The sequence below is a fragment of the Dreissena polymorpha genome, chromosome 10 (assembly GCF_020536995.1).
Source record: "Dreissena polymorpha isolate Duluth1 chromosome 10, UMN_Dpol_1.0, whole genome shotgun sequence".
NCBI lineage: Eukaryota > Metazoa > Mollusca > Bivalvia > Myida > Dreissenidae > Dreissena > Dreissena polymorpha.
In genome coordinates, this window is record NC_068364.1 from 82,371,399 (window position 1) to 82,513,511 (window position 142,113).

Genomic DNA, 142,113 nt, shown 5'->3' on the forward strand with positions numbered 1-142,113 from the left:
ATATTTTATTAAATATGTGAACTAACGTCAAATTGCGATTAAGCTAATTAAGTCCAAATATATATCAAACATATTGTATTTTGCATGTATAAGGTCTAAATATGAATAATGTGTTTTAGTAATAATAATTATAATAATAATAATTCTAATAATACTAATTATTATTATTAAAATAAGATCAATAATAATAATTATGTATACTTTTAACCAAAGTTACACAAATCATCCCACGAAGCATATTTTTTCCTGATACATGTATAAATTTATGTATATACATATTGGAGAAAGAGTTGTAGAACAATAGTTGATAGTACATGTAACAGTAATATAATTGATTTTGTATATATCTACCAGTAAACTGTACTTAAGTTAGAAGTGTAGCCCATGTGTTTTACAATAACATTAGCATTAGATCCTGCTTGCTTCATACACGAAACGAAAATATAGAAAGCCGGAAGTGTCTGGTCGCAGTACAATATTTAATAAAGATGATATTCTGACAAGGTGTCTGCACATTGACCATCATCCATAAGAAAATGCATTGGAATAACTTTTTTCTTTGATTGGTAAGCATTTTATAATCCATATATTATGTATCGTTACTATAAATAGTAACAAAATGACTTCGCGAGCGGAACGTTATTCGTATCTGAAGTCCCGCCTAGCCTAGATTTTTCATATCTGAAAAAAAATGGGATCGCGCGGATTATATATACCGTAGAATACAGTAGAATCGTTGTTAGGCTCGTAAGTAAGGATCAGGATCCTTTTTAGCCTACATCTTCGTTATATAATGATGACTTGACTTATTTAGCACTTACAGTTTTTAATACACTTTTCACATAAAAAGATCTATTGATATTAAATACATCAAATACCTAAGTTGAGATAAAACACTGGCTAGAACTCAACAGGTGCTGAGCATTATTATACCACAGTTGGACGAGTCTGTTTTTGTTTTTGAAATATTTAATGACTTAGCAGACACTACTACGTAAGGTAAATTATTCCATTCAGATATGATTCTATGATGCTGAACAAAATGGCGGCAAAATTCAGTCTCAGCAAACGGTGATAATTGAAATACATTTTGGATTCGTTTGATGCTTTAATAAATATTTTATTTTTAAAGAAACCACCACGTCCAATTTGCATGCAATTTAAAATCCATAGCGGTTAGCTTCATCTGGTGTGTTTCGTAAGAGAAATTTCGTCACACGAGGTACGTCATATATTGCGTTGTCAATCGAATCAAAATAAAGGTACGGAAAGATGATTCTGAAATGAATTTAAGTAAAGGAGCAAAATAGGATGATATGTAATATGAACGTTATTACACGGCAGAGCCGGGTCCGATGTCTATAATCGGCCCTAGCCGCAAATTGGCCCTCTGGCAACAGGCCCTCGGGCCGTTATGCCGGCAGCGGGCCGATTATAGACGTCCGGCCCTGCACTGCCGTCTGTTATTGTCCTAACATAGACCACATATGAAATAAAAATATATAGATGATCCAACGTCATTTAATCGTTTACTATCATATGTAACACGTTGTAGAAATAGGGATTTTTAGAACAAAATATACTTGCATGGCTTACATATATTTCCATTGAAAATAAGTGTCTATGAATACAAGCTGTATCTTTTCAACTTCAAGTCATTAAATATGGAACTCTATACCACACTGTTGAGTACGGTACAATTAGTATCTATCATCAGCAAAGACCTATTCTATAGGTCATAGAACCATCAGTAACCATACACATATACAGTTATTCCTGTTAAACAACCTGATTAACACTATAACGGAGATAAAATATTTGTTGTAATTAATGGTGGGGAAAAAGCCAACTGACCTACGCTCATCGTCAATCTTCTTAATAGTTAGAAGGACTCAATTACGTGGGCATGCGTTAGCATAGCAAATATATCACCACAAAGCAATCGTTCATTGTTGCATTTTAGAAGTAACTATTTTAATGATTCAAACCCTAAAAGTTTGCAAGGAGTTAACATGATGGGCAAAAAAAAGAAATTCATGAGATAAACCGCATTCTTAGGTGGACGAGAAAATGCAATTTACCTAAACTCGAACTCACCTTTATCCTGCTGTTGATGATATTAAAGTGTTGAAGTGGACCACGGAGCGCATACTCTCATCTAGAGTCCGTGAGTGGACCTAACATCGTATGTAAACGCGGTAAAGGTATACAATCGTTACGTCCAATTCAATCCAGGCCTCGTGTTCACAAAACATTCTGAAATCGAAAATCGATTCAACTGACATCGAATTTCATTTTTGCCTATCAACTACAATGGCAATCCATTTAAATGACAAGCAAAATCGATTTTCGATTGTAACGATTTATTCCATAAATCTTACGGAGGAGTCCGGAGATAGCCGACAGATCACGATTGATGCGATGATGTTGGCATATATCTGCAAGTGTTTGCCGTTGTCGTATGTTCCATGGGCTTTATCAACAATCACACATCTTCAGTCAATTAGTTGAGTAACTTCGCCATTGGCTCATGTGGAAGGAACACAAACACAGTTGAGACAAAGATTAAAGTTGATATAATTAATCTTTTTCGATGAGAAAGTTGTTTTTCTCCTTACTTAAACTTTGGACATAAGCATGTATCAAAATAACAGAAACGTACGGGGATCATATAGGTTAAGAAACAACGATATTTAAAGATTATTATCAATTCGACGAGTCATGGATACAAATAATCTGGCTTTGATTTTGATTCAACTATATTTAGGTAAGTATACAATTAAATTTTGATGCCTTAATTTTAGAAGATATACTAGACATGTATAATGGGCACATTACAAATATTGAAACGATATTATTTAATTAATATCTTTATGCATTATGCAACAATTTAAAATAGTTATTTTCCATATAGTTATGAATATTTTACTATAGAAAAGTTTCGGAAAGATGCTAAATAATAATTTTTGGATTAATAGTACAAAGAATGTTAAAAGATTGTAAACTGATTATCTTAAAGATTAAAATACACGGTCTTATTATCATAAAACCGGTTCATGATTTCATTTGTTTTGCATCTATCAACAACAAGCAGGTTGTTTGATTTTATCCATTGAGCGTTTTTTTCCCCAATAAACAACGATTAGTGGTTCCGATGCATAGGAACGTTACAGCGACCGCGTGAGACCGCGTTCAATTATTATTAATAGTATAATATTAAAACTATTTATAATATATGTGTGTGTATTTGCCGATAAAAACGATAATTCGGAAAAAATATTTGAATATAAGTTGGTTTATTAAATATTTGTCAATTGAAATTTGAAATATTTGACTATGCTATGCAAATATTGGTGAGTTCCTATTCACAACTGTATATAATTGAGTTGTCGTTCAAATCTAACTGCGTATTTTTGATTCAGCAATATTAGCGGAATCGTGTTTATAAATTAATAATTTATTTTAATATAAAAAATAGTTGTGTATATATTATAAGGCTGTGTCTGCTGCGTGTATTTCAGGCTTGATCGAGTCCCAGACTCCCTCGACCATAACGTGCTACTCTCCTGTAAGTATTAAATCCATTTAAGCCCCGTTTTAAAGACTTAATGATTTGCACGTTTCGTTTATTGCTCTGTGCATTGTCGTTAAATTGTGCTTTACAGATCATTGGTTACCGCCATAAACGAGAAGTGAATATTAATACGCTTTCGTTCTATTAGTATCATTTCTAAATTTCTTAGATCGTCTGCAAAACCAGGAAATTTTTTATAAATTTGTTGCATGTGTTTCTATAAATAAGATAAGATTACTACTAATAAGAGTCGCTTGTTAATAGAAAGCACACATTCAGAAAACACGTGTATTTGATGATAACTCCAGGTCCGACATTTTTACAGAAAATTCGCCTCGATAGTGACGTATGCTAAGCGCAATGCATTTGATGACGCCATATTATTTTAGAACCTCGACACATGAAAACTTATTGTCCACCAATGTCAAAATATAAAATTTGTAAAGATAAAATAAATCGTTTTCACAAATAGAATATATCATTTAGTATTAACAACATTAATTTGAACAAATTATTCCCTTCGATACGAAACATTTATCGATAATGATTGTCTTTACGTCGCGCGACGTTCCGCGCAAAGGCTCGAAGCCGTCCAAATATGAACGTTTTCCAACAATTATATAAACTTTACTACTCTTGGTTACGTATGTGGTTCATTTATTAATCAATAACTTCTAATTTTTGATATCTGTCTAGTTTGCGAAGACATGTATAAAATAACCTTGAACAATATGACAGTAAACATATTTTATATAAATGTAGACAATGGTATTACAGTTTTTCTATTTCTCTGACGGCCAGAATGGAAAAAAACTTTCTCGGAGTTAAAGCATACATTACTGTCTCTTTTCAGCGCCCGTTCAACCCATCATGTACAGACAAGTACGCTGCCTTGCCGGGCCACCTGAACTGCGAAGACCTCGGACATCTCACGGGAAAGCCAATACCACTTCCTGACAGCGGTAATACTTGATCTTTATATACAGCAAAATCTCCGACAAAAAATGGAAGTATGGCATATTTATCAAATATGTTTGAAGAATATTTTATTTTGTGTGTATCATCCACTAATTTGAGTTGTATATAACCTTTCTTAAAAAACTATAAAAGTGATTCACCTAATACCCGATTACATGCGAATGATGCTTTGGCAATTGTATTATGTCTTTCAGAAATGGAGGATATCGCAAATCAGCATAACCGTGTCCGTGCCAATGTTACTCCTCGGGCGTCAAACATGTTAGTCATGGTAAATTGTCAATGTTTACACAGCTTTTATGATGACATACTCTGCATAAGCTTACCATATACTTTTCGTATACACTTAAATAAACTATACTGTAAATGGCATGCATTGAAATCATTACAATGAACAAATGTTTCGTCAATTCAACACCAAATGCACATATAAATCGGTTCAATTCACCTAACCGAACTGTATGTCACGAGTAATAGGGGCGGGAGTAGATAAACATTATGAAATGAAGAACTATACTATCGTATCGAGAATTCTAATGTGACAAAAATTGATTTGTTTGTCTCACGACACTTTTAGGATGAATTGCTTTAATCATTTACTGGAAGACGCATATTTTTGAAAACCATAAAAACTGTGTTTTCCAAGTGTGATCTATGCCGTCGAATTATTTGTGTCCATATATTATATCAATACATTGTATTGCAAGAAACTGCTTATTATGTGACGTGATTTCTGGTTAAATCAAACTAAATAAGAAAATCACATAACCTTCTCGAAAATTAAAAACAAACATTATCGAAACAAAGAATTTCTTTACGTCGGCCGGTCGGATGTTTGTCTTTCGGTCTATAGATAATTTCGTTTGCTAGGCAAGGAAGGCGTCTTTACACGTCAAAAATCAAAGGGTCTTTGAACATGATATGCGTTTCTGCATGGTATCTTGAGAACGGTTTCCCGACGATTATAACAAGGGACCGTACCAAAAAAGTTTCCTCTATCGAACATTGTAATTTCGAAGAATAAACTAAGAGGTTAGGGACCTACGCTCATTTAAGTTGCAATGCTTGTTACTCGGGACAAAATGGTAGAGGCAAAACAATTTTGAAGTCAAACATTTGTCGTTACTTACCACATTGACATTAAGACTTAGTTTTGACATTTTAAATAATGCATGCTCATTTTACTACAACTTTTATGGTATAAAGCTTTTGAAATTCCTTTCGCTGTCGTTTCTTCATTACCTAAATTGAATTCTACACCATAACATATACGTCTAGCATACCAATGCGGGACTTGTGTCTGCTGCCAGACGATGGGCGAGACGTTGTACGGCAGACAGCACGTGGTACCAGCGTTCCACTCCAGGTACGTTAACGGTAATGATAAACGTTTTGGGAGAATGTTCGTCACAATTACCATAATTATTGTACATATCTCGGACGACCAAAGTGTCTTTGCTTGAAGATGAAATCATTCCGAATATAACCGTACTTGGAGTTTGTGTTATCTTAAAAACTACAAAACACTCATTTGGTCAAAGGTTATATTATTACAGAACCTCTTCTTCAGCTTGACTGATAGGAAACATTAGGCTCGTCCTGTGAAAACGGGGCTAAAGTGTCCCCCTATATTAACAAGGCAGGGACGAAACTTTCCACCTAAACATAATATTCGTTAAGAAAATACCTTATTTAAACGTAAAATTCAATAAAAGCGGATAGTTTCGTCCCTTATAAGCCTGTGCGGACTGAACATGCTAATCTTGGACAAGACTGTGCACACATGCATTTAGCTCACCAATTATTCTCAGGTGCGTTCATTCCCGGACAGAACTCTTTGTTCAGCCCCACTGCAATCACATGGACGGACGTCATAGCGGCGTGGGAGGCGGAGAAGACACATTTCACGTACGGAGGGCCGGGGAATGACGCGACCTTGATAGGCAATTATACACAGGTGGGTATGTTTCACCGGACTTATATTCATCATTATCATAATCAATATTAACAACGTTAACTTCATCGTTGTTTTATCATTTATAATAGTTGTCTTCATCAAGAGAACTACATTTATCATCATCAACAATCACTATCGTCAGCATCTTTTGCTTGATCGTGATCATTATTATAAACAGCGTGTGTTTTGTTTTGATTGCGATAATTTTGTATCAAACGAAATGCTTACTTGATGCTAAAATTGTTTGAAGTTCTTGATAAGCAATAATTGAATAATAATATGTTGTCTCTGATAATGATGGTTACGATAGTGATGAAAACGATAACGACGATGCTGCTGCTGTTGTTGTTAAAGATGATTCTGATAATAATGATGATGATTCTGATGATGATTGTGATAGTTTTTATGGAGGTAGTGGTTATAACGCTTATAATGTGGAAGTGTATATCAACCGAAAAGGGTGTACAGAATATTACCAAAGTGCGTTCCATTTCCCGCATCATATTTACCATTGCAGCGCACTTTATTGCTGACCAAAACGCGAACGCACTTAAGTTGTAAACACCAAAATCGGGTTGACAGCAAAGTGCACTACAACAGGAGTAACATGATAACACGTGATTATTGAAGTAGTACAATAAATGCATATACTAATAACACTACGGGAATTCCAAAAAACGTTAATAAGCTTTTGCCTTTAAAGCACAAAATCACCACGGTAATGTATACTCATGTAAAGATCGTATGGCGGCCCACGTGTTATAGTTAATAGTTAAATTTATCATTTGTGGGACTGACTTAACGTGTAGCGAAAAACTGATATGGTGCAGCATTAGTTCAAACTCCCGATTAAAGATACATCATCACACTATTTGGTACCATCTGTTTCCTGTTTCAGATGATCTCGGCCGAGACGGTTTCAATTGGCTGTGGCGCTGCGGACTGTGGTGGACGATACCTGTATATCTGCCTCTATGTCCCAATGTAAGGACCCTATCTGTATATCTGCCTCTATGTCCCAATGTAAGGACACTACCTGTATATATGTCTCTATGTCCCAATGTAAGGACACTACCTGTATATCTGCGTCTATGTCCCGATGTAAGGACACTACCTGTATATCTGCCTCTATGTCCCAAAGTAAGGACACTACCTGTATATCTGCCTCTATGTCCCAATGTGAGGACACTACCTGTATATCTGCCTCTATGTCCCAATGTAAGGGCACTACCTGTATATCTGCCTTTATGTCCCAATGTAAGTATACTATCTGTATATCTGCCTTTATGTCCCAATGTAAGAATACTAGCTGTATATCTGCCTCTATGTCCCAATGTAAGGACCTTATCTGTATATCTGCCTCTATGTCCCAATGTAAGGATACTATCTGTATATCTGCCTCTTTGTCCCAATGTAAGGACACTATCTGTATATCTGCCTCTATGTCCCAATGAAAGGATACTATCTGTATATCTGCCTCTATGTCCCAATGTAAGGACCTTATCTGTATATCTGCCTCTATGTCCCAATGTAAGGATACTATCGGAATATCTGCCTCTATGTCCCAATGTGAGGATACTTTCTGTATATCTGTCTCTATGTCCCAATGAAAGGATACTAGCTGTATATCTGCCTCTATGTCCCAATGTAAGGACCTTATCTGTATATCTGCCTCTATGTCCCAATGTAAGGATACTATCTGTATATCTGCCTCTTTGTCCCAATGTAAGGACACTATCTGTATATCTGCCTCTATGTCCCAATGTAAGGATACTATCTGTATATCTGCCTCTATGTCCCAATGTAAGGACCTTATCTGTATATCTGCCTCTATGTCCCAATGTAAGGATACTATCTGTATATCTGCCTCTATGTCCTAATGTGAGGATACTTTCTGTATATCAGCCTCTATGTCCCAATGTTAGGATACTATCTGTATATCTGCCTCTATGTCCCAATGTAAGGATAATAGCTGTCTATCTGCCTTTATGCCCCAATGTAAGGATACTATCTGTATAACTGCCTCTATGTCCCAATGTTAGGATACTAGCTGTCTATCTGCCTCTATGTCCCAATGTAAGGAAACAACCTGTATATTTGACTCTATGTCCCAATGTAAGGACGATACTTGTATATCTGCCTCTATGTCCCAATGTAACGAAACTATCTGTATATCTGCGTCTATGTCTCAATGTAAGGATACTAGCTGTATATCTGCCTCTATGTCCCAATGTTAGGATAATATCTGTATATCTGCCTCTATGTCCCAATGTGAGGATACTATCTGTATATATGCCTTTATGTCCCAATGTAAGGATACTATCTGTATATCTGCCTCTATGTCCCAATGTAAGGATACTAGCTGTCTATCTGCCTCTATGTCCCAATGTAAGGATACTAGCTGTCTATCTGCCTCTATGTCCCAATGCAAGGATACTATCGGTCTATCTGCCTCTATGTCCCAATGTGAGGATACTATCTGTATATCTGCCTCTATGTCCCAATGTAATGGCACTACCTGTATATCTGCCTCTATGTACCGATGTAAGGACAATACCTGTATATCTGCCTCTATGTTTCAATGTAAGGGTACTTCCTGTATATCTGCCTCTATGTCCCAATGTAAGGACACTATCTGTATATCTGCCTCTATGTCCCCATGTAAGGACACTATCTGTATATCTTCCTCTATGGCCCGATGTAAGGACACTACCTGTAGTCTCTATGTCCCAATGAAAGGATAATATCTGTATATCTGCCTCTATGTCCCAATGTAAGGATACTACCTGTTTATCTGCTTCAATGTCCCAATGAAAGGATACTACCTGGATATCTGCCTCTAAGTCCCAATGTTAGGATACTAGCTGTATATCTGCCTCTATGTCCCAATGTAAGGAAACAACCTGTATATCTGACTCTATGTCCCAAAATAAGGACACAGCCTGTATATCTGCTTCTATGCCCCATGTAAGAACACAACCTGTATATTTGCCTCTATGTCCCAATGTAAGGATACTAGCTGTATATCTGCCTCTATGTCCCAATGTAAGGACACTATCTGTATATCTGCGTCTATGTCCCAATGTAAGGATACTATCTATATATGTGCCTCTATGTCCCAATGTAAGGATACTAGCTGTATATCTGCCTCTATGTCCCAATGTAAGGAAACGACCTGTATATCTGACTCTATGTCTATATGTTCCAATATGATGATACCATCTGTATATCTTCCTCTATGTCCCAATGTAAGGGCACAGCCTGTATATCTGCCTCTATGCCCCATGTAAGAACACAACATGTATATTTGCCTCTATGTCCCAATGTAATGATACTATCTGTATATCTGCTTCTATGTCCCAATGTAAGGACACTATCTGTATATCTGCGTCTATGTCCCAATGTAAGGATACTATCTGTATATGTGCCTCTATGTCCCAATGTAAGGATACTAGCTGTATATCTGCCTCTATGTCCCAATGTAAGGAAACGACCTGTATATCTGACTCTATGTTCCAATGTAAGGACACTACCTGTATATCTGCCTCTATGTCCCAATGTAAGAACACAACCTGTATATTTGCCTCTATGTCCCAATGTAAGGATACTACCTGCATATCTTCCTCTATTTCCCAATGTAAGGACACTTCCTGTATATCTGCCTCTATATCCCAATATAAGGACACTTCCTGTATATCTGCTTCTATGTTCAATTGTTAGGACCCTCCCTGTATATATGCCTCTTTGTCCCAAAGTAAGGGCACTTCCTGTATATCTACCTCTATGTTCCGATGTAAGGACACTACCTCTATATCTGCCTCTATGTCCCAATGTAAGGGCACTTCCTGTATATCTGCCTCTATGTCCCGATGTAAGTAAATTACCTGAATATCTGCCTCTATGTCCCGATGTAAGGGCACTACCTGTATATCTGCCTCTATGTACCGATGTAAGGACAATACCTGTATATCTGCCTCTATGTCTCAATGTAAGGGCACTTCCTGTATATCTGCCTCTATGTCCCAATGTAAGGGCACTTCTTGTTTATCTGCCTCTTTGTCCCAATGTAAGGACACTACCTGTATATATGCCTCTATGTCCCAATGTAGGGATACTACCTGTATATCTGCCTCTATGTTCCGATGTAAGGGCACTACCTGTATATCTGCCTCTATGTTTCAATGTAAGGTCACTACCAGTATATCTGCCTCTATGTCCCAATGTAAGGACACTACCTGTATATCTGCTTCTATGTCCCAATTTAAGGGCACTATCTGTTTATCTGCCGCTATGTCCAAATGTAAAAACACTATATGTATATCTGCCTCTATGTCCCAATATAAGGGCACTGCCTGTATATCTGCCTCTATGTACAAATGTAAGAACATTACCTGCATATCTGCCTCTATGTCCCGATGTAAGGGCACTACCTGTATATATGCCTCTATGTCCCAATGTAAGGACACTATCTGTATATCTGCCTCTATGTCCCAATGTAAGGATACTACCTGTATATTTGCCTCTATGTCCCAATGCAAGGGTACTAGCTGTATATCTGCCAATATGTCCCAATGTAAGGACACTACCTCTATATCTGACTCTATGTCCCAATGTAAGGACACTACCTGTATATCTGCCTCTATGTCCCAATGTAAGGACACTATATGTATATCTGCCTCTATGTCCCAATGTAAGGATACTACCTGTATATTTGCCTCTATGTCCCAATGCAAGGGTACTTGCTGTATATCTGCCAATATGTCCCAATGTAAGGACACTACCTCTATATCTGACTCTATGTCCCAATTTAAGAACACTACCTCTATATCTGACTCTATGTCCAAATGTAAGGACACTACCTGTATATCTGCCTCTATGTCCCGAAGTAAGGACACTATCTGTATATCTGCGTTTATGATCAAATTTAAGGGCACTACCTGTATATCTGCCTCTATGTCCCAATGTAAGGACACTACCTGTATATCTTCCTCTATTTCCCGATGTAAGGACACTTCTTGTATAGCTGCCTCTATATCCCAATATAAGGACACTACCTGTATATCTGCTTCTATGTTCCGATGTAAGGACACTACCTGCATATATGCGTCTATGTTCTATTGTAAGGACCCTCCCTGTATGTATGCCTCTTTGTCCCAATGTACGGGCACTTCCTGTATATCTATCTCTATGTCCCGATGTAAGGAAACTACCTCTATATCTGCCTCTATGTCCCAATGTAAGGGCACTTCCTGTATATCTGCCTCTATGTCCCGATGTAAGTACATTACCTGTATATCTGCCTCTAAGTCTCGATGTAAGGGCACTCACTACCTGTGTATCTGCCTCTATGTCCCGATGTAAGGGCACTACCTGTATATCTGCCTCTATGTCTCAATGTAAGGACTCTGCCTGTATATCACCCTCTATGTCCGAATGTAAGGGCACTACGTTTATATCTGTCTCTATGTCCCAATGTAAGAACACTACCTGTATATCATCCTCTATGTACCAATTTAAAAGCACTACCTGTATATCTGCCTCTATGTCCCAATGTAAGGGCACTACCTGTAAATTTGCCTCTATTTCACAATGTTAGGTCACTACCCGTATATTTGTCTCTATGTCCCAATGTAAGAATACTACCAGTATATCATCCTCTATGTACCAATGTAAGGGCACTACCTGTATATCTGCCTCTATGTCCTAATGTAAGGGCACTACCTGTATATCTGCCTGTATGTCCCAATGTAAGGGCACTACCTGTAAATCTGTCTCTATGTCTCAATGTTAGAACACTACCTGTATATCATCCTCTATGTCCCAATGTAAGGCCACTACCTGTATATCTGCCTCTATGTCCTAATGTAAGGGCACTACCTGTATATCTGCCTCTATGTTCTAATGTAAGGACACTATCTGTATATCTGACTCTATGTACCAATGTAAGGACACTACCTGTATATCTGCCTCTATGTCCCGATATAAGGACACTTCCTGTATATATGTCTCTATGACCCAATGTAAGGACAATACCTTATATCTTCCTCTATGTCCCAATTCAATGTCACTTCATGTATATCTGCCTTTATGTCCCGATGTAAGGACAACAACTCGGCAGTCGAACGCATGGCGATAATGTGAAAATATTTATGGTGATTCATGTTTTAGATATGCGAAATAAACGGTGGCGGACTCATCGTGCACATATTCCTTTATGTCATACGCATGGTTATTATTCATCATTCTAATTGTGTTTTTATTTATTTTGGATATGTATAATACATATGGGTCGTGCTCGGTAAAAAAGGGGTTTAATGCATGTCCCGGATTAGCCTTTGCGGACAGCGACGACACTTTCCGCTTTTATGATATTTTTTGTTTCAACAAGATCTCTTCCTAGCAAAAATCCAGTTAAGGTGGAAAGTGTCGTCCCTGATTAGCCTGTGTGGATTGCACAGTCTAATCTGGAAGGACACTTTACGCACATGCATTAAACCCCCTTTTCACAGAGCATGACTCATATTTATTCCTTAATGTCCTCGGGTACGTCGAGCGTTTGATTTTTTTATCAAAAAATGTTATTTGTAAAACTATAAGCTTTTTTCAGATTGGACACAGCAAAGCTTGACCGGCCATACAAAGCATCAAACATCACAGGAGGCTGTGACGATTGTGCAAGTCATTGTAACACTACCATTGGACTTTGTGGTAGGAAGTAATAGCCTTATCTCTTTTATATTTCGGTCCAATGTTGTGCATACATGTACAAGAACTTGATAAAAGAGAGATTCTTCATACAATCAATACGTATACAGTTTTAGCGGATTATGCAGATTTACTGAAATTTAGTTATTCCATTTTTCAATTATCATTTTAATGAGAGCATATTTTATACATATTTTGAGTTATAGCAGACCTAAAAGAACATTATCAGACTTTGGAACGTTGCGCTACGTGCCATTTTAACTACAAATACTGCAACGAATACCTTCGCATGTAAACAATGCAAATCAATTATTCTTATTATTTTACCAACCTGGTGTTTTCTTGATTTCTAGATTTCAACAAGCTTCTCTGTCTGGGAGGCTCGAGTCTCAACATGACCTCCGGCACCTGTGACTGCATCCAGACTGTTCCGCCCGGCACCTACACAAGGACCATATGTGACCGTAAGTTTTTTTTATCTTACTGCGTCTTTAAATGAACACAACATTTTCATGACAGTATGAATATATGTCGTAAGACGTTTTAAAATGTCGATGAAAATACACGAATCCTTATTTTTGTCATAAATGCGTTGTGTTGCATCTAACATTTCAAAACTGCGTGTTGTGTTATTTAACTTTTATTTTTTCTTACCAGCATGTTTTCGATTTGAAAAAAAGTTTGATTTCTAAGAGAAATTATAAAATTCATTTATCTCAGTGGTATGCATCGGGTCTAACGACACTGATTCAGAGTGTTTAACGACACTTCGAGGCACGTGCGGCACGAAGCTAACCACGATGTTCCGGTGTCCGTGGATGTGCAACGTCTGTCCGTGTATGTAATATATACTCAATAAACGTTAATACGCACCTGTACATGCTGTGTTGGTGTGCACAAAGAAAAGCACATATATAGCCATTTTAACTCTGTATTACTCAAAATACGACAGACACTTATTGTTAAATTTTTATTGAATCGTTAAATTTAAACTGTGTTAACTATTATTATTTGCATGTATACTCATATACACTGTATAATAAACTCCATATGTATTATATACATCTATTTAGTGTTCTGCGAATTTATTTAAAAAAAATATTTGCTTGATCGATTTTCATTTTGTATCATTCATTATAATTTAAGGATGTTTCAGATTCCAATGCTAAATGGAACGTCAGTGCGATATCCAGAATGCCTTGGGAGAAGGGACTTCCGGTGTGCAACACTGCGTGGAACCAGCGTAACCTGGGCGTGTCATCCAAGCAGCATCAATTTCTGTTGCTGACTTTCTTAGCAACGACGTGTGCGATGATTTTGTGCCAGTAAAACAATTACAAACAAACAGTCAAACTGCATGTCATATTAGTAAAACTATATGTGTTTCAATGATTCATTGTAATTGTTTGAACTTAATGCGCGTACTCGATTTTTTAATTATAAATACTAGTGGCATGTTATTAAAGTGATTGCATTATAATTTCTTATTTATATTATAGTATATATGTCTGAAACAACTGTGGTAGTTCTTTAAAGAAACATTAAGATATGTAGCAATTAATAGTACATGTATGTACATGTATGTGTTTTGTGTTTTCGACATCTTAATAAAAAAACGCCGATAGCCTATACAGACGATTGAAAAGCAACTCAAATAAAACAAGAACAAGAACAATCCAGTGCACATATTTCAACCATATAGGGCAGACTTGATAGCACGCAGTTTAGGTCTGCAATGCCACTCGAAAAAAATCAAATCAGTACTTTCAAAAGACGGTCGGACGATTGGACAGGCTTTCTGAAAGACAATGTTAACATAAATGCACAGGTAAAAGCGACCATGAGTCATATAGCCGTAAAGTCGCAAAAACAAAATACCTGACCTTTCAGTTCGAAATTAATTTTGTCCGATAATTTGAAGTAGATTGTTTTGATAAGGCGACCGTGTGCTATTTAGCAATTCCTTCAGCCCCAGTCCCATACAGATGCCAGATCAACACGATTCATATCTGGCCTGATCCGGCATGTAAACCGTGTCGAGGCCATGTGACGAACCTTGTTGTTTATGAAACGTCCGGCATTGTCCTTGGGGGTCCGGGTGGCCAACACGGCAGTTTTGGGAAAGTTAAATCCATGTTTATCCGTGACGATCCGGGATGATATCACCATCCGGGATGGTCCGTGTAGCTGCCGTGGGGGGTCCGGGACAGCCGTATAGAGTCCGGGGACAACCGTATTTATGCCTTGGTTGTTCGTGTTCGTCCTTAATAGTCAAGGCACACATTTCCGACCCTGTCCTTCAAGGACCGTGACGGCAATTGTACGGTTGTCTCCTGTGCTACCGACGTTGCAACATGGGCGATGAGATGACGACGGAGAACAAGCTGATGCTGATGAGATGCCAGCTTCTACTGCAAAAGGCTCAAGTTAAAAACAATATTCTGACTGCAAAATCGAAACTACGACATAAAAAAGAAAAAATCAAGAAAAATAGTTATCTCCACCAGTGAATAGACTGTAAAGAAAAACCATATGGGTCACATAATGGCTCGCCAGACGACCAAGCCTGGTTGATAACGAACGACTGATGGGCGAACTCAAGAAAAAAGACGCAAAAGGTTTTTTAATATCCTGCACATATCAAATGATCTTGACACGTATTGAACAAAGAATCAAACCGTAGAAGTTAAACTGCAGGATGGCTCTGACGGCTGGCATTAAGTTTGCAAAAACATTGCGGTACCTAACATCGGGGACAGTTACCACTGTCTGTTGTATGGCTTTCGGGTCGCATACAGCACCATCCACAAGATCATCATTCGTGTCTGCCATGCGTGTTTGTAGAATTTGCTAAGAAACCGATGCCCTGTCCTGAAACGCAGGATCAATAGAAGAGCATTGTCAAGCAATTCGGCGACAAAAGCAGTTGCATTACTATGTGGTTGTATTGAACGGAAAGAACATCGCCGTACCTTGTCCAAGGTGTGGTAGCTCCTTGAACTACCACAATTATCAATTTATAATCATCAAGGCCATGGCCGACGCCGACTACAAATTAATTTAGGTTGAATTAGGCATCAATGCATTTCAACATAGGGTTCTCATGGAGCCAATCGGCCATGATGACCCCAATTTACCCTGAAAGGACTAGGGACGTCTTTTTTTTTCTTTAGGCGTTAGTTTCTGTGGGTGGTGTTGATCTACTTGTAAATGTAATTGCAATCTTGATCTGGACCTTGAGCTTGGATCTTCTTGTTGGTGTTGTTCTTCATCGGTAGCTGTTGCTGCTCGTGGCGATCTTTTGGAAAGTGAATGGCCCACTTTTACAACAAAATAAAGTTTCATTTATGTGGCAGTTTGACGTTTTATATGTGTATACGAGGTTACACCTTGAGCTTTGTTTATCCCTATTTCTGCTGTGTAGGTCTGTAGCTCTGTCGTGACTGTCCGGGACAATCCGCATGTGTGCTGTGTTTATGTCGTGTTGCTGCCGGATTTGCAGGGGGGGGGTCCGGGGCGATCCGGACTGCCGTGTTCAACCGTTCTTAAATGGGACCGGGGCTTTACATTGTTACACAATTGGTCAACGCAATCTGTGGTTGATGAGTTGTAAATTATCGTTTGGTTCTAGAAACTCTAACGCTTTTGAATTTAAAACGCACGTGTGTTGATGTATAACTTGGGCGGATGACACATTGAACGTGTTGTTTTTCGGGAAGTCATGCGGCCCGTGATTTAATAATGCATTAGCAACACTCAGATACGCCTCGTCAGGATTGTGATAATCTCCAACTCTGCAATCAAACGTTAGCCATATATTGTACTAAACACGATTGACATTTCGCGCTCCAATCGGGAACCCTCGGACAATTCCGCCATAACGGCGATCGACGGTGTGGTGTAGTCCACTGTCCGAAGTGTTCAGATTGTTCGCGCACTTGTAGCAGTGCAGAGTTTTGTTTCGATAAACATTCGTTTAAATGTAGTTTGATATATTTCAATTCACAAGGAAGTTTTTACAGCGGCCACAATTTATGACAAACGAAAAATGTGACGCCCGACGGACCGACTGATAAACCGGTGTACAACGTGATTATTATATAGCCTCACTGCGTGCTGCTTTCGTTTTTACAAAGTAACATATTTTTACGCCTGATATGACTACAAATAGAACTTTTGCAGTAAATGGCACTTTATTTAATAAATTTTTGTGACAGCTGTCAATGTAGTGTAATCTCCACTATTGCTCAGTCAGTCTTATTATTGCCAAACTGATTTATAGCTCACAAATGACTAAAAAAGATCAATATTCCCAAGTTTTGGGGAAAACCCGAGTTTTCCAATAAATTTGCGTGTTTGCAAACTACTCATTGAACCACATTACCGCGCGTTGTAAAAAGTGAGCAGCTTAAGTTTGGTACCGTTACACACAGATTGTATTGAACTGGTTTCTAGCTCACCTTACCCGTAAAGAAAGACAATATGTCAGCATGCCTTGCGTGAACCACCACCACTGCCGCGACCACCGCCACCACCACCACCACAACCAAGCCCCCTATCCCCCTACCCCCCCCCCTATTTCACCCCAACAACCCCACCCACCACCCCCACCACGAACACCACCACGACCACCACCACCACCATCACCACCACCAATTACAAGAAATCTATATATAATCGCTTTAACATTTTATATTAATGTTTATGTTTGTATTTTAAAGATTGTCTAACATTCCAATTCTCGTCGTTTGTCGCCGGGCCTTAAGTTAAATGTATGCAGCTAAAAAACGTTTAATATCATTCATGCCACTTCAATATGTATTGCTGACAGGAATGTTTACGATAGGAAAGTCAAACTTTAGCAATCACTTTATTTTGACCCACTTTCTTTTCATGTAGACCATATCTGCAAAAGGTTGGCACATAATTTAAGGCGACTCACTGACGAAAATTCAAATAAGACATATTTTACCAAATAAAAAAAACAACAACATGTTATTTGTTATTTGAAACACAAATGTGTACTAATAAAATAACTCTTTTTTACAATGTAAAAAAAAACATCAAACCATAAAATGCATGAAAATATGGTAATTATCTGAAACTTGGATATTACTTTTGCAGGAATAACTTCTTATAAATCTAATGAAACTAGGATAATGTCCTTTATGACACAAATTGAAAAATTAAAAAAACATTTCTTATCGTAAATTCAAACTTCTTAAAGGAAAAATAAACTGCAAACACTTTAAAATATATGTCTATGGAAAATGTAGAGTCTTCGCTTATCGACCCCCTAAGAATGCACCTTGGATAAAAGCAAGCGGTCGTTTGGAGATATCTCAGTTATCAGAAACTGGGGATTAACGGTTGATTTTCATTTAAAATACATATGATAAAATATAAAGTATTATTTACATTGGGCGCAATATGTTAAAATATTGATTTACAAACGATACTATATTTGTTATTGCAAATTTCACTTAATGAAAGTCAAAACAATTATTTAAATAGTAATTATATTCAATAACAATATTAAAAGAAATATTTGTCAATTGCTGAAATTTCAACGCCAGATGTGGTCTGGTAAAATACATGTTTGGAGATACAAAATGCTCGTTTTTATTATTGTTTTGCACATGGTACCATTTTATCGTTCGTGTGTCGAATGAATAGATATATTCGCGGGAAATTAAAATGTAATTAATTATGTCACAAATAAATAAAAACGAGCATTTTGTATCTACATTAATCTATGTAATCATACCACATCTAGCGTTAAAATTTTGGCTATTGCTATAAGGAACACTGACTATTTAGGTGTTAACTTTATTTTACGAAATTTTCGTTGGTTTTAAGCGTTTTTGAGTTTTTAAGTAAAACAAGGGAGTAAATTGTTGATGAGGCATTTTGATATCTAGCATGTATACACGCTCATTCTGTATTTGTATATTTTTTATTAGCGCTGTGTTAAATGTTTACTTCAGATGGATATAGTGTTGTTTGCCCTCTTTTTGCTGGTAACAGGTGCGTAAAGCGTCTTCTTTCATCGCCTTAGTTATTATGTACTAAATATATCCAATATATATTATGATATAGTTAGCTGAAATTGAATCCGAAATCACACAAATAGGAAACATCAAATATGCACATGCACTCCTCTAGCGTTCTTTTATTATATACGTTAAGTATGTACCTATTATGGAGTTTCCAAAATATTGTTTAAGAAAGAGAGTAATTTGGCTGTTGGTGGTTTTTGTTCAATCAGGCACACTAAATGACGAGAACATTCTTACACGACAGTCGTTTCCATCTAACTAAATGGACAAGTAAACTACAGATAATGAAAGTGCAAATTTGCAATGAATGTCCGACACTCGCTTGTGCTAATGTAACTATTTTATGGAAAATCGCAACACACCGATGAAAATTAACTGTTTTTTAATATGAGCCATCATTAAAGGAGCAAATGTCTCACTTTGATTGAACAGCATCAATTACACACTATAACACTGTTATCACAAAATCGGTTTTCTGTGCATTGGAATGGCTGAAAAGTTGTGAAGTTTTTCCATTAGTTTTTTTTTAATTCCTCACATTGAGATCACAAACATACAGGAGTTTATCGACAAAGCATACACCCAGTTATTGCATTTGTTTGTTTTCTAATGGATTTGAACTAGAAGCAAAATCAATTTAACATAAAAGGTGCTATAACGCAAGTTTTACTAAATCTACAATCTTATATATAATACGTGTGTGTCTTTTTTAATAAATTTATTCCTTGTGCTGTATGCTGACATTCGAGGGAACATTCAAACCATATTAAAAATACAACTGAATATTTAATATGTGTTCAATCACCAAACTTGGTTCACTATAAGATCCATTTATTATACATGCATTATTCTTAAAACCGCATATTTACTTAGCTCTTTTCGGGATGACTTCAACGAAGTATCAGTGTGGTATGAACTACCCGCCTTTTAAGTTTTTTCCCTCACAATCAATCAGTCGTCCGTTATGCTGCGAGCATTGTGAACACAGTCTGCAATTCGTTCTCATTCAGACTTATCATTTTGTGAAATCATACTGTACATAAACAAGAGGTATAACCCCAATACCATATCAAACAGTATTATCGACTGTGAATATTGCAAACTTAAAAGTTCACGAATTCTTGAGTAATTAAGCACGACTTTCGTATTTGAAGATGGCCACAATGACTCATTTGAAGTACCAACATAGATACAGATTTTCTAAAAGCACACATTTAGGTGCATGTGTATGTTCCTAGAACTCACGACTAAAGATTTATGCAGAATCAATTATGTAGGGCCATTGTGTAGAAAACATAATCAAATATGGACACGATCAATATAAATATTTATGTGTGAGATGAACAAATATTGTGGAGTGTGTGTGCGTGTTTATAGAGACTCCTTTTTCAGGCAATATTTTTGGAACTAGTGCAAAATAATAAGCAGATCATAATAGAAATATTGGATAACTATTTAGCGCATGTATGATTATATCTCTCTCTTCCTAATTGTATTTCTTTTGTTTTCGCACTGCGAATCGCATATTTTTTAAAATTTGTGTTGTTTTTAAGGAGAAGTATTGGGACAGGTACCGCCAAACCTAACGTGTTATTCGCCAGTAAGTAAAACTAATTTAAAAGTAAAAATCACATGTTTTTTATTAAGCCAGGTTTTAAATAGCCGATTAAAATACATGTATATGCCAGCATACATATCGTGATACCCCTCGTGATACATCACGAAATTGTAAATGTAAATTTACCTGTTTAAGTTTGACACAAAGGGTTATGTAATTCAATATCATATTATACACAATTTAAGGATTACTTATTTCTAAACTGAATGTATTAAGGAACAACACAATTTAGACAAAGTGTCCTGAAACTTTATTAATATTAAATAAGGAAAACAGATGATCAATCAAGTTTTGTTTACAACAAACGTTTTTAAATATATATATTAACTCGCATAGAAAAAAAGGTTGCGCGCATTTTTAGTTAGAAAAAAATACACTTCAAATGTTGCTTATATATACATTGACTTATCATAAACAGAACTTAACTCTGGAACCATGCGGATTAGTTCAATGGCAATTATATGATACGAAAACGTAATCTTCATTTTTTATCAAATTTTACGACTGTGAGAACTTAAAGGGATCTTTTCACGCTTTGGTAAATTGACAAAATTGAAAAAAGTTGTTTCAGATTCGCAAATTTTCGTTTTAGTTATGATATTTGTGAGGAAACAGTTATACTGAACATTTACCATGGTCTAATATAGCCATTATATGCATCTTTTGACGATTTTAAAACCTAAAAATTATAAAGCGTTGCAACGCGAAACGATTGAATAATTTGGAGAGTTCTGTTTTTGTCGTTAAATTTTGTGAAACTACGAAGATTGCTTATATAAGGTATAAAATACGTCAGGTAAATGTACTCGGCAGAATAGCTCAGTAGGCTAAAGCGTTTTTACTTCATGACTCTGGCAGGACTCCAGGGGTCACTGGTTCGAAACCTGGTCCGGGCAATGTTCTTTTCCTTTTTTTAATTTTATTCTTGATTTTTTACTGGAGCTTTTACGATCCAATGTTTACATTTATCGATATAAAGCATTTAATGAATAAGTTAAAAAATGCCAAAAACTGTGAAAAGGCACCTTTAACGTCTTGTCAAAAGAGAATGCAACGATACTAGAATGATAAAATAAAGTGATAAATTGTTCAAAATGAAACAAAACAAACGCTTATGCGTCGGTATATAATGATAAATATCTGAGTCAAATGAGACGTGCCCAAACTAGTACTTGTTCAACGGAGTGAAGAGTTCTCAACAAAAACGGATTAATCTCTTAACAGATACTCATCATACTGCAACTATATTTCCAAACTTGCAGAGCATTAAAGAAACTGCATTCAGACGGGTTCACTGAATATCACGTGCAGAATGCATATTAACACTTTTGATCATTGAATATATAGATAGACCATATATGGTTTTATGGAGCTGAAGCGGTACTAGACCCCTCTTTAACCCATGCCTAGCGTCTAGAAAAAAGGCCTTGGCAAAAAGCGTAGACCCTGATGATGATGCGGCGTCTCATCAGGGTCTGCGCTGTTTGCTTAAAGGAAGTTCTGTAATAAAAATATTCTTAATATAGAAATAATAATACTAGACATCCCTAATTTTAGAAATAAATTGATCCAATTTAGAAGGATGGAAGAGTCCACTAGACATAAATGGGTTAATGTACAAATGATCTTTCTATAACGGCAGTAGTTTCTGGATGCGATAGCTAGTAAATGTGCATATACCGTAGTTTATATAACTTATCAGTAAGAATAAACAGAAATGAACCTTGAATAAGCGTAATCGCATTTGTTTAATCCTCCTCTTTCAGAGACCGTTCAATCCAACCTGTATCGACCGGTATGCGGCATTCCTTGGTCATCTCAATTGTGAAAACCGACCATTGACAGGAAAGACGATCAAAATATCAGACACAGGTATGCCGGAGTGGAGGAAACGTTATGTTAAAAAGCTCGCATACCAAAAAGAACTGTGTGTAAATCGTAATAAAATGTGATTTTTAAGAAGTGATTTTGTTCAACGGTGAACAGCGTAAACAAGTCCACGCAACGCTGAGAAGAGACCTTGTGATTATTTATTGAAATAACAAAGATAAAAACAACACATTTCTAAATTATCTTTCCGTTTCTCACGATGAACCATTTGTCTTCTTTTTGCAAACGTTGTCCTATTTCATAAACAACTAGCAGATATAATTATATTTAAAATAAACGAACAACCACTAAATGTGTCTATATAGCTGCGTACCATGTTCTACGTTGAGTTCTCTAAATCGACAACTACTGTATGCTTTTGTCCCAGACCTCGCAACTATTGCTGCCTTGCACAACGAGATCCGGACCCATGTATCTCCCCCAGCGGCAGACATGCGGCTTATGGTCCGTAACGTTTATATTAATTAATTTTTTTCCTATTTTCTGTATTATTTGCATTTTTTCGCTTCTTCTCTTTCATGCAATGGTCGCTCAATATTATTACAGTTATTTTTTTCCCTTTATCCAAAGACCTATAGATAACACAGATTGGAAACTCTCCTCTTCGCGATAGCGATATGCGATAATATCTTACGGCGGACGCGGGTCACGTGACATTGATTTTCGACATGCCGGTGTACCTGTAGATTCTTCCCTGTTCCAGCTGCTGTCGGCCATTTTGTTATAAAGCAATCAATTATTCTTCGTAATTAGTCGTTAATATTTGTTGTCGTAGGGTATTCTGATCATGATCTGGTAGTTTATATTATATTGATATTGTTATTAACAATCTTAATGTGTTAATTAGTGTTTTGAACGCTCGGTTGTCAGTTTGCAGAGCAATGAATGTCTGAAAGCGCAACGTTACGAACTTCGCGTAGTGAGCAAAGTCGGTCGCCGAAAAAAGACATGTTATCTATAGGTCTTTGCTTTATCTTATCAACTCTCCCTTTTTCACATCGCTATAAAAAATGTACGTTTGAGTGTACACATATTTTTGCTATTATACGCACAATGCTAAAAACTATATGGCTGTTTTTAGCGGTATAACATGAGTATTTGTCTCTAATTAAAATTATTACATCATAACTGCAGATCTTGTTAGTCAGACAGTAAAAAATTAACATGATAATGATAGTTATTATTAAACTTAAACGTTAAGCTGCAGTATGAAACATTTACGTTAATATATATCTTACTGTACACGGGTTTTGATCATCAACGTATACAACTTATCCTGTATTGCGAATTGTTAACGGCACATTTTTATTTCAATTAATCAAAGACACGCAAGCAAGTGATCGTACTATATGGGTTCATTATTAGAAGGAGAACCCTGGCCTAAGTAGCACAGCAGACAGATGGGTGCGCCGATGCACGGCCGATAGTACTTGGTACCAGCGAACGTCGCCAGGTATAAAACTGACACAAGAATCTTATCAGGCAGTCAGATATACATGCGAAACACTTTGAGCTCATACAAAATGTAAAATGCTTTTATTTTCATCCTAAATTAATTTTCTACGGTTCGCTTGTTTCATTCAAAACATATTCCAACATATATTTTCTTGTTGACTTTGAGGGGAGATGAAAAACAAGAAAACAACAATCATTTGCTCTTTTTGTAAATCTAAGCCTGTTGAGGGGGGTCGTAACTAAGTAATTCTTTTGTAGAGCTTTATTTATATTCGTCAATGTTTATGAAAAATATGTTTATTTGACACAAAACAGGTGGATACATTCTTGGCCAAAATCATCTGTACAGCAAATCATTCATTAACTGGACAGATGTCGTGAAAACATGGGAGCAGGAAAAGACGAATTTCGCTTACGGCTCAACGGGAAATAACGCGTCACTAGTTGGAAATTACAAACAGGTAATCAATTGACATATTTACCTTTTTAAAAGTTATGTTGCATGTTAACTTCCGACATTTCAACTTTGAGATGATTATAAAGTGCGCTAAAATGATACCTAAACCAAACGCTGATAAAATATATAATTCATAGAAAGTAGAATCCAGTTGTCCTTTTTCCAGATGATTTGGGGTGAAACCTCATCTGTTGGATGTAGCGCTGCAAATTGTGGTACTTTCTTCATCTACATCTGCCTGTATGCTACCATGTAAGTTAATTACCTGCAATCATTTCACATAATTCGTTTTATCGGCGACAAAATGTAGGGTATCCCGAGATTCTAGAAATTTTCGATAATAAGAATTAGCAAAGTTGCTGTCCAAAACTGGTCTCTGTCTATGTTATAGTATCTTGCAACAAAACAAGGAAAATGATATACATCATTTTAGCCGTGCTCTGTGAAAATGGGTTTAATGCTTCTGGCTAAAGTTTCGTTCCCTTATTAGCCTGTGCAGTCCGCACAGGCTTATCAGGAACGACACTTTCCGCTTTTATGATACTATTACTATTATGATTCTGTTTAAAGAAAGTATCTTCTTAGCAAAAATCAAGTTTAGGCGTAAAGTGTCGTCCCTGATTAGCCTGTGCGGACTGCACTGGCTAATCTTGCGCAACACTTTACGCACATGCATTAAACCCCCTCACAGAGCACGGCCCATTTATGTTTTGCAATATAAATGATTTAATTGTATTTTTTTTTACAATTTTAGCCCTAACCCCCAGCCATTAGATCAGCCATACAAAGAGTCTGTGTCAAACTCATCGTGCGACGACTGTCCGGGCCACTGCAATGCAAGCACCCACCTCTGTGGTAATACATTTGTAAAAGTGCTTTTGTGATAATACATATCATCATCAATCGTTTTTGCATCTATATAGTCCAAACTGTTATGTTGAACATGATGTATATTCTGAATGCAATTGAATTGAAATAGTGTATATTATTATATTATAAATGTAAAATATGTATTCCCTAGCCTTGTTACTATTAACAATCTAAGTTTCGCATATATTACTCTAATACATTGGTGCACTGTATGAATTTAATAGACATGCGAAGTATCATATTTATGTTACATTGATCGCCGTTGTGTGTTGTACAGACTACGGTGGATTGATATGCCTCAGCGGGTCTAAGTTGAACATGACTACATACATGTGTGATTGCGTGTCAACCGTGTTGCCAGGAACATACAGTGGCAGTGAATGCTCGTGTACGTACACACTGCAGCTTACAGAGTTTTAAAAGGACTTGTCCATGAACTTTTGTGGACTGACTGACAGGTTGCAAATTTCTATAATATTTGCTTGAAATTTGCCGTTTTCTACAAAGTAATTCGTTTATTTTTGTATAATTGATACAAGTTGAAATGTTTCGTCAGAATTTTAATATATGTTTATATGTATAAATACAATACATTGTATCCATTATTTCTTAACATCTTTACTGTGATTATTATCTTTGTAAAATATACGTTTGTAAACTAAATATGAAAACACGTTTGTTACACTTGAGCAAAAATGTGCAACAATTAATGATAGGTTCATATTGTTGAACTGTTGTGCATGTCAACATGCAATCGATGTTTTGAAAATTTCTGGACACTAACCAAATAATTACTCTCGGCTTACATTTTTGTCAAATGTAAGTTTGTTTACACATAAGTTATATTATGAACTACCCAACACAGCAACTACTTATATAGTGGATGAACAATGTAGACAAATCAAAATAATACATGCGTTATAATATTTTACTTCAGTAAACTGCGTTGGAACCAATGACATCAATCCAGAATGTTCAAGGTCACAAAACAATACATGCGTTATAATATTTTACTTCAGTAGAATGCGTTGGAACCAATGACATCGATTGAGAATGTTCAAGGTCACAAAATAATACATGCGTTATAATAGTTAACTTCAGTAAACTGCGTTGGAACCAATGACATCAATCCAGAATGTTCAAGGTCACAAAATAATACATGCGTTATAATATTTCACTTCAGTAAACTGCGTTGGAACCAATTACATCGATCCAGAATGTTCAAGGTCACAAAATAATACATGCGTTATAATATTTCACTTCAGTAAACTGCGTTGGAACCAATGACATCGATTCAGAATGTTCAAGGTCACTACGTGGCACGTGCGACACGAACATGCACACGATGTTCCGTTGCCCTTGGATGTGTAACGTCTGTCCGTGTAAGGGAAACACATAAATAGTTTTTATTTTTGTACCAAGGTTACAAATAAGCATCCTTAATCGTCACATGTTATTCTTAAAACGGAATAATTTAGTTTCATTACGCATTAATTATAGTTACCAATAGAGTCAACATATAGCAGATAGCTGTTTGCAAGATGTAAAATAGTTATCTGCACTTTTCAGACTCGGGTTCAAGTTGGAACGTCACTGTTATATCGCGGATGCCATGGGAGAAGGGTCTTCCGTTGTGCACAACAACGATGCTCGCAACAACTCTGCGCATAAGCAGCAGCGGCTCGTCTACTTCCTTTCCAGCACAGCACAACAGTGGACCTACTGCAATGTCACGACCACACGCCATGGGGACATGTTTCACTGTTTGGTTTATGTTAATCATGTCTTTTTGTAACACGCGGTGACACGTGGAAATACGTCTCAAAATACTAAGGCCATGTTGCACCCCCCCTGGTACTTTAAATGTCCCTCAATCATAGTATTGTCTTACTTTTATAATCAGATTCATGTTTCTATTTGGCCCTGCACCATGCGAAAGGAATGCCAAACAAAATGTATGTGTTCGAATATGTATGATACAACGAAAACTGTTGCTATTTAAACAATGCTGTTGAACTGAATCGTTTGTACGAGTTTTTTACGCATTTTTTATTTACATTTTAAGTCATCTTCGTTGTTTAAATTAGTATAATTACAAAATATAATATGAACATAATATGTTATGTTTTACATTAGCGAATATTTACAAAATGAAATTCGGCAGTTTTACAAAGATAGAAAGTCACATAGTAGTCATGGATATTGCATTGGTTAATGTGGAGTTCTCCATTAAGATCAAAACTGTATGCGTAATAAGCCGTAAACGTTTAAAACTACTCTACCTGGAACCTGAACGTCATTTGATTAGAATTTAGTTAGGTAGTCAAACAGGTTGTTTGAACCCCACTTCACAGTTTTCATTTAATGGAAGTGTTTGCGTTTCGTTTCAACAAGATGTATGAACGTAATGGGAGTCCTAGATAAAAATACAAAAGTGTAATTAAAAGGACAACTAATTAGTACATACATTATACTATAGGAAATGGATCGACATATGTAGCATACATATCTTAATTTTCGGAAAATTAATCCCTATGCCATTATAGATTATATAATTGCCAGAAATGTGCATCATAAAAAACATGCCAATGAACGAAATAAACCATGATATCAACGCACGATATTGTAACGCGAGCCTTCCTGAAGCCGCCACCGAGCGTTATGTGCGCGGCCTCACAATGACAATGTGCCTTCCAAAACCCTCGGAAGGCCAATTGCAAAATAACAATTTATTTTTCTCAGGCTACCTGCCTTATGATTGGAAACTGAAGAGTAATTGAGTCGCCACGAGTATGTACAGTGCGACAAACAGGGGACCGTTGCATTCAATGAAGCTTTAGCTATTCGTCACCCCGAGGCCCTAGGTGAAACGTCCACCATCTAGTACGACTTCCGTAGACACCAACCCTCTGAAGACCCTCTAAACTTGCAACAGGAACTCTGCAGCCTGGGAAGCACCGTTTGAAGTCAACGTAATTACCCAATTGCTCCAGAGAAATGTTCTTTATAGTACCGAAACCTTTCTTCAGATGGTGTCCTGCCCGCATCCGCAGGAGAGGTGACCAACTTGCCTTATTGCGAGCCTTTATATACTGGCGAACCGAGCGCCACCTAGCCAACGGAAAAACCGGATCCGGAAACCACCGACGTTACCGAACTTTCTTCGCTTTTGACGAAGCTAACCGATTGCCCACCGAACTCAACGGAGATAACATACTATCAATTCATCATCCACTGCCTCAGAAACAAGCCGAATATACATGCAGGATTTTATTTGCACACATTCCTAAAATATCAAATGCTCTAGACATTCTTAATAAATCATTTCCAATACGAAAACAGAACTTACTGTGTTATTTAAACTAACATCTCAATATTGTTTACTTGGCGAATATAAAACTAAGGGAGGTAATTATTATGCAACCGTGAAGAAACGTGAATCATCTTATCCGAACCCAAAAAGCCTCACAATATCATACGAACAACAGTCAATAACGCCTAAATGAACCGCACTTATTCGTTTAATAAGAAGGTAAGGAATATCTCTGGTAAAAGAATACATTGCGTCATGAACACTTAAACCTGAATTTTAACCATATCCAAATACACAAGAAAATAACTATACAAAGATGTTTACTTCAGACAATGTGCACTCCTCGCTAAATGTAGTATATGGGCCTTCGAACATTCCTTCTTGTCATTATAAGCATTCGGACTCCAGGCTATCCAGTAGGTATTTCATAGCATTAATATAATATGTATTATAATTTAGCCTTTTGTGGTGTGCATGGTGTCAAAATATTGTATTTAAATATCTAAATTTCGTATTGATACTATTGTAGGGAAAAATGAGACTATTTAAATACTTATAGTATTTAAATCAACATGAAAATACATGTATCATACATACATGCAACTTGAAGAGGTAAACACTAATTTGATTGTGGCGTAGCAAATTTTTATAAAACTATTCTCTGTTATTTTATCAAGTGACATGTTTCCATGTATGTAGGACATTTTTTACATACATCAAGTGTTATCTCCGTCACAGTCACGAATGTTAAAAGGTCAAACACCACTGATACTAAAGTGACTACGTTCCCTGATAAGACCAGTTGTTTCTCTAAAAGAACAAGGGACAGTTAGGCGGAGAAATGAACATAGGTAGGTTTCATGTAATAAAATAACATATGGTACACTTACGATTAGTTTTTATGATAATAAAATAATACATAATAAATAAATATTATATTTTTTACATATATATGTGCGTTAAATAGATAAATAAATAGTATTATATAATAATAAATAATATATATAGATATATATAGTTATATTTATATTGATAATTATACTAAGAATCTTATAAGTATATATAGTTTTATAATGCACTGCACATGCAAAAAAGTATTTCAAACCATCTTAAAGGGTTTGTGCTATGTTTCTATGTTTCTATGTTGCAGGAGTTTGGATTCCAGTGGGGATTATGTGCATGATTAGAGCGTCAGGTATACCATTTTGTTCATATTTCACTTCACTTTAGTACTCTATCAATACTGCATTCTTATGATACCTTAACATGTTTAATCTGTGTTAATCTTGTATTACTTTTTAATGTTTTTTTTTCCAGAATGCATAGAGTGTTTCAGTTGTCAAAACATTGCTGATCCTAATGAGTGCAGAAATACTTCACAATGTTCCAGTGGTCAAGTTTGTATAAACTTTATTCGAATAAATTTGGTATAATGCCAACATGTTTTGAACCAAGTTGAACTTAATACACATAAAAGAACACTTTTGAAGTCACCGCTAGCACAACATGACCCCGGTTATATTTTAATATTTTTAAACATAATTTAAAATTAATATTTAATATAAATGGTGTATGAATAAAAATGCTTGTTTGAAATAAATAAAAACAAGTACTGGTTCTAGGCCCAGGAAACGGACTCGAGAGCGTTTATAAAAGCCGTAGGCTTTCGATGCAATCGAGCTAAAATAAATAGGTTTAAACTAAATAAATATGTTTAAACTAAATGACCCCGAAGTATTACTTTGAGAAAAATGTAAAATCAACCTTCAAACTTGTAGACACAGACAAGTTGTATTTATTTCATGAAAAACAGAACATTAAATCTGAAAAACGAATGATGAAATGGGTACTCAGAAGTGTGTTTTGGTGCCTTATAATCACGAGTATATGAACTTTCATAAGATTGTTATCAATACTAAGAGAGAAATGCTCCAAAATAGACAAATAACAAGAAAACCCAATCTAGTCTGTATCACCGAAAAAGGAGTTTGTATTCTTGTTGTTTGCAATCACTTGTATTGTCCTCTATTTATGTCCACAATTATATGCTGGGGGACATATTGTTTTTGCCCCTGTCTGTTTGTTTGTTGGTTTGTTTGCGTCTAACTTTAACATTGGACACAACTTTTGCAATATTGAAGATAGCAACTTGGTATTTGGCATGCATTTGTTTCTCATGGACCTGCTCATTTTAAGTGGTGGAAGGTCAAGGTCATCCTTCAAGGTCAAAGGTCACATATATAGGGGGGGGGGTACATAGTGTTTCACAAACACATCTTGTCTTTTATTAAAGTCAATTTTATAATTGTGCGTTCAACAAGACAATATAACATAGGGAACTAAATACATATTTGTCAAAGAAAGGAAAATGTTTATTGTAGTCCGCACTTCATCTAACATTATTCAAATACCGCCAATACTAAGCGAGAAAACTTTCTAAAAGGTAGTTAAGTCTGTTAATCCTTAAAAGAGTGTTATTGTTCTTGTACTCTTAAATTCCCATTAAAGGTATCTATCATATGAAATTTCATTAAAATAGGTTCAATACTTCCTGAATCATGCTCCACACAATAAGCGGGACATAATAAATGAGGGACGGACAGACGAAATGCCATTAGCATATGATTCCCTTCGGGTTCTGTAAGACACATCTATAAAGAAATACGATAAATATAAAATCGGTTCGAGCATCGTTCAATATGTCTTATTAATAAACAATGTATTCTGTTTTCATGAACAGTCATGCTCTTTACAAACATTCCAAGCTGACTCCGAAATACGCTACACCATGGGATGTCAAAACAATCAGGTAATACATATTATACTATATTATATATCTACTGTACTTTTTACAATAACAATTGTTGTATATAATACATTGTGTGTGCCTTCTTTGAAACAGAACTCCTGGTGTTGCACCCATGTATCAGTCACTTAAATACATTGCAGTTATGCAGTTCCCTCGCTGTTAGCCCACACAGTATCATCGGTCGCTCCGTCCAGACGAGACAGCAGTATATATGCTATGAATGCTGCAGTACTGACCGATGCAATGAGAACCTTTGCTTTCATAAAAAACGTTAGATTATAGACTTATTACAAAACGATTGGCATCACTCATATTCGATTGAAACGGTTTCCCGAATAGAGCATCCACTTTTACCAATAGTCAACATCCATTCCTCTTCGGTTTCCTTTAGGAATAAATGTCGACTTAGATTCAGTTCAAATAGGCGTGGCGGAAAAAAATGTGATTGTCAGTCAATTAATTTTGTAACATGTCATGTGTTCGCTTCAATTTTATTTTAGTTTCAAACTCGGTTTTAGCTTACCTTTTTCAACGTCAATGCCATATCGTTTAACTTTTATTTATTAATCTAATAACGAAAGATCTTGTTGCTTATTTATAGCCATGAAAGAAGTGTATAATCAGTCGTTCATCCCATATTATACGATAAGGTATATCTATCTGATCGGGATTCTAAAAATAAACACGATCAACAATTAATGCGAAGAAAAGTATTAATGTCATGCCTATTGTTGCTTAAATTAGTTTTCTGAAGTCAACTTTAATGTGTGAATACGTATGCCTCTTTGCAGCTTCCGAGTGCACTGACGACGAAACACTCGACTGCGCTCGATTAAATACTCTGTTTAATGTTTGCGCAGATGTTCATCATGCAAAAATCACGTGTCCAAAGTTCTGTGGCCTGTGTCAGCTCGGTAAGATCACAAAAGTGATATGATCAATATTTTTCTTAATTTTAAAGTCAGTTCATCATGTTCCCGTATCGTTATAAAAGTGTGGCAAACCTTGGTCAAATATTATACAATAAGCGTTATTTAAATTTCATTATACATTTAGATAACGTCCCATCTCATTAAAGCGTAATTTCCGTCTGTCGTTTCTTTTACAACCGACATGGTTTCTGCGCTTACATCGGTTTACTAAAACTATTTGAAGACTGATTATATTTGCACGCAGTTGATGGAAACTGGGCGGAATGGGGCACATGGACGCAGTGCAGTGTGACATGTGCGAATGGAACGCAGGAGCGTACACGCACCTGCAGTAATCCGCCCCCTAGCAACGGTGGCCTAAACTGCAATGGACCAGCTGTTGACATTAAACTGTGCACACAGCAGCTTTGTCCAGGTTAAATAACATTTGCGTTCATTTAAACAACAAACAAAATGCTATATATCTAATACAAGCGATGCACATAGAAAGTGAAGTAACCGATGCGTCTTGTAAAAATTGTAAATAAATACATCAAGGTGAACAGACGCTTCTACAATTAACAAATATGATAATCTTAATTTTCAATGCCTTCTATAGTCCAATAATCACATTTAAGCTCTTACATAGTTAATTCGATATTTTATTTTGTGTTTGAATTTCCAAGTAGCACGTGATCTCGTTTTGAAATGTTCGATAAATAAATATTTATAATTTGCCGCATGTATTCAAATCTTCCGTTTTCATACCGGATTCATCTTAACAGCAAAATTAAAAATAAGTAACGTACTTTTCTTTCACTCAGTGCATGGAAACTGGACGGATTGGTCCAGTTGGTCTAGTTGCTCAGTTACCTGTGATGTTGGACTAATGAAAAAGACAAGAACCTGCACCAATCCAAGACCAGATAGATTTGGCGACAATTGTTATGGCGATGCTAGCGAATATGCTGTTTGCCAAAATGAACACTGCGTTGCTCCGGGTAACAATATTATAATTTAGGCTTTTTTACAATATGTTGATGGAAGAACCTCGCAATTGATTTACAGTTGCAGCAACGAACAAAAATAGAAAGGAAGAATATCTATACATTTTAATGCATGCCAACTAGTCAGGTTGGACCGTACGGTCCTGTTGTTCTAGTTAGTGTGTTGGAGAACTCAAAAAGCAGTCAAGGTCTTGCAACAATCCTAAACAAAATGCACAGGGTGACTATTATGTCGGTGATAATAGCGAATATACTGTTTGCCAAATTCAACCCTGCTTTTCACCAGGTATGATTATTGTACTGGACGAAAGTTGTGCGATGTTTACCTGTTTAAAGCATTAGAGAAATATCCAATTAATTGACAAGGGATGCAAACACACAAGACAAAAATGACCTGCCTGCTAGAATTAATGATTTATGTTTTACGCTTCTTCAACAGTGCATGGCAACTGGTCAGCCTGGTCCGTATGGTCCACTTGTTCTGTCACGTGTGATGGGGGACTTCAGAAGAGATTAAGGACGTGCACCAATCCTAAACCAAACGCTCTAGGCGACGACTGTGTGGGTGATCATAGCGAATATACTTTATGTCTTAATGAACCTTGTGGCGCCAGAAGTAAGTATAAATCATCATAAGTATAAATCATCATAAAATAGCTTTTGAATAAAAATGGCTCATCTTAAATAACATGAACATACGACTTAAGAAGTACTTAAACTACTCTAAGTTGCCCAAAAAACAGTAAACACGTATTAGGTCTCGGTGTATTAGTCGTGTAAAAAAGAAGAAAATCTGTTATTAAAATGCTTGTTCTTACAATTTGATTTTATGTCGAATTTTAAAGTAGTGCATGTAACTGGAATCGAATTATAGTAGTTTGTAAAAGATATTATTTTACAATTGTTACAAAAGCGACGTAATGTTTTACATGTGTATTAAAGATGGTGGCTGGTCTACGTGGGGTTCGTGGCAGAGCTGTTCAGTCACCTGTGGAGTAGGTCGCAGGCTGATGAGCAGGATCTGTTCTAACCCGAGTCCAACTATATACGGAAAAGCTTGCGAGGGAAACTCAGAGGCATTTGACGTTTGTGTAAACAGACCGTGTGAGTAGATATACTTAAGGTGGTTTTGTATAAAAATTAATACTAATTCGGTTTTTATCTATTTTTTGTAAACTACTTACGTTGAGTTTAATATTCACTAAGTGGCCAGTGTTAGCGCTTTACAATTTTGCTGCCAACGGTCAAGTTTCGAATGGCGGTTAGGGAAAACAATTTAATTAATTTAGTTTTAATGACAATGTAATGATTTTAACCTATACTATTGTAGGTAATGTTGTAGCCTTCAACGCTCACGGGATCAACATAATTTTGTCAAATAATGTCAATACATTTCCAACCGTGATCTTCAACGAAGGCAATGCTTACAATCCCTACACTGGACACTTGACAGCCCCTGTGGACGGAATATATTACTTCACTGTGGTTATCTGCTATTGGCCTCGACATGCTTTGGGTTTTGCCATCTACAAGGGAAATGCCGATATGAGCAGCTTTACACGCTTGACGATTAACTATGCATACAATGCTGACGACGCTACATGTACATCGGCCTCCTCATCTGCTAAGCTGAACAGAAACGAGCACGCCTGGGTTCAAATGAATCAGCATTACACAGGAGAACTATTTGAAGCTATTAATGCTTGGAACACATTTACCGGAGCTCTTGTCCAAGAGCTCTAATAAATATGTCAAGTTTTTTTTATCTTTTATTTATATCCGTTTTATTGATGTCTTTCATGTTTGGTTCGTATAGTATTACAGTGAAACACTTTTCGTTAATCTCAATTGAAATTGACTAATAATGACTATATGATCATATGAAAACATGTTTATATAAACATATAAACATAAACAAGCAAAGCACTTTAAAGTTCACATATTCTGGAGCAACATACCACAACTTACGTAATTGAAGTATGGTCACGATGACTCGTAAGAAGCACCAATTTAGATACAGAGGGGGTAATACCACGATAGTCAACATGGCGACGCCCATGCCGAGACAGTTATTTTGCGCTGTTTAATACCATTTATCACATTTGTTTAATTTTAAAATGACGCTTACTTTACAGCCATTTCAGTAAAAAGATGATTAGCGTTTATTTCGTATTAAAATTCGCTTTATATCTCGACTTTACTCCCCGCAAATTTTCTCAAGTGGAGCTGTAATTAGGTCATCCCGCTTAACAATATTGCAGCGAGTAGTAAAGTCGAGATATAGAGCGAATATTAATAGAAAATATTAATACGCTAGTAATTTTATTTGCTGTTATGGCTGGAAAGAGTGCGTCATTTAAAAAAATTATACAAGAAATAAAGGGTAAACAACGGCGAAAAATACCTGTCTCGGCTCGGATGTTGCCATCTTGACTATTACGTAATTACCCCATCTGGATACAGATATACTAGAAGCCCATATTTAGGTTCATTTGTTTGTTCTTAGAACTCATGACTAAAGACTTTTGCAGAATCAATTATGTAGGACCATAATATAGAAAACATAATCAAATATGGACACGATCAACATAACTATTTATGTGTGAGATAGAAAAATATTGTGTAGTGTGTTTGCGTTTTTATAGAGACTCCTTTAGCAGACAATATTTTTGAAAGTAGTGCAAAATCATATGCAGATCATAGTAGACGTATTGGAGAACTATTTAGCGTATGTGTGATTGTATCTCTCTCTCACATATTTTATTTCTTTTGCATCCGCACTGCGTCTCGAATATTTATAAACATCTGTGTTGTGTTTAAGGAGATGTTTTGCGACAGGTACCGTCAAACCTTATTCACCAGTAAGTAAATATAATGTTACAGTAAAAATTACATGTTGTGTCATTAAGCCAGGTTTTAACGAACCCTGGCTTAATTAGATTATTTTATTACATATCCGATTATGCACGATACTGCGATATGTGTTTTGAAATTTCCAACGCCTGTAACGTTTTCTGGAATATATGCATTATAAAAATACAACAGCTCAAATCAATTGTTTAAAAAACTCAATTCTTTACTTAAAACGATTTTGTATTGTGTGATAAAAGTTATCAAGCACATCGACAAACTAGACATCAAACACATTTCATATGCACGCGAGGTTTATACAGAGCACCAGATAAGCTGCGCAACTGCGTTTTTCACCCTATTTTAATGTTTAAAAACGCAAAGAAATACAATATCATGCGTAGTGAAAATGCAACTAAATTGACTTTTACGCAAATTCATCAAATTTGATGCGTACGGTACAATAGCTTCAATCAAATGCTTTGCTCATTTTCGGTATTTTTTCTTTAAAATTATTATCGTAACGCGGCGACGCTTTCATTTAGCAAGCGCCTGGATGACAGAGCAGGAAAACAGTAAAAGTTATTCAAACGCTTTGCGGACTCGATTTCATAGTTAAATAAAGCGTCTGGCCAAATTATTTACGACGACATACATCATTTTCAATCTAACTTAATCCGTTGTTCATTGTGCATGTATTTGTAAAGCGTCTGTAGATTCAGTTTCTTTTACGATGCCTTATAATACTGTCCAAGAGTGGTCGAAAGACGTGCGCGATTGTTGCGCCAAAATATCGGTCGATCGCAAACTTTTTCGACCCAAGATAGCAAGAGCCAATAAGTGCTAAATCATTCGTGTTATCGATTTTTGTAAAGTTTAAAGTTTACATTATGAACAGTTGCAATGGTTAAAGATATTATGAAACATCTGTTTATTAAAGTTAATTATGATAGTTTACAGTTTTACTGAATCAATACAAGTGTGCAGCTTAAATAGAAGTTAAGCAGAAATTATTTTAAGGTATTTATTTTTAGAACTCGATTCACCCTATTACAAGAATGAAATCACCCCATTTTTCAAAATCTATGGTTGAAAACCCTATTTTCAAAATAATTATCTGGGGCACTGGGTTTATAAAGTTCATACATTTCATTGTGTAGTCAATTTTGAGATGCAACAGTTTGTGGTATGTGTCTTGCCGACTTTCAAATTGTTCGTGGGTAATACATATTTTCCTTCATGAATATACACAACAAAATAAATGTTTATATAAACGCTCCGATATGGACTGGTGTTAATTCATATTTCGATTAATAATATACTTTTATAATAATTTAACGAGGTAAAAAAGTTTTTAATTCTTGTATACTGTTAATAGTATTGATTAAATAAATATATAAAGAAAATTTTATTTAAGTTAAACGCAAAAAGCTTATACAAAACATCAAAACATCCCACAACCATACTGTTCACGAAGGTATATTGTACCAACAATATATAATAAAATATATAAAAATGAATTAATATTTAAAGTTCTGGTAATTTCTCTATGCACAGATTTTTTTTCCGACGGTATATTAATATTGTATGAAAAAAGGAGAAACCTTTTACATTGCTTGTGAAATTATGAAGCGATTGTAAAAATGATTATATACATTTGCGACCAACAAGCCGATTCAAATACATGTTTATGCCAGCATACATATCGTGATACCCCTCAGCAAGAAATTGGTCCTGTGAGTTTACCTGTTTAAGTTTGACACAAAGCGCTATGCAATACAATATTATCCAATACACACTTAACGGAAGGAAGTGTCTAAAATCAATAATTATAATGTATAATAATGTAATAATGTATTAAGTAACAACAAAATTTAGACAACGTGTCCTGAAACTATATTAACATTAAATTAGGAACACAGATGATAAATCTAGTTTTGTTTACAACAAACGTTTTTTTATATATATTAACTTACATAGATCAAAAGTTTGTGCGCATTTAATGTTCGAAAACAATAGACTTCAAATGTTGCTTACATGTATATATACATTGACTTATCATAAACAGAACTTAACTCTGTAACCATGCGGATTTGTTCAATGGCAATTATGCGATAACAAAACTTGATCTTCATTTTTATCAATTTTCACGATTGTGAGTATCCTTTAATACTTTAAGTTTTGTCAAGAGAGTATGCAACGATACTAGAATGATACAATAAAGTGGTAAATGGTTCAAAGTGAAACGAAACAAACGCCTATGCGTCACTATATAATGATAAATATCTGACTTAAATGGGACGTGCTCAAAATAGTACTTGTTCAGCGGATTAAAGATTTCTCAACCAAGACGAATTAATCTCTGCACAGATCTCATCGTACTGCAACTATATTTCCAAAAATGCAGAACATAAAATAAAATCTGAATTCAGACGGGTTAACTTAACCTCACGTTCAGAATAGGTATTAACACTATTGATCATTGAATATATGACCATATGAACTTTTTTTATGGAGCTGAAGCGGTGCTAGACCCCTCATAAAATGTACAAAGGATATTTTTAGTACGGCGTAAGTTTCTGCATTCGATAGCTAGTAAATGGACATATACCATAGTTTATATAAAGTTTGGAAATATCGGAAATAGCTTATCAGTAAGAATAGACAGAAGTCAATATTGAACGTATACTTAATCGCATTTGTTCAATCCTTCCCTTACAGAGACCGTCCAATCCAACCTGCATCGACCGGTATGCCGCATTTCCTGGTCTTCTCAACTGCGAAAACCGACCATTGACAGGAAAGACGATCAAAATATCAGACGCAGGTATGCCGCGTGTTGAACATGTTACGTTTAAAAGCTCGTATACCAAATAGAACTGTGTGTAAATCGTAATCAATTGTGATTTTTAAGAAGTGAATTTCTTAACGGTGCACAGCATAGACAAATCCATGCAACGATGAGAAGAGAACTTTTGACTATTTATTGAAATAACAACAATAACAGCATTTTACTGAAATATATTTCCGTCTGTCATGATGAACCATTTTATCTTGTTTTTACAAACGTTGCCCCACTTCATAAACAACTGGCAGGTATGATTATGTAAATCAATAATAAACTCTAAATGTGTCTATACGACTACGTACAATTTTCTACGTGAAGTTCTGTACATCGTCAACTATTGTTTGATTTGGTCGTAGACCTCGCCACTATTGCTGACTTGCACAACGAGATCCGGACCCATGTATCTCCTCCAGCGGCAGACATGCGGCTTATGGTCTGTAACGTTTATATTAATTAACCTTATGTTGTGTAAAGCCTATTTTTCTGTATTATTTGCATGTCTTGCATCTTCTCTTTCTTCCTAGTCGCTCAATAGTACAACTGTTATTTTTCTTTGCCTTTATCTGATCAACTCTCCCTTTAAACATCGCTAAAAACCAAAGCCCTTTAGGGCAGCTTTTTTTCGATATAAAATGAGTATTTGTATCTAATTAAAAATATAACATCCTTACTGCAGAAATTGTTAGTAAGACAGTTTTAAAATGAACGTGATGATGATAATTATCATTAAACTTGAGCTTAAAACAGCAGTCTCACTGTCTCGTATAAAACTTGACCTGGTTGCGACATGAATCGTAAACGGAATTACAACACACATTTATCTTTTAATTAACCAAAGACACACATGCAAGTGATCGCAATATATGTTTTCTCTATTAGAAGGAGACCCTGGCCTAAGTAGCACAGCAGACAGATGGGTACGCCGATGCACGGCCGACAGTACTTGGTACCAGCGAACGTCGCCAGGTATAAAACTGACACAAGAATCTTATCAGGCAGTCAGATATATGTGCGAAACACTTTGGGCTCATACAAAATGTAAAATACTTTTAATTTAAATCCTGAATATTTCAACGCGTTTCCGTTAATATCGCTTGTTTCATTCAAATAATATGGTAACATAGATTTTGTTGCCTTGAGGAGGGATGAAAACAAAAATCATTTGCTCTTTTTAAATTTTAGCCTGTTGGGTAGGGGCGTCGTAACACACACTTCTTACTTCATTTAAATTAATTTTAAAACGTCAAGTCGAAGCCATTTGATAAACCTAACGTTTGTTTTGCCTAAATTTCATTTAATTATTTATATATAGCAAATTTGATATTACCATTGTTAGAATGTAGCGGTTTTGAAACCAGGGCAAGTATATTAAATATTCCTTTGTAAAAGAGCTTTATTTGTCTTCGTCAATATTTATGAAACATATTATTTGACACAAAACAGGTGGATACATTATTGGCCAAAAATTATCTGTACAGCAAAACATTCATTAACTGGACTGATGTCGTGAAAACATGGGAGAAGAAAAAGACGAATTTCACTTACGGCTCAATGGGAAATAACGCGTCACTGGTTGTGGTACTTTCTTCATCTACATCTGTCTGCATGCTGACATGTAAGTTAATTACCTATAAATATTGCACACATTTCATTTTATCGGCGACAGTATGCAGGGTATCCCGTGTTTTTATATACTTGCGATAATTAGAATCAACAAATTTGCTGTCCAAATTATTCTCTTTGCAATATGAATGATATAAATGTTTACTTTATGTCAATTTTAGCACTGACCCCCAGCGATTAGATAAGCCATACAAAGAGTCTGTGTCAAACTCATCGTGCGACGAATGTCCGGGACACTGTAATGCAAGCACCCACCTCTGTGGTAAGACATTTGTAAAAGTGCTTTTGTGATAATAAATATCATCATCAATCGTTTTTGCATCTATATAGTCCAAACTGTTATGTTGAACATGATGTATAGTCTGAATGCAATTTAATTGAAATAGTGTGTATTATTATATTATAAATGTAAAATATGTATTCCCTAGCCTTGTTACTATTAACAACTTAAGTTTCGTATATATCACACTAACACATGGGTGCACTGTTTGAATTAAATAGACATGCGAAGTATCATATAATATTTATGTTTAATTGATTGCCGTTGTGTTTTGTTCAGACTACGGTGGATTGATATGCCTCAGCGGATCTAGGTTTAACATGACTACATACACATGTGATTGCGTGTCTACCGTGTTGCCAGGAACCTACAGTGGCAGTGAATGCTCGTGAACGTACAAACTGCAGCTTAAAGATTTTTAAAAGGACTTGTCCATGTACTTTTGTGGACTACTGACGGGTTGCAAATGTCTATAATATTTGCTTGAAATTAGCCGTTTTCTACAAAGTAATTCGTTTATTTTTGTATAATTGATACAAGTTGAAACGTTTCGTCTAAATTCTAATATATTTTGTATATGTATAAAAACAATATCCATTATTTCTAAACAGCTTTACTGTGATTATTATCTTTGTAAAATATGCGTTTGTAAACTTAATATAAAAACACCTATGTTACAATTTAGCAAAAATTTTGCAACAATTAATTATAGGTTTATTTTGTTGACCTGTTCTGCATGTCAACATGCAATCGATGTTTAGAAAATTTCTGGACACTATCCAAATGCTACCTCTCGTCATACATTTATGTCATATGTAATTTTGTTTACACATAAGTTATATTATAAACAACCCAACAGAGCAACTACTGATATAGTGGAGGACCCATGTACACAAATAAAAATAATACATGCGTTATAATATTTTACTTCAGTAAACTGCGTTGGAACCAATGACATCGATCCAGAATGTTCAAGGTCACAAAACAATACATGCGTTATATTATTTTACTTCAGTAAACTGCGTTGGAAACAATGACATCGAACCAGAATGTTTAAGGTCACTACGTGGTACATGCGACACGAACATGCGCACGATGTTCCGTTGCCCTTGGATGTGTAACGTCTGTCCGTGTAAGGGAAACACATGAATAGTTGTTATTTTCTTACCAAGGTAACGAATAAGCACCCTTAATCGTCACATGTTTCTCTTAAAACGGAATCATTCGGTTTCGTTACATGTATAATTACGAATAGAGTAAACAAATAGAAGATAGCTGTTTGCAAGATGTTAAAGAGTTCCTTGCAATTTTCAGACTCGGGTTCAAGTTGGAGCGTCACTATTATATCGCGGATGCCATGGGAGAAGGGTCTTCCGTTATGCACAACAACGACGCTCGCAACAACTCTGCGCATTAGCAGCAGCGGCTCGTCTTCTTCCTTTCCAGCGCAGCACAACAGTGGACCTACTGCAATGTCACGACCACACGCTATGGGGACATGTTCCACTGTTTGGTTTATGTTAATTATGTCTTTTTGTAACACGCGGTAACACGTCTCGAAATACCAAGCCCGTGTTGCAAAACCCCCTGGTAATTTATATGTCCCTAAATAATAGTATTGTCTTACTTTTATAACAGATTCATGTTTATATTTTGCCCTGTACCATGCGAAAGGAATGTCAAATAAAATGTATGTGTTCGAATATGTATGATACAACGAAAACTGATGTTATTTTAACAATGATGTTGTTCTTACGAATTAAATTTTAAATCATTTTAATTTAATAATTAAGTATAATTACAAAACATAATATACATATATTTTCTTTTGTTTTACAATAATTGCGAATATGTACAAAAGAAAATTTCGCATATCTACAAAGGTTTATGTGGAGTATACACACGCACATATATATATCGATTTTGGGTATGTGAGTCTATCTAGATGACTTAAATATGATGTGTGAGTTATGTTCCGGTCCATTGATTTTTTTGGCAAAGTTATGGGAATCGGAGTTAGACAATTTCCTTTTTCCGAAGTTTTTTTACGCAACGCCTTCAGATATTGAGCTGATTTTTGGTATGTTAGTCTACTTACATGACCTTCATGATGATATGTGTGTTTCATTCCGGTCCTTTGATTTTTGGAGAAGTTATTGGCCTTGATCTTTAAAATTAATTGTTTCTCTAAAATAACCGTGTTCCGGAGTGGTTTTTTTTTCACGAAACGCTCACATATGATAAGCTAGTTTATGCTATGTCTACCTACATGACTTACAAATCTAGTTTGAGTTTAGTTCAAGTTCATACATTTTTGACGAAGTTACTGGCCTTTGACCATTGGGCTTTCCTTTAAAATTATCCTTCTAGATTTATTTTTCGAGGCGCTTTCAGATACAGTAAAAGGCTAAAAAACTTTGATTATGGGTGAAGTTGTACTGCAAAACAATGAGAAGAAAGAAAAGAATATTGTATTGTCATATTAAAGTTTTAACACTCAATAAAGTAGAAAACTCAGGATGTAAAAACAAGTCAAATAATATATTCATATTGTATGCATTGTTTTATCACAGTCATGGCCTTTACATGCAACAATGTTTAACTAGACTTTCTTTTCTGAATGCTGAGTTCTAAATGTTCAAAAGCTCCAGTTGGTATTAGAGGAATGGCTTAGATAGTCAAATACAATACATATTCTCTATTTGGAGACAACCGTGACTACCTAACCAATATTATAATAGCTGATGCTGTTAACAAATTAATAGTTAATAGTAAGCGATTTGATGTGCAAATAAGCTACAGAACGACCCTCAACCATTTTCTCTTCTTTTCACTAATTAATTATTTCAAAACGTCTTTTATCTTCTTCCCAAAACTCTGCCAATCTCTCCTCCGCCTTCAAATGCCAACTTAAAACTTGTTTTTCACAATTGAAACACTATACACGGAGTAATTGTATTTGTAAATAAAGAAGAACTATATAAGACATTGTATTTGGTTCTTATCATATTCAAACGTGCTTATTGTATAAATGTTACATGTAATTCTATGTAAAAACAATGTGTATTTCTTGAATTAAATATGTTTAAACTAAATCCAATACATGTCAAATTAGATATAGAGGGAATAATGTGTAAATAAACGTCCGGATTCGTCTTTGTGGGTGCATTATATGTCTTCATACATAAATGATGTGCGGAAATTTTCCATTTACAAGCAATTATTATTTTTCCTTATTTGTTATAATACATTGCCTGATCAATATCGTCAGTATTTGTGTTTATTGTGCTCAACTACATTTAACTATTGTATTAGTCGACAGAAAGGTACTAATATTTTTTGGTAAAGAACATCTTTTGTCTCCACAGTTTCGTGAAACTAGCCTCGGTACAAGGGGACCCACTAACATTTCCAACATTTGGAAGGTACAGAAAGGCTTAATTCTGATTCTTCTAGAAATTACAAACGATATTTATTTTGTCAAGATTGAATTTGATCTGTGAAATTTGTATGGAATAAAACTTGCAGGTTATCATCATGAATGAAAATACATGACCTTTGATATAGCAGCGTGACCTTAAACATTTACTGGGGTTGATGGTATTTGTAGTAAGGAGGAAGAGAATGGCTTCATATAATCGATATTTTTCACTGCCCTACTTTTTTATTCCGCGAACTTATATAGTTAAAAATGTAATCCACTGATAGTCCAACAGAGACAATGAACATAAATGTGACTGACCTATATAGGAATGATTGTTTGTATTAAATTCCATGATACAATCGTAAGGTTATAGTTGGTAAACAGCACATGCCACATAAAATCGGTCAGTGTTGCGGTTTTCATTGTGTGCATATAATGTAATGAAACAATATATAAGGAAATGTGAGATGAAGCAACTTATGTCACACTAGTGAGTGGTTATTGTGCAATAATTGCGGTTGCTGAAAACATCCTGAGTGTATTTAATTTCCTTCAAGACCTACGTTTGGCATCTTAGTATAGTACAAGTATAAACTAGCTGTATAGTATGATTTTAGAGCGAAGATCAATAAAATAAGTTAGTCTTTGGAAAACGGTTGCATATAAAATGCTTACTGTTTATCATGTAAGATAAGCAGTATGAAAATTTACAGATATGCATCTATTTATTCAAAATCGTCTATTTGTTGTCAATAGTATGCACACATGACTCCAAAGTCAATGCTATAAATAAAGCACGCCATTTTAATCATGACATTCATATGATCCCTTTGAATATTACTGTTTGATAATTGGGCACAAATAGTTATCAATTTGTTTATGTATGTGTGTGTTTGGTTGGGCTGATCACTAATGCTGTGTATTAAGCATGACACAATTCAGATTATATATGTGTTCTCGAAATTTGAATATATGGTGGTATCTAATTGTAGTAACTTAAATCGGCATATAATGTAATAAATGGTATCGCTATGGTTGGAACATCATGGGCTTAAGTCAGAATCCATGTTTAACTTAAGACATCATTAACTTTTTTTGTCAAAAATTACAGCCTCTTACAGGCTGCCTCCCAATATAAAAAAGTAACATTTTCCCCGTAAAATCTGACCACAATTTCCGCAAAAAAATGCAAACGTTTTTAATAAACTTAATAAGAATTTGTGTATATGAAGAGTTAACTGGTTTTATACTCTATAGCAATAATTCATCCTAAATAAAAAGTTCTTTACACGCGTAAATGAAAAACAAAACAGTCGTGCATTGGAACGCCTAAGGCGGACAGTCGGTCGGTTCATTCTATGTTCGGCGCATAACTTTGTATACCTGTGTACAACAACAAAAACTTAAGTGCTGAAAAGAAATATCTTTCGCAAGAATAGATATAACTTCCTCCATCAAGATATTTTAAAACATAATACGAAATTCAGAAGATCCAGGCCTTAAGATCGAAGTACAAAAGTTAACGTTCATGTCAAATATCCTATATAAGAAGTTTATCCTTTGAAATAATAAGTACGTAAGATTTTTGTCATTCAATACATATGAAAACATTAAATAAACTTATACTTCGAATCAGATGTTTAACACAGGTGATATCATTTAGACTAGTTTGTAAAAAAACTCAATTTGTAGTAGAAACAACAACAACAAAACACGAAACCAAAACTTTGAAAACTCAGATACTTTTTTTTTCGAAATAAGTATTGACTATTAATATTTTTTTCCGATAAGAACTGAACTTCTTTATAAATTGATGCCGGAACTTTACCTTTCAATTTTTTGGGAAAAACATTGAACTTATTTACATTTTTTATTCAAATTATTGAACTAATAACACAATATATTTCTTAAAGGGGCCTTTTCACAGATTTTGGCATGTTTTGAAGTTTGTCATTAAATGCTTTATATTCATTAATGTAAACATTGGATCTAAACAGCTCCAGTAAAAAATCAAGCATAAAATTTAAAAAAGAAAAAAGGAAACCTCAGCAGGGCTCGAACCACTGACCCCTGGAGTCCTGGAGTATAATATCTACAACCTAGACCACTCGGCCATTCTTCCAGATACGAACACAAAGGTATTTTATACTTAATATAAGTAATCCTCGTAGTTTCACAAAATATAGCAACAACAACAGAACTCTCCAAATTATTAATTCGTTTCGCGTTGCAACGCTTTATAAAATTCAGGTTTTTAAATCGTCAAAAGATGCATATAATGGCTATTTTAGAGCATGGTAAATGTCCAGTATTACTGTTTCCTCACCAATAGAATAATTAACACGAAAACTTGCGAATCTGAAACAACTTTTTTTCAATTTTGTCAATTGACCCAAACGTGAAAAGGCCCCTTTAAGTTTCACAATCACAATTCTTCAGACAATTTTTTACTTATGGTTTCGTCGATGAAATCATATACAAAAAAATAAAACAACATTGGAAAACAACCTGTTCCTCACCATATTCCACATATAGGTGACTTTCCAGTGCAATGTTACGTATTTATGTATATACGAAACAAGTGCTCGTATTGGAACAATACATGTTATGCAATCATAATGACTTGATTATAATTATAAACCCTGTGCTCTCGACATGGGCGCGATTGGTATTTTGTGGTAATACTTTAACAGATTGCAATAAATGGAAGCATGCATGTGGCGTTTAACCAACACAAGCAATATGGAAGATAAGTGCGCTCAGAATTACATTGACAGTGACTGCCTCCACTTAACCGCTAATATGATTTAAGTCTAGTGAAGTAGCACACGCCATTGTAGGATAATTGGCTTCCTGGCTTCTTTAGTGATCGTTATTTTAGCGTTTGCTAAACATTCCTATTTAGGACTCACCTCACCTGTAAATCAAATCTATACAAATCGGCGTGGTAATGCCACCTCTTACATTACAAAGTTATATGACACACAACCTATCGTTATGATAGAAAAGATGCATAATTTTTTACATCTTTTAAAATTTCCACATCCAATCGATAGTTTTATATGTATTTTCGACAATGTTATCCATGGAATAACACCAGAACTAAAAAGCTCTAGTATAAAACCAGACTAAAATTAAAGAATGAAAAAAAGTTATCCACACCTGGCGTTCAAACCACTCGATCAATCATGCTGTTATGGCTCATGGTGTATTTTATGCTTTTTATAAGCAATCCAGGTAGTGTCACAAAATATAACGATAACAACAAAACTCTCTAAATTATTTAAACGTTTTGTGTTCGTAAAGCTTGATAATTTTGAGGTTTTTAAATCGTCAGAAGATGCATATATTGGATATTTTTAAGAATAGACAATTTGCAGTTTTTATCTTTTCTCGTAAAAAACACAACAACAACACAAATTTGCAAATCTGAAACATTTATTTTTCAATTTTGTCAATTTATCAAACCGTGAAAATGTTCCTTTAATAGCACACTTTTATAATGATTAAGAAATACTCGTTAATCGGACTATAAACGAAAAATTACGCTGTTATAATAACACAGATGTGTACAATTTAAGAGACATGTAAGGTATCAACACAACAGGACGATAACCGCGCATTGCATTACTCGTTTTTTTATGAGTCAACTCGCCCACCATGTTAACGCATGTAGACATTTAGATAATGTATCGTCCGTAAACATTAAAGTTGTATACACATGGATCCTTATTTGACGACTGTTGTGTGAACTATTTCTAACTCTATTGGTGGTGATAACTTCATTTTAATTGTCTACGTTCTGCAATAGTAATTGTATTAATTATTGCATGATAAAATATTATTAACACAATTAATTGGATGTGATGATGCAAGGAATGTCAATAAACATGCGATTTTAGTGAAACAAATATGTTTTTGCCTCGTTTAGTCTATGTGCCAATAATATTCACATATAGATAAAACATAGCAAATTTAAAGTATCAATAATTCTCAATACTTCGTACAAATTATTATCTTAATAACGACACTGCTCCTAATGAGGCATTTCAACAGAATATTATTTACAGAAAGGTAAAGATCATGACGTTATAATGTTTACTGTCGAACCAAGTCTTTACAGATATAAGTCAACACATCTTCTGGAATGTAATATTTTACGTTTGACATATTTGTTGAAGTTTCGAACGCACTCAGTCTATCTGCATTGTAAATTGAGTATTTATTTGTCCTTGACATAAACACTAAGGTTCTACAATTTAACAGAGTGCAATATCTCATTGTGTTGATAATGTATTAAATTTCCTCTCTGATTATGCTTGGCGATCAAGGAGCATTTAGTTGAAAAAAGAAAGATTATAAATTCTAAACAATCTTATCATGTTTTATTTCAATCGTAAACATTGTTACTTCTTGTAGACGGGATATAAGACATGTTTAGATAATGGAAAATTAAGAATGTAACGCGACTAGTTTTGTAAGAAATTGCAGATCCAATTTAGCTCAAAAGCTCACTACTGCCAGTTATTAATGTGTATCGCAGTGTAGTATAACTGATATAAAAAATATTTCTATGGGTTTAACGAAGTCCACTTTAACCGACGAGTTAACTTGTCTGTGCAAAAAATAAATGTTTCACGGAGGCACACAACTTTTAGCCATATCTGGTTATGTTGTACTTACTTATATTTGCTGGTTCAATTGATTGTTCGCATTGAAATTTTTAATCATGGTATTTATTGAGTCTTGTTTGCATCACACTTTCAACGATAAGCGCATTATGATAACGTTAGCTTTAAAACTTGATGTTGCCGGCCTGGTTCATTGTTCAAACGAACTATACTCGTTCGTTTACCATTCATTAAGTTGTTTTTGGACAGGTCTATTTTTAGCAGATCTGCAAGTATTACTTCTGTAAAAACTAAATGTAAGAAGGAGCAAATCATGTTATAACATATGCCCAACTTATTTTGGCCGCACAAAGAAATCAAATTCTTGTTATAAAACAACAATCGTTTAAGACTTTGAGTTAAATCGCAGTGCATGTCAAAATCTGTGAAAATGACTTTTTAAAATATGACTTGTTCCTATATTTAGAATTGTGTGTAAACATTCAGTTCAAGGTTTATATCTGATAACAGTTTAAAATTTAAACCGAAAATATTGTACGGGAGCCTATTAGATCCATAATCTCAATCGTGTTTGCAATTTTGGAAAGGTATCGGGCGTTCTGAGCTAGGTGTTATGAATAGTTCATTTATATAACGTCCGATTAAATGAACGAAAAATACACGTCATAGGAAATCAATGGCGGACAAGATCTAAACTCTGAAATAATAAAAGGAACGAACATGACAACGACGTTTCAGATGGCTTTAGAAATAACATACTTCTGTTTTGCCTAATAAACATTAATTTTTGTATTCTGATAATTAATTCTGCTGTTCATGTACAACGGTAGACTATATATAGTTTCAATGCACACACCATATAAATATGTACGTGTGTTTGACACAAATCATGTTACAAAACAATATCGAAACGGCATGATAGACAAAACTCCCTAAAAATGGATCGATCTATTGTTACATTATGAATGCGTATGTGCAATATTGACACAGCCATGCAATTTACTAATATATTTTTAGGAAAGTTTGACATCTGTTTTCGCGCTGTATAGTCTGTCGCAGCGATTGTGGATAGATCGGTGTACTTTTTTTACAGGAGTGAAACCATTTTATATACCTAAACACCGACAACAGAAACTACGCAGAGAGAGTTTTTTTATTTTGTTCTACCATTGGTTTGGATAAATAACATCCATCGGTCAGTGCATCGGTTACTACGTTCAACGTTATGAAACGTTTGGTAATTGAAGATACATGTATATAAGAATTAATAGAGTTGAACGTATATCTTTCCTGAAAAATTTGGTTACACATAAATTCATATTCCGAAGTCTTACCGACTAAAAAGATACACAAATATAGAGCAAAAGGACTCATTATGTTTTGCGTGTTGCCAGATACGGTGAACTGACATTTTGCGACTTTGTATACACGGCGTTATTGACGGTTTCAGTAGAAACATACTTTGGTTAGACGTTAGCCATAGAAACATGTGGACATAATACTTGCACCGAGGGATGCAAATTATTTCGATATTAAGCAACACATTTATAAATGGGTTTATTATTCAAGATACATTTGCGTGCAATTTTAGCATTAAAACTTTAAGTGTGTTATTTAACATACAAATGTATGTTAATTATTTGACACTTGGGGTGTTGCCAGTGGTGACCCAAGGGGTACGAGTTGAACTAACTAAGTTGAAGTCTTCTACACGATTGTACGAACCAAATATTAGAGTCCTCACCCATTTTCAGAGAAAAGTTATTAACTATTTTAGCCAATATAAATCATGTGACCATATTGCATGGTAAATATTTACCCAGGAGCATAGTTTGAACAAATTTAGGAGGGGATCATTGAAATGAGCGAAATATATATCTCAGCGTTTTGATACTTTTGATTGACAGATTTCGTCATACGAAATTCAAATGCAACATGATAATTGCGAATTCGTTTCAAGATGGCCATGCATTGCTCTTTAATCAGAAAATGATAATATGTGCCAATAATAACCACAAGGTCATTATTTGAACAATTTCAATTACGGTCAACTTTTACATTGTAAATGCTATATATCTAAGCTTACGGTCCTGTGCTATCATAGAAGCTTTCCTGTTTCGACAGCAACTTGATATCTGCATATCTATGATTTCCACTTAACGATTGTGGAAATAGCATCATGTCAGTAATATACATCCACAATTGACCTTTCGACAGCGAGAGTGAAGCCACGCCCCCCGATTTCAAGGGAGGTCATTCCGCCGAAGTCCGTCATAAAACTGGCTACGCGAATCGGTACGTTGGAAGATATTCACAAAGATTTCGGTCCAAATTACATGAAATGTTTCTATTGCTATCATGTTTTATTTAAAATGTGTTAAATGTAATGTATTAAATAGGTGTTTAGCTCCCCTCAAAGATATAGTACCAGAAAGGCCGTTTACCAAAAAGGCTTCCCAAAAAGTCCGCATCAGTGAACCATAAACGCCTCATGGTATACCAGAAAGGCCATACAATATTTTTATTATCATTGAATAGTTATGCTGAATATAATTATCATATCTATGAAATAGTCATAACTTTTTAATAAGTCTACTTAAAAGTCGTTAATCTATAGTCAAAGTCGGCCAATTATCGCAAATTATCACATACAGTATGCATTGTCGTTTGTCACAATACTTTTCATTGAGTAATAGATGTTTCAGTTTTTTAATTAAAAGCCGTTAATTTTGCAACCGATGGCAATATTGCAAATGTGGCAAAGGTAAGTAAATTTATTATATAAGAAGACAAAGAACGTTATATTGAAATCCGATATAACACATATCTATAATGCGTTTGGTCAAAATGACCCATGAGCATTGTTATAATCGTGTAACATAGTCAATGTCGTCAAAAAAGTAACATACACAATATATTATTAATTTCCTCTTAAACTATTTTTTGCAATGTTTAAAATATAAGAAGTTGAAAGAATTTTCATGTACAAAAAAAAACTCGCTAATCAGACTGGCTATCAAAGTGTCAAGGGTCATTCACAGTTTGCGGCATCTGTTTTGATAACGGATTAGTAGAAAGCCCACATATGGTGTAAAATGACATTTATTGGCAACTATTGATAATTACATGCGCATTTTAAAATAGTTTCTTAACTTTTAACGATATACAACTAGCTACATTAAATTCGGAAGATTTAAACCGAAAGAAATAAAAATGCTCTATTTTATGTGATATTATTAAAAATTATAACTGATTGTCTTTATTATTACGCATTTCATTAGCATTAATAATCTAGTTAGCAAAGTTTAGAATATTTTTTTATTAGCCGACTGCATTAGAATGTCAAATTTATTTAACGTTAGCCACCTTTGAAAATATGGTTTTAAATGTTTCTTTCTAATTTCTCTATATAGAGGAAAAACAAGTAAAAAGTGATACTCGTTTTCTATAGCGTGTCCGGTGCAAAACTTACATATTCTATTTTCGCGTAGTATCTTATTATGACGACCTTAGAACAAACGTCGAGGTGTTTTGCTTTCGGGCGATAGCTTAATATGTTGAGATTAAGCTGTTCGTTGAGACGACTACAAAGACGAATCCAACGTTTGCATTTTTTAAGATTAGTACCCGGTTAATGGAACGGAAAAAACGTAGTTCCATCTTTTAACCGTTCTGGATACATTGTGTCTGAATAACAAGTGCCATAACAGCACCTTTTAACCATTTTCTTTGTTTAAAACACAGCATTACGTATAAGCTTATGTGACGAACAACGGCGAGTTTGACGGACAAAATGGCGGATAGAAACGGGCCTAATCTATGCAGTAATCTGATTGGTTAATAAGCCTGTCAATCAATCGGCTGTCGAAAGGTCAATTGAAGCAGAAATGGTCCATCGGTTTGGGAGTTTACTTATGATGTTTTGAATATATAATATTGATAGGAGAAGAATGACGATCGAAATAGCTCATCATGAGCACTTTGTGCCTATAGCCTATCATTTTAATATTAACGTCATATACGATCAAATGCCACATAAGACAAAGCGTGGGTTGTGCGCTATAACAATATCAAATTGTAGTGCACAAATTAACAATGTTTCCAACCGAATGCTCACTCATATAAACTTTCATGGGCGTTACAGTATGCATATCTTGCGATTCTTTTTCCTTCAATATTTTTGTTTTTGTTTTCCCGCTTTTCTACCCACTACCTTATTGATCCGTTTCTTCTCCCGTGTGATTTAGGGAGAACCAATTCATATTTCGCATGAACTAAACGATGAGCCATACAAAAAAAAAGATATGTTAATATACAAGACAGGTGTTTATTTAAAACACATTATTAGACAACATTAAGGCATTAAAATTCAGTTTTAATGATGATGTCAATAAGGCTTGGTGTGATTTTTTGTTAATTGTAAAGGATTACAGCTTTACACCAAGAATAAATGAACATTTTAAAATATATTTAAACAAATGTTTTAATGTATTTTGGTCGAATACGAATCATATTTTATATGCAGATGCCTACTATTGTGCGTTAAAGTATCAGCTAACTTTAATGTAAAAAATACAAGCGTTTCTCTTATTTTCGATTATTGAAGAGCATGAATAACAATTTTGAACTTCCAAGATATGCAAAGATGTATTACCGGGTGATTAACAAATAAGATTTGTAAAAAAGTGCAGATGCAGCAATGTGAACAAAGTGGCACAAACTATTTTATTTAATTTTTATTTGTAAATGCCACAATACAAAATATGGAGTGTAACTTTAGCTTTCGTTAGTGGTTGGATTGAAACGTTCTTATTGCTGCACATTACGTTGGTATTTATACGGAATCAAATTATAGTCACATGTTATTTCACGGTCGATGCTGTAAATACACGAAAAAGACTTACAAGTATGAAAGCAAAAAAATAATGAATTAAAATTAATCATAAATGTAATGTTGTTGAGTCATAATTAATCATTTCAATATAGCCACGGACCCATATGAAAACAGATCAACATCTGTAGGCGTAAACGTTGAGCTGTAATTCGTAATTTCAGCCAATATTGTTTTGAGATGTAAATTTAATAAACAACGTATGTCAAGTTGTTAACATTTAATTCCTTACCAAAACATCTTCATTTCGACTTTCAATTCAGCCCACAACCATGTTAAAGCATATGTTGTTTCCGCACTTTGATAAATTTTAGTCATAAGATAAACGTAATAAGAAAAACGTTCTTAGAGAGAAGTCAAACTGGAAAGACGTTAGTCATATGAACTAACAATGACCCTATTAGTCTTCCATAAAATTGACATTCGAAAACATGCATATTATTACTCTTCTATTCAAATTAAGGTAACATTTTAATCTTTCAGTTGATAATAGGCTTATTATCAGGTATGTCCTCAACACGTTATTATAATAGTGAATGTTTAATTTCATTTTATATCGATTTATATAATAGATTATGCATACTGTATTATGCGTATTTATTCTATATATTACATTATCGAAATATTTAGTAAAATATAAAAAATACAAATAAATAATATGTCCAAATTTTATTAGATTTACAATGTATTCATACTGGTTTAGTAACAGTATCGAAAAACCTTTCATGTTTTTTTTATGTCTTTTCCAATGATGTCGTTAAAAGTTGTTTTGTAATATAAATGTTTGTTGAATTTTGAATCATTCAGTAATCATGTAATGTAATACACCTATTGTCGGTAATATTTCACTGTGTCATTGTGTGTTTGGCAATGTGCCCACGACCGTATCGTATCCCCGGTTTTTTGCTAATGACGCATTGGATATACCCGACTTATATGAAACAAGTCAGTTTGACATAGAACGATGTAATTTGACACCGCAATTCGTCTAGCAATCTACCTGTGTCTTTATGGTTTTTATTGTGAAACATTAAAGGGGCCTTTTCACGTTTTGGTAAATTGACAAAATTAAAAAAGTTGTTTCAGATTCGCAAATTTTCGATTTAGTTATGATATTTGTGAGTAAACAGTAACACTGAACATAGACCATGCTCTTAAATATCCAAAATATGCAACTTTTTACGATTTAAAGGGGCCTTTTCACGTTTTGGTAAATTGACAAAATTAAAAAAAGTTGTTTCAGATTTGCAAATTTTCGTTTGAGTTATGATATTTGTGAGGAGACAGTAATACTGAACATTTACAGTGCTCTAAAATATCCATTATATGCATTTTTGACGATTTAAAATCATGACAATTATAAAGCGTTGCAACGCGAAACGATTGAATAATTTGGAGAGTTCTGTTGTTGTCGTTATATTTTGTGAAACTACGAGGATTGGTTATATAAGTATAAAATACTTCTATCATTTAATGAGCAAGGATGGCCGAATGGTCTAAGCGGTAGACCTTTACTCCAGGACTCCAGGGGTCAGAGGTTCGAGCCCAGTTGAGGGTTAATTTTTTTTCTTTTTTTTTAAATTCTATTCTTGTTTTTTTACTGGAGCTTTTTAGATCCAGTGTTTACACTTATCAATATAAAGCATTTAATTATAAACTTCAACACATGCCAAAATCTGTGAAAAGGCCCTTTAAAAACCCGAAAATTATAAAGCGTTGCGACGCAAAACGATTGAATAATTACGAGAGTTCTATTGTTGTCGTTATAAAGTATCAAATACATCCCCATTGTATGTGCACGAATTGCCGAGTGGTCTAAGCGGTAGAATATAACTCCAGGACTCCATGGGTCAGTGGTTCGAGCCCATTTGTGGACTACATTTTTTATCTTTTTTTTTTATTTTATTATTTTTTTTACTGGAGCTTTTTAGGTTCAATGTTTACATTTATCAATGCCAAGCATTTAATGGCAAACTTCAACACATGCCAAAATCTGTGAAAGGGACCTTTTAAAGCCTAAACCGAGATGCATTTAATAACAAACGTTTGCTTGTAATGTAAATAAACTTTCTTAACTATATTAAAACCTTGATTAGGGTTATACACGTACCATTGACGATTATTTCAAATACAATATGGTAGATCTACTTTCAATTATACTGTAAGAAACAAATTATATTTAGGCAACCTTTTTTATTTGGAAAAGTTGCTGTATCAACGTTGAATTAAATCCACGTAAATATACTTAATGGATAAACCGAATTTCAAGAGAACAATATATAAACATGAGCTCTGAGGAAATTTAAATACCAATACGTTGTTATGTTGCAAAAAATCTGCTCAGTACGTTTTCAGAGAATTTAGATAGTGTGTATATGTTAATTAGCAAATACATTTACCTCTCATTTTAGTTATAATATCATTTATGAAAATGTCTCGCTTTGAGTAACGGATCGCATCAATTTTGAGGCGATATAAACGACCACTGTGTTTAATTAAGGTGGACATGTTCTTGACAAATCAACATTGTACTTAACAAACTGTTAAAATGCTGCGATATGACAAAACGAGTATATAAAAATATATCTTACTATTGTCTTCTATATTTTAGACAATGCATAACACAACCACGTTGGTTTTGCAGTTGCTGTTTCAAGGTAAATCCAAGATTTCACATAAAGACTGTAGTTTTTGTAGCTGAACTAAATTTGATAATGCTGTCCCTTTCTTGACATGCTTTAAGCAGCAGGTTATACTAAAATCATCCAAAAATCTGACCGAAGCTATATACCACTGGACATAGAAACAGTGTTGTATTACAAACATAGTGTGAACACGGATATTATCACGTATGTACCAGTCTCTTGTTGTTACTTTTACCAAAAGTATTAGGACTATGCATACAATCTTCAAGTGTCTAATGTTGCATCGACCGTAAATCTATATACGATTATAATTTGTGCCAGTTAAATTCAAATAACATTATAACGATATAGGTATTTGTGGGTAGTAAGCACATACTTTCCTTTCTATGCGAAAATATGAATTGTGATCTTAACCTTGAAAGGACCGACATTGTTGTTTCAAGCGTCACTTCAATTAATATAAAAATAGTTTGTGTACATTTCCTTCAAAATACCTTAATACACGACACAATTATTTACCAGACATGAACATAACTTTCAGTTGATATTATATGTATTTGACTAGAGCAATACAAGGAATATGCACACAATCAAAGTGTTAACTGTGAGCAAGGCGTTTGGTTGGCGTAACATGTTGCGTTAATATGCTGATCATTTCGTTCCAATGTAATTTGAACTCCTATAATACAGGACATTTTTATAAACATTTACTTTCACTACATCCATGTCAGAAATATGCTAAAACATCAAGTTTCTACTGTGACCTTGACCTTGCAGTGAGGTACATGACTTTCTTAACTTACTTTGGCAAGCCTTATATTGTATATATTCCATTTTGTATATGCCGATATGCAAAACTACTCAATGTGTTAAGAAATGACAACTGTTTGTTCTGGTTCATTCTTACTTAATATTAAAAGTTTGATATTGGTGCCGATTATTATTTTCAGTGACAGTTTGTAACGTCCTGTTGACGACCAAAGTAAACCGAACTGTTTCGTCGATCGAATGTTCGTCACGTTTCAATATCCAATTTTTATTCAAGAAAGAATCATCGAACAATGAACGGCTTATTGCTGAGTGCGATCACTCACTGCCAGGATGTTATCTTGTTGATGGTTTAGGAAAAGAATATGCAGTGTCATGGACTAAAAATGGCGGAGAAATTATCATAAAGGACAACGAAAATGCGCGCGGTCGATACACCTGTTGTGAAACATCGGATAATCGCACATGTAGCAGCACAGAGATAGGACCATCGAAAAGAGAAACAACTACACTTACTACCGAGCGGAATGTCGTCTATATACATAACCACTACTATGGAGGTATCTTTCTTGCTTTAAGTCTTATTAAGTTGCTGTTAACGCTGTTCAGTGTGTTGACTATGACTGTGCATTTTTTTGAAGATAATTTAAAACTAAACGTTTTACTTATCGTTGTATATACACCGGGTATTAAATAAATTACATCAACATTAACATTTAAAGGTCCAAAATTAGTTCATTTATTAAAGGAAACTGGATTTCTAAGGACTTTATCTTTTTTTTAATACAGATATGTCCGTTAAAAATATCACACCTCTCTTCATTAAACGTTTTGCAATAAATTTTTACCGCGAAATAACATCATCGTCCCAACGTTTAATAATTTGAAAAAAGTTCATTCTTCATTTGCAGAACCTTAGGTCATTATACTTGTATTTGATTGGATTATGTGTTAAATATAGTGTTTGGCATCCTTCAATAAAACAATAATAGTGTGATTTATATTTTGATCATAATTTTCATTTTCATATAATATTTTAAATGTGTAATTGTTTTAACATTTTTCAGAAACAAATTCGCCTGGAAGTGGTGGAAATACCAGCCACGTAATAGTGTCCTTTACGATCATCGTAGTGCTTCTCTTAGGTTTGGTGATATTGATATTGTTGCTACAAGCAAAAGGTAACACATGCCATGTAACCGTTCATTTAGACTTCATTCGCAAAACGTTTATCAGTATGTTATGAAATATATACAGGTATACTAAATAATCTTATCATTTATGACTAAATTAACAATGTTCCGAACTTATGTTGAATATATTTTACTCATTAGATTAAAATAAACTGACAGTGAGCCGTACTTTTGAAACATTTATAAATGATTTATTGCATTACATCAAACTGAAACGCATGTTTTTTAATTGAAAATTAAAACCCCAAACCATTTGTGTCTGTTCATTCAATGACTTCAGCTAGTATCATGCACATCTCTCTGGAATCGTTTCACAAATTGCCACTATATTGATACCATACCATTGTTTTTTTATATCAACATACTCATTTAATATAATATGGAATAGTATTACAGATTACAGCTACATGACACGTCGAATTCGTTATATAATGTGCATACAGCATAATTCAAGTATAAATTATAAACTAATGAAGATTGCGATTGCATACAATGAAATCAATTTTACCATTCATTACTATATGAATTTTGATTACAGGTCGCATTACATGTCCAATGTGCTTCACGTTTTGCCGGCGCAAGGTATGTTTTATAGTTTATATTAATTGGTGGGAATACTCTCATTTAATTTTCACGACTACATACAACTTTGCGTCGTGTACTAGTAGATTTTTACACTTGTTACTTTAATGAGAATTTCAATTTGTGTAAACAAAGCCATTTTTGTAAAAATATTTCGGCTGAATGTTACGTTTCGAGTGACATTTTCCGACCGATTTAACATACCTATGCTTTTCCGTGACCATTTCTGATTGGCGTGTGTTTCTTTTTTTCTGATGTCTCTAATGACTCTGTACTATGTCAGACTGAGTGATATGGAAACTTCTTCTCCACATTCATCCATTTATCGTAAAACTGTTGAGATCGTACCACTTTATGTATTGAATTTGGAATCTTACGAACTGAAATCGATATTCGTGTAATCATATTGGAAGATAAACCATATCTAGTTCAAATTTGAGTTTAAATAGCCGTATGAGGCAGTCTGAGTCTCCTATTTGTCCGCTCAATATCATGTTTAAGATTTCTACTTACTGTTTTACTTCCCATCATACTTGCCATCGAATACTTTGTAAACCACTGGGGCTCGGAAAGTGTTGCCCCTGTATCTGTGTAATTTCGTGTCTTTGATAAACTATCAAACACTTCATCAAATAAAGGCGTAAATAAAATGGTAGATATGTATAACTACATTAGCTCACAGCATTTCAACGATATGAACGTCAACCGAATGTGGGGGTGGTTGCAATTGTTATAAATATGCTTTTTAAATATTGCCGAGTTCAGATATATCACGTTTTATGGATATATATTACATGACCGTGCATCTATATAGTAGAGTTCTATTGTTAAGTCGTTTTTAATATTGATAAGTGTATTAAACAGTCGTGTGATAAATAGAGGCAAAAGTCATACAAATAGCTGTCATTAACTAAATATCAAGCCGGGGCACATTACAACTGCGTTGGTTTGACAAACGGCTTTTTGTACCTCAATTGATTTAAGTTTACTACTTTATATGTACTTTACATATGAACATATAACTATCACTGTTTTATTGAAAAATATATGTTATGAAAGTTGTTCAAAGATGACGCAATCAACGTATGGCGTATGTTATAAATAATAAGCCATTGAACTACTTATTTCAATAGCTATTAATTTTCATCATGCAAGATAAATGACACAGTACATCTACTTTATTGCAATAAACACGTTTAAAGACACCAGTGAAAACTATCGTTATGTGTTTGCGAGGGGGACGTACGTGCGTGCATGCGTGCGTGCATGCGTGCGTCTGTGTGTGTATAATGGCGATTGTGCCGTTTAATGGTTCGTACTGTTAGCTACCAAAATCCAAAGCTGCATCTGTTCGATATGGACTTCTCTAAATAGGTTGCGGACAACAGACATAAAGTACTGCTATAAACACGTTTTACTATAATACTTACAATATTTGAAACAAAGAGTTATCATTTATAAACAAGACTCCTAATCATGATAGCAAAGAGAACGATGTGAGCTATCCATTTTTAAGACCAGTAGCGTTTTTCATTGCAGTGTGCTGGATGGGCTAAGAAATCATAAGAAATATTATATTGTGTATCTTACTAACACAATTGTATACATTGTATCGATTGATATTCATGCAGGATATAAACCTTTGGAAAGAAGAATAACATACGGCGCCATAACCAAATTACACAAAAATGGATGGTGTGGTAAAGTAAAGGAATAGATTACGCCGTGTTATTTCGTTTGGAATTGATGTTTGCATATAAGCGTCTTATCCGTCATCATCGATGGTTGGGGTTCACCATTCACACATATTTATAATAAACACATATTGTCCGTATGTGTGTTGTCCGGTTGTGTGCCTTGTAACGTGCTTTAATTGTATCACACAGTAATATTCTATAGACGTATAATTCCTGACCTGCAGTAGAATAGCGCTTTTTCATAAAACTTATTCTACCATCATCGTTCACATGTATATGCATATTAATGTTTTTTTTCCCAAAATACAATCTATACATGTTATTTAGGTGTATAGTTTAGCGTTAATCAGTGTGGTTGTACTTGTGCATAATAAGTGTTTTTCTTAATATTGACACAAAATGAAGTTATCTGAAGTGATTTTAGTGGTTCCTCATTAATTTCAATCTTGTTTACTATAAGCAATGAAGCAAAAAAACATGTATAACGACTTCATGCATATTACATCGTCAACCATGTTATAATACACATATCAAAAGGTCAAGCGTAAAAGCGACCCAGCGTTTTCGCTACCGCTTACCCTATACATAAATTAAATAAATTATTTTACTTGATGATAATCAGAATGCAAGCATGTAAATATTACAAAAATAAATATGCCTAATTTAAAACCTATAATCACAAAACTGTCGTAAATCAGGAACATAAACATTATATACATTGTAGTTTTCTAGTAAGATCTAAAACACTTGGGTTTATTGATAATATTTTAAGACCAAATGAGTTACATGCATGTTAGCAAATAGTTGCGGATTTTTTTTTATATTGCAGTCATCAGTCTTGAAGGTAGAGAAATCATACGCTTGTACGGTAAGAGTTTTACTCATACAACAGCATGAACAAAATTTTTAGGTAATACATACATATAGTAGGCAATGTAACGGGCTAAACATATTATAAACTATTGTTAGTACATTTACAATTTTCATACCGCTGCTGTTGATTACTATGAAGATAATAAAATACAAGGGATGCCCATATGTTCGATGTTACTTTATATATTAACAGAGTTAATAACATATTAAGAAAATGCATATATATATATATATATATATATATATATATATATATATATATATATATATATATATATATATATATATATATATATATATATATATATATATATATATATATATATATATATATATATATATATAACTAGAGATTCACGAACAATCCAAAAACGATTATGCATATTTACTATGCGTTTCTGCTGTTGTTGGTTTTTCCACATTTTAAATAACGGCTGATTTACGTTTTTTTTAAATAATTATGTATAAATAGTGTTGCAAATAAAAAAGTAACATTATCATGCATTTATTACAACTAAATAAACCCATACTCAGTGGTAACAACTTAATGTAAATATCATTGCAGAAATGCCAAGGGCCTGGTATTGAAAGTGACTATGCCGTTATTCCTGAACAAGGTATATATTTTTGAATGTTGTTATACATTTAATAAACAAAATCATCTATATACTTTAATTAAGTATATAATGTATAATTTATGTAAAAATTCGAAACTGGAGATCGGTTATGCATAATTCATAAGTATTGAATTTTCGTTCGAATGGTATTCGCATTGATAAATATGGAACGTGTTGTACTGTGACAATATGTGCAAATTGACCCGATTCAGGTACAATGAATCCACCTTTATAGCACCATAAGCACCTACATCAATATCACTGGTGATCTCCATGGATTAAAATATACGTTTATAAGATACTAGCATTTATCTAAGTGCTCAATAAACGACTTTATTTTAATCTTGAATTTTTTTACATCACAGATACAAAATGTGGTTTTGATTCTATTTGTTTAGATACAGTAGATAGAGAGCTTAAAGAATCGGATGTACCTAAGCTTAATGGCGCAGATGGGCAAGTTTCCTATATAAATAGCAAACTCTTAAGCACCCGTGGCGATGTCACTGCTGAACAGCTTTAACATGATGATGTGACTTGCGAGCAAGAAATTCAATCACCCGATCAAGGTGAAACATTTATAGCGTGTTATTTAATTTATAGCGAGTAATAATTGAGTGAGACTTTACCATAAACTACTGGGTTTGCGTACAGTTGGTAGAATACATGTAAGACGCCAGCGTAAAGCATTAAACAGTGATATGTTAACTTGCAAGTTCCCATCAGCCATCCAACTTGAAAGACAATGCTGAACATACTAAAGCATAAAACGTAAAATAAAGAAAAAAAAAATTATATTAAATTGCACTTAAGTTCCTTCTAGATGTTCTTTCATTTTTGATAATTGTCTTGAAAACGAGTTGTAATGTACATGCATATACATTACGAACATATTTTAGAGGAAGCGCACTGTGAAGACAACTAGATGAGGAACGCAACGCATTGGCCACATGAGGATATGCATTGTATAGATATGACATTCTTGAATCTTGAAATGTAAATATAGACGAAAAGTCGAATATGTCAACGTTAATATACTACTTTTAAGCTGTTATGTTTTGTTTCAGATATGGATCATACAAATTGTGTTGGTTTTTCTGGCAGAAGCAGTACGCATCCGTCATTAATTATCATTAAGCGACTTCTTAAAAGTAATTTTATTTATTGCTGTTTCATAAAGGGTAGACACTTTTTCTTGTATCATTTGTTTTTAATTATTTGCGCTTACTTTTGTTTGACAATGGATTGATATATAACGTTTTCTAAATAGCCATTGCTTTGTCAACGGCAACGTATAATGAAATAATTTGTTACTCTGTTGTTATAAGACTAACATACTAAAAGCATTTTTATGTAACTATCACTTAAAAATAAAAAAGTAGACACTTATAATTATATGTATTCAGAGTTGGACTGGATTATCTGTGTTGTATTTGATACACCTTGACAATCAAGATTAAATGCTTGATTAAATACACATTTATGGCAGCAAAAAACCCATAATATGTCTAATAATCAGGGAACTGAGTCATGTTTAGATGACGTTCAATAACAATGAAGAGTCTTCTTAAGTTTTGTTTTTCATGGGTATAAACGGTACGTAAAATGACTATTACAAACACTACGTTGACATCATTTTTCGTTGGACACCAATTTTCGGGGATATTGTGATTGAACGAACCAATGAGTAAAGTGCCCGATAAATAAAAGGTCAGGTAATTTTATTTAATGGCGTCCTCGAGTGACTTTTAAACATTTACACCTACACAAAACAATGTCAATTAACTGTCTTAATTAGTGAAAAAGATATTTAATTTGTGTTTAGATTAAATAATTACCTAACAGGACGTGGATTTCGTATTTTACCACTCTAGTGGTAGCTAGCTTTGAAAATTGGTTTATTATCAAATATCTTTGTTGGGGTCCAAATATTTTACATATCGTTTTCTGCGCCTCACACAAGGACATGTCAATCATAAGATACACTTCACATAGTGTGGCACCCCTTTAAACGCGTGCAGAATTGATTTCCGCGATACGCAACCCTTTTCTTTTAAATTAAATGTTGGAAAATATTATCATATAAATTCCCCCCCCCCCCACCCCCACCCCCGAAAAAACATTAAAAAAATAATAATGTTATTTTTATTCAAGAAATTTCATGCTTTAGAATTAAAATGGTTTCACGATATTTAATTTAAAGTAACTAGCCTTGATCTTTTTACATCAAAATCATTGGGCGTTTTCATTGTCTTTATAGTTATCAGAGTCTAATTTAGATTCTGGTATGGTTTTAACGGGGCGGGGGCATAATAATGGATAGAAACTGATTAAGGACGTACGCGGCAGTTTTAATGCAAATTTTGCTACACCTAGAATTTGATTAGTTTTGGTATTTAGGTAGAACCATCTGTTGTGGATAGAAAAATAAAATAAAAATTATGGGTCACCGTTGTTGTTCATTTTTTATTCGCACTTGAACAACAAACATATTTTAGCACAAGAACAATTCACCAATAAGGTAATAACATAAAAACTAGAGTAAATTAATGAGAAAAGTGTTGAAAACAACCTCTATTTATCACAAAATATGTAATACTGATTTTATAAGACTGTAAATTAAACAAAATCATCACTTATTGACGACCATTGTGATGTCTATATTGAAAAAGTGACGTGAATTATTTTTGTACATGCCGAATAAAACAATGTACATTTTTCATTGCCGATACGTGCACATGAAAAGTATAAATGATGTATATAACACCGGAATATGTTATGTTATTGTGTTATGTATCATGGACACAACTTTGAAATTGTATTGTATTATGCTATTGTGTTATGAATTATGGGCCGGAGGCCTTGATTTACAAAAAACAACTGTTCTGTTCTGTTATCATCAATTATTGACGAACAATGTGCAGTCTATATTGAAAAAGTGACGTGAATTATTTTTGTACATACCGAATAAAACAATATACATTTTTCATTGCCGATACGTGCACATGAAAAGTATAAATGATGTATATAAAACCGGAAAATGAAAAATAAGATCTTCAACTGTTGTATGTTGGGATCAATTACAATTGAATTCGACCATCGATTATTATTATGGTGTTACTGTTAGGCTAGATTATGTTGCATTTAATTAATAAGAATGTCTGGCTTGGAATCAAAATAACATGGCAAATAATGAAACGGCAGAAACTATATCAGGAGCGCTATTTGTGCATTCACTACTTTCACAACGGACTGCAAAATACAAACATTCATTTATCAAATCACCGCCTTGGAAATAAACAAGTTGGGGTTGAAACCGGTTTGAGGCGTTCCGAAAGACCGAAATCATCAAAACTAAACTCGCCTCTAAACTATTTAAATTAAATTCTCCTATTAAGACATAAAATGCAAAACATGATAAAACGTCACGGTTGAATCGAAAACTTCACACACATTTTAGGAGTAATTGTGTCGTTACTATTGGGCATCTATTGAAACAATAAGAGGATACCTTTGAAAAATGAAACACGCGTTAAGAGTCTTGCAATTCATTTTCAGCATTATATACAAAGTCATTTATTATATGTTAACAAAGAATCGTTAGACCAAACGCAGCATTTTAAAGAGAATTGTTATATCGCTTTGCTTCAAAGAGCTTTGCATAGATATTCAACTATGGGAATAATGAATTGTAAGGTAAGAATATTTGCTTTTGCAATCCAAACTCCAATCTCTCTCACACGATGTTATAAAGCAAGAGTGGTTGGTAAATCACATTACAGCGGCTAAATGTGAAACCTTTTTAAGTCTTCCTAACTTAACTCAATCAAATTGTATTTTTAAATCAAATAATGTTTTGCGATTCATCTTAGAAATAACTGTCCACAATGCATCAGAGACGAATTGTGCTAACAATAGTCAATCGCAGGATGCATCCTTTTCGAAGCGTTGACAGGGATTAAACAGGAAATGAATTTAATGTAAAGGAAATAAAATAAATTCATAAATATGTAAGAAAGTTTCTCTCTGTTTCTTCATTGTCATTTAAATGGATTTAACCTATTTCAATTGATGGGGAAAAATATTCAGACGATTTAACGTTTAAATGTTTAAAAAAAAAATATATTAAGGTTTATAATATATATGTATTCCGACTGTTCGATATGCTAGGTATACGGTACGTTTGTGTGTGGTTTAGTGTTGTTGGAATGATAGGTAAGCTGAGCAACATACTACAAGAGAAATACTAAATACCGCTATTTTTTATGAAGCGTAATAGTTATAGACGATATAATATTAAAATTAATAGAAAGATTTTACAATTAACATAATTAAATGAGAGATGAATCTTAGGTGATTTCGAGTATTTACTTCTTTCAGCCGTGCCTCAACCAATAATAGACGTTAAAGTGCTCTCTGCAACTGCATTGAGGATCACTTGCGTGGTCAATGATAACCGACCCGGATTGAGAAAGATATATAGATCTCACAATGACATTGTAATTTCAACCATTTCTATAACACAAACCGAAAACGAATGTGAATTTGCGTCAATGCTTTCTATTGAACAGGTGTATTGTTCGTGTGTTACAATTAATCAAGTTGTGTGCGATGTTTCTGACAAGAACAATACACTTAAATTCGACCACTGGAAATGTGCAAGATTCATAAACAAAATACCTGTATTCAGCAGTCTTGAACAGGCACACGATAACGGTATGTTAAAATATTCCTTCTTCATTTTTAGCAAACTTTTTCTGATGTTAACTCCTGAACTTCATACCTTAAAACAATCGAATTTCGCGTATTAATTGACGCATCCATTACACTTATTTCTAGGTTGGAGATAAATTGATAGTTACCACGCTTAAGTAACACATAGGATTTTAATATATGTATAACTATATGTATGAGCAAGGATTGCACTCAATCATGTTATTACTTAAACGGCTTGCTTTTTGAAATCAACAACCATAAATGTTTTACTATATGCAATTACATTACACGCGATTGTTATTTTTTTATTGTTAAACATAAAATGTGAAATTGCGGCTGCGTCATTTCTGTGAATTCTCGTTATCGACACAACGTAATCTACTAAGTTCTGAAGTTATTCAACATGTTGTAGCAAATTGTATATTTATACCAGCAATTGTTAATTTAACTAAGCAATCCACGAAATGAAGATTTGCTTCCAACTTGTAAATGTTAGATATACACTGAGCAAAAACTCGACAAAAAGCCATTTTTGAAATTGTCGATTTAAAGCATAATGATTATGTATGATCATGATGATTATACGATATATACATACCAGTGAGATGTTCGTGTACTAATGCATGTAATTACAGTGACAAAATACTTTGTTTGACATCAACATTTTATGATGTCTTGAAGATTATAATGGTTAATTTTGACATGCATTTACACATAAGTTCCTGATATGGCAAAGGTCTACTATTTGGCCTTATTTGTTTCCATGCATGAATGATTTCTGCAATAATAACTAAGCGATATATATTGAGTCAGCGATTGTGTCCTGGGATACTTCGGAGGGTACATCGATTCCAGTAGATGTGCACATGATCAACACCATAAAAACGGAACAAGTACAAATGGATACAACTATCGGTAAAACTAATGCGTTAAGTTTTTCTTTGCCTTTTCTTTAAGTTTCGAAGTGGTATGTTTTGTTTCTCTAAACGCAACTAAATAAGTAATGCAGGCGTTCAGATTTCTCTTTCTTGTAATAATGATAAACTAAACAATAGAATAAATCTAAAGTGTAATATATTTTGCTTATGTTACATATTTTGTCAAAGGAAACAGCGATCTCACAAACTTGTCGCTTAGAAACAACCTATCTACAATCGCGCTTAAACAATCGAGCAATATGTCGGAAACCACTCCGTCGTTTGTTGATTTCAACGGTACGATAATCCGTGTTTTTGGTATTCATGTGTTATTTTTATGTTAAACGATTGATGCATAAATGCAATTACTCGAAACAGTCTATTTAACATATCAATAACTTCTAAATAAAGCAGATGTTATCTTAACAGAAAGTAGATACAGCTCTATGGAGTTGTTAAAAGATCGTGTATCGACATCATCTTACACCCATACACACACGTTAGATGACACAACTGGACTAAATGAGTCCCACTATATACTGAAAGGTAAGATGGCAAGAACTCTTATTAAATAGTTAACAGAAACCATTTTGAATTCCTCAAATAATAAACCCTTATTCCAAATATTCAAGCGGTGTTAATACTGACGCATGTCTTTGTTTCCGTTCTTAACTCTAAGTTGTGTTCTTAAACATATAATTAACCTATATAGTATTTGGATAAATCATATGGTATTCATCATTATAATGTATATATCTTAAATTTCACATATTTGCAGATGGTTTCTATCAAAGATTCATCATCGTCAGTGCTACGTGTATAGCAGTGCTTATTGCTGCTACGATAACGATTTGTGTATACAGAAATTACAATAGAAATTCAGGTTATATTTTAAAAGCATTGAGTTTTAAAAGAATTCATGTACATAATACGTTCAATACACGTGTGTTATGATCATGCGCATGCTGACTAGAATTTGGCAACACTATTGCAAATCAAGTAAATACATATATCTTAAATAATGACGACGCCATTATATAAAACAAACAAAATTGAAATTAAAACACATTCAAAGAACCAATAAAGTTGCATATATGTATGCCCTTATTATATTTTGAAAACGTTACTAAATGAATTTTGTTTGTACGGCAATACATTTGTGTTACAATCTTGTCAAATACAACCAAATCAACGCGATAAATCAGTAAGGTTGTGTTTGTTTAAGAACTAAGCACGAGCGACGCTCGTGGAATCGAAGCAGTCATTGCTCCCCATGAAGGTATTATTCAAATATCCAACTCTGAGAGGTTTTCCGAAGAGTTAACCGAAGGGCGAAATTCAAAGACAGACCATTATGAACGCATCCCAACTATACGGATGTCACCATTGGCCGACAGTTTTCCCCTACCATTTGGTAGACTGTCATTAGATGATCATGACATTGAACAAGAAGTTGTATCTGTGCACAATTACGAAATAATAATAGACGAAAATGAGGCAGGTTTTAACGGTAAGGAATATGTGATTCAATATGTGAATACACCAATTATGTGGCTGTAATAAGTGAAGGGTTTATCATAAACACTAGGCATATAAGGTATTTGAAATTTAAAGCTATGACATTCACGAGAATGCACAACTCCGTTTTATACCAATAAACACACCGATAATCAATCTAAAGTATGCATCATATGCAACTACATGTATGCTTTATTGAACATACTCATTCGTTAGACAATTTATTTGAAGAACTACTCATTTAAGGTATTTCGTTAGGTAAAACTGTACCCTTTGGTAAGTTGTTGATATTACATTACATTGGTTAGCTCATATGTATAAATAACTTTTAAACTGGGGACCTTGAATAACTTACTCAGCAAGATAAAAACATTGTTGTAACTCACATAAGCATAACATAAGGTATTCAGACATACCTGTTTTGAATAGAAAGTTTTTATCTACATGTTCGCATCATAAAGCAAGATTAAACAATACAGACCAATATTTAAGCAATTAAAGTTAAATGAAGTGCTTTATTTTCGGAATTTTGTAAAACAGTTTTAATACATATCATTCATTTTGATGGAATTCTAGCGGATTACATAAGCTGCATGTAAATCATTTAACTACATCCAATTTATTACAGGGTTGTGTTATATTTTCAATATAATGTCAGCCTAACCGGTACAGCATCTTTTGTAATGAATCCAATGTTTATCGAAATAATTGTCTATCTGATATAAAAACGGCTATTGATGGTACCTGAAAACAATTTTATTATGAACGGTTAATAATAGATGTTGTGAAAATGAAATGGTTACTAATAAGTATTCTTGCCAGATTTTAAAAGTTTTATTTATTTTTATGTTATTTATTGAATTACAGGGACACAACATGAACCAAACCTCCAACCGTATGTTTTTCTTTTAATTCAATTACACCAAGTATATTAAGTGTATTTTTGTAACGTATTTGCTTCCAAATTACAAGCGGTGTTATCATTTATTTTCAGTAAAACCGATATAAATCGATATGAGTTGTTATCATACAAAGAAGCGCTATAATGTAAACATGTACACCGTTTAAAGAGTCAATATTATTTAAGACAATGAACCACTCGTAGTGGCTTCCAAAAAAAGTTATTATTTTATTCCTTCCAGAACTGAGATGGTTCAATATCAGAGTCTGCTAAGAAAGGAGGCAAACGACCATTCCGATTACAGCATCTTCGAACATATATAGAATTTGTGGATTTTAGGAGTGTTTGTGTATTTGGACACTCATTTGTCAGTTTGAAATATAACAATTATATTGATAATTATTTATTGAAAGCTCAAGTGTTAATAATTGTTTTGTGTGCATAGATAATTATTGTCAAAAATGTATAAAAGCGTTTCCGGTCCTGCAAGAAAAGATACAAAGCGTTAAGAGCTCTCCGATGATTTATCTTGTTTTTATTTTACAACTATAAATGTACTCTAGTAAATTGACACAATTGAAAAAAACATTCAGATTTGCAAATTTTCGTTGTAGTTATTATATTTGCAAGGAAACGGTAATACTGAATATTTGCCATGCTATAAAATATTCCTTATATGTATCTTTTGACGATTTAAAAACCTGAAAATAAAAGGTTACGCGAAAGATTGAATTATTTTGAATTCTGTTGTTATCGTTATATTGTATGAAATTACACGGGTTGCTTATATAAAGTATAAAATACAACACAAATTATATCAGCATGTATTGAGGACTGGTTTGTTTAAGTGCTAGACCTTTACTTTAATGGTTAATTGAAGATTAATTTGTTTTTTTATTTTATTTTATTCTTTTTTAATGGAACTATTAAGTTCCAATTTTAATATAAATCAATTTAAAGCATTAAATGACAAACCGCAATACATGTCTATTAAATCTGGATATGAAAATATTTTCTTTCGGCCTGGTTATTCAAACGGGACGGCATATACGATATATATTTCTAATGAGACCACGTGTGCGGCGTAATAAGTGAAAAATGGCTTGTAATGCATTATACGATTAAAAAGTCAATTAAAACGGAATACACGGCCTGAATTGTCACAGAAGAACGCGTTCGATCTGTCGATGAATTATAATTTATTGTAAGCTACATTATTGTAATTAAATTAAATATATTTTTTAGTTTAAATAATTTAGAGCCAATATTTACGATTGTAGTGTCAACATTTTATGTTCGCAATCTTGAAAAAATAAATAAATAAAGCAAACAGGGGATATTAAGAAGATGATTAAGGAGCAATTAATCAACATTGACAAAGAGATGACGACAGTCCGCAGTTAAAAGGCATACATCACCTTCAGGACCCTCGCAAAGAGACCAGTCAGTATAAGGTCAGTGTTTTACCAGAGAGTGTCACGGTCATTAACCACAAGACTAAAAATGATGCGATCTCTATAACTACCTGCTTCAAGTAGATCCCAGTCCGTTTCAGAACGATAAAAAACAAGAGGCGGAGGACTAAAGCCCGTACATTATTAAGAAAGAGGTGAATTATGCAGTGCGTAATGTGAATGCGGTAATATTTAAGGTAGCGGACAATGTCCCTTCCAGGTAGCACGGAGGTGAGGACATGACTGCAGCAATTATATATAAGAAGATCTGCTTGGAAAGGAGGTTGCCAAAGGAGTAGACCCAATCTCTGGTCATCCGCCTACCGAAAATAGGCAACCAACATGTGCGAGAATTACCGCCTCATCAGCCTCATCCGCCATCCTATCAAAGTCATGCTCCGCAACATCCTTCACAGATTGAAAAGTATTAAAAGGGGATTATGAACTGCTGGCGAAAAAGCAGGCTGGTTTTACAACTAGGCGGAGCTAAGTAGAATGGAACAGATCTTCAACTTCAGAATCATAAGTGTGTAAACCTGCTACACCAATGTGAGCTCTTCCACAACTTTATTGACTTTTCAATAAATAGTTCAACCTCAAGTGGAAAGATGGCTTATGACAGATTCTAAAAAGGTCAAAAATTGACAAAAGGCTTGCCCAAATCATATAATTACTGTATTGGAACGCTAGCAACGCAGTACCTTTTAATAAACAGATGGGTGACACTAGTTGGCGTCCGTCAGGGTTGTTTACTCGCCACCGTCCAGTCCAACCTTTTCATTTAAGATGAAAATGTATGAGACCCTCAAAAACCACCACACCTCAATCGCAATTGTTGCCGGACTTGAGATTCGCTGTTGAAATTTATCCCATGGTTGGCTCTAACAGTGAACTCCAAGACCTGACCAATATGAAAGAACAGAGAAATACGGGATGGAGGTCATGGTAAACAGTACGAACAACACCTGCAAAGACATAACCGTGAACGGTAAGAAGCTGGAGGAAGTGACACGCGTCAAGTTATTGGGGGCAACCATGTTTAAGAATGGTACCAGTTTCACTGACGTCCGATAAGAATTGCAACCGCAGTGATGTCTAGTCCAACTTGTTGACGCTCTCAAATATTAAGCTTTTTAACAACTCTCAAAACATGCTCGCACAAACCAAGTATAAATATACGGAAAATTCTTTTGTATTACATGTTTCTTTACTACTGGAGTAACCGAAAACCATGAAATTATTGGCGAACTGTACACAATCTATCTGCATTTAGAAGACTCCGATCAAAGTTGGAACGCCACTAGTATTTCGATAATACTTGGGACTTCCTTTGTGCACAACAACAACGATCGCTACACTTCTGCGCACGAGTAACAGTGGCTCCTCTACCGCCCTCGCGGGTATAAAGACAGTAGACTTACTGCAATACCATGGCCATATGCCATAGATAAGTTTTACTGTGTGGTTCATTATGAAGACACGAGTATGGGATACATAAAACATGATGCTATACTTTATAATAAACTAATCTAAAACAGTCTGACAAATTATAACCCAAGACGATTTGGAAGTTTTGATCAGAAGTAATAAGAAGAATGTCAAGAGACAAAGCTTGAATGAAAATGCGCTTATTCGTTGGATAAGAAAAAATATAGTGAATCTATGGATAAAAAAAAATTATAATTGTGAAATCAACGGTTTTAACTCGGTAGAATAAATAAAAAATGAATCTATGTTAACCTCAGATTACGTGTGCTGATTGTAACGTTATTTTTTGACATCGGCTCCTATGGACATTTGGTTCTATGTAACCTACAGTGACCTATTTTCGGTGACATAAGAAAAGACGAAACATGTCAAATTATTCTTTAAATATATATATATAACGATATAATTCAAAGATAGTTTATCAGGATGTAGTTAATCTATGGATATGTCCCATCCTGTAAAATAAACAATTTCATATTTACACTTACATGTATGATGCATAATAATGATGATAATATAATAATTAATATATTTCATATACTTATTTATACTATTAAAAAGATGTCGTGTTCTAGTGGTCAATAACACCTAAACATTAAACATTATTTTGCAATAAAAAATAGTAACAAACATACAAAGCAACAAACATATATTACACGACAAGTACATTACATATCACATAACACACAGTTAAATTACCAATTGATGGAATTGAATGGACTCCTCTTTCCTCTACGCTACACACTCACGTGACAACGAGTCCAGATAGTAAAATATACAAAGAAGAATTGAATCCATTGTGCAACCATTTCAACAATCGCGTAAATATAAGATTAAACATAACTAACATGTCAAATTATTCTTTAAATACAAATGAAATAATAACAATGGATTGAATACAGTTCATAACAACCAAAATACAACATACCAGCCAGTGGAAATCCTGATTTAACACATATAATAATGACGTAGAAAATGTCAGCCTTTCTTCTCTAAATTCCCTCCAAATATGAACAATTCAACCAGAAATCCATACCCAATAGTTATAAAACTGACCTCAAGAAAATAGGTTACACATTAATAAAAAGGGTTAAAAACCACTCGGGTACACAAAAACAATTTACAAAAAAAAACCTTCAAGTCTGTATCACCATTTCAGGAGTTTGCAATTTCTTGTATTATCCTTTATTTAGTTTGTATTGCGCACAATTTTATAATTGTGCGTTCATCAAAACAATGAATCAACGTGAATTAAATACATATATGTCAAAGAAGAGATTGTGTTTCTTGTACTCCGCACTTCCTCTCGCATTATTTGAATACCGTCCATACAAAGCGAGAAAACAGTCTAAAAGGCAGGAAATCCGCAAATCCTGAAAAGAGTGTTATTCTTTTTGAACTCTTCAATTGCCATTTAAAGGTATATATCAAATGTAATTTTATTTAAATCGGTTTAATACTTTCTGAATCATACTCTGCACAATAAGCAGGCCATTTTGACTGACGGACGGACAATCGAAATGCTATTATTGTATGCTTTCCTTCGGGTGGTTATAGGAAACATCTATAAAGAAATATAATAAATATAAAACCAGTTCAAGCATCGTTCAATCTGACCCATTAATAATCATTGTTTTCTGTTTTGATTAACAGTCCTGCTCTTTGCAAACATTCCAAACTGACTCCGAATAACGCTACACCATGGGATGTCAAAACAATCAGGTAATAAATATTATTCTATATTATATATATACTGTGCATTTATCAATTACAATTGTTGCATATAATACGTTGTGTGTGCCTTCTTTGAAACAGTAATTCTGGTATTGCACGCATTTATCAGTAACTGAAATACATTGCAGTTATGAGCTCCCTCGCTGTTAGCCCACACAGTATCATCGGTCGCTCCGTCCAGACGAGACAGCAGTACATATGCCATGAATGCTGCATTACTGACCGATGCAATCAGAACCTTGACTTTCATAAAAAAACGTTAGACCTCAGAATTATTACAAAATGATTGACTCCACTCATATTCGATCAGATCGGTTTCTCGAATAGAGCATCAACATTTACCAATGGTCAACATTTCATTCCTCTTCGGTTTCCTGTAGGTATAAATTTCAACTTAGATTCGGTAAAATTGTCGTGACTGAAACAATCGATTGCAATTTAGTCCATTAATTTTGTAATATGTAATGTGTTCGCTTCAATTTTATTTTAGTTTAAATCTCGGTTTTCATCTCACTTTTGTTAACGCCAATGCCAGATCGTTTAAGTGTTATTGATTAATCGAATAACGTAACGACGAACGTGTTGCTTATTTAAAGCCATGAAAAAAGTTTATAATCAGTCGGTCATCCCATACCATAAGATAAGGTATATCTTTCTGATCGGGATTCTACAAATAAACACGATCTATAATCAATGCGAAGAAAGTATTTAGTTCATGCCTATTGTTGATTTCATTATTTTCTGAAGTCAACTTTGATGTGTGAACTCGTGTTCCTCTTTGCTGCTGCCGAGTGCACTGATGACGAAACACTCGACTGCGCTCGATTAAATACCCTTTTTTATGTCTGCGCAGATGTTCATCTGTGGCCTGTGGCTCGGTCAGAGCACTTAAGAGATATGAAAATTTTTTTTTTCTGAACTAACATCAGAAGTCAGTACATCATGTATCCGTTTCGCTATAAGAGTGTGGCAAACCTTGATCAAATATTATACAATAAGCGATATTTAAATTTCATTAAAGATAACTTCCCATCTCATTAAAGCTTAATAGCCGTCTGTTGTTTCTATTACAACCGACTCGAGCAATAGCATTGGTTTACTAAAATTATTTTAAGACTGATAATATTTGCACATAGTTGATGGAGACTGGGCGTAATAGGGAACTTGGACTCCGTGCAGTGTGACGTGTGCGAATGGCACTCAGGAGCGTACATGCACATGCAAAAATCCGCCCCCCCCAGCAACGGTGGCCTTAATTGTTCAGGGCCAGATCTTGACACTAAACTCTGCACAAAGCAGCTTTGTCCAGGTTAAATTACGTTGTTTTTCGTCTATTAAAATGATTTATATATACTATAAGCGATTTCATAGAAAGTGAAGTAACCGATAGGTCTTGTAAAACATTGTAAATATTATATCATGTTCAACAGACACTTCTACATATAACAAATATAATGAATTTTAATGGTCAACAACTTCAATAATCCAATAATCCAATCAAATATGATTTGTTTTTTAAATTTCCAAGTAGCACGTTATCACGCTTCGTAATGTTTGATATATTAAAATGTATAATTTGCAAAATGTATTCAAGTCCCCCGTTTCCAAACCGGATTAATCTTACCAGCAATATTAGAAATAACTAATGCATATTTTGATCACTCAGTGCATGGAAACTGGGCGGATTGGTCCAGTTGGTCTAGTTGCTCATTTTCCTGTGATGTTGGAATAATGAAAAAGACAAGAACCTGCAACAATCCAAGACCAGACTGATTTGGAGACACTTGTTATGGCGATGCTAGTGAATATACTGCTTGCCAAAATGATCACTGCGTTGCCCCGGGTAACAATATTATAATTTTAGGCGTATAAATTATACTATGTGTTGAAGGTAGAAATTCGCATTCGATATACAATTACAGCAACTAACAAAAATAAAAAGGAAGAATGACTATATTTTTCAATGGCAACTTGTAAGCCTTGACCTTATGGTCCCGTTCATCTAGTAAGTGTGTTGGAGAACCCAAGATATGGTCGCAATTGATTGCAATTATTTTACGTGGGCAACGATGAAACACAATAGAGATGATCGGCCAACTACAGTTCATCATTTATTGCTTTTGTTTCTTCAACAGTGCATGGCAACTGGTCCGCCTGGTCCGTATGGTCCACTTGTTCTTTCACTTGTGATGGGGGACTCCAGAAGAGATCAAGGTCGTGCACCAATCCTAAACCAAGCGCACTGGGCGACTATTGTTTCGGTGATATAGCGAATACAATGTTTGCCAAAATCAACCCTGCGTTTCACCAGGTAGTGTATTGGACGACAGTTTTACAATGTATATCTGTAAAAAGAAGGGTGAAATATCAAATAAATTGCCAAGGGCAGCAATCACACAAAATTAAAATGACCTGCCAGCTAGATTTAATGATTAATTGTTGGCGTTTCTTCATCAGTGCATGGCAACTGGTCAGCATGGCCGTATGGTCCACTTGTTCTGTCACTTGTGATGGGGGACTCAAGAAGAGATCAAGGTCGTGCACCAGTCCTAAACCAAACTCTCTGGGCGACGATTGTGTGGGTGATAATCTCGAATATACTATTTGCCAAAATCACCCCTGCGTTTCACCATGTATGATTAGTGTAGTGGACGACAGTTTTGCAATGTATATCTGTTAAAAGAAGGGTGACATATCAAATTAATTGACAAGGGCAGCAATCACACAAAATAAAAATGACCTGCTGCCAGCTAGATTTTATAACTAATTGTCGGCCTTTCTTCATCAGTGAATGGCAATTGGTCAGCATGGTCCGTATGGTCCACTTTTTCTGTCACTTGCGATGAAGGACTCCAGAAGAGATCAAGGACGTGCACCAATCCTAAACCAAACGCTCTGGGCGACGACTGTGTGGGTGATAACAGCGAATATACTATATGTCTGAATGATCCTTGTGGCGCAAGAAGTAAGTATAAATCATCATAAAATAACCTATGACTAAAGAAGTACTTAAACTACTCTAAATTGCCCACAAAAACAGTAAACACGTATTCGGTCTCGGTGTATTGGTCGTGTAAAAAAAGAAGAAAATCTGTTATTAAAATGCTTGTTCTTACAATTGATTTTTTGACGAATTTTAAAGAAATGTGTTAACGGTAGTGCATGTAAGTGGAATCGAATTATAGTGGTTTGCAAAATATACTATTTTACAATCGTTACAAAAATGACGTAGTGTTTTACATGTATATATTACAGATGGTTGCTGGTCGAGTTGGGGTTCATGGCAGAGCTGTAATATGTGGAGTGGGTCAGAAGCTTAGGGACAGGACCTGCACGAACCCAAGTCCTTCTGCATACGGCAAGGCGTGTGAGGGAAACACGGAGGCCTTTGCTGTGTGTGTAAACAGACCATGTGAGTAGATTCACTTTAGGTGGTTTTGTATAAAAAATAATACTAATGGGTTTTTATCGATTTTGTGTAAACTACTTGCGTTGAGTTTAATATTCGCTAAGTGGTCAGTGGTAGCGCTTTACATTTTTGCTGCCAACGGTCAAGGTTTCCAATGCAGGTTAGGGAAAACAATTGTATTAATTAAATTTAATGACAATATAATAATTTAACGCAACTCCAAATATTGACAAAAACACATCCTTTTGATATGCACATTTCCTTTTGCAAAGTTAAATTTAAATGAAAAATATTTCATAACTTTCTCGGAAGTGTGTATGCGAATCAAATGATATATACGTAAAGCCAATTATAAATATCAGGAGTTAAGATTAGACGCTTTATACGTGTATATGACATCTATAATTTATACTATTGTAGGTAACGTTGTAGCCTTCACTGCTCACGGGATCAACATTTTGTCAAATGGTGTATATTCATTTCCTTCTGTGATCTTCATCGAAGGCGATTCGTACAATTCCTTAACTGGACACTTAACAGCTAAGGGGGACGGGGTTTATTACTTCACTGTGGTTATCTGCTATTGGCCTCGAAATGCTTTGGGTTTCGGCATCTACAAGGGAACTGCCGATATGACCAGTGTTACACGCTTGTCGATTAACTATGCATATAATGAGGGGGACGCTACATGTACATCGGCCTCCTCATCTGTTAAGCTGAACAGAAACGTGTGGGTCAGGGTGCTAATGAATCGGCGTTACACATCAGAACTTTATGAAGCTATTAATGCTTGGAACACATTTACCGGAGCTCTGGTCCAAGAGCTCTAATATATATGTAATGTTTTTTTACCTTGAATTTACATTCGTTTAATTGCAGTCTTTTTTTCTTTTTCTTTTTTTCTGGAATGTCTCATTAACGCAAAATAAACTAACAATATCTTAAAATATGTTTATCAATACCAAATATAATGTCTTCAAAAATGTATCATAAAAAAATATTCTTACTGTCTCTGTAGACACTCGTATCTTTTCGGCCTATACCGTCAAGAGAGGAACTTATTTTCTCATGAATATGCAAACAATAAAAACTATGTCACAGCCAATGCTCGGAAATTTTGCTGCATTTCCATTACATTAAGGAAAAACGCAATATAAGATTGAATTAAAATCAACGTTTTCCAATTAGACTCGAAAGTACAATAAAGGTAAAGAAACATTATGATTTCTATCTTATATTGCGTTTTTCCTCGAACACAGTTTATATGTGCAACTGAATGGTGTGGCTGTATAATGCAATTAAACACAACAACAACACATATTCATGATCTTTCACTGCGCAGATCGAGCGCGCAAATCGAGCGCGAAAAGTTTTACGTGAGACAACGTACACAATCTGTACACCGTTCTTTATCAGGGTATAGGCCCATTCTCACTATGATGCCGGCGGAGCCCCGGTGCGTGATCCGAGATCTACCGGGATGAACCGGGGCTGAACCGGACCGGGGACGACCGGGATGAACCGGGGAAAACCGGGGCTCCACCGGGAAAGTATTAAAATGTTTAATACCTCCGGGATGAACCGGGAGTCACCGGGAAGGACCGGCAGCGACCGGCGCGGCACCGGGAACGACCGAGACGGCACCGTAGCTCCACCGGGGCCTATACAGACCCCGGCAGAGCTACGGCAATGCAGTTAGAGTCCCGGTATAGCTACGGGGTCTGATGCCGGTATAGCCCCGGTGAGAGCCGGCGGTGTTACGGTATACCGGGGCTCTGCCGGGACGCTACCGGCTTTCACCGGGGCTCAACCGGGGAACTACCAGCGACAACCGGGGCTATGCCGGGACGCTGCCGGCTTTCACCGGGGCTCAACCGGTGCACAACAGGCGACAACCGGGGCTCTGTCGGGGCTTCACCGGGATAAACCTTAGCCAGTCCGGGTTGACCGGAATTCTGCCGGGCTGTTGACCGGCTTCAACCGGGGCGGCACCGGGAAATAGTGTGACTGCGTTAAACAATTTCTAAAAATCATACCGATCCTCGCCGGTCGACCAGCGTTAGCAAAACGGGATGGACCGGGGCTCTACCGGCAATAGTGAGACTTGGGCTTAAGTTGATTTTCTTTGGTATACACATTTCAAAGGAAGTATGAGTGTTTCCTGATTTGTTAATTATGTAATAGAAAGCTATTTTAGGCTATTGAAAGTGATTTATTTGACGCCAACAATAACCGTTTTTTGCGGCCATGTTGTTGTTGTTGTTGTTGTATATCTTCACCGCCTATGTAGACGAACCTCTACCAGATCTGTAGAGTTGAACAAAAGGTTATCGTTCCCACAAGCAGTATCGTGTTGTCCTCCACCGTCTTTGTACACTGTAGTATATACACAAATATTTCTTTTCTTACAGTCTCTGAGCTTCTGTACTCAACAGCTAGGGTCAATCCGTATAAATTCAGACAAAGGGAGAAATTCGGACAAAACATCCTAAATGCATTTTACGTCACACTAAATCTAGCCTCAGGCCGTCAGCGCCTTCATCGCTTTGATTTATACTGAGATGTGCGTATTCGGTTATCGTTGTCTTCTGATGTATTTACCGATTTATGACAAAAGTAAAAAGACTTTGAATTTTTTTTCCAAACATATTGAAACTAACGCCAAATTATCCATAAATGTATTAAATTATAAAATAATGCATCAATGTTTGCTGTTAAAAAGGTGTAGAGAGACGGCTTGCGATAAAACAATAGGAAGAAGACAACCATGTTGAAAAATAGTACCAGAAATGAAATTTCTCATTTATTCACATACAAAATATGTATCGATTATCTATTGTCACACGCAATATTTTCAATGGCCAGGTATATGTACAGGTTTTTATACATACATTCAAACATAATTCCAAACAAAACTTTTGAACCTTGCGAGTACCTGTTGTAATGTTTCTGTAGCCTGTAAATTACTTCTCAATTTTGAACGAACTTGCGTATAATACGTGAAATATATCCCGCTCATCGATATTTAACAAATATTTTTCGCGGTGCAAACAAGTAATTAAGTTGGTTATAAAAATAAACACCGTGTTTTATCGGTGATGATTTTTTTAATGCGCCCATGGCTTGTATAAACTTGGAGTTTTTTGGATCGTCCCACACTGCCAACATTATCAATAACTTATAATAATTTCGTTCGTTAAGACACACGAGCGTTCATTCTACCAAACAGAACACAGTTGCCACAATGGAATACTTAGGAGTCAAATTGGTGTTTGATTTATAACGGTCATCGATGAGATTTCCTCAACAAAACGTGTCGATACAGCTCTGATGCGGACCGAGTATCAAATACAAACGCGGTTAAATGAAATGGAACAGGCTGTACGTGATTTGGAGAAAACATTGGAGATATTAAGAAAAGGTCTCTCAGATGCAAAATCTCTCCAAAAAGAGATGAAATCGGAATATGCTGAATTGAAGGAATTGTTAAACAGGGGGAATACTATTATTAGCATTGAACATAACCCCGACATATTCTTCGTCAAAGAGCACAAATGTAAACGCTTGTTGATATTATAAGCACACAACCTCAACTTGAAAAAATGAAGCCCTCGGTAGTGATAAACAAAGTATCAACCTAAACGGCATAATAGTTCGAGAATAGTCACTAAGTATTTTCAGCCTTGGTTGTTTAAACCGCATATAACACAGACTGCGGCTGGAAATAAGGAATCTATAAACTCCTATTATCAACTGCTAGAAGTAACGACCAGACACAAAAGGTTATTCAAAGCACTAAAAATAAACGTTCAAGGAGATTTTGATTTGATATTCGATTGTGTAATATTCTTCTTTACAACGTGCAAACGTTATTTGATCGTAATAAACAGGTGCTTTTATAGATTTTTTTTGTTTGACGTGTATATTGACTTCATAATGAATAAACCATAGACTATAAAACGTTCAAATCGTATGTTCTACTCATAAATATAACCACACCATTAGAGCAATAAAAAACTAACCGAGTAAGCTACATGCAGCTAGACGCGTCTTTCATAGACGTGCATTAAAATTATCAGAATTTAATCATCTAAATCTTAAATGTCAGATGGATTAAACAACATGAACATGCACATGTATATATTATAAATTTAAAATGAATATATTTTCCTACAAAAAACAAAAAGAGCATTTCGAATCTTGTAAAATCTATGTTACCAGACCACTTCTAGCGTTGAAATTGGTTATAAGGAACATTGATGTTTTATGTGTTAGCTTTTTGTCAAAATAATGTTTGAAATATTCGTTGAGTTTGAGTGTTTATGGGCTTTTAATCTAATGATAGGTTGGTAAAAACTGTATTTTGTAAATGTTCTTATAGCTCATGTTGTTACGTACTTCGTTGCCAGCATTGAGCATTTTAAAAAAAGCAGGACTAATACAAGTCTAACGATTTGTTGAAATCGGTTCCATCAATTAAATGTTAAAAAATAATTCATTAGTTGATTTGTACTTTAAGCCGCGGTGCGTTAAATATTTTTTACTTCCATGCCAAATCCAACTTAATAAACAAAAAACCGCAATGACTTGGTTAGAGAAAGCAAATTTGTTTAAAGGAGAATACGAACTATTTTGATTTTGGATTTTATTGTCTGTGTATATATTATCATAGAAAAATAAATAGTAAACATGTTCAAAGTTTTGAACATGTAAACATCACAACACATTGATGATGAAACTACTTTCTTAACAGAAGTAGGTTGCTACATGGTTGCAGTTTAAGAAAAATGATTGGTCTATGAACTCTGCATCTACTCTATCATTCTCAAAAACGAAGTATCATAACTTATAAAGTGGAGGTATGCTCTGTATAAATGTTATTTAAATGGCCAAAATAAACTAAGATTTCATCGTGCTCGGGGAATTCTTTTGTGTGTGTGTGCATACATTTTATTTTCGCCATACATTCATATAGCATTCATGTAAAATTTATGCAACATACATAGCAGGTCTTAAACACATACGTGTAGGGTGTGTATACATAGCAGTTATCCAACATTCATATACAACACGTGTTGTAATTAGAGAAAACAACAACCAAAAACATCATGTTTATACTTAAAGAATAAAGTTTCACATTTATGTTTATAAACATTTCATTTTTTTACAACAACAAAAAAGAAATAACATTCATTTACTTATTAAAATAAAGTTACACCTGTATGCATGCATATCTTTTTTCTATAAATAATACACACATAAGAAAGCTGAATTAACTGCTGAGTTGCATTATGTATTTTACATTTATAATGCAGACTTAACAAAATGCAGATGTAATGAAAAAATATTTTTATTATATGTTATGATTAATAAAGTAGTTGTAAGGGATATCTGAACATGTTTCGACTAATGACCAGTGTTTCGATTCTTCTTCTGGTTTTATGGTTGTTTTGTATTATTCAAATGTTTGCAGCGTGCTATTTACATGTCTTAATGTTGAGGGATTTCTTTTTTTCTTCTGATAATCAAAAATGTACCGTTTAATGTCAAGGCCCACCATTTTTATATATCAGTCATATTTGAATTTGTAACTTCAAGTATAAGGTATTGTCATGTCAGCTGAGTAAGTTAGCTAGTTCTACTTCTCTTGATGATTTCAACAGCAAATTTAACAATGTCTTGGGTATAGGGGAAGTACTAGAACAAGTGTGATTTGTTTTCTATTTCATTAGTACAAAATGTACATAGATTGTTGGCAACGATTTTTATATTTTTATCTTGAACATTAGAGATTTTGTTCCCAAGATTCTGTGGATTATTCTACACTTGAACCACCTTATATATGTATCCCTTGTTATATTGATCACACGTGTATACACATTTTTCCAATCTATATTTACAAATTCTGAATTTCATTTTGTTTGACCAGTTGGAATGTCATAATTTTGGATTAATATTTTATATATATGTCTGTCTTCTGTAGAACAAGTTACTATTTCTTTATATAAGTCCGCAATATAGGCCCTTGGGTTTTATGGTTTAAATTTGATATGTCATGAACATTTCCAATGCAGCTTTTTATAATCCCAGTTAATCCTTGGTATAATAGGAAATTAACATGTGTTCCTAAATGCTTAATGTAATGCCAGCGATGCTTTGGAAATATAAAACAATCACTTTCTATCATCATGTCTATCACAAACCGGATACCTCTTTTATATAATCTTTTAATATAAATATGACTATTGTTCATTTTAAATTTATGATCAATATAACAAGGGATACATATTTAAGGTGATTCCAGTGTAGAATAATCCACAGAATCTTGGGAACAAAATCTCTTATGTTCAAGATAAAAATACAAATCAACTAATGTATTTTTTTTTTTTATTTATTTCATCAAATCGATTTTATTCAATATTTAGCCTTGTATTAGTCCTGCTCATTTTAAATACTAAATTCTGGCAGAAAAGTACGTAACAACATGAGTTATAAGAACACTTAAGTAATACAGTTTTTACCAACCTATCATAAGATTTAAAGCCCATAAACACTCAAAATCAACGAATAGTTCGTACATTATTTCGAAAACACAATTAACACTTTAATTTTTTCTATGTTCCTTATAGCCAATAGTTACAATTTCAACGCTAGATGTGGTCTGGTAACACAGATTTTACAAGATACGAAATGCGATTTTTTTGTGGGACAATTTATTCAACACATGTTCATGTACCATCGAAATAATGCTCATGAAATTGATGACATTATTAACTTTATTTAAGTACAATATGCAACACGTCATTAAAATAAACAAACTAACATAGAAACAGTTGATATAATTTTGTGTGTGCTATTCATACACAACTGCGTCTTAATAAACACGTCTTATAATGTTCTTACTTTAATAATATTAACTTAAAATTCATTCGCGAACAAGATGTGTTTTAATTAACACATCTTATAATGTTCTTGTTGTAAAAATATAAGCTTAAAATTCATTAGAGAACACTAATTACAATCAACATTCATTTTAAGACACTCTAAATATAAACAACTTAAATTATCAGGCCTTTATTGAAAGGAACAGCATCGCACTGGACAAAAACATATACATGTAATGTAACAGAACTACATGTTAATTTAAAATGGGTCGTGAAGAGGTTATTTTTAAAAAAAGTAAGGCCATTGTATTAATTTAAAGGGCGAATTTATAACATAAATACAAACATCAATGCATTATATCTTTGAAAATAAATATTAATCAAACGAATATGTCCCGGTAACGTGTCCGCAATCTAACCATCGACTTGTTGTGGAAACGGTACGGCCACAGTCCAGTTTGACATTTGTCTAATACAACAAAACACCAGAAAACGCCGTATGCTGCCATTCGTCCTCAGAAGTAATGTGTCCATCATTATTTCCATATTGTTCCATCCATACGCTTTGCCCCTGAACCAGATGTACCAACATTGTGTTGCTGCTCATAACTTCCATTGACTGTATTCTTGAATCAGATATAAGGTCAAATGCATTGGCGTTATCGACAACTACTTTGACATGCGTATTTTTAAGACTGTCAATCGATGCTGAAAGTAGGTAGACACCAGTGATGGGTGCAGTAAATATACCCGTAACAGTGTTGTATTCATTACCGTCGTTCAGTAATATTCTGTCACATTTGATAACATGTCCGATAGCTAAATGTGTGATCATATAACTGAGATATGCAGAAAATGCAACATTTTCAGCCGCAGTCCGTTTTTAATTCGGCTTAAATAGCCAAGGTTGAACATACCTTTTGACTATTCTCGAACTATTATGCCGTTTAAGTTAAATTCTTTGTTTATCACTACCCAGGGCTTCATTTTGTTTAAGTTCATGTTGTGTGCTTATTATATCCTCAAGCGTTGAGGATATGCTATCAATGGTATTCCTGCTGTTTAACAATTCCTTCAACTCAGCAACTTCCGATTTCATCTCCTTTTGGAGAGCTTTTGCATCTGAGAGACCTTTTCCTAATATCTCCAATGTATTGTCTAAATCACGTACAGCCATTTCAATTTCATTTAATCGCGTTTGTATTTGATATTCGGTCCGCACCAGAGCTGTATCGACACGTTTTGTTGAAGAAATTCCAACGGTGACCGTAATGAAAACGAACACCAATTTGACTCCTAAGTGTTCCATTGTGACAACTGTCAGACACAAAAGTGTCAAAAGTGTTCTGTTTGGTAGAATGAACGCTCGTGTGTCTTGACGAACGAAATCATAATTTATTGATAACGCTGGCAGTGTGGGAAGATCCAAAAGTACTCAAAGTTTGTACAAGTCATTGGCGCATACAAAACCAATCGCTGATAAAACGCAGTGTTTATTTTTATAACCAACTAAATTACTTGTTTAACATAAAACGTAATTTTATGCACCGCGCAAGGTATTTGTTAAATGTCGATAAGCGGGATATATTTCACGTAACATGCCCAAGTTCATTCAAAATTAAGAAGAACAGATTAATCGCAAAACATGCTTCGGTGTGATACAACATTAATCGACTGGTGGGCTATTCTTAATTTAATATTGTATGCGCATGTTGAAATTTTTACGTTTTTATCAATCCGTACTGAGGCATTTAGTAATCACTTCGTCCGTCCGTGCGTCATTCAGTCCTCCTTTGCGTATGGAAAGCTTTCTAGGGATTGAAATAAAAATTCGTATGATCATAGAGGACTTAAAGAGGAAGTTCATTAACAAAACTCTCACTTCATAATTTATGGACGTAATTTGCAGGCAACGGACAACTTACAACAGGTACTCACAAGGTTCAAAAGTTTTGTTTGCAATAATGTTTGAATGTATGGATATTAATCTGTACATATACTTGGCCATTGAAAGTATTGAGTGGGACAATAGGTAATCGATATATATTCTGTATGTGAATAAATGAGAAATTTCATTTCTGATACTATTTTTCAACATGGTTGTCTTGTTCCTGTTGTTTTTTATCACAAACCGTCTCTCTACAGCACCTTTTTAAAAGCAAACATTGATGCATTATTTAATTATTTAATATATTTATGGGTAACCATAATTAAACAAGATTTCGTGTCAAAAGATAATTTGGCGTGAAATTCAATATGTTTGAGAAAACTTCAAAGTCTTTTTACTTTCATTTTTTGTAATAAATTGGTAAATACATCAGAAGACAACGATAACCGAAAACGCAGATCTAAGTATAAAAAATGAGAAAAAAAACATCCCCGATGTAAGTTGTCTATAACTAAAAAAATTATTTTAAACTTCAGCTTATAGCGTTGTCCATATTGTTTTATACTGTAGGATTTGATATAAAGTAGTACGTTAGTGATTTATTTTTTGTTAGTAACATTCTTTGTTAATCCGGTGATTTGCAGTGTGGAATTCATTTGAGCTTTACCTAAATATGTGAGAAAAAATAAACAAGGTACGCCAGGTCATTTTTATTTTATGTGATTTAAGGCAACTTTAAAATAGGATCACCTTGGCATTTAAATCATATTATCAATTATTATTAAATAACTGTTCAATGTACACTATCCTTAACGAAAATATACAAATTATGAGATGTAACGATAATTCTCTTCTTCTGGTCTCTTTATCCGAATTACAGTCTATGTGTATACGTGTATTATTAACTATTTCCGTTTCTTAAAGGTTCTGTGGAAACAAAAAAAAAACACGATTGATTGTGAAGTAGTTTATCATTTGATCATTGTTACAATACTCAGTTTTACGTGTACCTTTTAATTGTGTCTTTTAAGAATATTTTCAGAATCTGGCGTTGAGACTAGAAAACATTTTAGTTATGATACTCATGTGGTTGATAATAGTGTATGATGTTCTTTATGTTTTATTTTTATTTATAGTCCTTTCGTATCATTTCTGAGTGAAAATTACAGCATGTCCTACCTGAATATAAATTCTTATTAATTGCATATTTTAGTATTAAATAGACGTTTATACAAGTTAAAACATGAAATATGCTATAATGCAATAAGATTGCAAAACATTATTTTGGAGAATTAAACTTACATTAGCCACCCTGAATCATTGTAATTCTTTTTTTCTAATGTGCCTTAGTGATAAGTATTATAAGTATTAAATGTTTATGAACTTTCAATGACAGAGAGCAAACAAATATAAAACATTTATCGTTATCTGATTAGATACTTGGAGACTATTGAAAACAAAAACACGAACTGATATCGAAATGTTTACAATTGGATTCTGAAAGGTTATTACTTTAAATCGTTATAGTAGTGATATGGCCACATTTGCTTAAATAAATAAAGCCCAATAGTCTATCTTTCCTTGTCAATGTACAATTTGATTCCTTTACTTCATTAAAGTAAAACGTATTTTCTTTTCACTCAAGACGTAACCCAAACACCTCACCTGCTTTTCGTTGTCTGTACGAGATATCTGGCCTTAAACATAAATATTATACTGATGAATTAAAAAATGCTAAAATCGGAACACAAAATAAACGTTGTTCATGCGTAAATCAATAAAACATTTATACCTGCGAACAGTCCAATGGATCCAAATGAACCTTTGTGAACCACGAACACGAATCATAACGTTTCTTTACCTTGATTGTACTTATTTCGAGTCAAATTGGAAAACGTTGATTTCAAATTCTATCTTATATTGCGTTTTTCCTCAAACGCTGTTTCTATGTGCAACTGAATGATGTGGTTGTATAATGTCAATGATCGAAGTACAAAATATTTAGCAGCTAAACACTCACCTTAATGTTATAGAAAGATATTGTTCGTTGGTCCTATACATTCGGTTGGGTTGTAATATGAAGTTAGATTAAGTGATTGTTAATCAATTTCATTTTACATTTACAAAAAGGGTTTCACTGCTATACTATGTGAATACAAAATGAACGCCACCAATAAAACGGATATACAATCAAGATCACAAAACTTGATATATTTTTTTTAGCTCCTGAACCAAAGCTCCAGTAAATGTGTTCCAAGAATTAATATATTCATATAGTTCTTGTGAGTTGTACTGGTGGTGTATTTCCAACCAGACGTGCTAATTTCTGTTCAGTTTAACAGCAGTGGAGTCCGATGAACATGTAGCGTCCCCCTCATTATATGCATAGGTAACCGTCAGGCGCTTATAGCTGCTCCTATCGACATTTCCCTTTCCGAGGTAGAAACCAAAAGCCGTTCGAGGCCAATAGCAGATGTGCACAGTAAAGTAGTATATCCCGTCCACAGGAGCTGTGGAGTGTCCAGTGTTGGGATTGTACGCGTTGCCTTCGTTGAAGATCACGGTTGGAAATGCATTGATATTATTTGACAAAATGTTGAGTCCATGAGCATTGAAGGCTGCTACATTACCTAAAATAGTATAAATAATATATTTCAATTAAAGCGTCTATGCTTAAAGCTCGAAATGTAAAATTGGCTGTACATAGAGATCACATGACTCATATAAATTCTTCACAGGAAGCAATTTAAATTTTCATTTAAATTCACTTGAATTTTACTTAGTTAATGTTCATTGTAAATTAGCATGAACAAATTCAAATATTCACAGATTTTAAGTTGTTGTTTATAAACTTAAACATTATGCATATTTGAAGTAACGTAAAATTATTATATTATCAGGAAAACCAAATTATTTAATTGTTTTCCTTCACCTGTATGCGACAAATTGACCGCTTGCAGTATACATGAAAAGCGCTATCAATACCACTTGTCAGTATTTTGTTAAATTATCGATAAAAGTCAAAACCGATACTTTATTGTTATATCTTTCTCAAGTGGTGATTTTTCATAAACGATATATGTATATATCATGCACTGTAATGAAAACCAAATAAATATTATTTAATACAAAACCACTTTAAGTATATCGACTTACACGGTCTGTTTACGCACACAGCAAATGCCTCCGTGTTTCTGTCACAAGCCTTGCCGTATGCAGAAGGACTTTGGTTGGAACAGGTTCTGTGTTGCCGCTTGTGACCCACTCCACATGTGACTGAACAGCTCTCCCACAAACCCCAAGCTCACCAGCCACCATCTTGAATATACATATATGTAAAATATAACGTCGCTTTTGTAACGAATTGTGAAAGAATATATTTTACAAACTACTATAATTTGAGTCCACTTACACTACCGATAATTCATTTCTTTTTAGTTCGTCATAAAATCAAATTGTAAGAACAAGCATTTTAATAAAAGATTTTCTTCTTTTTTACACGACCAATACACCGAGACCTTAAAAGTGTTTGTTGTTGTTGTGGGCAATTTAGAGTGGTGTAAGTACTTTTTAAGTCATATGTAAATGTTATTTAAGACGAGCCATTTTTATTCAAAAGCTATTTTATGATGATTTATACTTACTTCTGGCGACACAAGGATCATTCAGACATATAGTATATTCGCTATTATCACCCACACAGTCGTCGCCCAGATCTCTTCTGGAGCCCTCCATCGCACATGACAGAACAAGTGGACAATACGGACTATGCTGACCAGTTGCCATGCACTGATGAAGAAACGCCTACAATTAATCATTAAATCAAGCTGGCAGGTCATTATTTTTTTTGTGATTACTGCGTTTGTGAATTAATTTGATATTTCTGCCCTTCTTTTAACAGATATACATTGCACAACTGTCGTCCACTACACTTATTATACCTGGTGCAACGCAGGGTTGATTTTGGCAAACAGTGTATTCGCTATTATCACCCACACAATCGTCGCCCCGAGCGTTTGGTTTAGGATTGGTGCACGTCCTTGATCTCTTCTGGAGTCCTTCATTGCAAGTGACAGAACAAGTGGACCATACGGACCATGATGACCAATTGCCATGCACTGATGAAGTAACGCCAACATTTAATTATAAACTCTAGCTGGCATGTCATTTTTATTTTGTGTGATTGCTGCCCTAGTCAATTAATTTGATATTTCACCATTCTGTTAACAGATATACGTAGTGCACTAAATTAATCATATCTGGTGAAACGCAGGGTTGATTTTGGCAAACATTGTATTCGCTATTATCACCGAAACAATAGTCGCCCAGTGCGTTTGGTTTAGGATTGGTGCACGACCTTGATCTCCTCTGGAGTCCTCCATCGCACGTGACAGAACAAGTGGACCATACGGACCATGCTGACCAGTTGCCATGCACTGTTGAAGAAACACAAGCAATACATAATGAACTCAAGCTGGCAGATCATCTCTATCGATTTCCATAATACCCACGTAAAATAATTGCAATCAATTGCGACCATATGTTGGGTCCTCCATCACACTTTCTAAATGAACTGGACCATACGGTCAAGGCTTACCAGTTGAAAAATATTGTAATTCTTTTTTTTAATTTGTGTTCGTTGCTGTAATTGTATATCAAATGCGAGTTTCTACCTTCCACACATAGTATAATTTAAACGCTTAAAATAAATTAAAATATTGTTACCCGGGGCAACGCAGTGATCATTTTGGAAAACTGTATATTCACTAGCATCGCCATAACAATTGTCGCCAAATCGGTCTGGTCTTGGATTGGTGCAGGTTCTTGTCTTTTTCATTAGTCCAACATCACAGGTAACTGAGCAACTAGACCAACTGGATCAGTCCGTCCAGTTTCCATGCACTGGGTGATAGAAATATACGTTACTTATTTCTAATATTGTTCGTAAGATGAATCCGGTTTGGTAACGGGGGACTTGAATACATTTGGCAAATTATGAATTTTAATTTATCAAAAAGTTCAAAGCGTGATTACGTGCTACTTAGAAATTAAAAAAAGAATAAATAAACACATCGTATGGGATTGGAGCATTGGATTATTGAAGGTGTTAAAAATTAAAATTCATTATATTTGTTATTTGTAGAAGCGTCTGTTGAACATGATATAATATTTACAATGTTTTACAAGACCCATCGATTACTTAACTTTCTATGAAATCGCTTATATTTAATAAAAAGTATTGTTTAATAGACGACAAACAACGTTATTTCACCTGGACAAAGCTGCTGTGTGCACAGTTTGGTGTCAACATCTGATCCAGAACAGTTAAGGCCACCGTTTCTAGGGGGAGGATTAGTGCATGTGCGTGTACGCTCCTGCGTGCCATTCGCACACGTCAAGCTGCACGGAGTCTAAGTGCCCCATTTCGCCCAGACCCCATCAACTGTGTGCAAATATCAGTCTTAAAATAATTTAAGTAAACCTGCTATATTGCCCATGTCGGTTGTAATAGAAACAACAGACGGCTATAAGCTTTTATCAGATGGGAAAATTTAAATATCGCTTATTGTATAATATTTGACCAAGGTTTGCCACACTCTAATTGCGAAACGGAAACATGATGTACTGACTTGTTTATTCAGAAAAAATAATTTTTAAAACTCTTATGTGATCTTACCGAGCTGGCACATGCCACAGAACTTTGGACACGTGATTTTTGCATGATGAACATCTGCGCAGACATTAAAAAGGGTATTTAATCAAGCGCAGTCGAGTGTTTCGTCATCAGTGCACTCGGAAGCTGCAAAGAGGCACACGTGTTCACACATCAAATTTGACTTAAGAAAACTTATTAAAGCAATACTAGGCATGAACTTCGCATTAATTATAGATCTTGTTTATTGTAGAATCCCGATCAGATAGATATACCTTATCTTGTAGTATGGGATGAACGACTGATTATAAACTTGTTTCATGGCTTTAAATAAGCAACAAGTTCTTACGTTATTAGATTATTCAATAACACATCAACGTTATGGCATTGGCTTTGACAAACGTTAGATGAAAACCGAGTTTTGAAACTAAAATAAACTTGAAGCGAACACATTACATATAACAAAAATTAATGGACGAAATTGCAATCAATTGTTTTCCGCTACGCCTATTTAACTGAATCTAATTCGAAATTTATTCCTACATGAAACCGAAGAGGAATGAAATGTTGGCCATTGATGAATGTTGATGCTCTATTCGGGAAACCGTTTCAATCGAATATGAGTGGAGTCAATCGTTTTGTAATAATTCTGAGGTCTTACGTTTTTTATGAAAGCAAAGGTTCTATTTGCATCGGTCAGTACTGCAGCATTCATGGCATATGTACTGCTGTCTCGTCTGGACGGAGCGACCGATGATACTGTGTGGGCTATCAGCGAGGGAGCTGCACTGCAATTTATTTAAGTGACTGATACATGGGTGCAACACCAGGTTTTTGTTTCAAAGAAGGCACAAACAATGTATTATATGCAACAATTGTAATTGTAAAATGTACAGTAGATATATAACATAGTATAATATTTATTACCTGATTGTTTTGACATCCCATAGTGTAGCGTAATTCGGAGTCAGCTTGGAATATTTGTAAAGAGCAGGACTGCATGTCAAAATAGAAAACATTGTTTATTAATGAGACAGATTGAACGATGCTCGAACTGGTTTTATATTAATCATAGTTCTTAATTAACATATTTCCCTTTTACTTTATGTATTTAGTTCCTTATGTTAAATTGTCTTGTTGAACGCACACTTTTAAAATTGACTGCAACGAAAAATAAATAGAGAACAATACAAGTGATTGCAAACAACAAGAAGACAAACTATTTTTTCGAAGATACCGACTTGATGGGTTTTTCTTGTTATTTGTCTTGTCTATTTTGGACCATTTCTCTCTTAGTTTTGATAATAATCGTATGAAAATTCATATGCTCGTGATTATAAGACACCAAGACACACTTCTAAGTACAAATTTCATCACTCGTTTTTCAGATTTAATGTTCTGTTTTTCATGACATTAATAAAACTTGTCTGTGTGCCAATGTTTGAAGGTCAACATGTTTGGTCAAGGTCATTAAGTCGGGGTCATTTAGTTTAAACATATTTATTTCAAACAATAACTTTTACAAAAACACTTTCATACAATATTTTTATTAAATATTATATAAAATTATGTTAAAAAAATAAAATCGGGGTCATTTTGCGCTAGCGGTGACCTCATAAGTGTTCATTTCTGTGTATAAAGTTCAACTGGATTCAAAACTCATCTTGGCACTATTCCAAATTTATTCGATTTAAGTTTATACAAACTTGACCACTGGAACACAGTGAAGTATTTCTGCACTCATCAGGATCAGCAATGTTTTGACAACTGAAACTCTCTATGCATTCTGGGGAAAAAAACATTAAACATTAATAAACGATTAACACAGATTAAACATTTTACGGTATCAGATGCATACAATATTTAAAGAGTACTAAAATGGAATGAAATATGAATAAAATGGTATACCTGACAATCTAACCATGCACATAATCCCCACTGGAATCCAAACTCCTGCAAAATAGAAACATAGAAACATAGTACAAACCCGTCATGATGGTTTAAAATACCCTTTTGCATGTGCAGTGCATTATAGAACTATATATATTTATAAGATTCTTAGTATAATTATCAATATAAATATAACTATATATAACTATATATATATTATTTATTATTATATATTACTATTTATTTATCTATTGAACGCACATATATATGTAAAAAAAATATGTATTATGTTTTATTTTATTATCCTACAAACTAATCGTAAGGGTACCATATGTTATTTTATTACATGAAACCTACCAATGTTCATTTCTCCGCCTTCCTGTCCCTTGTCCTTTTAGAGAAACAACTGGTCTTATCAGGGAACGTAGCCACATTAGTATCAGTGGTGTTTGACTTTTTAACATTCGTTACTGTGATAGAGATTACACTTGATTTATGTTTAAAATGTCCTGCATACATGGAAACATGTCACTTGATGAAATACCAGAGAAAAGTTTTATGAAACTTTGCTATGCCACAATCAAATTAATGTTTACATCTTAAGTTGCATGTATGTATGTAACATGTATTTCCATGTTGATTTAAATTCTATAAATATTTAAATAGTCTCATTTTTCCCTACCATAGTATCAATACGAAATAGTATCACGAGTTCGATCCCCACCGTGGGAGCGTTCTTTAGATCTCCCCCAAAGACACCAAGTAATGGTTCTAGGCCCTGGAAACGCACTCGAGAGCGTTTATATAAGCCTTAGGCTTTCGATGCAATCGAGCTAAAATAAAAAGGTTTAAACTAATACGAAATTTCGATATTTAAATACATTATTTTGACACCATACACACGACCAAAGGGTTAATAACTATTTTATAATACATATTATATTAATGCCATGAAATACCTTTTGGATAGCCTGGTGTTACATATGCTCATAATGACAAGAAAGAATGTTCGAAGGCCCATATACTACATTTAGCGAAGAGTGCACATTGTCTGAAGTAAACATCTTTGTATAGTTATTTTCTTGTCTATTTGGTTAATATTCAGGTTTAAGTGTTCGTGTCGCAATGTATTTTTTTTACCAGAGATATTCCTTATCTTCTTATTAAACGAATAAGTGCGATTCATTTAGGCGTTATTGACTATTGTTCGTATGATATCGTTTGTTTTATATCATGTTTATTTCGTTCAGTGGCATGTCTTTATGATGCACATTTCTGGCATTTATATAATCTATAGTGACATAGGGAATAATTTTCCGACAATTAAGATATGTATGCTACATATGTCGATCCATTTCCTTTAGTATAATGTATGTACTAATTAGTTGTCCTTTTAATTACAATATTGTATTTTTATTTAGGACTCTCATTACGTTCGTACATCTTGTTGGAACGAAACGCATACGATTCCAGTAATTGACAAATGTGAAGTTGGGTTCAAACAAATTGTTTAACTTCCTTACTAAATTCTAATCAAATGACGTTCAGGTAACAGGTAGAGTAGCTTTAAACGTTTACATGTTATTACGCATACCGTTGTGATCTTAATGGTGAACTCCACATTAACCAATGCATTTTCCATGACTACTATGCGACTTTCTATCTTTGTAAAAATGTCAAATTTCTTTTGGTAAATATTCGCACATCGAAAACAAAACATAACATGCTCGTTTTCTATTTTGTAATTTAACTAATTTAAACCACGAAGATGACTAAAAATGTAAATAAATAATGCGTACAAACAACTCGTGCATTTTGTACTGCTTCTATCTTGGATTCAGTTATTTCAACTCCAGTTTTAGACAATTTCAGTCCCATGAAGTCAATGTTTTGAACGGGACGGATCAGCAACTACCTCACACTTAAAATATGGTTAAATGTTACTCTATGGTATTTAGTATATTGCTTAAATATCACAGATTGTTTGATATATTACTTAAATATCACAGTTACACATGTATGTCACATAAAATTACTATCACATACCATAGTATATACTGGTAATAAGATATATTATAGAAACAAGTTCACAACTTTGGGAAATTAAGTATGTAAAATAAAATAACCTGGATAATATAGTGTAAAAACCTAGGATTGCCCATGAAAGCCCGAAAGTTTATTTCCAATGGGGTCCTGTTTAGGTTATACTTACTACAATATGATCCTATAGGAAGTTACATAAAATGAACAATAAGTCCCTGATAATTATTGAGTATACATGTAAGTTGTTACAATCATGTTTCTATAATATATTTGCCATGATGACTAGATTAAACATATTCTAATTGTACAATTACGGTGTTTTAGCTAGGCACAATAGATTGTTCTTAACAGCTAATTTGAACTTATGTTTATTATCAATTTTCTTTATTGTATCTGGCAAAGCATTCCAATCACTAATTGCACTGTAGTAAAAGGTAACATTTCCTTAACCATAGCATTTGGGCACTCTGAAATTGTATGTATTTGCCCTTGTTGCATATGAATGAGTATCTTTAACATAGATTAATTTTTCTTTCAAGTATGATGGACACTTGTCTTTAACAATTTCAAATACATGGTTCAGTCTTAAATGCTTATTTCTATTTTCAATATTTAGCAATGACATATCTGACAAGTTACATTGATTAATACTATCTCTAGGTCCCATTCCATAAATGAATCTAACAATTTTATTTTGACATATCTGTAATTTGTCTTTTAGACATTTATTTAAACTTGGATACCAAGAGGAACAAGCATAATCGATGTGACACTGTATCAAGGCAGAACATAAGTACTTTCTAGTTCTTGTCTCTAGAGACTTTGAATTTCAATACATAAATTTAAGACGAGAGTTTACTTTACTAACAATGCTGTTTACAATGTTTTCACCAGATAATGTGCTATCAATGCTAACACCCAGATATTTGACAGCAGTCGTGGGTTTAATTGTAAGCCCCTTACATTCAATTTTGAAATATTTCAGTTGTTTTAACTTTCTCTTTGTTCCATATACAATACATTCAGTATTCCCTAAATGTAGGGATAATTTATTGTCTACTAACCAGTCTGAACAAGAATCCATGACACTGCCTAATTTTTTCAGAGATAACATTTGGTTCTTTATGAGCATACAAGATAGCACTATAATCAGCATATAAGATCAATTTACAATCAGGGTCAATACTAATAATAATATCATTCACATAACATAAAAATAGAAGAGGTCCAACAATACTACATTGGGGTAGGCCACAAGTAACAGGTTCGAATTCAGAAAATACATTGTTAACACATACAGTTTGCTTTCTTCCGGATAATTAAGACATGAACCAATATGTATTGGCAATACCCATTATCTTTAATTTGCCACATAAAATGTTGTGGTCTACTGTATCGAACGCTTTCTGTAGGTCTAACATAACCATTCCTGTATAAAGTCCTTTGGCATCTTTATTTCTAATGCGGTTCATTAAATGAACAAGGCATGTATCTGTAGAATATGAATTTCTAAAACCTGATTGTTATTCATATAATAAATTATTATCTACTAAATACTTTTCAAGTTGTGTATAAATAGCTTTTCCCAAAAATTTTGAGACAATGCTTAAAATGCTAACTGGTCTATAATTTCCAACATCAAGATTGCTATCTTTCTTATACAAAGGTTTCACTCTTGCTTTCTTCATATTATGAGGTACACAATTTTCTGAAATAGACATATCTACAATAAAAGTTTCACGTTTTTTTCATAAAACTAGCAATGAAAAGGCATTTATCCAAGTTGAGTGTAAGACCCTTATATTGCAATCTCTTCAGCAAAGCTTCTAAACGGACATTATGTTCTTCTTCCGTTTGTCCATGAACTATAATGTTATCAAAGATGTTGCTCACAACATCGAGTTCACTCAGAACCTGTGATATCACCTTATTGTACATTTCCAGTGCAAAATTTATTCCAATTAGCAGTCTCTTATATCTGTACATGCCTCTGTGTGTCTTAAATGTAGTAATATCTCTGGACGAATCATCTAACTCAATTTGATGGTACGCCATGCAGATGTCCAGCTTTGAAAATACTGTTGACTTACTTAAGTCCTGAAGAATTTCCTCTGTTGTAGGAATAGGGTATCTTTCCCTTATCACTGCTTCATTGGCTCGTCTCATGTCCACAAACAATCTTACATCTCCATTTGATTTCGGTACAACGATAATAGGGCTCACCCATTTACTTGTACCTTCCACCTTTTCAATAATGCCCATGGAAATTAATTATTCGATCTTCTTCTTAAGTTTCTCACGTAAGTTATACGAAACACGTCGTAATCCTTGCACAACCGGTTGAATATGTTCATCAATATCAATGTGTATTTAATAATCCTTCAGTTTTCCCAATCCATCAAAGCAATTTGGAAATTGAGTTTGTATGGACGACATATCAATGTCCACGTTTACACTGTTTACACTGGGGTCATTTATTACCAACATTTCCAAGTCAATTGAGGTCTTTCTGCCTAGCAAGGCTTGTCCATGCTCCTCAACAACAACAAAGTGTATCCACGCATCTGTTCCCAACCGACACGTTAAAAATCCACCCGCAATTGTAAGCGGTGTTGCACTTTCATATGCATAAACTCTCTTTGTTGTTAAAACTGATTTACATTTCACTTTTTGGTCTTTAAGTCTTCCCCAGAGTTCCCGGTCAATTACGTTACACGACGCTCCTGAATCGACAATAACAGGAGTCTCAATACCTCCTATGTTGACATGAATATCTCCTGAAGCTTTATTCCTCCTCGTTACAGTGAACACATAACTGTCCTCTGAATCTGATAGGGATTCTTCACATTTAACAGTCCTCACTTTTCCTAATTTGTGTTAAGGCTTCGCAAACTTAGGTTTTGATTTACAGCATTTTTCAAAATATCCTTCCTTTTTGCACTTCCGGCATTTCCTTCCTTTTACCGGACAATTTCTGTCAGTTTTCATGTGTCCGTACCGACAACATGCATAGCACATGACATTTACATTTCGATTACTAGGGTGATTGTTAATAGATTGCCCTTTTGTCACACGTTTACGCGACTCATGCTGTATTTTGTTGACTGTTCCCGACATTATGCTAGCTTGGCTAAATGAACTGTCTAACGACAATACCACTTTAATGCACTGTGCAAGCGATGGATTATCTATTTCTAGAAGCTTTCGTCTCAGTCTCTGTGATGAACACTTTTCAATCAACTGATCACGAATATTTTCATCGAAATTCTGAAAGATACAGTACACAGCTCTCTGTCTCAGTCGCGTTACATATGCTTCTACTGACTCATCAGATGTTTGAGTAAGTCCTCGAAACTTGGATCGCTCAAATGCAACGTTCACTTTTGGTGTAAAATAGTCATTCAAAGCTCATTTACACACATAATAACAAGTCTCATCTTCTCCTGAATCAGGACAATTCAACGTATAAAATATGTCTTGCACTTCAAGTCCTGCAATGTGAAGTAGCAAGGCTTTCCGTTGTGCATCACTGGCAATACTTTTTCCATCTGCATACAATTCGAACGATCGCAGCCATCTTGTCCACCTAAATCCCAGTGTAGACCGATCTGTTCCAACGTCAAAATACGAAATTCCCGCAATGTCAGAAATACTAGCTGCTGCGATTTCGTATCCGAAGTTTTCGTTTTTCACTCGTCGCCAAAATTATGTAGTGTCGAACCCCGGCTCGAGGCCGATTACTTAGATTATAATGACTACCAAATTACTACGAGAAACCATTGAAAGTTTCCTTATTTTTAATAAGCGCCTTCTATACATGTTTATATCAGGGGATGCAACTTTAACAATAATCCTTGTAATAATATAACAGAATTACTTCCCTTAATTCCACAATAATTCTTGTTAATTTCCATATTATTATTTTTTTTATAAAAAAGTATTTTATACATAAGACAACCAGTATTCTCCTTATAAAATTCGATATATATTTTATTACAGTAAAACGTTTTATGATCAAAATACAACACAAATGTAAGATCGACCTCGATCATAGAGTGAGCAACCTGTAATGTTTGGTAGAGTCTGTGGTGAGCTATATTTTGACAAAAGAAGAATTCAAGGCACTCTGCAATACATTAAGGAACGCTTAATAATTAATTCAATGACCTAAACATTAACGTTATCACATTAGTGGAGGACAGTGGCGGCGATACAATACAATACAATACAATTATAACAATGAATGGACTTTGAGTAAAATTCACCAGGCAAAACATATTTGTGGTTAAAACCGGGTTCTAGACGCTTGATACAATGTGCGTGCAAATACCGATTCCCAAGAAATGAAACTGAAGTCGCGAAATTGGCGTCATTAACAAATAACAGCGTTAGGGGAAACATTTCATCTCATTGTTTAATCGAACAATCCACGTAAAACAGAAGAAGATAAACGATGTGAAACGATGCCAAAAATAAGCTTTTGACGAACAGACGAATAGATAAGACGACTGTTGACAGTAAATGTAAGACGATCTATCCCATATGCTCATGGTAAGTTTCGAGTTCAGATTCTAAATGTATGGCTCACTTTTTCTCCATGGAACCTCCTAATTATAGCTTAGACTATACAGAACTGGTACAGCACCTCCTAATTACAGCTTAGACTATACAGAACTGGTAAAGCGCGGCTCAAATTTCACGTTCTAGATCATGAAGCCATTTTTGCACACGCCGGCATTGTGTAGAGCACTGGGTCCGGTTTAATGAGAGCGACCATGGTCGGGCGACTAAGGTTGTACCAGCAAATAATCGTCGTGCGACGATAACCGAGTTTTATAGAGAGCGACGATCGTCAGTCGACCGCGCGTTGTTCGACATACTGTCGACCGCAGTCCACCCTTCACACCACGACTGATAGTCTCTTGACGCTTTGTCGGCACCCAAAACCCGTGCCTGGAGACTCACAGACAATCTGCGACGGTACCAATATCGTCTGGGCACCTGTAGGACAATTCCAGACAGTCTGCGACGGTTTCAAAAGGTCTCCTAGATCAGCTGGGCACCTGCAGGAGACTCCAAGACAGTCAGCGACGGAGCCAAGATCATCTGGGCAACTGCGGAAGACACACAGACAGTCTGATACGGTGTCAGAGAGTCTTAAGGACCGGCGAGGCACTGCAGGAGTCTCCCAGACAGTTTACGATGATGCCAAGACCGTCTGGGCACCTGCAGGAGAATCTCGGACTGTGCCAGAAGTCTCCCAGACCTCCGCGGCAGCTGCAATAGACTCTCAGACAGTCTTTGATGATGCAAATACCGTCTTGGTACCTGAACGAGACTCCCAGACGGTGCCTGACGGTCTCCCAAACCGTCGGGGCACCGGCAGGAGACTCCCAGACAGTCTGTGACGATGGAAAGACCGTCTGGGCGCCGGCAGGAGACCCGCACACGGTGCCAAACGAATATTCTAGACCGTCGGTGCACAAGCAGGAGATTCCCAGACAGTCTGCGACGGTGCCAAGGTCAGGGCACCTGCAGGAGACTCCAAGACGGTGCAAGAAATTCTACCAGACCGTCGGGGCACCTGCTAGAGACTCACAGACAGTCTGCGACGATGCCAAGACTGTCTGGACACCAGCCGGAGACTCCCAGACAGTCTCCCAGACCGATGGGGACATGCAGGGACTCCAAGACAAACTGCGACGGCGCCAAGACCGTCTGGGCAGCTACAGGAGACTCCCAGACAGTCTGCGATGTTGCAAAGTACGTCTGGGCACCTGCAATAGACTGTCAAAGACTGTCTGAAAGTCTCCTGCTGGTGCCGAGACGGTACTGGCACCGTAGCAGACCGTCTTTGAGTATCCTGCTGTTGCCCAGACGGTCTTCGCACCCTCGCAGACTGTCTGGGATTCTCCTGAAGGTGCCCTGACGGTCTGGGAAACTTCTGGCACCTTCTGGGAGTCTCCTGCTGGTGCTCCGCCGGTCTAGGAGACTGTCTTGCACTGTCGCAGACTGTCTGGGAGTCTCCTGCAGGTGTCAAGGCGGTCTTGGCACCGTGTCAACGTCTAGGAGTCTCCTGATGGTACCTTTAACGCGACGAGTGGTCAGTCTAGTGCATTCCTCTTTATGTCCCGTAGCTTTTTTTATAAGTGTTTGCTGTCCTCAACGCCACCCCACACGCGTTTATGGCTGCCACAATCTCCTGCCATTTTTACGCTTGTTTGCCTCGGTCACCAATAGCCCATACTTTCCCTCCAGCAGGTTCTTGTTCTCGATAACAAGCTCTAAAAGAATATCTATCTCTTTTTGGACCACGAACGGCACTGACTCGAATGGTTGCAGTCATCGTCTTCCATTTCTCGCGTGTATTTTCGCCTTCGAACGTTGATGGCGGAAGTGGTAATATTCCTAAAAAAAGCGACTACCACGACCGCAGTCGACTGACCACACCGTCGTGCGACCACAGTCGCGGCTACTTGCTCCTTGAACGCGACGAGTGGTCAGTTGGCGGCACACGAGCGTCAGTCGACCACACAGTCAACCGACTACAGTCGGGTTTTGTAGTTTTTTATTAAACCGGACCCTGGTTGTTAATACCGTAAAAAGGACGAAGAACGCACCGAATAGGATCTTGTTAAAACTGGTTATCGAGATATACTCCGCGTTTACGTCATGTTCTCATCATATCCTAAAGTGTCGTAAGTTCGTGTTGAAACATGGCGAACTATATGTAAGAATCACGTTTGTATATTGGGTTAGATAACATAGTCATACCAGGTTTATAATTTGAGATCGCAAGTTATTTACATAACGTGCGTGCGGCTATGTGTTATTAAACTTCTTGTTTCATTACGCGAGTTATTTCTTGTCTAAAATACAATGACCATTTATGGAAATCGACATACATTGCCCATCATCTTCGTTATTAATAAATTTATCTTTCAAGTGACGTCTTAATGTGGACCAATACTTTAGTCAGACTCACATCACATTTGCAGCATACATTAAATTTAGACATGCGTCCACGCATGATAGTACAATAGAAAAAGAAAAAAACTTTATAAATATTTGTTACGCTCTCTGCAAAGTTTGAGGGCGTTCTGCCAGTTTCAGTAGGCCCGGCGAGAGCAACCTTTGGTCTTGTTGACATGATGGCCTTTACTTACTGCGCACATGTTTACAAGTATAAAGTCAAAATGTATACATAACAGGTCCAAACAAAACAGGCCACGCTTAGTTTTTTGTTTAACGTGTTAAGACACACTGCACTCCCCTTGAGATGGTCTATACGATCAACTTAAAGTCACTTAAGCGTATCTATTTTTGTTTTTACATTGTATCACCAGTTGTTATGTTACTCACATTAATGTTCCATAGACATGATTTTTAACAGTATGACAATACTTTCGTTTGCATTCATTAATTGTCTTTAGAAAAATAAACTGAAACATATATTGCACACTTGTTTTCAAAATATGGTTTAGTGTGTTTGAGATGTTGGTTGTTATTAAAAAAAATTGAGCCTATCACTCAATGTATTAATGTGAAATGTATTTAAAATAACTAAAAAAACATGTTTAAAGCTTATCTCATGAAAGAAACAAACTTAGGCCGTAAATAATACACGCAGAAAGGGAGACTTAATACAAATTATTCATCTCTATATTCAGAAATCAAATTACATTTACAAAAGCTATATTTTTTGTTTTATAAGTTATTAAAATGTGTATGTTATATGTGTTACTTTTTTATTTAAAGTATAATTTCATGTTCAAACTGTGATTCTTTACTATTTGCAGTACTATCGAACTAGGTCAATATAACACCTCGCCTTTTTAATGCGCATGATCTGTATGTTGTTTTGATTCCGTGACGAAATATATCAAGTTTCACTGTCCAAGAACTAAGCTCTCTGTGATTTGGGACGAAACATGAAGTTTAAAACGAATGATAAACTTAGACATAGACCTTAATTCGCAAAGATTGACTTCAGCATTGATATACATTATATAAATAATATAAATAACCAATTACGATCAGTCATAGACAACATATTTAAATAAATGCAAGTAATAATAATTTCCCTAAATGATTAAATATAAAAGTTACCAACATAAGATCTAGACGGACAGAGCGACACTATTATAGGGATACGTATCCTAGTTTCTAAAACCACGCAGGTTATCGAAATCACGCCAAGTTGCCGTGGACTCAGTGTCATTTAGTGTGCTTATGACAAAATAAGCCTATCAAAGTCATGAGCGACATTTATGCTTTAGCACATACAATTAAAGAGACTAGCTCAAAGTATGGTGTTGAACATAATAACACACATGGCTCACAATTGTCTAAATGTCAGTAAGAAAACGAAAAAAGGTTCGAGCCTATTTTCCCGCCTTGTTATACGCCATTCGCTTTGATACGTAACACGTTGTTCGGGAATCAACGTACTTACTTTAACGTCCATTTCAAAGACAAGGAATCACATTAAGACATGTGCATGCGATGGACCACAAGATGTTGCTAAAAACAAAGATGCATTGATGTTGTAAGATGTTTGTGTAATATATCACATAATGCAATTGTAATGAAGCTAAATAAAATAGCTATTAAGCGTCATGAATGGACTGGCGGAAATTAATATATTGGAGTGTGTTGTGCTCACAAGCTTGAATTAATTCAAAATGAAAGACGTTGGTTACAACGTGCAATACAGCTGACGTGAGGCACGCGCAAATATTTTGTAATCTATGTCCAACCCCGTGAATTGAAGGATTGACATATTGCTATTTATTTTAATAATTCATTTCTGAATTAACTTGGTATATATGTTTAGCATCCTTATACAATGTGTCATGCGCACAACCTAACTCTGTGCAATTAAGTAAAGATCACGAAGAGACACTTTATGTCCAAACTGTGGTCTGTGTTTACGCTGTTCCCATTAAACGCGGAACTTTGCATATGTATTAAACAAATTGAAATCATGTTTCAAGTCACCGCTAGAAGATTGCATTCAATCCACCTGGGGTCGCGCGTCATAAACACTTTATTTAGAAACAGTCATCGTTGTTACACGGAGGCTTGAAATAAGTACATGCACACCGTTTGTCAATTAAAGGTTCTCGTTAATGTTATCGATGTTCCATTTAGGAAATCCATATATACGACCAAACACGAACGAAAATGTAAAGCTTGCTATTCTATTAATCACTTAGTTTTCCTCCCGTTGATAAGTTGTTCGCGCTAGCGGACAACTAATGTTAAGAGCAAGTTTTGAAAGTCCGTCTGCTCTTTACTACGCTAAGAACGATAACCACCGCATCTGCCTGTTTATTCTTCACCACCGGTACCTTGCAGACAGCAAGTGTGTGTATGTTATCAATAGTGTTTAACAGCTTGTGCGACGACATTGGCCAATTTTTCATTGAAATATGTACATATTGGCTGCGTTCAGGGAAAACGGGGCTTAATGCATGTTGAATAAGTGGTGTCCTGTGCACACTGATAAGTATGTTCAGTGCGCACAAGCAAATCAAGGACGACACTTTCCGATTTTATAGTGTTTTTTTTTCTTTTAACGAGAGTCTCTGGTACTGGGATGACAATTAATGCATATGCATTAAGCCCTGTTTTCTTAAAATGAAGCTTAAATTTTCTTTTCTATTAATGATTTGAAAAAAAGATAAAAGTGATAATTACTTCAAAGTAAACTCGCTGACAAGGCAAATAAACAAAATCACTTTTAAATCAAATAAACCACCAATGAGTTCAAAAATTTTACCTTGTGTCATTTCTTAGTAAACATCTAAAAGGGACCTTTTCACAGTTTGACATTAAATGCTTAATATTGATAAATGTAAATATTGGATCTTAAAAGCCCCATTGAAAAAAAAGAATAAAATTAAAGAAACAAAAAAGTTACCTTTAACTGGGCTCAAACCACTGACCCCTGGAATAAAAGTCTATCGTTAAGACCACTTAACCATCCGTGCTTATGCAATGAGAGATGTATTTTATACTTTATATAAGCAATCCTCGTATTATGAAAAAAATTCTAACGTCAACAACAGAACTCTCCAAATTATTAAATCGTTTAATTTTGTCAATTTAACAAAACGTGAACTGGTCCCTTTCATGTCGTCAGACTTGCAAAATGAATGAGTTCAATACAATGTCAGATCTTACATCATGAATTACTTACAGGTAAAGTGGTTGCCTGTTAGCCTGGGGCCAGTAGATTTAAGCCGAGGAAACTCAATTTCAAAAGTTGTTTACAGTTGGGCTAAAAACCAGGGAAACTAGCTTTTTCAAAGCTTGAAACAACTCATTCCAATTAAACATAGAATACAAATTGGCGACTGTGGATCAATTAGGCCTAGGAAATTATTCAATTCCGGCTCACAACAAGACATGATGCATTAAAAGTATGTCATGTCGGCTCAATAATATAACGAAAATAAATACAGGATTAGATACACATAACACAACATATACATGGTTCTAGGCTTGTTATTCTTTTGCAAGGCAACCAAAATTCTAAAGATGGTTGCCAGTGAAGCAACCAATTGCGAAAAAGGAGACATATTGTTGTTATTTTGTTAAAGTTATCTCTATAACATAAATATGAGGATAAACAGTGCACCCACATCTCGACCTGTGATTTAAGACACACGCTTTATAACTTTGAATGGGTTGTGTTCATTTCAAACTTGCGATACAAAAAGCTATAACATAATTTTGAAAACTTAGTTGCGTCTAACATTATGCAATAGCGAACAACTTCAGTGCCTTCATCGCTTTGATTTTATGAGGAATCGGCTGTTATTAAGGTTTGTGACTAATAGCCTTATCGTAGCACGCTTAGCAGTGTTTCAGAATTCATTTAGAAGTCGAGCTGCGTCTTCGCGAATGCAGCTTTTGGCTGACCTACCTCTGTGACCTTTAAGGAGAGCTGTGCTACGCGATTACAACATTCACGCAGTGAACTGTTTTCATTGGGCAAATTTTGTATGTAAATTACACTCTTCAACGCCGCAAATTCTATCTCGACGCGGATGCGGGTTGAGTGTGATTTGGTGAACGGTAGTGTTCAGCATACCACCACTTTTTGCCTATGTTGTTCTGTGGAACAACTAAAAAACAAACTTTAAAACAATAAAACTATTGTTAAATGGCTGAACGTCTTTAAACATTTGGAAAAATCAATACCAAAATTATAACAGTGAAACTCCGGGAGCATTTGCTTAATGGAATACCAGAGTAATCACGTGATAGTCAAGATGGTCCATGCCGAGACAGTTATTTTTCGCCGTTTTATTTCCTTTATTTCCTGTTTATTTTTTAAATGACGCTCACTTTCCAATCAGATCAGTAAAACGGTGATTTGCGTTTATTTTGTATTTAAATTCGCCCTATATCTCGACTTTACTCTCCGCAAATTTTCTTAGTGGAGCCCTAATTTGGTCAACCAGCTAAGAAATTTCGCAGCGAGTAAAGTCGAGATAGAGACCGAATATTAGTATGCATTATACGTCAGTAACTTTCTTACTGATATGGCTGAAAAACCTGCCTCGGCCTGGACGTCGCCATCTTGACAATCACGTGATTACCCCCTCTGAATACCGCTGTTCCAACATGGTCATGGCAATCTGAGCAACCTGAAGTGTGAAGTGCGCAAGTGGGACTCTTGGTGGCTAAACTGACGTCACAAGGCGCGGAACAACCTCGCAAGATAATCCTTTGCTCCCGCCAGCTGCTTGATAACGTAACAGTTTGAAACAGCATAACAAGCGATTTGCGTAAATACATAAGGCACATTTCAACATTTCGAAATCAAAAAACAATTTTTAAAAAAGGATTTTAGCATGCCATAACTTAGTTTTTAAGAAGTTACACACACACGAGGATATAAAAAGTCCACAGTCGAAGAATCGTTAACTTTATTTAAAACGAGACTCACCTGACACATCTAAAAGTGGTTTCCACGCGTTCGCAGTATCAAATGCGGATATCAAAATGATTGTGAAAAACGTTCGATTGTTGTCAAGATTTGTTCTTACCATGTTCTAGCGATTTTATTTGCTATTAGCAAATAACCGAATATATTCATCATATTTTGCTACTTACTGAAATGCTGAATACAATCCTCTTAGTAGCTTCACATCACCCACTTTAAAGTCCCAGTGTTATCACTCCGTCTTGCTGTTTCCTCGTAACGCGCGACCACAGGTGGGTTCGCTGGCCATATGAAATAAAATCACGGTGCACTCGATAAAACGTACTCACTCATGTTTAAAAAACTGACAAAATATGCAAATTGAATATTCAAAGGAAGCACATGAACATTAATCTATAATAAGTCTTACCTCATTAACCAGTAATAATTCATCACACAAATATCGCAACAGTTGATTGCGACTAGGCATGACTGGTGGCATGCAGTGTGACGTGTACGAATTAAAACGTACACGCTACGGCATAAAACCTAGCGACGGTGGTCTCAACTGCACCGGACTCGAAACTTTACCAAGCAGCTTTGTGAGTGTAGGAATAGTGTGTATAGTTAATTTTTTCGTAATGTACACTTATCTCTATAACAATTCATTTTTGGTTCGACATATGACGTACCATTAATGACGATCAGTGATTAAAGGTTTCTTTCAACCAACGTAAGGAACATGAAAAATTGTAATATTATATTAGTAGATTTTTTTATAGAACAAGACCATCGGTTTTCCCACATAACTTGTGCGATGAATTGTTATAAAAACCGTTTTACAGCTATTTTCCCTCTTCATCTGATACATGTATGGCATTTTTCAGTAACAGGAATATGTATCCGCCCAAAGTACTTGTTAGCTTGTTAAAAAAGTGTGATTTGGTGAACGGACCACCGTGATATAAATTAAATACTGTTTAAAACGGCAACGCATCTGACTTAACAAACAAACAAACAAAGTTAAACCCTTAACCAACATGATATCGACATAAATATCATTTATGTTCTTTTCCAATTACACGACAACTAGTAAGATTGGTCAGCCTGGCTCGGTTGCTAAGTTACTTGTAATGTGGGTCTAGAAAAGAAATAAAGAACAACCAACCAATGCATGACTTATTTTTTTTGATTTTGTTTTTAATGATACGATATGATATGTGTGATGAATATAGAGAATACTAGGTTAGCGTTGAATACAGAGAAGTTTATATTGCGGGGCTTAGAACGCCGGGAGCGTGAGCCTTGGCGCTTTCGGTGTTCGAGCCGAGCAACATAAACTGCTCTGTATTCAACGCCAATTCTAGTATTCTATTTATCCCATTTGAATTTTTTTTCAACGTGACATTTAACATAAATAGATCTAATAACATTCACAATAATTTTATTCATTGTTAAAAGCGCTAAAAATCTAACGAATGTAACAATGCGTAGTGATAACTGATATAGAATGTATTTGTTATGCTATGCAAAATAGTTTTTAAAAAATCCACACAATACTGTAAAACGAGAAAAAATATCACCATATGACTCGATTCAATTTTACGCAGCATGCGAATTGTAACACATTACGACAGCGAAAAGAAGATTTTACTTTGATATAATTCATTTTATTTTCGAAAGAAAATGATCAAAATCCAATATAGCGGCGATTGCTCCTGACAAAATGATGTCGATGTAAACATACATGTATTTGAAGATTTACACAGAGAGTCGTTCTAAACATAAATTATAAAAAAAATTATACTCGCCTTATTTTTTCACGGACGCTGCAGATTTTGATGGCGTCTAGATCTAGCCTTAACATCCTGTAATTTGTGACCCAACACAAGATAATCCGTCATAATTCTATTAAACTTTGAAACACTTGTTGCAAACAGGTTATTCTTACTGAATAGACTTTCTTTGATAAAATAACAAAGACGAAGTTTATTTTTCAAAGAAAATACCCTTACGTTTACTTACAACCAAAAGCAAAACAATTCGAATAGACTACTGAACCAAAATACACACCCATCAACATGTTCTAACTTCTACAAACACCATGTCACATCCAAAATACCAAATAGGCACGCACATTCTGAACATCAATAACGCGAATAAGCTAGATCTACATGTAGATCTAAATCCTTCATCTCACCTGATCCATACGAGGCAAGTAGTCCATAGAATATGCACTGTTTCATAATTACATCCAGGATAAATTTACACGAACAAAATGTGCGTCTTCAAAGTTTTATTCCCAGACATCGCATACTAGTTTCGCGTACACCAAACGATGACATCACATATTTATTGAAAATGACGCAATAAGTATGTCATTTTTAACGCCATCAATCAGCTGATGCATTCTACGGATGGCGAAATGTCCCTTGACTAGATCTAAAAGTTGATGGTCCTATTATTTTAAAGCTTAAGTTTTCTCGACTCAAGAGATTTCTTATGAAAAATCATTCAGTGGTAAAGTAAAATGTAGTCCGTGCACGCGACAGGTATATTCAAGAAGGTGGGATACAGGCTTGTTAATGCCATGAGGTGTTATACCGTCGGTATAAAAATAGGATAAAAAATATAGCACTTTTATAAAATAAAAATCCTACAATCAGTACATTTTAACTAAGATGGTGTCTTTTCGAGTTGGAGTTCGTGACAGAGCTGTGTAGTCAAACGTGGAGGAGGGCTGGAGTCCGACATTATACGACAGGTAACGCACATAGACTCATTTTGTCAAATTGTGTGAATGTTTTTCCAACTCTGGTCTTCAACGAAGGGAATGAGTTCAATACCAGCTCCTGTAGACGAGACATTCGCTTTTCTACCGAATCACATTCTTTGCCTTTTCATTTACTAGGCCATTTCAAACATGAGTTCCGGTCAATATATGTAGGGCTACCTCTTTAGAGCCTCTAGCACTGTTAAGCTACCCAGGAATGAACAATTATTCTGAGTACTTAAGTTTTAGTACAACTGCTCTAAGTTATTTATATAAACATGTAGGTATAATTGTATATATTTACAAATGTATTTATAATGAGGTCAGGCAAACACACATACATAAGACAATTATGATAACTTCTAAGTTGTATCCTTGCGTTTATAATCGTTATGATGCATGTTTCGAATACGGTTATGAATGCATACTCCTTGCTAACTAAGGAAAAAACATATTTGAAAACAAACACATTTAAGAACCAATATTAAATTGTATTACTGTTATTGTTATCTGAAATAACTGAAAAATAGAAATGCGTAGCATAAAGTGCGTTTAATGCACTCACTACTACGATCATAAAATCAAATATGCATTTTACGTGCACCAGAGAGTATTGTGAAACACAAAATTTTACCATATTAAAAATATAATTATGATCAGAATCATGCATGAGCGACGCACGCGTGATGATACACAATACTCGTAAAAAAATGAATTTGGCATTTTTCTTGGCACCGGTGTGGAGTGATTCTTTCACGAATATTTGTTAACAAAAACAATTTAGTACTTGGAAAATACTTTGAATATAAAGGTTAACTTCAATTGACATTAAGGATTGGTCTTATTTTGTTCCAAGACCCGACTGATCCATTTCATTTTTGCGTTTGTTATTACAAAAGGCGTATGGTGAGTGCAGTGCACAAAAGCCATTTTTTTCCATATATTTTAAGAATATCTTGAAAACTATAAGAGGTATTTACTTGAAACTCAAAGGATAGTTTGATCTCATTGATGGAATCTTAAATGTACTTTGCAAAAAGTATTACTCTTCGTCCGATAATTATATGATTATTGTTCTTCATTTATTATATTAACATTTTGTCCGGAGCATTTATTGCAAACATGATATCAACTTGAAATTGTATATCCAGATTGATAACAATGAGAGGGGTTGGAATAACATGAACTCAATTGCCTTGTGTGGTTTTTGACAACATTGTATTCTTTTTAAGATGCAACCAGGGTACCTTTTTATTATCAAGTGTTATACTTTCTCCCTTTCTATAAATATATATTGATATATAAATGTTGCTACTTCCTATTGCTTTTTTTATTGGTCCCCTTGCATATATGAAGCACTTATTAAAATTTTCAGGCCGTTCCCCTCCAATTGACATGACGCCTTATCTATGATCGCTCCGCCCACTAGAATTGATCCACCAATCAGCGATCGATTAATCGGGCGCACTCGTTAGCAACGACCTGTCCGCCATTTTCTAGACAAGCTACATGTTTAGGTTCATTTTTATTCCAACGAGTTTCTTTTGTTTTCCTCTTAAAAAAACGATTAAAATTGGTCAAACGGTGTCAATGGGGATTATGTAACTCGGACAATCGATATCCTGAAAGATTAGTTGGTGACATTTAATTTATATCGTTTCCAAAGCCGAAAAGAGATCTTGAGAAGTGTAAGAGATGTATAAATACATGCGGTCGTCACCACGAACAACTGAACGTCAATACTGTCAAAGACAATTATAATATATTTTTATCGGATATACTAGCAGATTTAAATAGTTTATGTTATCGATCTGATTATCACTTAATATTTCACTTTAAAAAATAGTTTTATCAGTTATAAGGTCAGAAGCGAGGTTCATCTGCATTACTTAAAGAGTAATAAAACCCAGCATGAAGCCTAATTCATGCTGTGTTTTATTACTCTGATAGTAATGAACTTAATTGACATCATACATGTTATTTGAAGGTGACATGTGATATATTATCTTATTAACGGTATCTACACATTTGCACTCATGTGGTGTCACCAATAAACGCTTTTAATCCACACTAGGAGCTCGAATTCCTAGATCTCATTTTTAAAACGAGTTTCGTTTATTTTGTTCGGATTAAAAAACGGAAATGAAATATGGCAAAAACGGTGTAAAAAGGGTTAATGCAACTCTGACATTTGGTATCCAGAAAGATAAGTTAGATGAATTAAATTTATACCATTTCCAACGCGGCAATGCGGTCTTTACAAGAGCGAGTGGAAGCTTCAAGAATTACCGAGATCCCCTTTATAGAACATTAATTTATTTCACAAACCTGAAATGTCATATAAGCAATAACTAAGCATTATTAAGTATGTATTATGTCACGTGTGTATGTAAAATAATTGAGAATTTTGGTACCCAATTCGTGTAACTTTACGAAATCCCCGTTAAAAATCGCGTTTCTGTGTGTGTCAGAAACAAGTAAAAACTATTTTGTTATTATTTTAATAAAGACGTATCGATAAATGCTATTGTAAAAGAGTTATTATTACTGATATTAGTTAACCAATAAATGCGGTAACTTCGGGGAAGTCGGTACCTGCGCGAGCGTCTGATATTGGTAGCCTTATTAATTTATAATAGCCTGACCGTATTCCATTTCGTACAACGCTAATTTTATATCAGACAATGTCCAAACTTACTGTGTTGTTTTTGCGCTTTAAATTATAGTGATTGATAAATGTCCCATACGCAATATTTAATATGATTAATATCACTTTTATACGCAATAACATGTGGGATTGAGGTACCCACCCGGCGTCAGAAAGCGAGTAAAACTTCACCGAATTCCCAGTTATAAAGCGCTATTTCGTGTCAAATACACGAGTAAAGGGGATGTTTCGGTAATAATTTTGTTAATAACACGAGTAAATACCGGTGAAGTGTTAATTTATTGCAAATACCACCATTACACGTAATAACGGGTTCGATTTCGGTAAGCGCGCAAGCGTTTGAGAGCGTGTTTAATGTACCGATTTACCCGTTATAAATAGCTGATGTTCTCTTTAATCGTATATTTTTTTGCATTTGCAGAATAACTAAATGGCATCAACCCCTTTACAAGTGTAATATAGTGTTAAAAAAGTCCATAAAATCATCCGGAATATCGCGTAAATCTATATGCAGTCTATAGGCAAAGAAGCCATTTTGGTGTTAGCTTGTCTAGGTTTTCTTCCCGCTGAGAAACGTGATTAAGTGGGCGGAGCGATCACTGATAAGGCGTCATGTCAATTATCTTGAGGGTCGTAATATCCTTTGATAAAATTAAAAAAATATATTCAAATATTATTTCAACTCGAGATTTTAAGAAAAAACAATTGGAAGTTTGTAAAATTTAATAGTATGGAGCATGTGATTCCTTATAATTTCATGTGATCATCCTTTATTTAACATGCATTGTTTGAAATGTGTAATTTTGCAGAAATTCTTCATACAGATGTTCATTCCAGTTGGGTGTTCTATTAAGTTACGAAAATGTTAAGCTACTGCTTAAATTATTCAAATATGCACATGTCTTTGTTTGTAAAGGTGTAAATGTTTGTTTTATATTTTTTTTAATTTGTTTCTGACAATAAATGGGAATAAACGACAAAACATAAATTTATTATTGTTATAAATATAGTTTATATTTATGTGATAAGTATGAAAGAAAATTTAGCAAAAGGAATAACTGTGACGAAGTACGCATGTCTGCATATAAGCCCATCGAAGAATATTTCGAACCTCAAGGCATACTTATATGGCAATTTACAGCCAGTCACTATCATTTAAAATTGAACAAGAATATTATATAACTGGTATTTTCTTGTTGGACAGAATACCTGTACAATTGGACATTCTTGTCATTATATCAGTTTAGTTTTGAATTAAAATGCTTTTTTAAATGAAGTTTGTTTGTTTTAACTATAACTATTCTTCTGATGACTAAGAAAGCAACATACAAACTCCATTAAAGTATTGCTGGTCGAATAAGAGTTTTCATTATCGACGCGTTATTTTCGATGGTTTTTTAAAGCGTTTTTATTCTTTAACACCATACAACTCCACACATGCTCGTACCCGTGCATCCACACATTGAGTGACATTAAACATTCGTAAACATGAGAAATGGTGTCGATTTGGTATATTTATAAGTCCACGAAGAAGAAAACATAGAAGCCTTTATTTTAAATTGTGAACAAAAGCACACGCTCACTAAATCGAGAATAACAAGTTACAAATATACCGGTACACCTGGACTTCCGGCTTGAGCTAGTTAACAATATAAAGTGAACGTTAGAAAGATAACCATAATAGGTAAACTCGTGATACACTATACAGTTAGCTACCCTTTTTTAACATTTGCTATAAATCGTGACATTTTTCTGTGGAATCCGGTAAGGCCACGTTCAATGTTGCCTAATGACTTTAGATGTTGACTCACGACAATCATCACAACGATTGATACGACATAAAGTCAACAAATATCAACTACGCTCACCAATGACTGATGCAACATGTTTCTTTTTAGAAAAAAGTGAACGTGTTACAGGCAAATGTTCAAACCGTAACTGCCATGGTAGCCACAAGTTGATGTTAGACGCGTTTTAGAACTCATGCTGGCACTTCCCTTTTTCAATGTAATAAAGGATGGTTTGGTTTGAATATACACAGAAGTGGGCTTCAAAGTAGTAGATTCCGTCCACCGGAGCTGTGAAATGACCTGTGCTTGATTGTACCCATTGCCCTCATTGGCGACGATGATTGAAAACTCATTGACGTAATTTAACAAAACGTTGAATCCATGGGCGTTAAAGACGATTACATGACCTGAAAAGAAGATTCAAATACATGTACTTTTCCAACAAGCATGTGATTTAATATGAAGAAATATAACCAAAACCAAAGTATTGAACGAAAAGTCATAAATCCTTCAATAAATAATGTTCATGTTATCATTACTAGTTAAAAAGAATGTTATATGTCAATTGAATGCATATAATTTAATTCTAAATTATTATTTCATATAATTGTACATAAGATAACTAAATGTCATATGTACCTCAAATAGATTAATCATATGCGTTCTATTATTCTTAATGTATCGTACATTTACATTCAACCATTTGTTTTCTTTAATTACACATTTATTCTGTATACTTACATGGTCTGTTTACACACAAATCGAAATCTTTGTAGTCGCCTTCACAGACCTTGCCGTAGGCGGAAGAACTTGGCTTGGTGCAGGCTCGGTGTCGCAATTTGGAGCCTATTCCGCAGGTTACAGAACAGATCTCCCAAGCACCCCAGTTTGTCCAGCCACCATCTTATCAGAAACCGTTTTTGTAGACCTCCAGTTTTAGCAAATTGAATTGATGATTCAAATTTATAATCGCATTACTGAACATCTTTCTAACTTTCTCCATCTATAAAGATCTACGAATAACATATCATATTCGATCTCACTGGTCAAACTTAGTTAATTTTAAAATATACTATTTTGTCAAATACTACAGTAATTAACAATGTTGCCAGATTCATTACTAAGGTAATGAAACTCCTGTAAGAAAAACTTAAAAAGTACCTGCTGCTTCTTTAATAAATATTTATGAAACCGTTGATATAGTGTCTATGTATTACTTGTTTCTTCTGACCTAGTTGTTAATACATTAACTTTGTACATCATGTTTGAACACTTTTCATCGTTATTTATTTTAATTAACATGTATGTTTTGTATTGTACTGAGTGACTTTCTTCTTACATACAATCTTTAACTTACTTTTTTGAAAGCATGGGTCCTGTATGCAAACTTTATAATCACTTGCATCACCATAACAATTATCCCCAAATCGATCTGGTTTTGGATTGGTGCACGTTCTTGTCTCTTCAATGAGTCCGACATCACATGACACGGAGCAAGATTACAACGACGACCACTCTGACCAGTTGCCATGAACTAAAAAGTAATTCACAAGATCAATATTATGTTCGTATAAGAGCATTCATAGTTGTTGATTTTTTTATATATAAATTTGATTTGATTTTGGCTTCGATATTATTATTCTTACACGCTTTTTCCCCAATCAGTGATTATTAAGAAGTAAGAGAAAAGATAATAGAAAGGCAATCAGATCAAAATAGTTTACCAAAACATGTTTTGCAATAAGAATTGCGCATGTCGTTTCGTTAGTATTTTAGTAATGAAAAGAAATGTTCCAGTAATTGGTCATAATCTCGTTACCAAAGAACTTATTTATATAGTATAAATTGTGGACTTGTTCATACGCTTTTACGTATGTATGTTTTTACTTTGGAAAAACAAAATCGAGTTTTCAGTACTGGTTTTTAATGAAATAAAATAAGCGCGTCATGCTTTGTTATGTTTGTTTGTGTTTTTAATTTTTTAAACATTACTATGAATTGTTTATGAATATTTTATTAAAATAAGCAACTGTGGATACATACCTTTAGCATTAAAAAAACTCTTATGTTTAAACTACAAAAAAAAGACTCTTGAAGCAAAAACAATTTTGAAATCGTCTTAAATGAAGACAGTTGTGTAAGTATCTTCAGAGCTTAAAAAAATAAATTATAACCTTCACAACGTAAAGGTCATGTGAATACAACACCTGGACAAAGCTGTTTAAAGCACATTTTAGTGTCAGATGCCGATCCACTGCAATTAAGTCTACCGTTACTAGGTGAAGGGTTGGTGCACGTACGTTTTCGTGTATAAGTACCATTGTCACACGTGACGCTGCAGGATGACCATGTACCCCACTTTGCCCAGTTGCCGTCAACTGAATAATAGATGTGTTTTGTTTGATAATTACCTATTTATACACCAATTTATCTTTTAATAGGCACACATAAAAATAAATTTGCAAATATATATATATATTTGTGTCAGTGCTTTAATTTTGATTAATCGTATTTTTGTCCGTTCTAATATCCTAATGGGTTTGTGAATATAATGTCCAGATAGCAAACCGGAATATATCGGTTCGATCCCTATTCAGGGACCATTCTTTAGATCTTGAAAAGACACCAAGTTCCTACCAGGAAACAGTTTTGTTTCTATAAACCTAAGACGTTTAATCAAGGTGCCTGTACCACGTGACTTTTTCGGCTATGTGTGGGACAATCGGATGTCAACAAACCATCGCTTCAGGTAACGTTTTTGATAATTTCTTCATTAATTCAAAACCATTTTCAAAAAAAAAACAAAGACGAGAGCCCGGTCATTGTCAAAATACACAACTGTGTTAAGTTTGCGCAAAATTAATTTAGTATTTTTCCAAAAAGTGCAACCGCGCGTTTGAAAAGACACGAATTGAAATGCTATGTGTGGTATATTTTTTATTAAATCAACAAAAACGTTCAATATAATATTGTCGAAGGTTTAAAAAATAGGGCGGACATTGTAATTCTTCATAGAGAAGCTACATACATTGTATGTTTGCACAAATACTTCTGATTTGGAGTGTGTGCTTAAAAATGCAATAATGCTATGTGTGGGACACGTTTTTGAAATTCTATTTGTGGTATACAAACTAAACTAGAGAATCGAAAGATTGACATAAACATCAATAATATTTTAAGTCTGTCTGAATAACAAAAGTTGGTCAATAAAACATTGTTTGTACTGTTTTGCGTGCTTAAAACATGATAATCACGACGTTCATGTTACTCAAAATTATCATGATTGTCGATAATTTATATTCATTTTTTTACTTGTAGAATGCCATTTGTTTGGGAACAGTGTGGTAGAAAGGTCAAAACACAGTCGGGAATCTCCAAACACAAATCCACCCACGCACGGGAAGGAAAATAGTTTCTATAAAATTGATTTTTACAAAATGTTAAATTTTCAGTGAATTGTTACTTCCAACTAAAGCACTTGTTTAATACACAAAATCGTAAGGATTGTTTGTGCAAGGTGTCATGTGAATATAATTGTAACTAAATTACAAAAAGTGTTATTGAACTTATGGTTGTGTGCTTTTCATCAGGAATGTGTAAATATATTAGACCGTAACGAGAGTTATTAAATAAGCATAAAGAGATAATACAGCATTATTTAAACAAATAGACAAAAGGATCAATAACTTATTTTTCTGTAAAATCATGTATTCGTATCTAAATCCTATTTAGCTATCTTATATATCACGCATGACATTTATTTGTTTGTTTTTTAAAGTTTTACAGTTTATTTCATGTGTATTGTGTTCTTTTCAGGGAGATTAAAGTATTTTAGGAAGCACCTTCAAGAGACGTACTGATATCTTGATCAATAAAAAGTTTTCATATATAGTTAATGTTCAAAAGTTTAAAAGACTGTTTGTTTGTTACCAGATGGTGCAAGTATTGCAGTGAAAGAAAACAATCAAAGTAAACATTAAATACACATTTGACAATTCAACAAATTGAACAACATGTATTGTTTATTACTTGGTGCGGTGGTAACAAGATCTTGCAGCCCCTTTCATGACCGGGTCGAATGAGTATTTGCATTAAAAATCTTACACTATTTTCAGTTATTCAGATTTCATTTGAAATTGAGTTCATGAAGTATTAATAAAATTAAATATGTTTGTTGAGATAATAAACCCCCAAAGCCAAGACTTTTTTGCGATGATCATTTGTTACGTGTTAATTAGATCATGTATATATTTGTATAGCAAGATTTGTTACTCTGCGAATACTGATGTACTTCTTTATATACTTGGTGCTTTAATTTCTATTGTTACCTGTGCATGCTGGTTATAAAGCAATGTTATTATTAATGAAGTGTTTATTTTGATATACTTAAGATATTCATATGGAGATGATATTGGAAACTAAATGAACTTAATAGACCACAAACAATCATCATTAGATTTATATTGTTATTTATTATGAAACAATTGTTCAATTAACATTTATACTCAGATTTTATATTTATCTTATCAATTTCATTAATAAAATAGATACAAAACACATAAATATACACAAATATCAATACATACACTTTGTTTTGATTATGCCAAAATACATACTAATTGTATGTTTGCATAGTTAGTTGAAATAGCTTTCCGTAAACATAGCAGAATGAAGCTGGGTCCGTCTCTGTCACTGTGGTTTTGATCATTAATATGCCGCATAACACCTTCCGTGTGGTTTGGTTTGATGGTGTTCATCTTATTCAAACACAGCTTCGCGCCTTAAAGCGTTACAAATCCTTCGACTAATCCTTGTCAAATCTGACAAACAACAGAAGTAAAACCCATTTTTAAAGCAAGTGCTTTTACTTTCTTTGTCATTCATTTATAAAAAAGGACCGAATTTAATAATCAGGCAGAAATATCAATCATGATATTTATTTAAAGACAATAAGTCAAAAAAAAAGAAAATATTATAGTTCAACATAACGTGTTTGTTAAAAAAGACGATTGGTTGGATAACAATAACGCAGTGTATTTTATTTAAAATTTATGTTCAAATAAACATAAATTGTTTAAACATTACACAATTACTTCAGTATTCCATCATGTAACATTTGGTAATTTGATATATTTTCAGTACAGACTGAAGTATATGTTTTAGATTCTTACAAAACTGTGTTCAGATTAAATGAAGAACCGACGGGAAAATTCTTGCATACCACACATCGCATTTCAAAAATGTGTCCCACATATAGCATTGTTGCATTTTTATACAAAGACTCCGAATCAGATGTATATGCGCAAACATACAATATATGTAGCTTCTCTATGAAGAATTACAATGTCCGCCCTATTTTTTTAAACCTTCAACAATATTATAATGAACGTTATTGTTGGTTGAAAAACAAATATACCACACATAGCATTTCACTTTGTGTGTTTTCGAACACGCGGTTGCACTTTTTGGAAAAAATACTTAATTAATTTTGCACAAACTTAACACAGTTGTGTATTTTGACAATGACCGGGCTCTCGTCTTTGTTTTTTTTGAAAATAGTTTTGAATTAATGAAGAAATTATCAGAAACGTACCTGAAGCGATGGTTTGTTGACATCCGATTGTCCCCCTTGTTAATGCTGTTCAATTATTTCAATAATGCAGTTTAAATCCACTCGATAATGATAATAATAGTAATAATACTCACTATTCAGTTTTATTTTTAAATGACGCAAAATAACGTTTTAGTGATTTGTCATTAACTCCATTTCAACGCGAACATTACTTTTTCGGCTACAACAGTAAGACTGCATAACTCTTACCCAGATTACATAGGCCACACAACCGAGGGCAGATTGATGTCTGCGCACACGTTTATTATAGAGTTCAGATGGGCACAATCCATGGTTACATCGTCAATGCAGGCAGAAGCTAAATTTGCAAAATTATAGGTAAATGAACACGAAATCCGATTAAATCGATTCACATTAGTTCATTATATGCTAGTGTTGAGTGATGTGTCCACTATTGCAAATATAGTTTTTATTCAGCTTTATACTTCATAATACTCATTAAAAAAGACATACATGTATGAAGAAAATTGTTCAAATAATTATCGTAAGTCAAAGTGTTGTAACGTACTTCATTTCTGTTATCTATTCTTATACATATTTGGTTATGTGTGTATATATTCAATTATCAAATATTTTACAATATTTACCATACGAATACCCTTATCTTAAACGTGCTTTAGATAACATATTGAACTCGTTAATGATTATATACATTTTCTTTAACTTTCTTATATAACTCATGTTCCGTTCTTTTTGTTTTTGCATGTTTGTCAACGAAGTTCGTTCGAAAGATCAATACAGTTTCGTGTACAATCGAAATTCCTGATCTCTTGTATTAAAACTTGGTGTGAAACAACAATTCGAATCAGATTATTTCCAGTACTAGTGGTTACTTTTAATGCATGATACAAACGTTTTCTTTGTGCGCAGAGCTGCTCGTTACAGCCATCTGTACTGCAACATTCGTGACAAGGGGACTGTTGTCTGGTCTGAACTGAGCCACCGATGATACTGTTCTGGCCTACACTGCACATCTACCGTTTTGTTACAATAAGAGGTACGAATGCACACACAACACACACTTAAATGATCGAAACTACAATGTTAATACAGAGTAACAACAACACAGTACTAACGCATTTGTAATAATACACGCAGAACACTACGCTAGTCAAACCGAAATATATAATGGCGTAATTAAAATAAGCACAGCTAGCCTTGTTAATATTGATTAAGTATAAATAGCTTGTACTTAGCTAAATTTATCTCGATGTCGACTTTTTAAATCAGGAATTCATACAGCATCTTATATATTTTAAACATGCGTGATGCACTTGTCACGCCGACAGAAATGCATAACTAGACAAGAGTGCCTCTATATAAGCTTTGATATGCTGTTAGAGTACATAATGTATATAATATTACCTTCAATGGCGTTGAGCGTTTTATTTATACCTTAAATGGTGTGTATTTCAATGTATAATAGAGTGTACTAGAAAACTAAAACAACACCATGTATTAAATACGTGATAGAATCATTAAAAGCTATGCAAATATTATTGCATAGTATTTGCATGCATAGCAAAGAACGCAAAGAACGATTGAGCATATTCGTACCTGATTGCTCTGACAACCCATCGAGTGGATGGTTTGACAAAAAGCAGGACTGATGGGGCAAAACACATTGCAAAATTAATGATAGACGTTATGAGCTTTTTTCGAAACCTAATGTCTTTGTTGCTGTTGTTACTTATAATGTCGCAGCTACCTAATTAGTCCGTACTTACACATTTTCGTGGTAGATAATGTCTAGTTGACGTTTGAATCAAAGACAAATTTGCTTGTCACGGAGGCTCAATTTATAAGCAGAAGCTCCTTTGTCACAAATAGTACGTGGGGATTTAACTGTTGTGTTTATTTCAGTTTGTTGGAACAAATAGGACATAGGAATTTAACGGTTGTGTTAATTACCAATTCTACTCGAGCGAATCTATATGTACAACCTTTTAAAGGAACGTGCTCATGGACTGGTTAAAAGCCACTTTGCAAACGTTTCGTTACGGATTAAAACTAAATGAGCATTGAAGTTCAATGCGCTTAATGCCGCACTGAACATATATTTTCATTTCAGAATTATCATAACTCGAAATAAAGAATTACAAAACGCGAAATGATTGGACGTTTTAAGTGATTGTAGCCTATTCGTTTAAATTTGGGACAACACGCGGATCGCTCATATAAGGTTTAAAATGCCAAACGCAACTAATCATCTAGCAGGCGGAGAAGTTACGGATAAAGAAAATCAATCCCAAAGGCCCCCAATCGGATCTCGATTGGTTGATTATGCTTATCGTTTGCTTTTACTTCTTTAATGTGTTTCATACTATTTATATGAGCTCTTAAATTTAAGGCATTCAATGACAAAATTTATCTGTGAAGTGAGGACGAGTTTCATTTAGATAAGATTGACATGGTTTAAATGGTGCAAAGCGAAATAAATTATATATGTGCAGTGGTGATTTGAGAAATAATTGTGAAACAAAAATAATAACCTTAAATACTTGCATTTTGAAAATGTGCTTCGTGATATTTGTTTGTTTCCAAATGCTCGCTCATAAACATTTCATTAATATCACCATAAACCAGTAATACTGTACTTAAGCGTGTGGGCAAAACATATAAGAAATGCATTTCTTAAAACATTGATTTTGTTTTGCATTTTCCTACGATCTTACCCTGACTACACTATTTTAATCGAGTTATTTGACACGGTAAGGCATATGGCTGTGAAAAAGACCAAATGTCATGTGATTAAGTTCATCGTTACAGAACATCACGTCAATACTAAGAATAACTTTCTTCTGGATAGGCCATCACGACTTTCCTACTTTTCCGTAAATAGCTATAATATTTATTACATGGCTTACATTCGTGATTCTGATAGCAATATCCTAATTTGGCAAGTCAAACATCATCAGTGTCTAGTTCTGACACGAAAAGAGAACATTAAAGCGATACAAGTACTTCTTATGTTAATGTGTACGTCTTTTGGCGTGTATACGTGTGCGTGCGTTTAAGTGCATGTGTGTTTTTATTGATAGATGCGTGTACATACAAGGTTATTTTAATAGATTTTCTAAGTTAGAACCAGAAAAGATTTAGTAAAAGCGTTACTTACGCTTCTTTTCTCATCCAGTTTGAATAATGTTTTATATTTGTTACAGCATGTGACCATAATTTTTATCATACATAAATCTCTAGAAATATTGGGTATCCTTATCCATGCGTATTTAACATATTTATTTACGTTCACGTATCCGAATGCGGGCTCCCTTCGCCGTAGGCTTGGAAATTATACATTTCACAGCGCTCAGGGAATTCAAATTAATGGCGGGAATCACTTTGAGTGCTTTCGAATGATCTGGCCAACATAAATATGTTCTATGAGTATTTTTTACAGATATAAACTAACAATGCAATTAATAATACTAAATAAAAGTGAATAATATAAGAAAATCTGAAAAATATTTTATATAATTTCACTGTTGTTAAGTTAGCCAAAAAAAGTTGTTTGTTTCCCCACCTTTATTAAAGAGAAGGAGGTCTGAATAATTGCTTTTTCTAACCGTTTAATAGTATACTCAACAACTGTAACATTCTCTTTATGTTTTATCTGCGTCAGATGTGGATCATATAACTCAACGAAACTATTTCCAATACGTCTTAACTTGAAGATGTCCTCGTTGCAATCACCATTGTGTCGCATGACTGATAAAAGTAGGTTTGGCACGTTTTCTTAATTTAGAAATAGAAATGACATTTCAAGGACAAATACTTTCGGTACTTAGGCAATTGTTTATGACTTTCTGATTATAAAACCAGCGTTGTTTCCTGCGAGCGTTAATTGTTTCAACTTGAAAAGACGAAGCATGTATCTGCGTAAGTACAAATATATAAATTTAATTCCATCATAGTATTACTTGAACAATGCAATATAAATATTTTAAGTTGCATTTTTTTCAACTATGGCTCTCTTTGATATAACACAAAGTAAAAATAAAAACAGTTTTATGTTGTTATTGTTAGCGGACTAGCTAGCTCAGTTGGTAAAGCGCTCGCCAGTGTCCTCTTTTTAAATTATGACACTTGTTTCTGGTGAAAAAATGTTCACATAGCACCGACAAGCTAGCTTGCATAACAGGTGCATAACGGAAAATCAACTTCTCTGAACAAAAATTCACAATAAAATATATATAGATAGTGAAAAAATTGTTTTCATAGAAGTTGTTTTTTGTTATAATTTGATCATCTTTTATTAAAAATGATGTTTTTACTTATTAATATCATAGCCACACACTAACCACCTGTGGCTTGCATATGAACAGTATGAATTTATAAAATGGACCTTGTTCGTTACGAACTTATTGACGAGTCATTCTATAACTAACCTGTTAGTGTGTACGTGTTGAAGGGAAATACATTTCAAACATAAATGCACATTCGGCTAACCATATACACCTCAAAAGGGTCAACAAATGTATCAACATATATACTTACACGGATGCCTCGATACCGAAAGAATGACCTAATGAAGTTTGTACACACAAAGTGTGCTATGACTCCCCATGACACATTGATGTGCCTAATTTTGTTGTGGAAGTTGCACACTTTTGCACACACAACACGCATTTTAAAAACCTTCTTTTTCACATTTGTGAGAATCAAACATCCAATGATGTTTATTATTTTTAAAAAAGGCCCAAAGTTTTCGCAGTGTTAGAGTTGACCTCTAAGAGTCCGAACGGTACCACGTTCATAACCTAACTAACTATATTTTCAGATTGTGGGCTCACACTGCTGGCATTGTTTGGTATCAACGTATCAGGTATGTTAAATAAAAGCTATTTTATTCACACTTGTCGAGATGGTGTTTGAATCTGCATAAACACGACGCCATAAAAGGCGAGCAAACAAGCTAATATGTTTATTTAAATATTTAAATAGCAATATTAGAAAAAGTAGTTGTTATGTGATGTTGTGCCATGCTTTTTATGCCTAAGGTGGCGTGCCGCGCCGTGCTCTGCCTTATCATGTCGTGTCGTACGTGCCGCGCAATGTAATGCCAATCCATGCCGTGCTATGTCATCGCATGTCGTGTCATGTATTATCGAATTTTTATTTGTAATCACTGAATATATTTCAGAATGCCTACAGTGTTTCAACTGTCAAAATATCAATGATCCCAAATCATGTCCAGGCCGGGTGGAATGTTTAAATAACCAGGTGAACACATTTTCAAAAATAAAATTGTTAGTTTTATTAATATTAGAAAAATACTTTAAAGTTTGACTTGGTTCTAATTAATTATATAAGTTTATCACTTTTACAAGAACAATATATGTGTGTACATCCTGTCCAGAAAAAAAACAAGTTATCAACTGGATATCATTGTGTCAGGTTATTGAGTTTTACACTATTTGTCATGGATCATTATTCATAATTAAATTTCAATTGATTAATATATGTAATTTTACTTCACTTAATATATATGTTATTTCACTTCACATTCTGGTTTAACCTTCCGTCCGTTCTTGCCTTCGGTTTCGTTAATCTACATGCTGGAGTAAGGTAATTTAAAAGCACGCAAACGGACGAACATTATTTTACTATGTTTATTAATATCACAGTTTGGATATGACAACAAGCAAGTAGTTATATCAAAGTAAATTAAATTGACGTAAATATTATGTAATAAACTTGGTGAATTATGTCCTGTTTCTAAAAACACGGATGATTCAGAAGACTCAAATTGGCTGAGACACTTCACCTGACCGAGTATTTTGTAAAGATTCCATATGTAGGCATTAAAAGTGATGACAACAAGAATTAGTTGGAAGTGTGATATATATACATGTCATTCTCTTAACCAGTCCTGCGTTTTGCAAACCCGTCATTCTGGCAATGAAGTTCTTTACAACATGAGCTGTCAGGACAATCAGGTACGGTCAAAGTTATATTTATTATCGATACGATTTAGGTTTTATTCTGTAAACACAAACATTTAGTATAAAAGAAAAAAAAGAAACCGAATGTTGAAATATAAAGTTATAATTAGATTTCAAGTTTTTATTTTGACGGTATTAATTTTAGTGCAGGTGTTTGTTGTTGTAGATGTCATTTGAAAGATGTAGTCAAGTGATCAAAAGTACAAGTTTAAATCAAAATCTTTTCTTCTTACTTAAATATTCGAATTTCAAAAGTGTTGTGTTAGAAAACTCTCTAAGTGTATATACGGCACTTTTCGATGACCTTATAATATATTATATTATCATGTTTTCTAAACATCTATTCTCATTTCGCTGTCCGGTTAGCGCATTAGTTTGTAGACGCGCTTTTCATATGGGTGCTCGAATATCCACACAGAACAAGACCACACCATATTTAAATATTTCGAGAAAAACTAAAGTACGCCTATATGTGTCCGTACATTATAAATAGTGATGCTTATTAAAAATGCCTAATGTGTTTTAGTATATAAATAAGCTATAAATAATGTTTCATATCAATATTTATCTACATGGCAAAACGGCAGTTATGCAGTTCCTTTCGTGATGACCCCAGTGGAATAATTGGTCGCTCAGTACAGACAAGAGAACCAAACAGATGTCCTGAATGTTGTAGTACAGATTACTGCAACGATCAACTCTGTGCTCACAGAGAAGGTTAATATATAATATATTAATTATTGTCAATGTTGAATATGTAACAAATAACCAAAACACGCATAATAGGTATTTTCCGAAGAGTAAAGAATGTCCAGGATTAAACACGATGACGAAAAACAAGAATTCAGCCGTCGTGCTTCATATCTCGTCAGCGGTTAGTATTATCAAGTTTGCATTCAATCAGCTACTAAACCTCTTGTAATATTTTAATGAAACTTCATAGGAATGATCCTTTATTAATCCTCTTTCAAAGACGCTCGAATCGTTCAGGTCAACTGAATATGTGGTTCAAACGTGCATAAAAAGTTGTATACATTTAAAATAAAACTTCACGAATCAGGATTTGTAATATTAAGTGTTTAACATCATATTGTGTTCCTCTGCTACGTATTTGCCCATAATTCCCGTTGGAATAAAACTGACCAAGCCCCAGGTCTCACATGATTTACATACACTTATATAGTAAATAACTTAGCAATGGGGTCAGTGGTTTAATATTTAGTGTGTTACATCATGGTCCTCTTCCGCGTTTGTTATTATCATTTCCTTGAGGTCAAAATTGGTTACTAAATTTCTTTATATGCATATATTTGAAAACGTTTTATAAACGTCTTCTATGAAACTGCATGGCCCAGAGTTTGGGTATTTGTAACATGCTGAGTTTGCCCTCTAAAACACATATTAAATAATGCCCTTCTGGTCGAAATTGGAAATACTTTGGGACTTCTTGTTTTTAAATTTAAGTTTTTGATGAAAACGTTATTCTTTATTGTTCTCTGCAACCGCAAGCTCCAGAAGTAAGTTATTTTTCATGTAGCCTCGTGTATAGTGGTATATTGTAATTAATGCTACAAATCTTCTCTGAAACGTTAGGGTCACAGGTGGTTAGTGTGTATCTATGATATTAATAAGGGAAACATCATTTTGAAAGAAAACTATTCAAATTATAAATCTCTGAAGATTTCACACTTAAATTGGGTCTGATCGATGACGAGAAGATCACGCGAGTTGCGTATCGTGTTCTTTCTTGAAATTAGACACAGTAATTGTTAAAAAAAATGCAATATAGTTTTTATAGTTTATTCAATATATACAAAAGACATACAGGACATGTGATCAGTATTGAAATACATAGGTTGTTAAAATAGTATCAATACATGAAAAGGTCTAGGACCAATTTTGTTGGATTAAAGCATTTAGAATCTATTTAATTCTAACAATTTATGCTATAACGATAACATAAACACCAACAAAGACGAACCAACAAGAGAGTTTGAGTAATGAATTATATACAATTAATCATAATAATATTTATACAGGCTTCTTTAATTAAATGCTTAATGTACATACATAGCTAAGTTTCTGTTGGTACTTGTATTATCCGATTGCATTAATTTAATAAATTTCATTTTTGGTCTTTTCCAATAATATTTATTCATAAACAATTTCCTAATATCATCATATAAGGAGCATTCTAATAAAAAAACATTGCAATTTTGACATTTTTATCTTTAAAAGTTATAGCATCAGGTTTGTGCCATCTGCCTGATTCGATTTCTAATCTATGGGATAAAACCCTTAATCTACAAAGATCAAAGCTAAACTTATTTATACTTACATTTTTTTAAGTAAGGTTGCAATTAGAATTTACAAAACTGCCTGTAACTTGCTCTTGAAGAATCATTAAGTTCTGACATCCAATTTGGACAAATGTATCATTTAATCTGGACATTACCAAGGATACAAAACCCTTTTCATCACCTACATCTTGGTTTAGCAAGCGATGCGTATTGGACGCCTAAGGTCTGAAACAGATTACAAACAGATTTTGCACAAAAATGTGCATTTGGTTTATTTATTTAATTCTCACACATGTGGTTATAAAAACACGTTTCATACTTATGATCTTCTAACTGTATAATTTTCAACCAATACCGTATTACATTAATTGCTATTTTAGTTATCAAGGATGTTCTCCCAAGTTCCCCATATACAAAATTTTTCTGTGTTTGAATTTTCACGCCTAGTAGTGTTTTTTTTTGCAAACATTTAAGTGAACTCTTTCAATTGCCATTGACTCCCCATTAAGCCCCATATTTCTTATCCATAATTTAAAATTGGTAAAACAAGTTGATCAAACAACTCCGATTTGGAACGTATTGAAATTGTTGGATAATTTATTAAATATGAGTTCAGCCTTTGAGGCTTGACCTGCAAGTGTTTCAAATCTAAATTGCTAATGATCTTCGTGGATAATTTCCCGAATATACTTAATAATGTTATCCCTCTGTAATTATTGACATTCTATTTATCCCCTTTTTTATGTAACGGAAAAATAAAACCCTCACACCACACTTCAGGAAAATGTCCATTTTCAAAGAATGTTTTAAATAGATTACACACCACTTTTAAGAAACTTTTACTACTAAATCCAAATAAAAAAAACTCATTTAGCAGATAATCAGGTCCACCTCATTTACCATTATGTATTTGCTTACAATCACATATATTTTTTGATACATGTAACTCGCTAAACATTATATTTACAAAACATCTTCATCAGCTTGATAAAATCTAGAGTAAGGATCATGAATTGATTTCAAACAGTTAAAAAAACTCCCTGCTACTTATATCTAACTTATTGTCTTTGCGTGTATTATTCTTTAACATTTTCCAGTAAAGTTTTGCATTTGTAAGTCCTCCATTTTTTAATTTCATTGTTTGATTTTTATCATAAGCGTATTTCTTTTTTCTATTTGTACTTTTATAAAGACTCCTAGATTCTACTTTGTCTATTTTCATCTGAAGAAAACTCTCTGTACAAATTAAGAGTCATATAATAACACTTTTTAAATATTTACATTCATTATCAACATATGCAGCATTAAAAATAGTTTTATCAACAGAATATGCCTTGACAACTCGCTTTTTTAAAATAATGGTGAACTTGTATTTTAAATTACATCACACAATTGGGTTAAATGACTATAACTAATTTCAATTTTTGGGTTTGATCAATACAGCCACGAATTTAATGCATTTATATGAACTTTCCAGAAAGGGAATTTATTTCTGCGTTGAATAATATCAAGTTTGTGAAATGTATGAAGTATTGGCTATTCAAAGCGATGCACCCTGTTTTCGGGTCATTTCGTGTTGAATACCTTGTTTTATATATATTTGAAAGTGATATTGTTTCCAGAGCAGTTGGTTTTTCGTTAAAATTTTATTATTTTCCATTCAAAATTATCTTTTTGGCCTAGTGCGTAGCCCCAAGGCCATAGTAATGTTACAAATTTCTGAGCGTATCCGAATTGGCTTGCTTCCAAAATCCAAAGTCCCAAAAGTCCGATTTACCACTAAATTCATGCGCAATAAAATTAGAACTTCGCAGATCTCAATAACCCGCCTTGTTAATACAGAACCTCGCTCTATAAAACATAACAGTGCTGCTAAGCATTGGCTACAACAAATACGCTTTAACAGTACACCATCAAAATAAAAAACAATATTGGAAACAAAAGGTTTAATGTATTTGCAACAAATGTATGACTCGTTATTTTATTTAAGCAACACCGTGAAATGATGACGAAACACTGGACTGTAAAAAATGTAAACATTTTCTTAAAACAATTTGCAAATTAAACATCGGATTTTTAACGAAAACCGTTCTTTTCCAAGCACATGGCAGCTGGGCAGAATGGTGCCCGTGGTCTGGTTGCACAGTTACGTGTGATGTGGGTCTAAGAAAGAGGTCAAGAACCTGCAATGAGGACTATTGCGCCGGAGATACGAGCGAGAATACAGTTTGTCTTCAAGAACCATGCGCTAACAGAAGTAAGTATCAGATTCCGCTTAATATTGATAAAAATGGAGTTGTTCAAAATGTTAAACAGTCAACTTATTCTATTCATTATAAAAACAACATTTATCACGTTTAACTTAGATGGAGGCTGGTCGAGTTGGGGTGGCTGGCAGAGCTGTTCAGTGTCATGTGGAGTGGGTCTAAAAGTGCAACGCAGGACCTGCAACAGCCCGAGTCCCTCCGCCTACGGCAAGGGTTGTGAGGGGAACTCGGAGACGTCAGCCGTATGTGTCAACACACCATGTAAGTAAATGTGTTCAATCTAGTTTATATAAATGTAAATTATGGCTGTATTGTTGAGGGCGACTTAAGCTAAGGAATAGGACCTTTATCAGCCCAATTTCGACATTATACGACAAAGCCTATGAGAGAAACACCGAAGCATTCGAAGTTTGTAACAACACAACATGTGAGTAAACAGTGTATGCCCAAATGTATAAGAAGAACGGCAAGACTTGTGAGGGCGACTTTTAAGAGTAAACTGAATGCGCATCAACACATCATGGAGTTAAATGTGTTTGATCAAGTTTATATGACGGTAACGATTTAAAATAGATTACAGAAATTACATGACAACCTTTATTTAAACATTATACGAAGAATAATCTACATTTACATTTGGTGTAAATCATGTGTCTGTACTGAAAAGAATGAACAAAATGATGAGTATTAAGCCATTCATTGCGTGTTAACGATTTCAAAGACTGACTTAAGAATAAATCATTGAATACGTTTGAAATCGGTGCCAATTTTTCACGTTGTGCAGCGAAACCATGTTAATGAATGCTGTCCACATCGAATTTTTGGTGAAAAACAGAGGCGTATTAAAAAAAGTAATTCTGGTGCATTTCAAATTGCCATAAGCACCATAAAATTCTGTCTTTAATGCACTAGTTGAAATTCTTACGAAAAATTGTTATAACAAGTTATTAAAAAAGCCCCACTAGCCTGTGTTTACATCCATTAATAGTTAATTTTGAACCCCAGAAAGTCACGTGATCCTGCATCCTGAACCATAAGACAAAGCATAAGCCTTACTAGTCTCATAGTAACCCGTGATATTTCTAAGACCGATGACCGTAAAATACATAAAACCGAAGTACAAAAATAATTGACACATAATCTTTTTGAAATACGAATACATTTTTATTACAAATAATACTAAAAATTACTTAATATAACTGAAGTGCAAAATGCATTACAATTTGGACGGTTGTTATTTTGAACAACCAGTTTTTCAATGAGGATGCTTATAAATATAATGGTTAAGCTCTTACGTTATAATAGACTACTCAGATTTGTAATTAATGAGTTATCGTCAAACTTACATAAGACTGAAACCAAGAAACTATATAATGGATCGTAGTTAAATGCTAATTCAAATAAAAGGATGTTGGTCTTCCACTAGTCTATGGTTATTATTACTTTATCACCTTAACATTTAAAACATGAATACAACGCCACAAGCATTATCATCGCAACTATAAGCACAACTTAGTCACGCCAGTCACGAACACACATGAGTCCCTAAAGATCGACATCTTGTTGTTATTTATTGACTACAAACACTAAATTAAAGCACGGTAGGTAAGGATCACTTTACGTTTGGCGAATGTTGAACGTGTAAGTGTAGTTGTTTTGCACACTTGCGGGTTTACTGGATTTTGGCAGATGGTAGCAACGTTGTATGCATGGCTCTGAGTGTCGCTCTTGACGTTATTTTTCGAAAGGTTGATGCTAATTCAAACTCCGCGCAGTTATTACATCCGCCTGGGTTAAAGGGGTCTTTTCACGTTTTGGTAAATTGACAAAATTAAAAATAATTGTTTTATATTCGCAAATTTTCGTTGTAGTTATGATATTTGTGAGGAAACAGTAATACTGAAAATTTGCCATGCTCTAAAACATTAATTATATGCATCTTTTGACGATTTAAAAACCTGAAAATTATAAAACGTTTCAACGCGAGACGATTGAATAATTTGAGAGGTTCTGTTGTTGTCGTTATATTTTGTGACACTACGAGGATTGCTTATATAAAGTATAAAACACATCACTCATTGTATGAGCGCGGATGGCCGCGTGGTCTAAGCATTAGACTTTTACTCCAGGGGTCAGTGGTTTGAGGTTACTTTTTTCTTTCTTTAATTTTATTCTCGTGTTTTTTTTACTGGAGCTTTTTAATTCCAATATTTACATATATCATAATAAAGCATTTAATGACAAACCTCAATACATGCCAAAATCTGTGAAAAAGGTCTCATTAACGACAGCAACTGCATTTACAATCCAAATACTTTCGTATCTCGAATATCTATAAGCCTTTTGGGCGACCTACACAAGGGAGATATATCGTGTTAAATATATCGTGCGTCGCCGCGACTGTCGCGCAAAATATCGTGCGTCGCCGCGACCGTCGCAAAAAATATCGGGCGTCGCCGCGACTGTCGCGAAAAATATCGTGTATCGTGTGTCTAGTGTCGCCCTTGATGAAAGAAGGGCGAGATTATAGATGACACTATTCGGATTCTGTAATGTAGGACAAATAATCGTTATTGTTAGATAAAGTTACATTCCATTTAAGACATATTCACATGTTTTCGTTTTAATTTAATTCCTTCTTTATTATTTGAAAGCAAATGAAAAACTGTCGTGAAACAATTTGATCTACATCCGTAAATTAAAATCATACGAAAAGCTTTCTACGTTGAAAAAATTTCTCATATGGCTGTTACGAATGTTATTTTATGAAAAACTCCTATGTTTGATAAATAATGAAATACAAAATAGTTAACATAGCTTCGGAGTTCTATTAATCATATCGACCCATTGAAAAACATTCCTGTTGTGTTATGATATAACAGACAGCTATCACACCGCCGCCATATGTTAACTGCTAAATAGTTGATCAGGCAGAATTTGATATAAGCATGTTATATTTTGTTATTTATTTAATTTTAATTCATTTTTTCATTTGGACATCAAAATTGTACATTCATACTCATTTCAACTTTCAACAAAAAGCATACTTAACTACATTTGGTATGTTATTTGTCAAATGAATAGAGAGTGTTGATACATTTTGATTTATTTTTATAACAGATACGTTTAACCTAGAAATACACTATCTATTTTACATTACAGGTCATGTTGCAGCATTTAACGCTCACGGCTTCCATCAGTTGTCAAATGATGTCAATGCATTTCCCACTGTGATCTTCAACGAAGGCAATGCGTACAACCCCAGTACTGGACACTTCACAGCTCCTGTGGACGGGATATACTACTTCACTGCCCAAATCTGCGTTAAGAGCGGTCATGTTGTTTACTTTTTCTTGGAAAAAGGCAGTGAAAGCATGAGCGGCATGGTGCGTCTAACAGCTTTCGTCCAGGAAGAATCTAGCACCAGCAGTGGATGTACGTCTGCATCCTCCTCTGTGAAGCTGATAAGGAATGAGCACGTGTGGGTGAGGATGTTCCAGCAAGTCACCACATCAGAGATATTTGAAGATCTTAGTTATAATTGGATTTTATTTACTGGAACGTTCATTCAAGAGCTTTAATAAATTCGTGAACTTAATATGGTGTGTTTATTTCATCAAAGTTGTAGTAGTGTGTATAACACATATGTATGGCACAGTATGGTACCCGTTCCTTCGTATCAAACACTCCGTCAGTAGTTGCAACACCCGAACTATTTGAACCATCGTTCATTAAGCATATTTCATAGACCATGCTTCTGAGCGAAGATTGAAAACACAGATTTAACACAATCATCTTAAGTTATTTTTTTTAATTATTAGTAGTATTGTTGTTATTATCGTCGTTGTTCTACATTTTATTAATGGCTATTCTAGCGCGTCACTGGTTTCCCTGAGTTCGTTATATGTATTTTAATTGCGAAGATATTACAATAATTGTTAATCGTATCCCAAACGACTTGTTGGTGCTCTATCTGTATACAAATCAACGGCGTGAATGTTAAGATGACCCAAGAGGATTTATGCGAGCTTTCAGATTCATGTACCGAGTACTATTAATATGATCTAAATCTGGGTGATCTTTTCATTCATGTAAGGCTTGATTGTTAAATATATTCATTTCGACTCTGTCTATTTACCACAAAGTCCAGTAGAAGTTAATATTTCTGTACGTTATATTTTGTGTTGGCCTTAGGATTACCTGTACTGTTGATCGGTCAGTTAAACGTATTTCATATTAAATCGGATCAAATAGGGTTGTTCGAACAAAGGTAGTCTACAATTTCAAATAGCTATTAAAATGAATAAAAACTGTCTATTTTGTAAATTTATTAAATAAAATAGAAACTTAACATGCATATATAATTGGGAACCTATTATACAATTTAATGAATCTATTCACAAAATAGAACATTTTTTTGTGTGTGTTACATTTTTCTGTTAACAAATTATTTATAAATGCGATGTAAAATGTAGTAATACAATATATTGTAATTGTCAGAATTGTTTGTTAAAACATTCAATAATTACTCTGAAATTAATCGATTGAAATAGGAAACACAATAACTCAAGAACTACTTTTATTAAGCGAGTGTAAATGTATTGTGATGCTCTAAAAAAATAATCGCTATAACACCATTAAGTGAGCTCGTGAACAATGCATTTTGAGATCATTGCAGTACACGACGGCGTAAGAAGGATCATGTACCATATACCAAGCGGCAGGAGAGAATGAATATCGGCACACTTGTAATGCATGCCCAGCCTTTTCAAATCAATATCATAATATTATCAATTTAATTTTGTTACTATGTATAGACATGTATTTTATAATAGTTAGTAAACTATATCAAATTTCCTATTTAAGTTACGCGAAGTATTTTTAATACAGAAAATCACCACCATACAGTTCACTTGATAAAAAAACAAACATCGAAATTCATACCTCTGACAAGGAAAGAAGAGCTCATCTTGCGAAGAGTGTTTTAATCGACTGGAGGCCATCTTTCAACATCGTCATCGCTATTCGCGATTCGAAAAACTGCTAATATAGGCCAAATACTGTCATTTTAATACACGAAAACATAGCAATTGCCATTCCAGCCGTCAAATGATAAAAATTGTTCATTATTGTGAACGTCTAGAGTGAATGGCGAAGAACTACCTGTATCGCTTTATTTGAGGCGCTTATTTAATAAATTATGTAAGTTTCAATCCTCGGAAATATACATTGCATTTATATTACAAATGCATCAAGTTAGCATTCAATATAGAATGAAAACCAGGACTGTCTAATACAGCTGATACGCCGCAACATTTTTTGGCTTATCAAATAAAGGTTCACCTAATTTCTGTATTAGTGTTCATTATTGTTCTGTTCATAACAAAGACTGTAAAAACACAAATATCAAACACATGCCTGCACTGCCGTTGCTTGTTATGATGACGAACCAAACAGTTTGAAACGCCAGAACTGGAATCTACCCAGCTCCTGTGGACGGGATTTACTACTTTACTTCGCTAATCTGCTCCTACCAAGAAATCATTCTATACTTTTACTAATCGTGATACATCGGCTATCACCGGATTCCTCCGTAAGATGGGAAAAGGCAAAGAAAGATGAACATCAGACGGCTACATATCAATACAGTCATATGAGCGGGTCATGTTCATCGGCTTCCATCAATGTGAAGCTAAACAGGAACTAACATGCTCGGGAGCTGATGCATTCAGGATACACCTTATCGTATATGTATGAAAGTGGTCTTTTCGCTTGGAATTCTGTTAATGCTGATACACGAGGGTTTTTTTAAATATTTTATTCGTGAAATATCTAAAAGTAAGTTTATTTCTCCATTTAATGTGTATGATACATATAGTCTAGTATCCGGCCAAACGTATCACGTCAGACGTGTAGGAAAGCATCAACAAATAGAATACAAGATAGTTGTTTGTCATTTAATCTGCATTTAAAGATCTACTAGTCCAAAGGTTTATTTAAATTTCATTTCGCATTGAGTTATACTCCGAACAAGAAAATTGAAGAAAGGGAAATAACTCGATAAATCCTGAAAAGAGAGTTGATGTCCTTGCACTCTGAATATGTCCATCAAACCGTATGTTCTGTGCTTATATGAATGTTCATTGCAATCAATCAACACTGACCGAGTTTTTCTCCGCACCATACGTGAGACCGGTTGACACACGGGAGGGACGGATGGAATAAGAAATAACTGTATGATTCTTCAGGAGTGCATGTAAGCACAAGAGAATTTCTAGAAATCAGGTTTGGATCGACCTCACAACGACCGTTATTAAGATCGAATACGCTTTTACAGCACTCGAACTCATTGCGCCGTTTCGACTTGTAACAATAATAAACAAGAGGTTCAAAAATCCACGGTAGCTCACCTTCGCATTCGGAAACTTAACTGCTCTCGGCAACTGTTGAGATGTTTCTGAAACCAGTTTCAAACTTGGCCAAAATATCAACAAGAGAGTAAACAAAGTTTAAGTATAGCCATATAAGGAAAAATGCCTCGGCCCTGTTTTTCAACGGACGTGAACCATTTTAAACTCCGTCCAGATATCATTAGAACTAATCTTCTGACCAAGTCCCATGAAGATTTGACTAAAATGTGACTTCTAGAGTGTTAACAAGGTTTTATTATAGCCTTGTACGGAAAAATGCCCCGCCCCGTGGCGGTCATATTTTTCGACGAACCGCAACCATTCTTAAACTCAGCAGAGCTATCATTAGAACTAATGTTATGAACAAGATTTGTAAAGATTGGACCATACATGTGGCTTCTAGAGAGTAAACAAGGTTTACTATAGCCATTTAAGGGAAAATGCACTTAACTGGAAAAACTCGCGTGATTTTATCCAGGAAAACACCTGACCATGTCAGAATGCAGAGGCAGTATTTGCAGCAATATAGAAATACCAAATACAGTTGTTCTTGTAACAGGTTAGGCACGCAACCATTTTTTTTTTAATGAACTTCCTGCATGGATGAATCGATTTAAAAGATACTTAAATCACAAGGTAAAGACGATTTCCCTTATTTGGTATTCTCCCTTATATTCCGCTTTAAACAGACAAAGAAGAACTTTCCACCGTTCTGCAACTGAGTGAAGTTTTGAAACACTGTGTCCCTTTAATAATTACCTTACTGCATCAGCTCCCATACAATTATTTGAATAAGTTCCTTTCACCCAAATTTCAATCAGAAAATCTGACAAAACTCGCATATCAATTGAACGATTGCAAAGTATACCTTGAGGCATTCGACCTTATTACAGCATTTAATATGGCTCTTAAAATGTGATCTTAAATAAACCAAGGTAAGCTTTATATTCAAACAAAAACAAAGAACATCGATTGAACAATCGCAGCATTTTACTTATGCTAATACAAACATAATACGTTAATCTTGTTTGACATTTATAGCAAACGAATTATTCAAAAGTGTTCTATATACTATTGTTGTATAAAATCTATAATGTTATACAGGTTTTCTAATAAACCCAAATTTGTGCTGCATCTGTCAAAAGTGTTTATAAATGTTGCCCAACTCTTAAGCAGCGTATGATTGAACTGGTATACAACTAATAGAATACTATAATTTATTCATGAATATTGGCTTTGCGGGAAACTAAGAGTCTTGCGAATACTTATTAATCTTCAGCAATGAAACATTTACCAGTAGACCATTACTTTATTTCACTATTTCTTGTTTCTGAAAAAGCGATTGCATGAATATTTGCAAAAAAATGAGCTACGAATGTTATCCTTTAGATAAACATGTGTTTACTGAAATTTCAATGACATCTATTTCGACTGCGTAGACGTATGTGTGTGTTTTAAATGACTGATGGCTGTTACTTGTGTCAATTAATGAATCGCTGTGGAAATGTTTGGGTTTACATTTTAAACCAAAGGTGATTATTTAGCAGGTGTGTAAAATATTTGAATATGTGAAATTGAACGATTTAGAAAATAGCTATGAACTAGTGTTGTTCGTTCAAAATTTAAAGTTTTTTTAAACAACAACTAACGCTGTGTGTGTGTCCCTTATGATAGAAAGCGAATCATAGTATTACAATTTTCTAACTGTTGGATATATGGTTTCTACTTTAAAACAATCCAACATTTTTGTAAAAACACACTTATTGCGCTAATGCTCGTAGTTGATCTGAAAAATTGTGATTTAATGCATTTTATGCATGTAAGAATAAGAGACATCACTTAAACATTCAACAATAAACAAAATTAACTTTCCCTCATGTATTTTATCTGACCACTTGACATGTTAATGAAAAACGTGTCTAATGTGTTCAACAAATGTACGCTGAATCATCGGGCAAATAAGATAACGCCAGAAGGCTCACGACTTCGTGCAGACGTTGAGATCTGAATAGAATGGGAAATTATCTATATTATCTTAATTGTGACTTTCGTTCAAAATGGCAGACATTTTTGGTACTCGTCCTTTTTAGATTACGTGATCCTCCCGTTTGAGTAATTATTTTGAAGTTGTCGCAGAATATACAAATCGGAAATTTGGGGAAATTCATGTCCCGTTTGAAGCAAAACGTTATCTTGTAAAATGCATATCCTAAATCATACAACGTGAGTCTCCGCAAACGATCAAGGTTGATAATTGACGACCTCGAATACCTTCGAGAGTGCTGCAAGAATGCGTCAGATTATGATACAATGGCACGATGGTACTATGAATGTCATTCCATCTCAGAAATTCGTGGCGACTCTTTTATAAGCAACATTAAATCTGACTACAGACATATCGGACTCATGTACTGGGGCGATTATAATGTTAACCAAAAACTGATTTGTCTTTAGACATATTAAAAAGTAGTAACGCTAGATGTTCAATTTGGATTATTAAAGATTTTATATAGATTGTGTTTATCGTTGACCGACAGCAAAAGTACGTTGTGAGCTAAAGTATTTAGTCATCAGTAACAAAAGACAGTTAAAATTTGTCTGGAACCTTTTTGTAAGAGCTGTGGCTGGGGCTTTAGTGGTCTGACAGCAAGTCATCATTATGGAACGCGTCTCGTTGCAAGTGTATTACACCTAAATGTGAGTGAATTACTTGCGGTGTATGTAGTAAATATAGTATCTGCACGCGAGTTCCAGTGTTGGCCGGGAATTCTGTGCAGACTCGAGCTTATCTAGCATGATGTGCCGCCTTAACCCATACGACCCTCCCTACCAACAGCAGATGGTGTTCTAGATTAACACAATCCTAAACATGTTATATCTTCCTTTTCTGTGACACGGTAATAAATGCTTGTAGTAGGATTTCTCTTAAAAATATGAGGATACATATTTGCTTACAATAACAATAAATTGTATTTCTGAAATCGGATCGAAAACATATATATGCAAAATAAGGGCTTACTGTGTCATTCGCACAAGGTTTGAAATTCCCTAACACAAAATCTGACTCAAGGTTTTCCCTTTTTTACATTACGTACGTAATTATGGAAAACTTTTCAACCCAGAGAGAAAGATAATAAAATCGAAAAACTTTATTTGCAATGGAAACACAAACACTAGGAAACCATATTACTGCGACTTTATTTTGGAAACCATTTATAGTAAAACGGACACTTAAGTAAGTCTCCAATGAAATCCAACCATCGCACATTTAATGTATGTTATAAGTTGTAATACAGTTTTATAAAAAAAAAATGGATCGTGAGAATCTTTGTGATTAACCGAAGTGAACCTAATATGTGATTCCACCTGA

At 34.5% G+C, this 142,113-nt stretch overlaps 7 protein-coding genes and 1 long non-coding RNA gene across 13 annotated transcripts; all 8 read left to right on the plus strand.

Annotated features, from left to right (window-relative positions):
- Positions 1 to 2,478: 2,478 nt before the first annotated feature.
- LOC127847987 (cysteine-rich venom protein ENH2-like) lies at positions 2,479 to 14,558 on the plus strand. Its single transcript, XM_052380240.1, has 11 exons — positions 2,479 to 2,767; positions 3,522 to 3,568; positions 4,428 to 4,536; positions 4,747 to 4,823; positions 5,831 to 5,918; positions 6,364 to 6,509; positions 7,408 to 7,493; positions 13,117 to 13,217; positions 13,568 to 13,678; positions 13,935 to 14,051; positions 14,371 to 14,558. Exons 1-11 carry the CDS (start codon positions 2,722 to 2,724, stop codon positions 14,541 to 14,543), a joined length of 1,101 nt encoding a protein of 366 aa, XP_052236200.1. The 5' UTR covers positions 2,479 to 2,721; the 3' UTR covers positions 14,544 to 14,558.
- A 3,947-nt stretch (positions 14,559 to 18,505) lies between these two features.
- LOC127848558 (cysteine-rich venom protein ENH2-like) lies at positions 18,506 to 42,769 on the plus strand. Of its 4 annotated transcripts, none has more exons than XM_052381094.1 (12): positions 18,506 to 18,583; positions 19,202 to 19,241; positions 20,827 to 20,873; positions 22,658 to 22,763; positions 23,149 to 23,225; positions 24,147 to 24,234; positions 24,552 to 24,697; positions 24,860 to 24,945; positions 25,448 to 25,548; positions 25,841 to 25,951; positions 42,220 to 42,336; positions 42,519 to 42,769. In XM_052381094.1, the coding sequence occupies exons 2-12, from the start codon at positions 19,202 to 19,204 to the stop codon at positions 42,752 to 42,754; spliced, it is 1,155 nt and encodes a 384-aa protein (XP_052237054.1). In that variant the 5' UTR covers positions 18,506 to 18,583; the 3' UTR covers positions 42,755 to 42,769. The 4 variants fall into 4 exon arrangements, with proteins under 4 accessions (XP_052237054.1, XP_052237053.1, XP_052237051.1 ...); XM_052381093.1 differs by lacking the exon at positions 42,220 to 42,336 and adding an exon at positions 26,829 to 26,945 and having other exon boundaries at positions 18,507 to 18,583; XM_052381091.1 differs by lacking the exons at positions 42,220 to 42,336; positions 42,519 to 42,769 and adding exons at positions 26,829 to 26,945; positions 27,133 to 27,679 and having other exon boundaries at positions 18,509 to 18,583.
- Positions 29,612 to 35,363, plus strand: LOC127848552 (A disintegrin and metalloproteinase with thrombospondin motifs adt-1-like). Of its 2 annotated transcripts, none has more exons than XM_052381067.1 (11): positions 29,612 to 29,727; positions 30,027 to 30,071; positions 30,194 to 30,273; positions 31,617 to 31,685; positions 31,826 to 31,955; positions 32,477 to 32,599; positions 32,862 to 33,032; positions 33,421 to 33,597; positions 34,043 to 34,219; positions 34,546 to 34,707; positions 34,934 to 35,363. In XM_052381067.1, the coding sequence occupies exons 1-11, from the start codon at positions 29,718 to 29,720 to the stop codon at positions 35,344 to 35,346; spliced, it is 1,557 nt and encodes a 518-aa protein (XP_052237027.1). In that variant the 5' UTR covers positions 29,612 to 29,717; the 3' UTR covers positions 35,347 to 35,363. The 2 variants fall into 2 exon arrangements, with proteins under 2 accessions (XP_052237027.1, XP_052237028.1); XM_052381068.1 differs by having other exon boundaries at positions 34,546 to 34,726; positions 34,934 to 35,061.
- Positions 42,770 to 54,573: 11,804 nt separating the features above from the next.
- On the plus strand, positions 54,574 to 64,969 carry LOC127848561 (uncharacterized). The gene is made up of 9 exons (XM_052381098.1): positions 54,574 to 54,613; positions 56,762 to 56,807; positions 57,746 to 58,123; positions 58,631 to 58,744; positions 59,295 to 59,338; positions 61,865 to 61,903; positions 62,474 to 62,525; positions 62,924 to 63,094; positions 63,425 to 64,969. Exons 2-8 carry the CDS (start codon positions 56,765 to 56,767, stop codon positions 63,046 to 63,048), a joined length of 795 nt encoding a protein of 264 aa, XP_052237058.1. The 5' UTR covers positions 54,574 to 54,613; positions 56,762 to 56,764; the 3' UTR covers positions 63,049 to 63,094; positions 63,425 to 64,969.
- A 1,486-nt stretch (positions 64,970 to 66,455) lies between these two features.
- On the plus strand, positions 66,456 to 76,432 carry LOC127848555 (uncharacterized). Of its 2 annotated transcripts, XR_008034578.1 has the most exons (13): positions 66,456 to 66,740; positions 66,906 to 67,241; positions 68,055 to 68,156; positions 68,348 to 68,455; positions 68,588 to 68,704; positions 68,937 to 69,041; positions 69,384 to 69,668; positions 70,544 to 70,571; positions 70,671 to 70,695; positions 71,950 to 72,031; positions 75,173 to 75,241; positions 75,382 to 75,629; positions 76,390 to 76,432. XR_008034578.1 is itself a non-coding variant. In XM_052381088.1 (9 exons), exons 1-9 carry the CDS (start codon positions 66,689 to 66,691, stop codon positions 70,898 to 70,900), a joined length of 1,215 nt encoding a protein of 404 aa, XP_052237048.1. In that variant the 5' UTR covers positions 66,456 to 66,688; the 3' UTR covers positions 70,901 to 71,230. The 2 variants fall into 2 exon arrangements, 1 of the variants encoding a protein (XP_052237048.1); XM_052381088.1 differs by lacking the exons at positions 70,671 to 70,695; positions 71,950 to 72,031; positions 75,173 to 75,241; positions 75,382 to 75,629; positions 76,390 to 76,432 and adding an exon at positions 70,819 to 71,230.
- Positions 76,433 to 76,452: 20 nt separating this feature from the next.
- On the plus strand, positions 76,453 to 77,523 carry LOC127848567 (uncharacterized). Its single transcript, XR_008034586.1, has 3 exons — positions 76,453 to 76,562; positions 76,920 to 77,096; positions 77,389 to 77,523. It is a non-coding gene; the product is annotated as an uncharacterized LOC127848567 (long non-coding RNA).
- A 521-nt stretch (positions 77,524 to 78,044) lies between these two features.
- On the plus strand, positions 78,045 to 79,767 carry LOC127848562 (uncharacterized). The gene is made up of 3 exons (XM_052381099.1): positions 78,045 to 78,218; positions 78,509 to 78,665; positions 79,083 to 79,767. The coding sequence occupies exons 1-3, from the start codon at positions 78,198 to 78,200 to the stop codon at positions 79,490 to 79,492; spliced, it is 588 nt and encodes a 195-aa protein (XP_052237059.1). The 5' UTR covers positions 78,045 to 78,197; the 3' UTR covers positions 79,493 to 79,767.
- A 45,817-nt stretch (positions 79,768 to 125,584) lies between these two features.
- Positions 125,585 to 135,914, plus strand: LOC127849282 (A disintegrin and metalloproteinase with thrombospondin motifs adt-2-like). The gene is made up of 8 exons (XM_052381999.1): positions 125,585 to 125,700; positions 126,602 to 126,646; positions 126,965 to 127,044; positions 127,692 to 127,760; positions 128,354 to 128,483; positions 132,168 to 132,323; positions 132,433 to 132,594; positions 135,496 to 135,914. Exons 1-8 carry the CDS (start codon positions 125,691 to 125,693, stop codon positions 135,912 to 135,914), a joined length of 1,071 nt encoding a protein of 356 aa, XP_052237959.1. The 5' UTR covers positions 125,585 to 125,690.
- Positions 135,915 to 142,113: the final 6,199 nt, after the last annotated feature.

Coding starts and splice junctions, on each gene's coding strand:
- LOC127847987 (XM_052380240.1), top strand. CDS start 2,722: ATGGATACAAATAATCTGGCTTTGATTTTGATTCAACTATATTTAG. Junction 3,569..4,427: donor CCATAACGTGCTACTCTCCT/GTAAGTATTAAA, acceptor GTCTCTTTTCAG/CGCCCGTTCAACCCATCATG. Junction 7,494..13,116: donor ATCTGCCTCTATGTCCCAAT/GTAAGGACCCTA, acceptor AGCTTTTTTCAG/ATTGGACACAGCAAAGCTTG.
- LOC127848558 (XM_052381094.1), top strand. CDS start 19,202: ATGGATATAGTGTTGTTTGCCCTCTTTTTGCTGGTAACAG. Junction 24,235..24,551: donor GTACCAGCGAACGTCGCCAG/GTATAAAACTGA, acceptor GACACAAAACAG/GTGGATACATTCTTGGCCAA. Junction 25,952..42,219: donor CAGTGGCAGTGAATGCTCGT/GTACGTACACAC, acceptor ATTTTACTTCAG/TAAACTGCGTTGGAAACAAT.
- LOC127848552 (XM_052381067.1), top strand. Junction 30,072..30,193: donor GTGCATGATTAGAGCGTCAG/GTATACCATTTT, acceptor TTTTTTTTCCAG/AATGCATAGAGTGTTTCAGT. Junction 31,956..32,476: donor CCTTTGCTTTCATAAAAAAC/GTTAGATTATAG, acceptor GCCTCTTTGCAG/CTTCCGAGTGCACTGACGAC.
- LOC127848561 (XM_052381098.1), top strand. CDS start 56,765: ATGCATAACACAACCACGTTGGTTTTGCAGTTGCTGTTTCAAG. Junction 61,904..62,473: donor AGAAATCATACGCTTGTACG/GTAAGAGTTTTA, acceptor ATATCATTGCAG/AAATGCCAAGGGCCTGGTAT. Junction 62,526..62,923: donor TGCCGTTATTCCTGAACAAG/GTATATATTTTT, acceptor CTATTTGTTTAG/ATACAGTAGATAGAGAGCTT.
- LOC127848555 (XM_052381088.1), top strand. CDS start 66,689: ATGCTAGGTATACGGTACGTTTGTGTGTGGTTTAGTGTTGTTGGAATG. Junction 68,157..68,347: donor ACAAATGGATACAACTATCG/GTAAAACTAATG, acceptor ATTTTGTCAAAG/GAAACAGCGATCTCACAAAC. Junction 68,456..68,587: donor GTCGTTTGTTGATTTCAACG/GTACGATAATCC, acceptor TTATCTTAACAG/AAAGTAGATACAGCTCTATG.
- LOC127848562 (XM_052381099.1), top strand. CDS start 78,198: ATGATCCTTGTGGCGCAAGAA. Junction 78,219..78,508: donor TGATCCTTGTGGCGCAAGAA/GTAAGTATAAAT, acceptor TATATATTACAG/ATGGTTGCTGGTCGAGTTGG. Junction 78,666..79,082: donor TGTGTGTGTAAACAGACCAT/GTGAGTAGATTC, acceptor ATACTATTGTAG/GTAACGTTGTAGCCTTCACT.
- LOC127849282 (XM_052381999.1), top strand. Junction 127,045..127,691: donor TGGAATGTTTAAATAACCAG/GTGAACACATTT, acceptor TCTCTTAACCAG/TCCTGCGTTTTGCAAACCCG. Junction 127,761..128,353: donor TGAGCTGTCAGGACAATCAG/GTACGGTCAAAG, acceptor GCAAAACGGCAG/TTATGCAGTTCCTTTCGTGA.